This window comes from Dermacentor variabilis, unplaced genomic scaffold (genome assembly GCF_050947875.1).
Source record: "Dermacentor variabilis isolate Ectoservices unplaced genomic scaffold, ASM5094787v1 scaffold_13, whole genome shotgun sequence".
In the NCBI taxonomy this organism is placed as follows: Eukaryota; Metazoa; Arthropoda; class Arachnida; order Ixodida; family Ixodidae; genus Dermacentor; species Dermacentor variabilis.
Window position 1 is genome coordinate 24269695 of NW_027460291.1, and position 144179 is coordinate 24413873.

A 144179-nucleotide genomic window follows, 5' to 3' on the forward strand; every position below is an offset into this window, starting at 1 on the left:
GATCCCTTAAACTTAACATATGCTGGCTGGAATCGATCCCACGCAACAAGGATTCCTCAACCTCAGAAAACTGGCGCATTAGCAGGCTGCGCCACATATGCATGTGGAATGTGCCGGTCCTCAATGAACCTCTTTGATGCCAACATTTTAGCAAGCTACGCCATAAATGCATTGGGTATGTAATACTCTGTCGGTGCTGCTCTTCAATAAAGCACTTTGAGCCTACTTAGGTCACTGGGTGTGTGCCAGTAGGTGGCTGCCTCTCTTCCGTGTACGTCTTTCACGTAATCTTTGGTAACTAGGTATGTTCCACTGGGAGTGTGCCGCTCCACGATGACTAAAACGATCCCTTGAACTTAACTTATGCCGGCTGGAATCGATCCCACGCCACAAGGATTCCTCAACCTCAGAAAACTGGTGCATTAGCAGGCTGCGCCACATATGCATGTGGAATGTGCCGGTCCTCAATGAACCTCTTTGATGCCAACACTTTAGCGAGCTACGCCATAAATGCATTGGGTATCCGATACTCTGTCGGTGCTGGTCTTCAATAAAGCACTTTGAGCCTTCTTAGGTCACTGGGTATGTGCCAGTAGGTGAGTGCCTCTCTTCCATGTACGTCTTTCACGGCATCTTGGGTAACTAGGTATGTGCCACTGGGAGTCTCCTGATCCACGATGACTAAAACGATCCCTTAAACTTAACTTAAGTTGGCTGGAATCGATCCCAGGCCACAAGGATTCCTCAACCTCAGAAAACTGGCGCATGAGCAGGCTGCGCCAGATATGCATGTGGAATGTGCCGGTCCTCAATGAACCTCTTTGATGCCAACATTTTAACAAGCTACGCCATAAATGCATTGGGTATGTGATACTCTGTCGGTGCTGCTCTTCAATAAAGCACTTTGAGCCTACTTAGGTCACTGGGTGTGTGCCAGTAGGTGACTGCCTCCCTTCCATGTACGTCTTTCACGTGATCTTGGGCAACTAGGTATGTGCCGCTGGGAGTGTGCCGATCCACGATTACTAAAACGATGCCTTAAACTTAACTTATGCCGGCTGGAATCGATCCCACGCCACAGGGATTCCTCAACATCAGAAAACTGGCGCATTAGCAGGCTGTGCCACATATGCATTTGGAATGTGCCGGTCCTCAATGAACCTCTTTGATGCCAACACTTTAGCGAGCTACGCCATAAATGCATTGGGTATCCGATACTCTGTCGGTGCTGGTCTTCAATAAAGCACTTTGAGCCTTCTTAGGTCACTTGGTATGTGCCAGTAGGTGAGTGCCTCTCTTCCATGTACGTCTTCACGTCATCTTGGGTAACTAGGTATCTGCCACTAGGAGTCTCCCGATCCACGATGACTAAAACGATCTCTTAAACTTAACTTAAATTGGCTGGAATCGATCCCAGGCCACAAGGATTCCTCAACCTCAGAAAACTGGCGCATGAGCAGGCTGCGCCACATATGCATGTGGAATGTGCCGGTCCTCAATGAACCTCTTTGATGCCAACATTTTAGCAAGCTACGCCATAAATGCATTGGTTATCCGACACTCTGTCGGTGCTGCTCTTCAATAAAGCACTTTGAGCCTACTTAGGTCACTGGGTGTGTGCCAGTAGGTGACTGCTTCTCTTCCATGTACGTCTTTCACGTCATCTTGGGTAACTAGGTATGTGCCACTGGGAGTGGGCTGTTCCACGATTACTAAAACGATCCCTTAAACTTAACTTATGCCGGCTGGAATCGATCCCACGCCACAGGGATTCCTCAACCTCAGAAAACTGGCGCATGAGCAGGCTGCGCCACATATGCATGTGGAATGTGCCGGTCCTCAATGAACCTCTTTGATGCCAACACTTTAGCGAGCTACGCCATAAATGCATTGGGTATCCGATACTCTGTCGGTGCTGGTCTTCAATAAAGCACTTTGAGCCTTCTTAGGTCACTGGGTATGTGCCAGTAGGTGAGTGCCTCTCTTCCATGTACGTCTTTCACGTCATCTTGGGTAACTAGGTATGTGCCACTGGGAGTCTCCCGATCCACGATGACTAAAACGATCCCTTAAACTTAACTTATGCTGGCTGGAATCGATCCCACGCCACAAGGATTCCTCAACCTCAGAAAACTGGCGCATTAGCAGGCTGCGCCACATATGCATGTGGAATGTGCCGGTCCTCAATGAACCTCTTTGATGCCAACATTTTAGCAAGCTACGCCATAAATGCATTGGGTATGTAATACTCTGTCGGTGCTGCTCTTCAATAAAGCACTTTGAGCCTACTTAGGTCACTGGGTGTGTGCCAGTAGGTGGCTGCCTCTCTTCCGTGTACGTCTTTCACGTAATCTTTGGTAACTAGGTATGTTCCACTGGGAGTGTGCCGCTCCACGATGACTAAAACGATCCCTTGAACTTAACTTATGCCGGCTGGAATCGATCCCACGCCACAAGGATTCCTCAACCTCAGAAAACTGGTGCATTAGCAGGCTGCGCCACATATGCATGTGGAATGTGCCGGTCCTCAATGAACCTCTTTGATGCCAACACTTTAGCGAGCTACGCCATAAATGCATTGGGTATCCGATACTCTGTCGGTGCTGGTCTTCAATAAAGCACTTTGAGCCTTCTTAGGTTACTGGGTATGTGCCAGTAGGTGAGTGCCTCTCTTCCATGTACGTCTTGCACATCATCTTGGGTAACTAGGCATGTGCCACTGGGAGTCTCCCGATCCACGATGACTAAAACGATCCCTTAAACTTAACTTAAGTTGGCTGGAATCGATCCCAGGCCACAAGGATTCCTCAACCTCAGAAAACTGGCGCATGAGCAGGCTGCGCCACATATGCATGTGGAATGTGCCGGTCCTCAATGAACCTCTTTGATGCCAACACTTTAGCGAGCTACGCCATAAATGCATTGGGTATCCGATACTCTGTCGGTGCTGGTCTTCAATAAAGCACTTTGAGCCTTCCTAGGTCACTGGGTATGTGCCAGTAGGTGAGTGCCTCTCTTCCATGTACGTCTTTCACGTCATCTTGGGTAACTAGGTATGTGCCACAGGGAGTCTCCCGATCCACGATGACTAAAACGATCCCTTAAACTTAACTTATGCTGGCTGGAATCGATCCCACGCCACAAGGATTCCTCAACCTCAGAAAACTGGCGCATTAGCAGGCTGCGCCACATAGGCATGTGGAATGTGCCGGTCCTCAATGAACCTCTTTGATGCCAACATTTTAGCAAGCTACGCCATAAATGCAATGGGTATGTGATACTCTGTCGGTGCTGGTCTTCAATAAAGCACTTTGAGCCTTCTTAGGTCACTGGGTATGTGCCAGTAGGTGAGTGCCTCTCTTCCATGTACGTCTTGCACGTCATCTTGGGTAACTAGGTATGTGCCACTGGGAGTCTCCCGATCCACGATGACTAAAACGATCCCTTAAACTTAACTTAAGTTGGCTGGAATCGATCCCAGGCCACAAGGATTCCTCAACCTCAGAAAGCTGGCGCATGAGCAGGCTGCGCCACATATGCATGTGGAATGTGCCGGTCCTCAATGAACCTCTTTGATGCCAACACTTTAGCGAGCTACGCCATAAACGCATTGGGTATCCGACACTCTGTCGGTGCTGGTCTTCAATAAAGCACTTTGAGCCTACTTAGGTCACTGGGTTTGTGCCAGTAGGTGACTGCCTCTCTTCCATGTACGTCTTTCACGTCATCTTGGGTAACTAGGTATGTGCCACTGGGAGTGTGCCGATCCACGATGACTAAAACGATCACTTAAACTTAATTTATGTTGGCTGGAATCGATCCTAGGCCACAAGGATTCCTCAACCTCAGAAAACTGGCGCATGAGCAGGCTGCGCCACATATGCATGTGGAATGTGCCGGTCCTCAATGAACCTCTTCGATGCCAACACTTTAGCGAGCTACGCCATAAATGCATTGGGTATCCGACACTCTGTCGGTGCTGCTCTTCAATAAAGCACTTTGAGCCTACTTAGGTCACTGGGTGTGTGCCAGTAGGTGAGTGCCTCTCTTCCATGTACGTCTTTCACGTGATCTTGGGTAACTAGTTATGTGCCACTGGGAGTCTCCCGATCCACGATGACTAAAACGATTGCTTAAACTTAACTTAAGTTGGCTGGAATCGATCCCAGGCCACAAGGATTCCTCAACCTCAGAAAACTGGCGCATGAGCAGGCTGCGCCACATATGCATGTGGAATGTGCCGGTCCTCAATGAACCTCTTTGATGCCAACACTTTAGCGAGCTACGCCATAAATGCATTGGGTATCCGATACTCTCTCGGTGCTGGTCTTCAATAAAGCACTTTGAGCCTTCCTAGGTCACTGGGTATGTGCCAGTAGGTGAGTGCCTCTCTTCCATGTACGTCTTTCACATCATCTTGGGTAACTAGGTATGTGCCACTGGGAGTCTCCCGATCCACGATGACTAAAGCGATCCCTTAAACTTAACTTAAGTTGGCTGGAATCGATCCCAGGCCACAAGGATTCCTCAACCTCAGAAAGCTGGCGCATGAGCAGGCTGCGCCACATATGCATGTGGAATGTGCCGGTCCTCAATGAACCTCTTTGATGCCAACACTTTAGCGAGCTACGCCATAAACGCATTGGGTATCCGACACTCTGTCGGTGCTGCTCTTCAATAAAGCACTTTGAGCCTACTTAGGTCACTGGGTGTGTGCCAGTAGGTGACTGCTTCTCTTCCATGTACGTCTTTCACGTCATCTTGGGTAACTAGGTATGTGCCACTGGGAGTGTGCCGTTCCACGATGACTAAAACGATCCCTTTAACTTAACAAAATCCGGCTGGAATCGATCCCACGCCACAAGGATGCCTCAACCTCAGAAAACTGGCGCATTAGCAGGCTGCGCCACATATGCATGTGGAATGTGCCGGTCCTCAATGAACCTCTTTGATGCCAACACTTTAGCGAGCTACGCCATAAATGCATTGGGTATCCGATACTCTGTCGGTGCTGGTCTTCAATAAATCACTTTGAGCCTTCTTAGGTCACTGGGTATGTGCCAGTAGGTGAGTGCCTCTCTTCCATGTACGTCTTTCACGTCATCTTGGGTAACTAGGTATGTGCCAGTGGGGGTGTGCCGATCCACGATGACTAAAACGGTCCCTTGAACTTAACGTATGCCGGCTGGAATCGATCCCACGCCACAAGGATTCCTCAACCTCAGAAAACTGGCGCATGAGCAGGCTGCGCCACATATGCATGTGGAATGTGCCGGTCCTCAATGAACCTCTTTGATGCCAACACTTTAGCGAGCTACGCCATAAATGCATTGGGTATCCGATACTCTGTCGGTTCTGGTCTTCAATAAAGCACTTTGAGCCTACTTAGGTCACTGGGTGTGTGCCAGTAGGTGACTGCCTCTCTTCCATGTACGTCTTTCGCGTCGTCTTGGGTAACTAGGTATGTGCCACTGGGAGTGTGCTGTTCCACGATTACTAAAACGATCCCTTAAACTTAACTTATGCCGGCTGGAATCGATCCCACGCCACAGGGATTCCTCAACCTCAGAAAACTGGCGCATGAGCAGGCTGCGCCACATATGCATGTGGAATGTGCCGGTCCTCAATGAACCTCTTTGATGCCAAACTTTAGCGAGCTACGCCATAAACGCATTGGGTATCCGACACTCTGTCGGTGCTGGTCTTCAATAAAGCACTTTGAGCCTACTTAGGTCACTGGGTGTGTGCCAGTAGGTGGCTGCCTCTCTTCCGTGTACGTCTTTCACGTAATCTTTGGTAACTAGGTATGTTCCACTGGGAGTGTGCCGCTCCACGATGACTAAAACGATCCCTTGAACTTAACTTATGCCGGCTGGAATCGATCCCAGGCCACAAGGATTCCTCAGCCTCAGAAAACTGGCGCATGAGCAGGCTGCGCCACATATGCATATGGAATGTGCCGGTGCTCAATGAACCTCTTTGATGCCAACATTTTAGCAAGCTACGCCATAAATGCATTGGGTATGTAATACTCTGTCGGTGCTGCTCTTCAATAAAGCACTTTGAGCCTACTTAGGTCACTGGGTGTGTGCCAGTAGGTGACTGCTTCTCTTCCATGTACGTCTTTCACGTCATCTTGGGTAACTAGGTATGTGCCACTGGGCGTGTGCCGATCCACGATGACTAAAACGGTCCCTTGAACTTAACATATGCCGGCTGGAATTGATCCCACGCCACATGGATTCCTCAACCTCAGAAAACTGGCGCATTAGCAGGCTGCGCCACATATGCATGTGGAATGTGCCGGTCCTCAATGAACCTCTTTGATGCCAACACTTTAGCGAGCTACGCCATAAATGCATTGGGTATCCGATACTCTGTCGGTGCTGGTCTTCAATAAAGCATTTTGAGCCTTCCTAGGTCACTGGGTATGTGCCAGTAGGTGAGTGCCTCTCTTCCATGTACGTCTTTCACGTCATCTTGGGTAACTAGGTATGTGCCACTGGGAGTCTCCCGATCCACGATGACTAAAACGATCCCTTAAACTTAACTTATGCTGGCTGGAATCGATCCCACGCCACAAGGATTCCTCAACCTCAGAAAACTGGCGCATTAGCAGGCTGCGCCACATATGCATGTGGAATGTGCCGGTCCTCAATGAACCTCTTTGATGCCAACATTTTAGCAAGCTACGCCATAAATGCATTGGGTATGTGATACTCTGTCGGTGCTGCTCTTCAATAAAGCACTTTGAGCCTACTTAGGTCACTGGGTGTGTGCCAGTAGGTGGCTGCCTCTCTTCCGTGTACGTCTTTCACGTAATCTTTGGTAACTAGGTATGTTCCACTGGGAGTGTGCCGCTCCACGATGACTAAAACGATCCCTTGAACTTAACTTATGCCGGCTGGAATCGATCCCACGCCACAAGGATTCCTCAACCTCAGAAAACTGGCACATTAGCAGGCTGCGCCACATATGCATGTGGAATGTGCCGGTCCTCAATGAACCTCTTTGATGCCAACACTTTAGCGAGCTACGCCATAAATGCATTGGGTATCCGATACTCTGTCGGTGCTGGTCTTCAATAAAGCACTTTGAGCCTTCTTAGGTCACTGGGTATGTGCCAGTAGGTGAGTGCCTCTCTTCCATGTACGTCTTTCACGTCATCTTGGGTAACTAGGTATGTGCCACTGGGAGTCTCCCGATCCACGATGACTAAAACGATCCCTTAAACTTAACTTAAGTTGGCTGGAATCGATCCCAGGCCACAAGGATTCCTCAACCTCAGAAAACTGGCGCATGAGCAGGCTGCGCCACATATGCATGTGGAATGTGCCGGTCCTCAATGAACCTCTTTGATGCCAACACTTTAGCGAGCTACGCCATAAATGCATTGGGTATCCGATACTCTGTCGGTGCTGGTCTTCAATAAAGCACTTTGAGCCTTCCTAGGTCACTGGGTATGTGCCAGTAGGTGAGTGCCTCTCTTCCATGTACGTCTTTCACGTCATTATGGGTAACTAGGTATGTGCCACTGGGAGTCTCCCGATCCACGATGACTAAAACGATCCCTTAAACTTATGCTGGCTGGAATCGATCCCACGCCACAAGGATTCCTCAACCTCAGAAAACTGGCGCATTAGCAGGCTGCGCCACATATGCATGTGGAATGTGCCGGTCCTCGATGAACCTCTTTGATGCCAACATTTTAGCAAGCTACGCCATAAATGCATTGGGTATGTGATACTCTGTCGGTGCTGCTCTTCAATAAAGCACTTTGAGCCTACTTAGGTCACTGGGTGTGTGCCAGTAGGTGACTGCTTCTCTTCCATGTACGTCTTTCACGTCATCTTGGGTAACTAGGTATGTGCCACTGGGAGTGTGCCGATCTTCGATGACTAAAACGATCCCTTAAACTTAATTTATGTTGGCTGGAATCAATCCTAGGCCACAAGGATTCCTCAACCTCAGAAAACTGGCGCATGAGCAGGCTGCGCCACATATGCATGTGGAATGTGCCGGTCCTCAATGAACCTCTTTGATGCCAACACTTTAGCGAGCTACGCCATAAATGCATTGGGTATCCGACACTCTGTCGGTGCTGGTCTTCAATAAAGCACTTTGAGCCTACTTAGGTCACTGGGTGTGTGCCAGTAGGTGACTGCCTCTCTTCCATGTACGTGTTTCTCATCATCTTGGGTAACTAGGTATGTGCCACTGGGAGTGTGCCTATCCAAGATTACTAAAACGATCCCTTAAACTTAACTTATGCTGGCTGGAATCGATCCCACGCCACAAGGATTCCTCAACCTCAGAAAACTGGCGCATTAGCAGGCTGCGCCACATATGCATGTGGAATGTGCCGGTCCTCAATGAACCTCTTTGATGCCAACATTTTAGCAAGCTACGCCATAAATGCATTGGGTATGTGATACTCTGTCGGTGCTGCTCTTCAATAAAGCACTTTGAGCCTACTTAGGTCACTGGGTGTGTGCCAGTAGGTGACTGCCTCTCTTCCGTGTACGTCTTTCACGTAATCTTTGGTAACTAGGTATGTTCCATTGGGAGTGTGCCGCTCCACGATGACTAAAACGGTCCCTTGAACTTAACATATGCCGGCTGGAATCGATCCCACGCCACAAGGATTCCTCAACCTCCGAAAACTGGCGCATTAGCAGGCTGCGCCACATATGCATGTGGAATGTGCCGGTCCTCAATGAACCTCTTTGATGCCAACACTTTAGCGAGCTACGCCATAAATGCATTGGGTATCCGATACTCTGTCGGTGCTGGTCTTCAATAAAGCACTTTGAGCCTTCTTAGGTCACTGGGTATGTGCCAGTAGGTGAGTGCCTCTCTTCCATGTACGTCTTTCACGTCATCTTGGGTAACTAGGTATGTGCCACTGGGAGTCTCCCGATCCACGATGACTAAAACGATCCCTTAAACTTAACTTAAGTTGGCTGGAATCGATCCCAGGCCACAAGGATTCCTCAACCTCAGAAAGCTGGCGCATGAGCAGGCTGCGCCACATATGCATGTGGAATGTGCCGGTCCTCAATGAACCTCTTTGATGCCAACACTTTAGCGAGCTACGCCATAAACGCATTGGGTATCCGACACTCTGTCGGTGCTGGTCTTCAATAAAGCACTTTGAGCCTACTTAGGTCACTGGGTTTGTGCCAGTAGGTGACTGCCTCTCTTCCATGTACGTCTTTCACGTCATCTTGGGTAACTAGGTATGTGCCACTGGGAGTGTGCCGATCCACGATGACTAAAACGATCACTTAAACTTAATTTATGTTGGCTGGAATCGATCCTAGGCCACAAGGATTCCTCAACCTCAGAAAACTGGCGCATGAGCAGGCTGCGCCACATATCCATGTGGAATGTGCCGGTCCTCAATGAACCTCTTCGATGCCAACACTTTAGCGAGCTACGCCATAAATGCATTGGGTATCCGACACTCTGTCGGTGCTGGTCTTCAATAAAGCACTTTGAGCCTACTGAGGTCACTGGGTGTGTGCCAGTAGGTGAGTGCCTCTCTTCCATGTACGTCTTTCACGTCATCTTGGGTAACTAGGTATGTGCCACTGGGAGTCTCCCGATCCACGATGACTAAAACGATCCCTTAAACTTAACTTAAGTTGGCTGGAATCGATCCCAGGCCACAAGGATTCCTCAACCTCAGAAAACTGGCGCATGAGCAGGCTGCGCCACATATGCATGTGGAATGTGCCGGTCCTCAATGAACCTCTTTGATGCCTACATTTTAGCAAGCTACGCCATAAATGCATTGGGTATCCGACACTCTGTCGGTGCTGCTCTTCAATAAAGCACTTTGAGCCTACTTAGGTCACTGGGTGTGTGCCAGTAGGCGACTGCTTCTCTTCCATGTACGTCTTTCACGTCATCTTGGGTAACTAGGTATGTGCCACTGGGAGTGTGCCGATCCACGATGACTAAAACGATCCCTTGAACTTAACATATGCCGGTTGGAATCGATCCCACGCCACAAGGATTCCTCAACCTCAGAAAATTGGCGCATTAGCAGGCTGCGCCACATATGCATGTGGAATGTGCCGGTCCTCAATGAACCTCTTTGATGCCAACACTTTAGCGAGCTACGCCATAAATGCATTGGGTATCCGATACTCTCTCGGTGCTGGTCTTCAATAAAGCACTTTGAGCCTTCTTAGGTCACTGGGTGTGTGCCAGTAGGTGACTGCCTCCCTTCCATGTACGCCTTTCACGTCATCTTGGGCAACTAGGTATGTGCCGCTGGGAGTGTGCCGATCCACGATTACTAAAACGATGCCTTAAACTTAACTTATGCCGGCTGGAAGCGATCCCACGCCACAGGGATTCCTCAACCTCAGAAAACTGGCGCATTAGCAGGCTGTGCCACATATGCATGTGGAATGTGCCGGTCCTCAATGAACCTCTTTGATGCCAACACTTTAGCGAGCTACGCCATGAATGCATTGGGTATCCGATACTCTGTCGGTGCTGGTCTTCAATAAAGCACTTTGAGCCTTCTTAGGTCACTTGGTATGTGCCAGTAGGTGAGTGCCTCTCTTCCATGTACGTCTTTCACGTCATCTTGGGTAACTAGGTATCTGCCACTAGGAGTCTCCCGATCCACGATGACTAAAACGATCTCTTAAACTTAACTTAAATTGGCTGGAATCGATCCCAGGCCACAAGGATTCCTCAACCTCAGAAAACTGGCGCATGAGCAGGCTGCGCCACATATGCATGTGGAATGTGCCGGTCCTCAATGAACCTCTTTGATGCCAACATTTTAGCAAGCTACGCCATAAATGCATTGGGTATCCGACACTCTGTCGGTGCTGCTCTTCAATAAAGCACTTTGAGCCTACTTAGGTCACTGGGTGTGTGCCAGTAGGTGACTGCTTCTCTTCCATGTACGTCTTTCACGTCATCTTGGGTAACTAGGTATGTGCCACTGGGAGTGTGCTGTTCCACGATTACTAAAACGATCCCTTAAACTTAACTTATGCCGGCTGGAATCGATCCCACGCCACAGGGATTCCTCAACCTCAGAAAACTGGCGCATGAGCAGGCTGCGCCATATATGCATGTGGAATGTGCCGGTCCTCAATGAACCTCTTTGATGCCAAACTTTAGCGAGCTACGCCATAAACGCATTGGGTATCCGACACTCTGTCGGTGCTGGTCTTGAATAAAGCACTTTGAGCCTACTTAGGTCACTGGGTGTGTGCCAGTAGGTGACTGCCTCTCTTCCATGTACGTCTTTCACATCATCTTGGGTAACTAGGTATGTGCCACTGGGAGTGTGCCTATCCAAGATTACTAAAACGATCCCTTAAACTTAACTTATGCTGGCTGGAATCGATCCCACGCCACAAGGATTCCTCAACCTCAGAAAACTGGCGCATTAGCAGGCTGCGCCACATATGCATGTGGAATGTGCCGGTCCTCAATGAACCTCTTTGATGCCAACATTTTAGCAAGCTACGCCATAAATGCATTGGGTTTGTGATACTCTGTCGGTGCTGCTCTTCAATAAAGCATTTTGAGCCTACTTAGGTCACTGGGTGTGTGCCAGTAGGTGACTGCCTCTCTTCCATGTACATCTTTCACGTAATCTTGGGTAACTAGGTATGTGCCACTGGGAGTGTGCCGCTCCACGATGACTAAAACGATCCCTTGAACTTAACTTACGCCGGCTGGAATCGATCCCACGCCACAAGGTTTCCTCAACCTCAGAAAACTGGCGCATTAGCAGGCTGCGCCACAATGCATGTGGAATGTGCCGGTCCTCAATGAACCTCTTTGATGCCAACACTTTAGCGAGCTACGCCATAAATGCATTGGGTATCCGATACTCTGTCGGTGCTGGTCTTCAATAAAGCACTTTGAGCCTTCTTAGGTCACTGGGTATGTGCCAGTAGGTGAGTGCCTGTCTTCCATGTACGTCTTTCACGTCATCTTAGGTAACTAGGTATGTGCCACTGGGAGTCTCCCGATCCACGATGACTAAAACGATCCCTTAAACTTAACTTAAGTTGGCTGGAATCGATCCCAGGCCACAAGGATTCCTCAACCTCAGAAAACTGGCGCATGAGCAGGCTGCGCCACATATGCATATGGAATGTGCCGGTCCTCAATGAACCTCTTTGATGCCAACATTTTAGCAAGCTACGCCATAAATGCATTGGGTATGTGATACTCTGTCGGTGCTGCTCTTCAATAAAGCACTTTGAGCCTACTTAGGTCACTGGGTGTGTGCCAGTAGGTGACTGCTTCTCTTCCATGTACGTCTTTCACGTCATCTTGGGTAACTAGGTATGTGCCAGTGGGGGTGTGCCGATCCACGATGACTAAAACGGTCCCTTGAACTTAACATATGCCGGCTGGAATCGATCCCACGCCACAAGGATTCCTCAACCTCAGAAAACTGGCGCATTAGCAGGCTGCGCCACATATGCATGTGGAATGTGCCGGTCCTCAATGAACCTCTTTGATGCCAACACTTTAGCGAGCTACGCCATAAATGCATTGGGTATCCGATACTCTGTCGGTGCTGGTCTTCAATAAAGCACTTTGAGCCTTCTTAGGTCACTGGGTATGTGCCAGTAGGTGAGTGCCTCTCTTCCATGTACGTCTTTCACGTCATCTTGGGTAACTAGGTATGTGCCACTGGGAGTCTCCCGATCCACGATGACTAAAACGATCCCTTAAACTTAACTTAGGTTGGCTGGAATCGATCCCAGGCCACAAGGATTCCTCAACCTCAGAAAGCTGGCGCATGAGCAGGCTGCGCCACATATGCATGTGGAATGTGCCGGTCCTCAATGAACCTCTTTGATGCCAACACTTTAGCGAGCTACGCCATAAACGCATTGGGTATCCGACACTCTGTCGGTGCTGGTCTTCAATAAAGCACTTTGAGCCTAGTTAGGTCACTGGGTTTGTGCCAGTAGGTGACTGCCTCTCTTCCATGTACGTCTTTCACGTCATCTTGGGTAACTAGGTATGTGCCACTGGGAGTGTGCCGATCCACGATGACTAAAACGATCACTTAAACTTAATTTATGTTGGCTGGAATCGATCCTAGGCCACAAGGATTCCTCAACCTCAGAAAACTGGCGCATGAGCAGGCTGCGCCACATATGCATGTAGAATGTGCCGGTCCTCAATGAACCTCTTCGATGCCAACACTTTAGCGAGCTACGCCATAAATGCATTGGGTATCCGACACTCTGTCGGTGCTGGTCTTCAATAAAGCACTTTGAGCCTACTTAGGTCACTGGGTGTGTGCCAGTAGGTGAGTGCCTCTCTTCCATGTACGTCTGTCACGTCATCTTGGGTAACTAGGTATGTGCCACTGGGAGTCTCCCGATCCACGATGACTAAAACGATCCCTTAAACTTAACTTAAGTTGGCTGGAATCGATCCCAGGCCACAAGGATTCCTCAACCTCAGAAAACTGGCGCATGAGCAGGCTGCGCCACATATGCATGTGGAATGTGCCGGTCCTCAATGAAACTCTTTGATGCCAACACTTTAGCGAGCTACGCCATAAATGCATTGGGTATCCTATACTCTGTCGGTGCTGGTCTTCAATAAAGCACTTTGAGCCTTCCTAGGTCACTGGGTATGTGCCAGTAGGTGAGTGCCTCTCTTCCATGTACGTCTTTCACGTCGTCTTGGGTAACTAGGTATGTGCCACTGGGAGTCTCCCGATCCACGATGACTAAAACGATCCCTTAAACTTAACTTATGCTGGCTGGAATCGATCCCACGCCACAAGGATTCCTCAACCTCAGAAAACTGGCGCATTAGCAGGCTGCGCCACATATGCATGTGGAATGTGCCGGTCCTCGATGAACCTCTTTGATGCCAACATTTTAGCAAGCTACGCCATAAATGCATTGGGTATGTGATACTCTGTCGGTGCTGCTCTTCAATAAAGCACTTTGAGCCTACTTAGGTCACTGGGTGTGTGCCAGTAGGTGACTGCTTCTCTTCCATGTACGTCTTTCACGTCATCTTGGGTAACTAGGTATGTGCCAGTGGGGGTGTGCCGATCCACGATGACTAAAACGGTCCCTTGAACTTAACATATGCCGGCTGGAATCGATCCCACGCCACAAGGATTCCTCAACCTCAGAAAACTGGCGCATTAGCAGGCTGCGCCACATATGCATGTGGAATGTGCCGGTCCTCAATGAACCTCTTTGATGCCAACACTTTAGCGAGCTACGCCATAAATGCATTGGGTATCCGATACTCTGTCGGTGCTGGTCTTCAATAAAGCACTTTGAGCCTTCTTAGGTCACTGGGTATGTGCCAGTAGGCGAGTGCCTCTCTTCCATGTACGTCTTTCACGTCATCTTGGGTAACTAGGTATGTGCCACTGGGAGTCTCCCGATCCACGATGACTAAAACGATCCCTTAAACTTAACTTAAGTTGGCTGGAATCGATCCCAGGCCACAAGGATTCCTCAACCTCAGAAAGCTGGCGCATGAGCAGGCTGCGCCACATATGCATGTGGAATGTGCCGGTCCTCAATGAACCTCTTTGATGCCAAACTTTAGCGAGCTACGCCATAAACGCATTGGGTATCCGACACTCTGTCGGTGCAGGTCTTCAATAAAGCACTTTGAGCCTACTTAGGTCACTGGGTGTGTGCCAGTAGGTGACTGCCTCTCTTCCAGGTACGTCTTTCACATCATCTTGGGTAACTAGGTATGTGCCACTGGGAGTGTGCCTATCCAAGATTACTAAAACGATCCCTTAAACTTAACTTATGCTGGCTGGAATCGATCCCACGCCACAAGGATTCCTCAACCTCAGAAAACTGGCGCATTAGCAGGCTGCGCCACATATGCATGTGGAATGTGCCGGTCCTCAATGAACCTCTTTGATGCCAACATTTTAGCAAGCTACGCCATAAATGCATTGGGTTTGTGATACTCTGTCGGTGCTGCTCTTCAATAAAGCACTTTGAGCCTACTTAGGTCACTGGGTGTGTGCCAGTAGGTGACTGCCTCTCTTCCATGTACGTCTTTCACGTAATCTTGGGTAACTAGGTTTGTGCCACTGGGAGTGTGCCGCTCCACGATGAATAAAACGATCCCTTGAACTTAACTTATGCCGGCTGGAATCGATCCCACGCCACAAGGATTCCTCAACCTCAGAAAACTGGCGCATTAGCAGGCTGCGCCACAATGCATGTGGAATGTGCCGGTCCTCAATGAACCTCTTTGATGCCAACACTTTAGCGAGCTACGCCATAAATGCATTGGGTATCCGATACTCTGTCGGTGCTGGTCTTCAATAAACACTTTGAGCCTTCTTAGGTCACTGGGTATGTGCCAGTAGGTGAGTGCCTCTCTTCCATGTACGTCTTTCACGTCATCTTGGGTAACTAGGTATGTGCCACTGGGAGTCTCCCGATCCACGATGACTAAAACGATCCCTTAAACTTAACTTAAGTTGGCTGGAATCGATCCCAGGCCACAAGGATTCCTCAACCTCAGAAAACTGGCGCATGAGCAGGCTGCGCCACATATGCATATGGAATGTGCCGGTCCTCAATGAACCTCTTTGATGCCAACATTTTAGCAAGCTACGCCATAAATGCATTGGGTATGTAATGCTCTGTCGGTGCTGCTCTTCAATAAAGCACTTTGAGCCTACTTAGGTCACTGGGTGTGTGCCAGTAGGTGACTGCTTCTCTTCCATGTACGTCTTTCACGTCATCTTGGGTAACTAGGTATGTGCCACTGGGCGTGTGCCGATCCACGATGACTAAAACGGTCCCTTGAACTTAACATATGCCGGCTGGAATTGATCCCACGCCACAAGGATTCCTCAACCTCAGAAAACTGGCGCATTAGCAGGCTGCGCCACATATGCATGTGGAATGTGCCGGTCCTCAATGAACCTCTTTGATGCCAACACTTTAGCGAGCTACGCCATAAATGCATTGGGTATCCGATACTCTGTCGGTGCTGGTCTTCAATAAAGCACTTTGAGCCTTCCTAGGTCACTGGGTATGTGCCAGTAGGTGAGTGCCTCTCTTCCATGTACGTCTTTCACGTCATCTTGGGTAACTAGGCATGTGCCACTGGGAGTCTCCCGATCCACGATGACTAAAACGATCCCTTAAACTTAACTTATGCTGGCTGGAATCGATCCCACGCCACAACGATTCCTCAACCTCAGAAAACTGGCGCATTAGCAGGCTGCGCCACATATGCATGTGGAATGTGCCGGTCCTCAATGAACCTCTTTGATGCCAACATTTTAGCAAGCTACGCCAAAAATGCATTGGGTATGTGATACTCTGTCGGTGCTGCTCTTCAATAAAGCACTTTGAGCCTACTTAGGTCACTGGGTGTGTGCCAGTAGGTGGCTGCCTCTCTTCCGTGTACGTCTTTCACGTAATCTTTGGTAACTAGGTATGTTCCACTGGGAGTGTGCCGCTCCACGATGACTAAAACGATCCCTTGAACTTAACTTATGCCGGCTGGAATCGATCCCACGCCACAAGGATTCCTCAACCTCAGAAAACTGGCGCATTAGCAGGCTGCGCCACATATGCATGTGGAATGTGCCGGTCCACAATGAACCTCTTTGATGCCAACACTTTAGCGAGCTACGCCATAAATGCATTGGGTATCCGATACTCTGTCGGTGCTGGTCTTCAATAAAGCACTTTGAGCCTTCTTAGGTCACTGGGTATGTGCCAGTAGGTGAGTGCCTCTCTTCCATGTACGTCTTTCACGTCATCTTGGGTAACTAGGTATGTGCCACTCGGAGTCTCCCGATCCACGATGACTAAAACGATCCCTTAAACTTAACTTAAGTTGGCTGGAATCGATCCCAGGCCACAAGGATTCCTCAACTTCAGAAAACTGGCGCATGAGCAGGCTGCGCCACATATGCATGTGGAATGTGCCGGTCCTCAATGAACCTCTTTGATGCCAACACTTTAGCGAGCTACGCCATAAATGCATTGGGTATCCGACACTCTGTCGGTGCTGGTCTTCAATAAAGCACTTTGAGCCTACTTAGGTCACTGGGTGTGTGCCAGTAGGTGACTGCCTCTCTTCCATGTACGTCTTTCTCATCATCTTGGGTAACTAGGTATGTGCCAGTGGGAGTGTGCCTATACAAGATTACTAAAACGATCCCTTAAACTTAACTTATGCTGGCTGGAATCGATCCCACGCCACAAGGATTCCTCAACCTCAGAAAACTGGCGCATTAGAAGGCTGCGCCACATATGCATGTGGAATGTGCCGGTCCTCGATGAACCTCTTTGATGCCAACATTTTAGCAAGCTACGCCATAAATGCATTGGGTATGTGATACTCTGTCGGTGCTGCTCTTCAATAAAGCACTTTGAGCCTACTTAGGTCACTGGGTGTGTGCCAGTAGGTGACTGCCTCTCTTCCGTGTACGTCTTTCACGTAATCTTTGGTAACTAGGTATGTTCCACTGGGAGTGTGCCGCTCCACGATGACTAAAACGGTCCCTTGAACTTAACATATGCCGGCTGGAATCGATCCCACGCCACAAGGATTCCTCAACCTCAGAAAACTGGCGCATTAGCAGGCTGCGCCACATATGCATGTGGAATGTGCCGGTCCTCAATGAACCTCTTTGATGCCAACACTTTAGCGAGCTACGCCATAAATGCATTGGGTATCCGATACTCTGTCGGTGCTGGTCTTCAATAAAGCACTTTGAGCCTTCTTAGGTCACTGGGTATGTGCCAGTAGGTGAGTGCCTCTCTTCCATGTACGTCTTTCACGTCATCTTGGGTAACTAGGTATGTGCCACTGGGAGTCTCCCGATCCACGATGACTAAAACGATCCCTCAAACTTAACTTAAGTTGGCTGGAATCGATCCCAGGCCACAAGGGTTCCTCAACCTCAGAAAGCTGGCGCATGAGCAGGCTGCGCCACATATGCATGTGGAATGTGCCGGTCCTCAATGAACCTCTTTGATGCCAACACTTTAGCGAGCTACGCCATAAACGCATTGGGTATCCGACACTCTGTCGGTGCTGGTCTTCAATAAAGCACTTTGAGCCTACTTAGGTCACTGGGTTTGTGCCAGTAGGTGACTGCCTCTCTTCCATGTATGTCTTTCACGTCATCTTGGGTAACTAGGTATGTGCCACTGGGAGTGTGCCGATCCACGATGACTAAAACGATCCCTTAAACTTAATTTATGTTGGCTGGAATCAATCCTAGGCCACAAGGATTCCTCAACCTCAGAAAACTGGCGCATGAGCAGGCTGCGCCACATATGCATGTGGAATGTGCCGGTCCTCAATGAACCTCTTTGATGCGAACATATTAGCGAGCTACGCCATAAATGCATTCGGGTATCCGATACTCTGTCGGTGCTGGTCTTCAATAAAGCACTTTCAGCCTTCTTAGGTCACTGGGTATGTGCCAGTAGGTGACTGCCTCTCTTCCATGTACGTCTTTCACATCATCTTGGGTAACTAGGTATGTGCCACTGGGAGTGTGCCTATCCACGATGACTAAAACGATCACTTAAACTTAATTTATGTTGGCTGGAATCGATCCTAGGCCACAAGGATTCCTCAACCTCAGAAAACTGGCGCATGAGCATGCTGCGCCACATATGCATGTGGAATGTGCCGGTCCTCAATGAACCTCTTCGATGCCAACACTTTAGCGAGCTACGCCATAAATGCATTGGGTATCCGACACTCTGTCGGTGCTGGTCTTCAATAAAGCACTTTGAGCCTACTGAGGTGACTGGGTGTGTGCCAGTAGGTGAGTGCCTCTCTTCCATGTACGTCTTTCACGTCATCTTGGGTAACTAGGTATGTGCCACTGGGAGTCTCCCGATCCACGATGACTAAAACGATCCCTTAAACTTAACTTAAGTTGGCTGGAATCGATCCCAGGCCACAAGGATTCCTCAACCTCAGAAAACTGGCGCATGAGCAGCCGGCGCCACATATGCATGTGGAATGTGCCGGTCCTCAATGAACCTCTTTGATGCCAACACTTTAGCGAGCTACGCCATAAACGCATTGGGTATCCGACACTCTGTCGGTGCTGGTCTTCAATAAAGCACTTTGAGCCTACTTAGGTCACTGGGTTTGTGCCAGTAGGTGACTGCCTCTCTTCCATGTACGTCTTTCACGTCATCTTGGGTAACTAGGTATGTGCCACTGGGAGTGTGCCGATCCACGATGACTAAAACGATCCCTTAAACTTAATTTATGTTGGCTGGAATCAATCCTAGGCCACAAGGATTCCTCAACCTCAGAAAACTGGCGCATGAGCAGGCTGCGCCACATATGCATGTGGAATGTGCCGGTCCTCAATGAACCTCTTTGATGCCAACACTTTAGCGAGCTACGCCATAAATGCATTGGGTATCCGACACTCTGTCGGTGCTGGTCTTCAATAAAGCACTTTGAGCCTACTTAGGTCACTGGGTGTGTGCCAGTAGGTGACTGCCTCTCTTCCATGTACGTCTTTCTCATCATCTTGGGTAACTAGGTATGTGCCACTGGGAGTGTGCCTATCCAAGATTACTAAAACGATCCCTTAAACTGAACTTATGCTGGCTGGAATCGATCCCACGCCACAAGGATTCCTCAACCTCAGAAAACTGGCGCATTAGCAGGCTGCGGCACATATGCATGTGGAATGTGCCGGTCCTCAATGAACCTCTTTGATGCCAACATTTTAGCAAGCTACGCGATAAATGCATTGGGTATGTGATACTCCGTCGGTGCTGCTCTTCAATAAAGCACTTTGAGCCTACTTAGGTCACTGGGTGTGTGCCAGTAGGTGACTGCCTCTCTTCCGTGTACGTCTTTCACGTAATCATTGGTAACTAGGTATGTTCCACTGGGAGTGTGCCGCTCCACGATGACTAAAACGGTCCCTTGAACTTAACATATGCCGGCTGGAATCGATCCCACGCCACAAGGATTCCTCAACCTCAGAAAACTGGCGCATTAGCAGGCTGCGCCACATATGCATGTGGAATGTGCCGGTCCTCAATGAACCTCTTTGATGCCAACACTTTAGCGAGCTACGCCATAAATGCATTGGGTATCCGATACTCTGTCGGTGCTGGTCTTCAATAAAGCACTTTGAGCCTTCTTAGGTCACTGGGTATGTGCCAGTAGGTGAGTGCCTCTCTTCCATGTACGTCTTTCACGTCATCTTGGGTAACTAGGTATGTGCCACTGGGAGTCTCCCGATCCACGATGACTAAAACGATCCCTTAAACTTAACTTAAGTTGGCTGGAATCGATCCCAGGCCACAAGGATTCCTCAACCTCAGAAAGCTGGCGCATGAGCAGGCTGCGCCACATATGCATGTGGAATGTGCCGGTCCTCAATGAACCTCTTTGATGCGAACACTTTAGCGAGCTACGCCATAAACGCATTGGGTATCCGACACTCTGTCGGTGCTGGTCTTCAATAAAGCACTTTGAGCCTACTTAGGTCACTGGGTGTGTGCCAGTAGGTGAGTGCCTCTCTTCCATGTACGTCTTTCACGTCATCTTGGGTAACTAGGTATGTGCCACTGGGAGTCTCCCGATCCACGATGACTAAAACGATCCCTTAAACTTAACTTAAGTTGGCTGGAATCGATCCCAGGCCACAAGGATTCCTCAACCTCAGAAAACTGGCGCATGAGCAGGCTGCGCCACATATGCATGTGGAATGTGCCGGTCCTCAATGAACCTCTTTGATGCCAACACTTTAGCGAGCTACGCCATAAATGCATTGGGTATCCGACACTCTGTCGGTGCTGGTCTTCAATAAAGCACTTTGAGCCTACTTAGGTCACTGGGTGTGTGCCAGTAGGTGACTGCCTCTCTTCCATGTGCGTCTTTCTCATCATCTTGGGTAACTAGGTATGTGCCAGTGGGAGTGTGCCTATCCAAGATTACTAAAACGATCCCTTAAACTTAACTTATGCTGGCTGGAATCGATCCCACGCCACAAGGATTCCTCAACCTCAGAAAACTGGCGCATTAGAAGGCTGCGCCACATATGCATGTGGAATGTGCCGCTCCTCGATGAACCTCTTTGATGCCAACATTTTAGCAAGCTACGCCATAAATGCATTGGGTATGTGATACTCTGTCGGTGCTGCTCTTCAATAAAGCACTTTGAGCCTACTTAGGTCACTGGGTGTGTGCCAGTAGGTGACTGCCTCTCTTCCGTGTACGTCTTTCACGTAATCTTTGGTAACTAGGTATGTTCCACTGGGAGTGTGCCGCTCCACGATGACTAAAACGGTCCCTTGAACTTAACATATGCCGGCTGGAATCGATCCCACGCCACAAGGATTCCTCAACCTCAGAAAACTGGCGCATTAGCAGGCTGCGCCACATATGCATGTGGAATGTGCCGGTCCTCAATGAACCTCTTTGATGCCAACACTTTAGCGAGCTACGCCATAAATGCATTGGGTATCCGATACTCTGTCGGTGCTGGTCTTCAATAAAGCACTTTGAGCCTTCTTAGGTCACTGGGTATGTGCCAGTAGGTGAGTGCCTCTCTTCCATGTACGTCTTTCACGTCATCTTGGGTAACTAGGTATGTGCCACTGGGAGTCTCCCGATCCACGATGACTAAAACGATCCCTTAAACTTAACTTAAGTTGGCTGGAATCGATCCCAGGCCACAAGGATTCCTCAACCTCAGAAAGCTGGCGCATGAGCAGGCTGCGCCACATATGCATGTGGAATGTGCCGGTCCTCAATGAACCTCTTTGATGCCAACACTTTAGCGAGCTACGCCATAAACACATTGGGTATCCGACACTCTGTCGGTGCTGGTCTTCAATAAAGCACTTTGAGCCTACTTAGGTCACTGGGTTTGTGCCAGTAGGTGACTGCCTCTCTTCCATGTACGTCTTTCACGTCATCTTGGGTAACTAGGTATGTGCCACTGGGAGTGTGCCGATCCACGATGACTAAAACGATCACTTAAACTTAATTTATGTTGGCTGGAATCGATCCTAGGCCACAAGGATTCCTCAACCTCAGAAAACTGGCGCATGAGCATGCTGCGCCACATATGCATGTGGAATGTGCCGGTCCTCAATGAACCTCTTCGATGCCAACACTTTAGCGAGCTACGCCATAAATGCATTGGGTATCCGACACTCTGTCGGTGCTGGTCTTCAATAAAGCACTTTGAGCCTACTGAGGTCACTGGGTGTGTGCCAGTAGGTGAGTGCCTCTCTTCCATGTACGTCTTTCACGTCATCTTGGGTAACTAGGTATGTGCCACTGGGAGTCTCCCGATCCACGATGACTAAAACGATCCCTTAAACTTAACTTAAGTTGGCTGGAATCGATCCCAGGCCACAAGGATTCCTCAACCTCAGAAAACTGGCGCATGAGCAGGCGGCGCCACATATGCATGTGGAATGTGCCGGTCCTCAATGAACCTCTTTGATGCCAACACTTTAGCGAGCTACGCCATAAACGCATTGGGTATCCGACACTCTGTCGGTGCTGGTCTTCAATAAAGCACTTTGAGCCTACTTAGGTCACTGGGTTTGTGCCAGTAGGTGACTGCCTCTCTTCCATGTACGTCTTTCACGTCATCTTGGGTAACTAGGTATGTGCCACTGGGAGTGTGCCGATCCACGATGACTAAAACGATCCCTTAAAATTAATTTATGTTGGCTGGAATCAATCCTAGGCCACAAGGATTCCTCAACCTCAGAAAACTGGCGCATGAGCAGGCTGCGCCACATATGCATGTGGAATGTGCCGGTCCTCAATGAACCTCTTTGATGCCAACACTTTAGCGAGCTACGCCATAAATGCATTGGGTATCCGACACTCTGTCGGTGCTGGTCTTCAATAAAGCACTTTGAGCCTACTTAGGTCACTGGGTGTGTGCCAGTAGGTGACTGCCTCTCTTCCATGTACGTCTTTCTCATCATCTTGGGTAACTAGGTATGTGCCACTGGGAGTGTGCCTATCCAAGATTACTAAAACGATCCCTTAAACTGAACTTATGCTGGCTGGAATCGATCCCACGCCACAAGGATTCCTCAACCTCAGAAAACTGGCGCATTAGCAGGCTGCGGCACATATGCATGTGGAATGTGCCGGTCCTCAATGAACCTCTTTGATGCCAACATTTTAGCAAGCTACGCGATAAATGCATTGGGTATGTGATACTCCGTCGGTGCTGCTCTTCAATAAAGCACTTTGAGCCTACTTAGGTCACTGGGTGTGTGCCAGTAGGTGACTGCCTCTCTTCCGTGTACGTCTTTCACGTAATCATTGGTAACTAGGTATGTTCCACTGGGAGTGTGCCGCTCCACGATGACTAAAACGGTCCCTTGAACTTAACATATGCCGGCTGGAATCGATCCCACGCCACAAGGATTCCTCAACCTCAGAAAACTGGCGCATTAGCAGGCTGCGCCACATATGCATGTGGAATGTGCCGGTCCTCAATGAACCTCTTTGATGCCAACACTTTAGCGAGCTACGCCATAAATGCATTGGGTATCCGATACTCTGTCGGTGCTGGTCTTCAATAAAGCACTTTGAGCCTTCTTAGGTCACTGGGTATGTGCCAGTAGGTGAGTGCCTCTCTTCCATGTACGTCTTTCACGTCATCTTGGGTAACTAGGTATGTGCCACTGGGAGTCTCCCGATCCACGATGACTAAAACGATCCCTTAAACTTAACTTAAGTTGGCTGGAATCGATCCCAGGCCACAAGGATTCCTCAACCTCAGAAAGCTGGCGCATGAGCAGGCTGCGCCACATATGCATGTGGAATGTGCCGGTCCTCAATGAACCTCTTTGATGCGAACACTTTAGCGAGCTACGCCATAAACGCATTGGGTATCCGACACTCTGTCGGTGCTGGTCTTCAATAAAGCACTTTGAGCCTACTTAGGTCACTGGGTTTGTGCCAGTAGGTGACTGCCTCTCTTCCATGTACGTCTTTGACGTCATCTTGGGTAACTAGGTATGTGCCACTGGGAGTGTGCCGATCCACGATGACTAAAACGATCACTTAAACTTAATTTATGTTGGCTGGAATCGATCCTAGGCCACAAGGATTCCTCAACCTCAGAAAACTGGCGCATGAGCAGGCTGCGCCACATATGCATGTGGAATGTGCCGGTCCTCAATGAACCTCTTCGATGCCAACACTTTAGCGAGCTACGCCATAAATGCATTGGGTGTCCGACACTCTGTCGGTGCTGGTCATCAATAAAGCACTTTGAGCCTACTGAGGTCACTGGGTGTGTGCCAGTAGGTGAGTGCCTCTCTTCCATGTACGTCTTTCACGTCATCTTGGGTAACTAGGTATGTGCCACTGGGAGTCTCCCGATCCACGATGACTAAAACGATCCCTTAAACTTAACTTAAGTTGGCTGGAATCGATCCCAGGCCACAAGGATTCCTCAACCCCAGAAAACTGGCGCATGAGCAGGCTGCGCCACATATGCATGTGGAATGTGCCGGTCCTCAATGAACCTCTTTGATGCCAACACTTTAGCGAGCTACGCCATAAACGCATTGGGTATCCGACACTCTGTCGGTGCTGGTCTTCAATAAAGCACTTTGAGCCTACTTAGGTCACTGGGTTTGTGCCAGTAGGTGACTGCCTCTCTTCCATGTACGTTTTTCACGTCATCTTGGGTAACTAGGTATGTGCCACTGGGAGTGTGCTGTTCCACGATTACTAAAACGATCCCTTAAACTTAACTTATGCCGGCTGGAATCGATCCCACGCCACAGGGATTCCTCAACCTCAGAAAACTGGCGCATGAGCAGGCTGCGCCACATATGCATGTGGAATGTGCCGGTCCTCAATGAACCTCTTTGATGCCAAACTTTAGCGAGCTACGCCATAAACGCATTGGGTATCCGACACTCTGTCGGTGCTGGTCTTGAATAAAGCACTTTGAGCCTACTTAGGTCACTGGGTGTGTGCCAGTAGGTGACTGCCTCTCTTCCATGTACGTCTTTCACATCATCTTGGGTAACTAGGTATGTGCCACTGGGAGTGTGCCTATCCAAGATTACTAAAACGGTCCCTTAAACTTAACTTATGCTGGCTGGAATCGATCCCACGCCACAAGGATTCCTCAACCTCAGAAAACTGGCGCATTAGCAGGCTGCGCCACATATGCATGTGGAATGTGCCGGTCCTCAATGAACCTCTTTGATGCCAACATTTTAGCAAGCTACGCCATAAATGCATTGGGTTTGTGATACTCTGTCGGTGCTGCTCTTCAATAAAGCACTTTGAGCCTACTTAGGTCACTGGGTGTGTGCCAGTAGGTGACTGCCTCTCTTCCATGTACGTCTTTCACGTAATCTTGGGTAACTAGGTATGTGCCACTGGGAGTGTGCCGCTCCACGATGACTAAAACGATCCCTTGAACTTAACTTATGCCGGCTGGAATCGATCCCACGCCACAAGGATTCCTCAACCTCAGAAAACTGGCGCATTAGCAGGCTGCGCCACAATCCATGTGGAATGTGCCGGTCCTCAATGAACCTCTTTGATGCCAACACTTTAGCGAGCTACGCCATAAATGCATTGGGTATCCGATACTCTGTCGGTGCTGGTCTTCAATAAAGCACTTTGAGCCTTCTTAGGTCACTGGGTATGTGCCAGTAGGTGAGTGCCTCTCTTCCATGTACGTCTTTCACGTCATCTTGGGTAACTAGGTATGTGCCACTGGGAGTCTCCCGATCCACGATGACTAAAACGATCCCTTAAACTTAACTTAAGTTGGCTGGAATCGAACCCAGGCCACAAGGATTCCTCAACCTCAGAAAACTAGCGCATGAGCAGGCTGCGCCACATATGCATATGGAATGTGCCGGTCCTCAATGAACCTCTTTGATGCCAACATTTTAGCAAGCTACGCCATAAATGCATTGGGTATGTGATACTCTGTCGGTGCTGCTCTTCAATAAAGCACTTTGAGCCTTCCTAGGTCACTGGGTATGTGCCAGTAGGTGAGTGCCTCTCTTCCATGTACGTCTTTCACGTCAACTTGGGTAACTAGGTATGTGCCACTGGGAGTCTCCCGATCCACGATGACTAAAACGATCCCTTAAACTTAACCTATGCTGGCTGGAATCGATCCCACGCCACAAGGATTCCTCAACCTCAGAAAACTGGCGCATTAGCAGGCTGCGCCACATATGCATGTGGAATGTGCCGGTCCTAGATGAACCTCTTTGATGCGAACATTTTAGCAAGCTACGCCATAAATGCATTGGGTATGTGATACTCTGTCGGTGCTGCTCTTCAATAAAGCACTTTGAGCCTACTTAGGTCACTGGGTGTGTGCCAGTAGGTGACTGCTTCTCTTCCATGTACGTCTTTCACGTCATCTTGGGTAACTAGGTATGTGCCAGGGGGGTGTGCCGATCCACGATGACTAAAACGGTCCCTTGAACTTAACATATGCCGGCTGGAATCGATCCCACGCCACAAGGATTCCTCAACCTCAGAAAACTGGCGCATTAGCAGGCTGCGCCACATATGCATGTGGAATGTGCCGGTCCTCAATGAACCTCTTTGATGCCAACACTTTAGCGAGCTACGCCATAAATGCATTGGGTATGCGATACTCTGTCGGTGCTGGTCTTCAATAAAGCACTTTGAGCCTTCTTAGGTCACTGGGTATGTGCCAGTAGGTGAGTGCCTCTCTTCCATGTACGTCTTTCACGTCATCTTGGGTAACTAGATATGTGCCACTGGGAGTCTCCCGATCCACGATGACTAAAACGATCCCTTAAACTTAACTTAAGTTGGCTGGAATCGATCCCAGGCCTCAAGGATTCCTCAACCTCAGAAAGCTGGCGCATGAGCAGGCTGCGCCACATATGCATGTGGAATGTGCCGGTCCTCAATGAACCTCTTTGATGCCAACACTTTAGCGAGCTACGCCATAAACGCATTGGGTATCCGACACTCTGTCGGTGCTGGTCTTCAATAAAGCACTTTGAGCCTACTTAGGTCACTGGGTTTGTGCCAGTAGGTGACTGCCTCTCTTCCATGTACGTCTTTCACGTCATCTTGGGTAACTAGGTATGTGCCACTGGGAGTGTGCCGATCCACGATGACTAAAACGATCACTTAAACTTAATTTATGTTGGCTGGAATCGATCCTAGGCCACAAGGATTCCTCAACCTCAGAAAACTGGCGCATGAGCAGGCTGCGCCACATATGCATGTGGAATGTGCCGGTCCTCAATGAACCTCTTCGATGCCAACACTTTAGCGAGCTACGCCATAAATGCATTGGGTATCCGACACTCTGGCGGTGCTGGTCTTCAATAAAGCACTTTGAGCCTACTTAGGTCACTGGGTGTGTGCCAGTAGGTGAGTGCCTCTCTTCCATGTACGTCTTTCACGTCATCTTGGGTAACTAGGTATGTGCCACTGGGAGTCTCCCGATCCACGATGACTAAAACGATCCCTTAAACTTAACTTAAGTTGGCTGGAATCGATCCCAGGCCACAAGGATTCCTCAACCTCAGAAAACTGGCGCATGAGCAGGCTGCGCCACATATGCATGTGGAATGTGCCGGTCCTCAATGAACCTCTTTGATGCCAACACTTTAGCGAGCTACGCCATAAATGCATTGGGTATCCGATACTCTGTCGGTGCTGGTCTTCAATAAAGCACTTTGAGCCTTCCTAGGTCACTGGGGATGTGCCAGTAGGTGAGTGCCTCTCTTCCATGTACGTCTTTCACGTCATCTTGGGTAACTAGGTATGTGCCACTGGGAGTCTCCCGATCCACGATGACTAAAACGATCCCTTAAACTTAACTTATGCTGGCTGGAATCGATCCCACGCCACAAGGATTCCTCAACCTCAGAAAACTGGCGCATTAGCAGGCTGCGCCACATATGCATGTGGAATGTGCCGGTCCTCGATGAACCTCTTTGATGCCAACATTTTAGCAAGCTACGCCATAAATGCATTGGGTATGTGATACTCTGTCGGTGCTGCTCTTCAATAAAGCACTTTGAGCCTACTTAGGTCACTGGGTGTGTGCCAGTAGGTGACTGCTTCTCTTCCATGTACGTCTTTCACGTCATCTTGGGTAACTAGGTATGTGCCAGTGGGGGTGTGCCGATCCACGATGACTAAAACGGTCCCTTGCACTTAACATATGCCAGCTGGAATCGATCCCACGCCACAAGGATTCCTCAACCTCAGAAAACAGGCGCATTAGCAGGCTGCGCCACATATGCATGTGGAATGTGCCGGTCCTCAATGAACCTCTTTGATGCCAACACTTTAGCGAGCTACGCCATAAAAGCATTGGGTATCCGATACTCTGTCGGTGCTGGTCTTCAATAAAGCACTTTGAGCCTTCTTAGGTCACTGGGTATGTGCCAGTAGGCGAGTGCCTCTCTTCCATGTACGTCTTTCACGTCATCTTGGGTAACTAGGTATGTGCCACTGGGAGTGTGCTGTTCCACGATTACTAAAACGATCCCTTAAACTTAACTTATGCTGGCTGGAATCGATCCCACGCCACAAGGATTCCTCAACCTCAGAAAACTGGCGCATAAGCAGGCTGCGCCACATATGCATGTGGAATGTGCCGGTCCTCAATGAACCTCTTTGATGCCAACATTTTAGCAAGCTACGCCATAAATGCATTGGGTTTGTGATACTCTGTCGGTGCTGCTCTTCAATAAAGCACTTTGAGCCTTCTTAGGTCACTGGGTATGTGCCAGTAGGCGAGTGCCTCTCTTAAATGTACGTCTTTCACGTCATCTTGGGTAACTAGGTATGTGCCACTGGGAGTCTCCCGATCCACGATGACTAAAACGATCCCTTAAACTTAACTTAAGTTGGCTGGAATCGATCCCACGCCACAAGGATTCCTCAACCTATGAAAACTGGCGCATTAGCAGGCTGCGCCACATATGCATGTGGAATGTGCCGGTCCTCAATGAACCTCTTTGATGCCAACATTTTAGCAAGCTACGCCATAAATGCATTGGGTTTGTGATACTCTGTCGGTGCTGCTCTTCAATAAAGCACTTTGAGCCTACTTAGGTCACTGGGTGTGTGCCAGTAGGTGACTGCCTCTCTTCCATGTACGTCTTTCACGTAATCTTGGGTAACTAGGTATGTGCCACTGGGAGTGTGCCGCTCCACGATGACTAAAACGATCCCTTGAACTTAACTTATGCCGGCTGGAATCGATCCCACGCCACAAGGATTCCTCAACCTCAGAAAACTGGCGCATTAGCAGGCTGCGCCACAATCCATGTGGAATGTGCCGGTCCTCAATGAACCTCTTTGATGCCAACACTTTAGCGAGCTACGCCATAAATGCATTGGGTATCCGATACTCTGTCGGTGCTGGTCTTCAATAAAGCACTTTGAGCCTTCTTAGGTCACTGGGTATGTGCCAGTAGGTGAGTGCCTCTCTTCCATGTACGTCTTTCACGTCATCTTGGGTAACTAGGTATGTGCCACTGGGAGTCTCCCGATCCACGATGACTAAAACGATCCCTTAAACTTAACTTAAGTTGGCTGGAATCGATCCCAGGCCACAAGGATTCCTCAACCTCAGAAAACTGGCGCATGAGCAGGCTGCGCCACATATGCATATGGAATGTGCCGGTCCTCAATGAACCTCTTTGATGCCAACATTTTAGCAAGCTACGCCATAAATGCATTGGGTATGTGATACTCTGTCGGTGCTGCTCTTCAATAAAGCACTTTGAGCCTTCCTAGGTCACTGGGTATGTGCCAGTAGGTGAGTGCCTCTCTTCCATGTACGTCTTTCACGTCAACTTGGGTAACTAAGTATGTGCCACTGGGAGTCTCCCGATCCACGATGACTAAAACGATCCCTTAAACTTAACCTATGCTGGCTGGAATCGATCCCACGCCACAAGGATTCCTCAACCTCAGAAAACTGGCGCATTAGCAGGCTGCGCCACATATGCATGTGGAATGTGCCGGTCCTAGATGAACCTCTTTGATGCGAACATTTTAGCAAGCTACGCCATAAATGCATTGGGTATGTGATACTCTGTCGGTGCTGCTCTTCAATAAAGCACTTTGAGCCTACTTAGGTCACTGGGTGTGTGCCAGTAGGTGACTGCTTCTCTTCCATGTACGTCTTTGACGTCATCTTGGGTAACTAGGTATGTGCCAGGGGGGTGTGCCGATCCACGATGACTAAAACGGTCCCTAGAACTTAACATATGCCGGCTGGAATCGATCCCACGCCACAAGGATTCCTCAACCTCAGAAAACTGGCGCATTAGCAGGCTGCGCCACATATGCATGTGGAATGTGCCGGTCCTCAATGAACCTCTTTGATGCCAACACTTTAGCGAGCTACGCCATAAATGCATTGGGTATCCGATACTCTGTCAGTGCTGGTCTTCAATAAAGCACTTTGAGCCTTCTTAGGTCACTGGGTATGTGCCAGTAGGTGAGTGCCTCTCTTCCAGGTACGTCTTTCACGTCATCTTGGGTAACTAGATATGTGCCACTGGGAGTCTCCCGATCCACGATGACTAAAACGATCCCTTAAACTTAACTTAAGTTGGCTGGAATCGATCCCAGGCCACAAGGATTCCTCAACCTCAGAAAGCTGGCGCATGAGCAGGCTGCGCCACATATGCATGTGGAATGTGCCGGTCCTCAATGAACCTCTTTGATGCCAACACTTTAGCGAGCTACGCCATAAATGCATTGGGTATCCGATACTCTGTCGGTTCTGGTCTTCAATAAAGCACTTTGAGCCTACTTAGGTCACTGGGTGTGTGCCAGTAGGTGACTGCCTCTCTTCCATGTACGTCTTTCACGTCGTCTTGGGTAACTAGGTATGTGCCACTGGGAGTGTGCTGTTCCACGATTACTAAAACGATCCCTTAAACTTAACTTATGCCGGCTGGAATCGATCCCACGCCACAGGGATTCCTCAACCTCAGAAAACTGGCGCATGAGCAGGCTGCGCCACATATGCATGTGGAATGTGCCGGTCCTCAATGAACCTCTTTGATGCCAAACTTTAGCGAGCTACGCCATAAACGCATTGGGTATCCGACACTCTGTCGGTGCTGGTCTTCAATAAAGCACTTTGAGCCTACTTAGGTCACTGGGTGTGTGCCAGTAGGTGACTGCCTCTCTTCCATGTACGTCTTTCACATCATCTTGGGTAACTAGGTATGTGCCACTGGGAGTGTGCCTATCCAAGATTACTAAAACGATCCCTTAAACTTAACTTATGCTGGCTGGAATCGATCCCACGCCACAAGGATTCCTCAACCTCAGAAAACTGGCGCATAAGCAGGCTGCGCCACATATGCATGTGGAATGTGCCGGTCCTCAATGAACCTCTTTGATGCCAACATTTTAGCAAGCTACGCCATAAATGCATTGGGTTTGTGATACTCTGTCGGTGCTGCTCTTCAATAAAGCACTTTGAGCCTTCTTAGGTCACTGGGTATGTGCCAGTAGGCGAGTGCCTCTCTTCCATGTACGTCTTTCACGTCATCTTGGGTAACTAGGTATGTGCCACTGGGAGTCTCCCGATCCACGATGACTAAAACGATCCCTTAAACTTAACTTAAGTTGGCTGGAATCGATCCCAGGCCACAAGGATTCCTCAACCTCAGAAAACTGGCGCATGAGCAGGCTGCACCACATATGCATATGGAATGTGCCGGTCCTCAATGAACCTCTTTGATGCCAACATTTTAGCAAGCTACGCCATAAATGCATTGGGTATGTAATACTCTGTCGGTGCTGCTCTTCAATAAAGCACTTTGAGCCTACTTAGGTCACTGGGTGTGTGCCAGTAGGTGACTGCTTCTCTTCCATGTACGTCTTTCACGTCATCTTGGGTATCTAGGTATATGCCACTGGGCGTGTGCCGATCCACGATGACTAAAACGGTCCCTTGAACTTAACATATGCCGGCTGGAATTGATCCCACGCCACAAGGATTCCTCAACCTCAGAAAACTGGCGCATTAGCAGGCTGCGCCACATATGCATGTGGAATGTGCCGGTCCTCAATGAACGTCTTTGATGCCAACATTTTAGCAAGCTACGCCATAAATGCATTGGGTATCCGACACTCTGTCGGTGCTGCTCTTCAATAAAGCACTTTGAGCCTACTTAGGTCACTGGGTGTGTGCCTGTAGGTGACTGCTTCTCTTCCATGTACGTCTTTCACGTCATCTTGGGTAACTAGGTATGTGCCACTGGGAGTGTGCTGTTCCACGATTACTAAAACGATCCCTTAAACTTAACTTATGCTGGCTGGAATCGATCCCACGCCACAAGGATTCCTCAACCTATGAAAACTGGCGCATTAGCAGGCTGCGCCACATATGCATGTGGAATGTGCCGGTCCTCAATGAACCTCTTTGATGCCAACATTTTAGCAAGCTACGCCATAAATGCATTGGGTTTGTGATACTCTGTCGGTGCTGCTCTTCAATAAAGCACTTTGAGCCTACTTAGGTCACTGGGTGTGTGCCAGTAGGTGACTGCCTCTCTTCCATGTACGTCTTTCACGTAATCTTGGGTAACTAGGTATGTGCCACTGGGAGTGTGCCGCTCCACGATGACTAAAACGATCCCTTGAACTTAACTTATGCCGGCTGGAATCGATCCCACGCCACAAGGATTCCTCAACCTCAGAAAACTGGCGCATTAGCAGGCTGCGCCACAATCCATGTGGAATGTGCCGGTCCTCAATGAACCTCTTTGATGCCAACACTTTAGAGAGCTACGCCATAAATGCATTGGGTATCCGATACTCTGTCGGTGCTGGTCTTCAATAAAGCACTTTGAGCCTTCTTAGGTCACTGGGTATGTGCCAGTAGGTGAGTGCCTCTCTTCCATGTACGTCTTTCACGTCATCTTGGGTAACTAGGTATGTGCCACTGGGAGTGTCCCGATCCACGATGACTAAAACGATCCCTTAAACTTAACTTAAGTTGGCTGGAATCGATCCCAGGCCACAAGGATTCCTCAACCTCAGAAAACTGGCGCATGAGCAGGCTGCACCACATATGCATATGGAATGTGCCGGTCCTCAATGAACCTCTTTGATGCCAACATTTTAGCAAGCTACGCCATAAATGCATTGGGTATGTAATACTCTGTCGGTGCTGCTCTTCAATAAAGCACTTTGAGCCTACTTAGGTCACTGGGTGTGTGCCAGTAGGTGACTGCTTCTCTCATGTACGTCTTTCACGTCATCTTGGGTATCTAGGTATATGCCACTGGGCGTGTGCCGATCATGATGACTAAAACGGTCCCTTGAACTTAACATATGCCGGCTGGAATTGATCCCACGCCACAAGGATTCCTCAACCTCAGAAAACTGGCGCATTAGCAGGCTGCGCCACATATGCATGTGGAATGTGCCGGTCCTCAATGAACGTCTTTGATGCCAACATTTTAGCAAGCTACGCCATAAATGCATTGGGTATCCGACACTCTGTCGGTGCTGCTCTTCAATAAAGCACTTTGAGCCTACTTAGGTCACTGGGTGTGTGCCTGTAGGTGACTGCTTCTCTTCCATGTACGTCTTTCACGTCATCTTGGGTAACTAGGTATGTGCCACTGGGAGTGTGCTGTTCCACGATTACTAAAACGATCCCTTAAACTTAACTTATGCTGGCTGGAATCGATCCCACGCCACAAGGATTCCTCAACCTATGAAAACTGGCGCATTAGCAGGCTGCGCCACATATGCATGTGGAATGTGCCGGTCCTCAATGAACCTCTTTGATGCCAACATTTTAGCAAGCTACGCCATAAATGCATTGGGTTTGTGATACTCTGTCGGTGCTGCTCTTCAATAAAGCACTTTGAGCCTACTTAGGTCACTGGGTGTGTGCCAGTAGGTGACTGCCTCTCTTCCATGTACGTCTTTCACGTAATCTTGGGTAACTAGGTATGTGCCACTGGGAGTGTGCCGCTCCACGATGACTAAAACGATCCCTTGAACTTAACTTATGCCGGCTGGAATCGATCCCACGCCACAAGGATTCCTCAACCTCAGAAAACTGGCGCATTAGCAGGCTGCGCCACAATCCATGTGGAATGTGCCGGTCCTCAATGAACCTCTTTGATGCCAACACTTTAGAGAGCTACGCCATAAATGCATTGGGTATCCGATACTCTGTCGGTGCTGGTCTTCAATAAAGCACTTTGAGCCTTCTTAGGTCACTGGGTATGTGCCAGTAGGTGAGTGCCTCTCTTCCATGTACGTCTTTCACGTCATCTTGGGTAACTAGGTATGTGCCACTGGGAGTCTCCCGATCCACGATGACTAAAACGATCCCTTAAACTTAACTTAAGTTGGCTGGAATCGATCCCAGGCCACAAGGATTCCTCAACCTCAGAAAACTGGCGCATGAGCAGGCTGCGCCACATATGCATATGGAATGTGCCGGTCCTCAATGAACCTCTTTGATGCCAACATTTTAGCAAGCTACGCCATAAATGCATTGGGTATGTGATACTCTGTCGGTGCTGCTCTTCAATAAAGCACTTTGAGCCTTCCTAGGTCACTGGGTATGTGCCAGTAGGTGAGTGCCTCTCTTCCATGTACGTCTTTCACGTCAACTTGGGTAACTAGGTATGTGCCACTGGGAGTATCCCGATCCACGATGACTAAAACGATCCCTTAAACTTAACCTATGCTGGCTGGAATCGATCCCACGCCACAAGGATTCCTCAACCTCAGAAAACTGGCGCATTAGCAGGCTGCGCCACATATGCATGTGGAATGTGCCGGTCCTAGATGAACCTCTTTGATGCGAACATTTTAGCAAGCTACGCCATAAATGCATTGGGTATGTGATACTCTGTCGGTGCTGCTCTTCAATAAAGCACTTTGAGCCTACTTAGGTCACTGGGTGTGTGCCAGTAGGTGACTGCTTCTCTTCCATGTACGTCTTTCACGTCATCTTGGGTAACTAGGTATGTGCCAGGGGGGTGTGCCGATCCACGATGACTAAAACGGTCCCTTGAACTTAACATATGCCGGCTGGAATCGATCCCACGCCACAAGGATTCCTCAACCTCAGAAAACTGGCGCATTAGCAGGCTGCGCCACATATGCATGTGGAATGTGCCGGTCCTCAATGAACCTCTTTGATGCCAAATCTTTAGCGAGCTATGCCATAAATGCATTGGGTATCCGATACTCTGTCGGTGCTGGTCTTCAATAAAGCACTTTGAGCCTTCTTAGGTCACTGGGTATGTGCCAGTAGGTGAGTGCCTCTCTTCCATGTACGTCTTTCACGTCATCTTGGGTAACTAGATATGTGCCACTGGGAGTCTCCCGATCCACGATGACTAAAACGATCCCTTAAACTTAACTTAAGTTGGCTGGAATCGATCCCAGGCCACAAGGATTCCTCAACCTCAGAAAGCTGGCGCATGAGCAGGCTGCGCCACATATGCATGTGGAATGTGCCGGTCCTCAATGAACCTCTTTGATGCCAACACTTTAGCGAGCTACGCCATAAACGCATTGGGTATCCGACACTCTGTCGGTGCTGGTCTTCAATAAAGCACTTTGAGCCTACTTAGGTCACTGGGTTTGTGCCAGTAGGTGACTGCCTCTCTTCCATGTACGTCTTTCACGTCATCTTGGGTAACTAGGTATGTGCCACTGGGAGTGTGCCGATCCACGATGACTAAAACGATCACTAAACTTAATTTATGTTGGCTGGAATCGATCCTAGGCCACAAGGATTCCTCAACCTCAGAAAACTGGCGCATGAGCAGGCTGCGCCACATATGCATGTGGAATGTGCCGGTCCTCAATGAACCTCTTCGATGCCAACACTTTAGCGAGCTACGCCATAAATGCATTGGGTATCCGACACTCTGGCGGTGCTGGTCTTCAATAAAGCACTTTGAGCCTACTTAGGTCACTGGGTGTGTGCCAGTAGGTGAGTGCCTCTCTTCCATGTACGTCTTTCACGTCATCTTGGGTAACTAGGTATGTGCCACTGGGAGTCTCCCGATCCACGATGACTAAAACGATCCCTTAAACTTAACTTAAGTTGGCTGGAATCGATCCCAGGCCACAAGGATTCCTCAACCTCAGAAAACTGGCGCATGAGCAGGCTGCGCCACATATGCATGTGGAATGTGCCGGTCCTCAATGAACCTCTTTGATGCCAACACTTTAGCGAGCTACGCCATAAATGCATTGGGTATCCGATACTCTGTCGGTGCTGGTCTTCAATAAAGCACTTTGAGCCTTCCTAGGTCACTGGGGATGTGCCAGTAGGTGAGTGCCTCTCTTCCATGTACGTCTTTCACGTCATCTTGGGTAACTAGGTATGTGCCACTGGGAGTCTCCCGATCCACGATGACTAAAACGATCCCTTAAACTTAACTTATGCTGGCTGGAATCGATCCCACGCCACAAGGATTCCTCAACCTCAGAAAACTGGCGCATTAGCAGGCTGCGCCACATATGCATGTGGAATGTGCCGGTCCTCGATGAACCTCTTTGATGCCAACATTTTAGCAAGCTACGCCATAAATGCATTGGGTATGTGATACTCTGTCGGTGCTGCTCTTCAATAAAGCACTTTGAGCCTACTTAGGTCACTGGGTGTGTGCCAGTAGGTGACTGCTTCTCTTCCATGTACGTCTTTCACGTCATCTTGGGTAACTAGGTATGTGCCAGTGGGGGTGTGCCGATCCACGATGACTAAAACGGTCCCTTGAACTTAACATATGCCAGCTGGAATCGATCCCACGCCACAAGGATTCCTCAACCTCAGAAAACTGGCGCATTAGCAGGCTGCGCCACATATGCATGTGGAATGTGCCGGTCCTCAATGAACCTCTTTGATGCCAACACTTTAGCGAGCTACGCCATAAAAGCATTGGGTATCCGATACTCTGTCGGTGCTGGTCTTCAATAAAGCACTTTGAGCCTTCTTAGGTCACTGGGTATGTGCCAGTAGGCGAGTGCCTCTCTTCCATGTACGTCTTTCACGTCATCTTGGGTAACTAGGTATGTGCCACTGGGAGTCTCCCGATCCACGATGACTAAAACGATCCCTTAAACTTAACTTAAGTTGGCTGGAATCGATCCCAGGCCACAAGGATTCCTCAACCTCAGAAAGCTGGCGCATGAGCAGGCTGCGCCACATATGCATGTGGAATGTGCCGGTCCTCAATGAACCTCTTTGATGCCAACACTTTAGCGAGCTACGCCATAAATGCATTGGGTATCCGATACTCTGTCGGTTCTGGTCTTCAATAAAGCACTTTGAGCCTACTTAGGTCACTGGGTGTGTGCCAGTAGGTGACTGCCTCTCTTCCATGTACGTCTTTCACGTCGTCTTGGGTAACTAGGTATGTGCCACTGGGAGTGTGCTGTTCCACGATTAATAAAACGATCCCTTAAACTTAACTTATGCCGGCTGGAATCGATCCCACGCCACAGGGATTCCTCAACCTCAGAAAACTGGCGCATGAGCAGGCTGCGCCACATATGCATGTGGAATGTGCCGGTCCTCAATGAACCTCTTTGATGCCAAACTTTAGCGAGCTACGCCATAAACGCATTGGGTATCCGACACTCTGTCGGTGCTGGTCTTCAATAAAGCACTTTGAGCCTACTTAGGTCACTGGGTGTGTGCCAGTAGGTGACTGCCTCTCTTCCATGTACGTCTTTCACATCATCTTGGGTAACTAGGTATGTGCCACTGGGAGTGTGCCTATCCAAGATTACTAAAACGATCCCTTAAACTTAACTTATGCTGGCTGGAATCGATCCCACGCCACAAGGATTCCTCAACCTCAGAAAACTGGCGCATTAGCAGGCTGCGCCACATATGCATGTGGAATGTGCCGGTCCTCAATGAACCTCTTTGATGCCAACATTTTAGCAAGCTACGCCATAAATGCATTGGGTTTGTGATACTCTGTCGGTGCTGCTCTTCAATAAAGCACTTTGAGCCTTCTTAGGTCACTGGGTATGTGCCAGTAGGCGAGTGCCTCTCTTCCATGTACGTCTTTCACGTCATCTTGGGTAACTAGGTATGTGCCACTGGGAGTCTCCCGATCCACGATGACTAAAACGATCCCTTAAACTTAACTTAAGTTGGCTGGAATCGATCCCAGGCCACAAGGATTCCTCAACCTCAGAAAACTGGCGCATGAGCAGGCTGCACCACATATGCATATGGAATGTGCCGGTCCTCAATGAACCTCTTTGATGCCAACATTTTAGCAAGCTACGCCATAAATGCATTGGGTATGTAATACTCTGTCGGTGCTGCTCTTCAATAAAGCACTTTGAGCCTACTTAGGTCACTGAGTGTGCCAGTAGGTGACTGCTTCTCTTCCATGTACGTCTTTCACGTCATCTTGGGTATCTAGGTATGTGCCACTGGGCGTGTGCCGATCCACGATGACTAAAACGGTCCCTTGAACTTAACATATGCCGGCTGGAATTGATCCCACGCCACAAGGATTCCTCAACCTCAGAAAACTGGCGCATTAGCAGGCTGCGCCACATATGCATGTGGAATGTGCCGGTCCTCAATGAACGTCTTTGATGCCAACATTTTAGCAAGCTACGCCATAAATGCATTGGGTATCCGACACTCTGTCGGTGCTGCTCTTCAATAAAGCACTTTGAGCCTACTTAGGTCACTGGGTGTGTGCCTGTAGGTGACTGCTTCTCTTCCATGTACGTCTTTCACGTCATCTTGGGTAACTAGGTATGTGCCACTGGGAGTGTGCTGTTCCACGATTACTAAAACGATCCCTTAAACTTAACTTATGCCGGCTGGAATCGATCCCACGCCACAGGGATTCCTCAACCTCAGAAAACTGGCGCATGAGCAGGCTGCGCCACATATGCATGTGGAATGTGCCGGTCCTCAATGAACCTCTTTGATGCCAAACTTTAGCGAGCTACGCCATAAACGCATTGGGTATCCGACACTCTGTCGGTGCTGGTCTTGAATAAAGCACTTTGAGCCTACTTAGGTCACTGGGTGTGTGCCAGTAGGTGACTGCCTCTCTTCCATGTACGTCTTTCACATCATCTTGGGTAACTAGGTATGTGCCACTGGGAGTGTGCCTATCCAAGATTACTAAAACGATCCCTTAAACTTAACTTATGCTGGCTGGAATCGATCCCACGCCACAAGGATTCCTCAACCTCAGAAAACTGGCGCATTAGCAGGCTGCGCCACATATGCATGTGGAATGTGCCGGTCCTCAATGAACCTCTTTGATGCCAACATTTTAGCAAGCTACGCCATAAATGCATTGGGTTTGTGATACTCTGTCGGTGCTGCTCTTCAATAAAGCACTTTGAGCCTACTTAGGTCACTGGGTGTGTGCCAGTAGGTGACTACCTCTCTTCCATGTACGTCTTTCACGTAATCTTGGGTAACTAGGTATGTGCCACTGGGAGTGTGCCGCTCCACGATGACTAAAACGATCCCTTGAACTTAACTTATGCCGGCTGGAATCGATCCCACGCCACAAGGATTCCTCAACCTCAGAAAACTGGAGCATTAGCAGGCTGCGCCACAATGCATGTGGAATGTGCCGGTCCTCAATGAACCTCTTTGATGCCAACACTTTAGCGAGCTACGCCATAAATGCATTGGGTATCCGATACTCTGTCGGTGCTGGTCTTCAATAAAGCACTTTGAGCCTTCTTAGGTCACTGGGTATGTGCCAGTAGGTGAGTGCCTCTCTTCCATGTACGTCTTTCACGTCATCTTGGATAACTAGGTATGTGCCACTGGGAGTCTCCCGATCCACGATGACTAAAACGATCCCTTAAACTTAACTTAAGTTGGCTGGAATCGATCCCAGGCCACAAGGATTCCTCAACCTCAGAAAACTGGCGCATGAGCAGGCTGCGCCACATATGCATATGGAATGTGCCGGTCCTCAATGAACCTCTTTGATGCCAACATTTTAGCAAGCTACGCCATAAATGCATTGGGTATGTCATACTCTGTCGGTGCTGCTCTTCAATAAAGCACTTTGAGCCTTCCTAGGTCACTGGGTATGTGCCAGTAGGTGAGTGCCTCTCTTCCATGTACGTCTTTCACGTCAACTTGGGTAACTAGGTATGTGCCACTGGGAGTCTCCCGATCCACGATGACTAAAACGATCCCTTAAACTTAACCTATGCTGGCTGGAATCGATCCCACGCCACAAGGATTCCTCAACCTCAGAAAACTGGCGCATTAGCAGGCTGCGCCACATATGCATGTGGAATGTGCCGGTCCTAGATGAACCTCTTTGATGCGAACATTTTAGCAAGCTACGCCATAAATGCATTGGGTATGTGATACTCTGTCGGTGCTGCTCTTCAATAAAGCACTTTGAGCCTACTTAGGTCACTGGGTGTGTGCCAGTAGGTGACTGCTTCTCTTCCATGTACGTCTTTCACGTCATCTTGGGTAACTAGGTATGTGCCAGGGGGGTGTGCCGATCCACGATGACTAAAACGGTCCCTTGAACTTAACATATGCCGGCTGGAATCGATCCCACGCCACAAGGATTCCTCAACCTCAGAAAACTGGCGCATTAGCAGGCTGCGCCACATATGCATGTGGAATGTGCCGGTCCTCAATGAACCTCTTTGATGCCAACACTTTAGCGAGCTACGCCATAAATGCATTGGGTATCCGATACTCTGTCGGTGCTGGTCTTCAATAAAGCACTTTGAGCCTTCTTAGGTCACTGGGTATGTGCCAGTAGGTGAGTGCCTCTCTTCCATGTACGTCTTTCACGTCATCTTGGGTAACTAGATATGTGCCACTGGGAGTCTCCCGATCCACGATGACTAAAACGATCCCTTAAACTTAACTTAAGTTGGCTGGAATCGATCCCAGGCCACAAGGATTCCTCAACCTCAGAAAGCTGGCGCATGAGCAGGCTGCGCCACATATGCATGTGGAATGTGCCGGTCCTCAATGAACCTCTTTGATGCCAACACTTTAGCGAGCTACGCCATAAACGCATTGGGTATCCGACACTCTGTCGGTGCTGGTCTTCAATAAAGCACTTTGAGCCTACTTAGGTCACTGGGTTTGTGCCAGTAGGTGACTGCCTCTCTTCCATGTACGTCTTTCACGTCATCTTGGGTAACTAGGTATGTGCCACTGGGAGTGTGCCGATCCACGATGACTAAAACGATCACTTAAACTTAATTTATGTTGGCTGGAATCGATCCTAGGCCACAAGGATTCCTCAACCTCAGAAAACTGGCGCATGAGCAGGCTGCGCCACATATGCATGTGGAATGTGCCGGTCCTCAATGAACCTCTTCGATGCCAACACTTTAGCGAGCTACGCCATAAATGCATTGGGTATCCGACACTCTGGCGGTGCTGGTCTTCAATCAAGCACTTTGAGCCTACTTAGGTCACTGGGTGTGTGCCAGTAGGTGAGTGCCTGTCTTCAATGTACGTCTTTCACGTCATCTTGGGTAACTAGGTATGTGCCACTGGGAGTCTCCCGATCCACGATGACTAAAACGATCCCTTAAACTTAACTTAAGTTGGCTGGAATCGATCCCAGGCCACAAGGATTCCTCAACCTCAGAAAACTGGCGCATGAGCAGGCTGCGCCACATATGCATGTGGAATGTGCCGGTCCTCAATGAACCTCTTTGATGCCAACACTTTAGCGAGCTACGCCATAAATGCATTGGGTATCCGATACTCTGTCGGTGCTGGTCTTCAATAAAGCACTTTGAGCCTTCCTAGGTCACTGGGGATGTGCCAGTAGGTGAGTGCCTCTCTTCCATGTACGTCTTTCACGTCATCTTGGGTAACTAGGTATGTGCCACTGGGAGTCTCCCGATCCACGATGACTAAAACGATCCCTTAAACTTAACTTATGCTGGCTGGAATCGATCCCACGCCACAAGGATTCCTCAACCTCAGAAAACTGGCGCATTAGCAGGCTGCGCCACATATGCATGTGGAATGTGCCGGTCCTCGATGAACCTCTTTGATGCCAACATTTTAGCAAGCTACGCCATAAATGCATTGGGTATGTGATACTCTGTCGGTGCTGCTCTTCAATAAAGCACTTTGAGCCTACTTAGGTCACTGGGTGTGTGCCAGTAGGTGACTGCTTCTCTTCCATGTACGTCTTTCACGTCATCTTGGGTAACTAGGTATGTGCCAGTGGGGGTGTGCCGATCCACGATGACTAAAACGGTCCCTTGAACTTAACATATGCCAGCTGGAATCGATCCCACGCCACAAGGATTCCTCAACCTCAGAAAACTGGCGCATTAGCAGGCTGCGCCACATATGCATGTGGAATGTGCCGGTCCTCAATGAACCTCTTTGATGCCAACACTTTAGCGAGCTACGCCATAAAAGCATTGGGTATCCGATACTCTGTCGGTGCTGGTCTTCAATAAAGCACTTTGAGCCTTCTTAGGTCACTGGGTATGTGCCAGTAGGCGAGTGCCTCTCTTCCATGTACGTCTTTCACGTCATCTTGGGTAACTAGGTATGTGCCACTGGGAGTCTCCCGATCCACGATGACTAGAACGATCCCTTAAACTTAACTTAAGTTGGCTGGAATCGATCCCAGGCCACAAGGATTCCTCAACCTCAGAAAGCTGGCGCATGAGCAGGCTGCGCCACATATGCATGTGGAATGTGCCGGTCCTCAATGAACCTCTTTGATGCCAACACTTTAGCGAGCTACGCCATAAATGCATTTGGTATCCGATACTCTGTCGGTTCTGGTCTTCAATAAAGCACTTTGAGCCTACTTAGGTCACTGGGTGTGTGCCAGTAGGTGACTGCCTCTCTTCCATGTACGTCTTTCACGTCGTCTTGGGTAACTAGGTATGTGCCACTGGGAGTGTGCTGTTCCACGATTACTAAAACGATCCCTTACACTTAACTTATGCCGGCTGGAATCGATCCCACGCCACAGGGATTCCTCAACCTCAGAAAACTGGCGCATGAGCAGGCTGCGCCACATATGCATGTGGAATGTGCCGGTCCTCAATGAACCTCTTTGATGCCAAACTTTAGCGAGCTACGCCATAAACGCATTGGGTATCCGACACTCTGTCGGTGCTGGTCTTCAATAAAGCACTTTGAGCCTACTTAGGTCACTGGGTGTGTGCCAGTAGGTGACTGCCTCTCTTCCATGTACGTCTTTCACATCATCTTGGGTAACTAGGTATGTGCCACTGGGAGTGTGCCTATCCAAGATTACTAAAACGATCCCTTAAACTTAACTTATGCTGGCTGGAATCGATCCCACGCCACAAGGATTCCTCAACCTCAGAAAACTGGCGCATTAGCAGGCTGCGCCACATATGCATGTGGAATGTGCCGGTCCTCAATGAACCTCTTTGATGCCAACATTTTAGCAAGCTACGCCATAAATGCATTGGGTTTGTGATACTCTGTCGGTGCTGCTCTTCAATAAAGCACTTTGAGCCTTCTTAGGTCACTGGGTATGTGCCAGTAGGCGAGTGCCTCTCTTCCATGTACGTCTTTCACGTCATCTTGGGTAACTAGGTATGTGCCACTGGGAGTCTCCCGATCCACGATGACTAAAACGATCCCTTAAACTTAACTTAAGTTGGCTGGAATCGATCCCAGGCCACAAGGATTCCTCAACCTCAGAAAACTGGCGCATGAGCAGGCTGCACCACATATGCATATGGAATGTGCCGGTCCTCAATGAACCTCTTTGATGCCAACATTTTAGCAAGCTACGCCATAAATGCATTGGGTATGTAATACTCTGTCGGTGCTGCTCTTCAATAAAGCACTTTGAGCCTACTTAGGTCACTGGGTGTGTGCCAGTAGGTGACTGCTTCTCTTCCATGTACGTCTTTCACGTCATCTTGGGTATCTAGGTATGTGCCACTGGGCGTGTGCCGATCCACGATGACTAAAACGGTCCCTTGAACTTAACATATGCCGGCTGGAATTGATCCCACGCCACAAGGATTCCTCAACCTCAGAAAACTGGCGCATTAGCAGGCTGCGCCACATATGCATGTGGAATGTGCCGGTCCTCAATGAACGTCTTTGATGCCAACATTTTAGCAAGCTACGCCATAAATGCATTGGGTATCCGACACTCTGTCGGTGCTGCTCTTCAATAAGGCACTTTGAGCCTACTTAGGTCACTGGGTGTGTGCCTGTAGGTGACTGCTTCTCTTCCATGTACGTCTTTCACGTCATCTTGGGTAACTAGGTATGTGCCACTGGGAGTGTGCTGTTCCACGATTACTAAAACGATCCCTTAAACTTAACTTATGCCGGCTGGAATCGATCCCACGCCACAGGGATTCCTCAACCTCAGAAAACTGGCGCATGAGCAGGCTGCGCCACATATGCATGTGGAATGTGCCGGTCCTCAATGAACCTCTTTGATGCCAAACTTTAGCGAGCTACGCCATAAACGCATTGGGTATCCGACACTCTGTCGGTGCTGGTCTTGAATAAAGCACTTTGAGCCTACTTAGGTCACTGGGTGTGTGCCAGTAGGTGACTGCCTCTCTTCCATGTACGTCTTTCACATCATCTTGGGTAACTAGGTATGTGCCACTGGGAGTGTGCCTATCCAAGATTACTAAAACGATCCCTTAAACTTAACTTATGCTGGCTGGAATCGATCCCACGCCACAAGGATTCCTCAACCTCAGAAAACTGGCGCATTAGCAGGCTGCGCCACATATGCATGTGGAATGTGCCGGTCCTCAATGAACCTCTTTGATGCCAACATTTTAGCAAGCTACGCCATAAATGCATTGGGTTTGTGATACTCTGTCGGTGCTGCTCTTCAATAAAGCACTTTGAGCCTACTTAGGTCACTGGGTGTGTGCCAGTAGGTGACTACCTCTCTTCCATGTACGTCTTTCACGTAATCTTGGGTAACTAGGTATGTGCCACTGGGAGTGTGCCGCTCCACGATGACTAAAACGATCCCTTGAACTTAACTTATGCCGGCTGGAATCGATCCCACGCCACAAGGATTCCTCAACCTCAGAAAACTGGCGCATTAGCAGGCTGCGCCACAATGCATGTGGAATGTGCCGGTCCTCAATGAACCTCTTTGATGCCAACACTTTAGCGAGCTACGCCATAAATGCATTGGGTATCCGATACTCTGTGGGTGCTGGTCTTCAATAAAGCACTTTGAGCCTTCTTAGGTCACTGGGTATGTGCCAGTAGGTGAGTGCCTCTCTTCCATGTACGTCTTTCACGTCATCTTGGGTAACTAGGTATGTGCCACTGGGAGTCTCCCGATCCACGATGACTAAAACGATCCCTTAAACTTAACTTAAGTTGGCTGGAATCGATCCCAGGCCACAAGGATTCCTCAACCTCAGAAAACTGGCGTATGAGCAGGCTGCGCCACATATGCATATGGAATGTGCCGGTCCTCAATGAACCTCTTTGATGCCAACATTTTAGCAAGCTACGCCATAAATGCATTGGGTATGTGATACTCTGTCGGTGCTGCTCTTCAATAAAGCACTTTGAGCCTTCCTAGGTCACTGGGTATGTGCCAGTAGGTGAGTGCCTCTCTTCCATGTACGTCTTTCACGTCAACTTGGGTAACTAGGTATGTGCCACTGGGAGTCTCCCGATCCACGATGACTAAAACGATCCCTTAGACTTAACCTATGCTGGCTGGAATCGATCCCACGCCACAAGGATTCCTCAACCTCAGAAAACTGGCGCATTAGCAGGCTGCGCCACATATGCATGTGGAATGTGCCGGTCCTCGATGAACCTCTTTGATGCGAACATTTTAGCAAGCTACGCCATAAATGCATTGGGTATGTGATACTCTGTCGGTGCTGCTCTTCAATAAAGCACTTTGAGCCTACTTAGGTCACTGGGTGTGTGCCAGTAGGTGACTGCTTCTCTTCCATGTACGTCTTTCACGTCATCTTGGGTAACTAGGTATGTGCCAGGGGGGTGTGCCGATCCACGATGACTAAAACGGTCCCTTGAACTTAACATATGCCGGCTGGAATCGATCCCACGCCACAAGGATTCCTCAACCTCAGAAAACTGGCGCATTAGCAGGCTGCGCCACATATGCATGTGGAATGTGCCGGTCCTCAATGAACCTCTTTGATGCCAACACTTTAGCGAGCTACGCCATAAATGCATTGGGTATGCGATACTCTGTCGGTGCTGGTCTTCAATAAAGCACTTTGAGCCTTCTTAGGTCACTGGGTATGTGCCAGTAGGTGAGTGCCTCTCTTCCATGTACGTCTTTCACGTCATCTTGGGTAACTAGGTATGTGCCACTGGGAGTCTCCCGATCCACGATGACTAAAACGATCCCTTAAACTTAACTTAAGTTGGCTGGAATCGATCCCAGGCCACAAGGATTCCTCAACCTCAGAAAGCTGGCGCATGAGCAGGCTGCGCCACATATGCATGTGGAATGTGCCGGTCCTCAATGAACCTCTTTGATGCCAACACTTTAGCGAGCTACGCCATAAACGCATTGGGTATCCGACACTCTGTCGGTGCTGGTCTTCAATAAAGCACTTTGAGCCTACTTAGGTCACTGGGTTTGTGCCAGTAGGTGACTGCCTCTCTTCCATGTACGTCTTTCACGTCATCTTGGGTAACTAGGTATGTGCCACTGGGAGTGTGCCGATCCACGATGACTAAAACGATCACTTAAACTTAATTTATGTTGGCTGGAATCGATCCTAGGCCACAAGGATTCCTCAACCTCAGAAAACTGGCGCATGAGCAGGCTGCGCCACATATGCATGTGGAATGTGCCGGTCCTCAATGAACCTCTTCGATGCCAACACTTTAGCGAGCTACGCCATAAATGCATTGGGTATCCGACACTCTGTCGGTGCTGGTCTTCAATAAAGCACTTTGAGCCTACTTAGGTCACTGGGTGTGTGCCAGTAGGTGAGTGCCTCTCTTCCATGTACGTCTTTCACGTCATCTTGGGTAACTAGGTATGTGCCACTGGGAGTCTCCCGATCCACGATGACTAAAACGATCCCTTAAACTTAACTTAAGTTGGCTGGAATCGATCCCAGGCCACAAGGATTCCTCAACCTCAGAAAACTGGCGCATGAGCAGGCTGCGCCACATATGCATGTGGAATGTGCCGGTCCTCAATGAACCTCTTTGATGCCAACACTTTAGCGAGCTACGCCATAAATGCATTGGGTATCCGATACTCTGTCGGTGCTGGTCTTCAATAAAGCACTTTGAGCCTTCCTAGGTCACTGGGTATGTGCCAGTAGGTGAGTGCCTCTCTTCCATGTACGTCTTTCACGTCATCTTGGGTAACTAGGTATGTGCCACTGGGAGTCTCCCGATCCACGATGACTAAAACGATCCCTTAAACTTAACTTATGCTGGCTGGAATCGATCCCACGCCACAAGGATTCCTCAACCTCAGAAAACTGGCGCATTAGCAGGCTGCGCCACATATGCATGTGGAATGTGCCGGTCCTCGATGAACCTCTTTGATGCCAACATTTTAGCAAGCTACGCCATAAATGCATTGGGTATGTGATACTCTGTCGGTGCTGCTCTTCAATAAAGCACTTTGAGCCTACTTAGGTCACTGGGTGTGTGCCAGTAGGTGACTGCTTCTCTTCCATGTACGTCTTTCACGTCATCTTGGGTAACTAGGTATGTGCCAGTGGGGGTGTGCCGATCCACGATGACTAAAACGGTCCCTTGAACTTAACATATGCCAGCTGGAATCGATCCCACGCCACAAGGATTCCTCAACCTCAGAAAACTGGCGCATTAGCAGGCTGCGCCACATATGCATGTGGAATGTGCCGGTCCTCAATGAACCTCTTTGATGCCAACACTTTAGCGAGCTACGCCATAAATGCATTGGGTATCCGATACTCTGTCGGTGCTGGTCTTCAATAAAGCACTTTGAGCCTTCTTAGGTCACTGGGTATGTGCCAGTAGGCGAGTGTCTCTCTTCCATGTACGTCTTTCACGTCATCTTGGGTAACTAGGTATGTGCCACTGGGAGTCTCCCGATCCACGATGACTAAAACGATCCCTTAAACTTAACTTAAGTTGGCTGGAATCGATCCCAGGCCACAAGGATTCCTCAACCTCAGAAAGCTGGCGCATGAGCAGGCTGCGCCACATATGCATGTGGAATGTGCCGGTCCTCAATGAACCTCTTTGATGCCAACACTTTAGCGAGCTACGCCATAAATGCATTGGGTATCCGATACTCTGTCGGTTCTGGTCTTCAATAAAGCACTTTGAGCCTACTTAGGTCACTGGGTGTGTGCCAGTAGGTGACTGCCTCTCTTCCATGTACGTCTTTCACGTCGTCTTGGGTAACTAGGTATGTGCCACTGGGAGTGTGCTGTTCCACGATTACTAAAACGATCCCTTAAACTTAACTTATGCCGGCTGGAATCGATCCCACGCCACAGGGATTCCTCAACCTCAGAAAACTGGCGCATGAGCAGGCTGCGCCACATATGCATGTGGAATGTGCCGGTCCTCAATGAACCTCTTTGATGCCAAACTTTAGCGAGCTACGCCATAAACGCATTGGGTATCCGACACTCTGTCGGTGCTGGTCTTCAATAAAGCACTTTGAGCCTACTTAGGTCACTGGGTGTGTGCCAGTAGGTGACTGCCTCTCTTCCATGTACGTCTTTCACATCATCTTGGGTAACTAGGTATGTGCCACTGGGAGTCTCCCGATCCACGATGACTAAAACGATCCCTTAAACTTAACTTTAGTTGGCTGGAATCGATCCCAGGCCACAAGGATTCCTCAACCTCAGAAAACTGGCGCATGAGCAGGCTGCGCCACATATGCATATGGAATGTGCCGGTCCTCAATGAACCTCTTTGATGCCAACATTTTAGCAAGCTACGCCATAAATGCATTGGGTATGTAATACTCTGTCGGTGCTGCTCTTCAATAAAGCACTTTGAGCCTACTTAGGTCACTGGGTGTGTGCCAGTAGGTGACTGCTTCTCTTCCATGTACGTCTTTCACGTCATCTTGGGTATCTAGGTATGTGCCACTGGGCGTGTGCCGATCCACGATGACTAAAACGGTCCCTTGAACTTAACATATGCCGGCTGGAATTGATCCCACGCCACAAGGATTCCTCAACCTCAGAAAACTGGCGCATTAGCAGGCTGCGCCACATATGCATGTGGAATGTGCCGGTCCTCAATGAACCTCTTTGATGCCAACACTTTAGCGAGCTACGCCATAAATGCATTGGGTATCCGATACTCTGTCGGTGCTGGTCTTCAATAAAGCACTTTGAGCCTTCCTAGGTCACTGGGTATGTGCCAGTAGGTGAGTGCCTCTCTTCCATGTACGTCTTTCACGTCATCTTGGGTAACTAGGTATGTGCCACTGGGAGTCTCCCGATCCACGATGACTAAAACGATCCCTTAAACTTAACTTAAGTTGGCTGGAATCGATCCCAGGCCACAAGGATTCCTCAACCTCAGAAAACTGGCGCATGAGCAGGCTGCGCCACATATGCATGTGGAATGTGCCGGTCCTCAATGAACCTCTTTGATGCCAACACTTTAGCGAGCTACGCCATAAACGCATTGGGTATCCGACACTCTGTCGGTGCTGGTCTTCAATAAAGCACTTTGAGCCTACTTAGGTCACTGGGTTTGTGCCAGTAGGTGACTGCCTCTCTTCCATGTACGTCTTTCACGTCATCTTGGGTAACTAGGTATGTGCCACTGGGAGTGTGCCGATCCACGATGACTAAAACGATCACTTAAACTTAATTTATGTTGGCTGGAATCGATCCTAGGCCACAAGGATTCCTCAACCTCAGAAAACTGGCGCATGAGCAGGCTGCGCCACATATGCATGTGGAATGTGCCGGTCCTCAATGAACCTCTTCGATGCCAACACTTTAGCGAGCTACGCCATAAATGCATTGGGTATCCGACACTCTGTCGGTGCTGGTCTTCAATAAAGCACTTTGAGCCTACTTAGGTCACTGGGTGTGTGCCAGTAGGTGAGTGCCTCTCTTCCATGTACGTCTTTCACGTCATCTTGGGTAACTAGGTATGTGCCACTGGGAGTCTCCCGATCCACGATGACTAAAACGATCCCTTAAACTTAACTTAAGTTGGCTGGAATCGATCCCAGGCCACAAGGATTCCTCAACCTCAGAAAACTGGCGCATGAGGAGGCTGCGCCACATATGCATGTGGAATGTGCCGGTCCTCAATGAACCTCTTTGATGCCAACACTTTAGCGAGCTACGCCATAAATGCATTGGGTATCCGATACTCTGTCGGTGCTGGTCTTCAATAAAGCACTTTGAGCCTTCCTAGGTCACTGGGTATGTGCCAGTAGGTGAGTGCCTCTCTTCCATGTACGTCTTTCACGTCATCTTGGGTAACTAGGTATGTGCCACTGGGAGTCTCCCGATCCACGATGACTAAAACGATCCCTTAAACTTAACTTATGCTGGCTGGAATCGATCCCACGCCACAAGGATTCCTCAACCTCAGAAAACTGGCGCATTAGCAGGCTGCGCCACATATGCATGTGGAATGTGCCGGTCCTCGATGAACCTCTTTGATGCCAACATTTTAGCAAGCTACGCCATAAATGCATTGGGTATGTGATACTCTGTCGGTGCTGCTCTTCAATAAAGCACTTTGAGCCTACTTAGGTCACTGGGTGTGTGCCAGTAGGTGACTGCTTCTCTTCCATGTACGTCTTTCACGTCATCTTGGGTAACTAGGTATGTGCCAGTGGGGGTGTGCCGATCCACGATGACTAAAACGGTCCCTTGAACTTAACATATGCCAGCTGGAATCGATCCCACGCCACAAGGATTCCTCAACCTCAGAAAACTGGCGCATTAGCAGGCTGCGCCACATATGCATGTGGAATGTGCCGGTCCTCAATGAACCTCTTTGATGCCAACACTTTAGCGAGCTACGCCATAAATGCATTGGGTATCCGATACTCTGTCGGTGCTGGTCTTCAATAAAGCACTTTGAGCCTTCTTAGGTCACTGGGTATGTGCCAGTAGGCGAGTGTCTCTCTTCCATGTACGTCTTTCACGTCATCTTGGGTAACTAGGTGTGTGCCACTGGGAGTCTCCCGATCCACGATGACTAAAACGATCCCTTAAACTTAACTTAAGTTGGCTGGAATCGATCCCAGGCCACAAGGATTCCTCAACCTCAGAAAGCTGGCGCATGAGCAGGCTGCGCCACATATGCATGTGGAATGTGCCGGTCCTCAATGAACCTCTTTGATGCCAACACTTTAGCGAGCTACGCCATAAATGCATTGGGTATCCGATACTCTGTCGGTTCTGGTCTTCAATAAAGCACTTTGAGCCTACTTAGGTCACTGGGTGTGTGCCAGTAGGTGACTGCCTCTCTTCCATGTACGTCTTTCACGTCGTCTTGGGTAACTAGGTATGTGCCACTGGGAGTGTGCTGTTCCACGATTACTAAAACGATCCCTTAAACTTAACTTATGCCGGCTGGAATCGATCCCACGCCACAGGGATTCCTCAACCTCAGAAAACTGGCGCATGAGCAGGCTGCGCCACATATGCATGTGGAATGTGCCGGTCCTCAATGAACCTCTTTGATGCCAAACTTTAGCGAGCTACGCCATAAACGCATTGGGTATCCGACACTCTGTCGGTGCTGGTCTTCAATAAAGCACTTTGAGCCTACTTAGGTCACTGGGTGTGTGCCAGTAGGTGACTGCCTCTCTTCCATGTACGTCTTTCACATCATCTTGGGTAACTAGGTATGTGCCACTGGGAGTCTCCCGATCCACGATGACTAAAACGATCCCTTAAACTTAACTTTAGTTGGCTGGAATCGATCCCAGGCCACAAGGATTCCTCAACCTCAGAAAACTGGCGCATGAGCAGGCTGCGCCACATATGCATATGGAATGTGCCGGTCCTCAGTGAACCTCTTTGATGCCAACATTTTAGCAAGCTACGCCATAAATGCATTGGGTATGTAATACTCTGTCGGTGCTGCTCTTCAATAAAGCACTTTGAGCCTACTTAGGTCACTGGGTGTGTGCCAGTAGGTGACTGCTTCTCTTCCATGTACGTCTTTCACGTCATCTTGGGTATCTAGGTATGTGCCACTGGGCGTGTGCCGATCCACGATGACTAAAACGGTCCCTTGAACTTAACATATGCCGGCTGGAATTGATCCCACGCCACAAGGATTCCTCAACCTCAGAAAACTGGCGCATTAGCAGGCTGCGCCACATATGCATGTGGAATGTGCCGGTCCTCGATGAACCTCTTTGATGCGAACATTTTAGCAAGCTACGCCATAAATGCATTGGGTATGTGATACTCTGTCGGTGCTGCTCTTCAATAAAGCACTTTGAGCCTACTTAGGTCACTGGGTGTGTGCCAGTAGGTGACTGCTTCTCTTCCATGTACGTCTTTCACGTCATCTTGGGTAACTAGGTATGTGCCAGGGGGGTGTGCCGATCCACGATGACTAAAACGGTCCCTTGAACTTAACATATGCCGGCTGGAATCGATCCCACGCCACAAGGATTCCTCAACCTCAGAAAACTGGCGCATTAGCAGGCTGCGCCACATATGCATGTGGAATGTGCCGGTCCTCAATGAACCTCTTTGATGCCAACACTTTAGCGAGCTACGCCATAAATGCATTGGGTATGCGATACTCTGTCGGTGCTGGTCTTCAATAAAGCACTTTGAGCCTTCTTAGGTCACTGGGTATGTGCCAGTAGGTGAGTGCCTCTCTTCCATGTACGTCTTTCACGTCATCTTGGGTAACTAGGTATGTGCCACTGGGAGTCTCCCGATCCACGATGACTAAAACGATCCCTTAAACTTAACTTAAGTTGGCTGGAATCGATCCCAGGCCACAAGGATTCCTCAACCTCAGAAAGCTGGCGCATGAGCAGGCTGCGCCACATATGCATGTGGAATGTGCCGGTCCTCAATGAACCTCTTTGATGCCAACACTTTAGCGAGCTACGCCATAAACGCATTGGGTATCCGACACTCTGTCGGTGCTGGTCTTCAATAAAGCACTTTGAGCCTACTTAGGTCACTGGGTTTGTGCCAGTAGGTGACTGCCTCTCTTCCATGTACGTCTTTCACGTCATCTTGGGTAACTAGGTATGTGCCACTGGGAGTGTGCCGATCCACGATGACTAAAACGATCACTTAAACTTAATTTATGTTGGCTGGAATCGATCCTAGGCCACAAGGATTCCTCAACCTCAGAAAACTGGCGCATGAGCAGGCTGCGCCACATATGCATGTGGAATGTGCCGGTCCTCAATGAACCTCTTCGATGCCAACACTTTAGCGAGCTACGCCATAAATGCATTGGGTATCCGACACTCTGTCGGTGCTGGTCTTCAATAAAGCACTTTGAGCCTACTTAGGTCACTGGGTGTGTGCCAGTAGGTGAGTGCCTCTCTTCCATGTACGTCTTTCACGTCATCTTGGGTAACTAGGTATGTGCCACTGGGAGTCTCCCGATCCACGATGACTAAAACGATCCCTTAAACTTAACTTAAGTTGGCTGGAATCGATCCCAGGCCACAAGGATTCCTCAACCTCAGAAAACTGGCGCATGAGCAGGCTGCGCCACATATGCATGTGGAATGTGCCGGTCCTCAATGAACCTCTTTGATGCCAACACTTTAGCGAGCTACGCCATAAATGCATTGGGTATCCGATACTCTGTCGGTGCTGGTCTTCAATAAAGCACTTTGAGCCTTCCTAGGTCACTGGGTATGTGCCAGTAGGTGAGTGCCTCTCTTCCATGTACGTCTTTCACGTCATCTTGGGTAACTAGGTATGTGCCACTGGGAGTCTCCCGATCCACGATGACTAAAACGATCCCTTAAACTTAACTTATGCTGGCTGGAATCGATCCCACGCCACAAGGATTCCTCAACCTCAGAAAACTGGCGCATTAGCAGGCTGCGCCACATATGCATGTGGAATGTGCCGGTCCTCGATGAACCTCTTTGATGCCAACATTTTAGCAAGCTACGCCATAAATGCATTGGGTATGTGATACTCTGTCGGTGCTGCTCTTCAATAAAGCACTTTGAGCCTACTTAGGTCACTGGGTGTGTGCCAGTAGGTGACTGCTTCTCTTCCATGTACGTCTTTCACGTCATCTTGGGTAACTAGGTATGTGCCAGTGGGGGTGTGCCGATCCACGATGACTAAAACGGTCCCTTGAACTTAACATATGCCAGCTGGAATCGATCCCACGCCACAAGGATTCCTCAACCTCAGAAAACTGGCGCATTAGCAGGCTGCGCCACATATGCATGTGGAATGTGCCGGTCCTCAATGAACCTCTTTGATGCCAACACTTTAGCGAGCTACGCCATAAATGCATTGGGTATCCGATACTCTGTCGGTGCTGGTCTTCAATAAAGCACTTTGAGCCTTCTTAGGTCACTGGGTATGTGCCAGTAGGCGAGTGTCTCTCTTCCATGTACGTCTTTCACGTCATCTTGGGTAACTAGGTATGTGCCACTGGGAGTCTCCCGATCCACGATGACTAAAACGATCCCTTAAACTTAACTTAAGTTGGCTGGAATCGATCCCAGGCCACAAGGATTCCTCAACCTCAGAAAGCTGGCGCATGAGCAGGCTGCGCCACATATGCATGTGGAATGTGCCGGTCCTCAATGAACCTCTTTGATGCCAAACTTTAGCGAGCTACGCCATAAACGCATTGGGTATCCGACACTCTGTCGGTGCTGGTCTTCAATAAAGCACTTTGAGCCTACTTAGGTCACTGGGTGTGTGCCAGTAGGTGACTGCCTCTCTTCCATGTACGTCTTTCACATCATCTTGGGTAACTAGGTATGTGCCACTGGGAGTCTCCCGATCCACGATGACTAAAACGATCCCTTAAACTTAACTTTAGTTGGCTGGAATCGATCCCAGGCCACAAGGATTCCTCAACCTCAGAAAACTGGCGCATGAGCAGGCTGCGCCACATATGCATATGGAATGTGCCGGTCCTCAATGAACCTCTTTGATGCCAACATTTTAGCAAGCTACGCCATAAATGCATTGGGTATGTAATACTCTGTCGGTGCTGCTCTTCAATAAAGCACTTTGAGCCTACTTAGGTCACTGGGTGTGTGCCAGTAGGTGACTGCTTCTCTTCCATGTACGTCTTTCACGTCATCTTGGGTATCTAGGTATGTGCCACTGGGCGTGTGCCGATCCACGATGACTAAAACGGTCCCTTGAACTTAACATATGCCGGCTGGAATTGATCCCACGCCACAAGGATTCCTCAACCTCAGAAAACTGGCGCATTAGCAGGCTGCGCCACATATGCATGTGGAATGTGCCGGTCCTCAATGAACCTCTTTGATGCCAACACTTTAGCGAGCTACGCCATAAATGCATTGGGTATCCGATACTCTGTCGGTGCTGGTCTTCAATAAAGCACTTTGAGCCTTCCTAGGTCACTGGGTATGTGCCAGTAGGTGAGTGCCTCTCTTCCATGTACGTCTTTCACGTCATCTTGGGTAACTAGGTATGTGCCACTGGGAGTCTCCCGATCCACGATGACTAAAACGATCCCTTAAACTTAACTTAAGTTGGCTGGAATCGATCCCAGGCCACAAGGATTCCTCAACCTCAGAAAACTGGCGCATGAGCAGGCTGCGCCACATATGCATGTGGAATGTGCCGGTCCTCAATGAACCTCTTTGATGCCAACACTTTAGCGAGCTACGCCATAAACGCATTGGGTATCCGACACTCTGTCGGTGCTGGTCTTCAATAAAGCACTTTGAGCCTACTTAGGTCACTGGGTTTGTGCCAGTAGGTGACTGCCTCTCTTCCATGTACGTCTTTCACGTCATCTTGGGTAACTAGGTATGTGCCACTGGGAGTGTGCCGATCCACGATGACTAAAACGATCACTTAAACTTAATTTATGTTGGCTGGACTCGATCCTAGGCCACAAGGATTCCTCAACCTCAGAAAACTGGCGCATGAGCAGGCTGCGCCACATATGCATGTGGAATGTGCCGGTCCTCAATGAACCTCTTCGATGCCAACACTTTAGCGAGCTACGCCATAAATGCATTGGGTATCCGACACTCTGTCGGTGCTGGTCTTCAATAAAGCACTTTGAGCCTACTTAGGTCACTGGGTGTGTGCCAGTAGGTGAGTGCCTCTCTTCCATGTACGTCTTTCACGTCATCTTGGGTAACTAGGTATGTGCCACTGGGAGTCTCCCGATCCACGATGACTAAAACGATCCCTTAAACTTAACTTAAGTTGGCTGGAATCGATCCCAGGCCACAAGGATTCCTCAACCTCAGAAAACTGGCGCATGAGGAGGCTGCGCCACATATGCATGTGGAATGTGCCGGTCCTCAATGAACCTCTTTGATGCCAACACTTTAGCGAGCTACGCCATAAATGCATTGGGTATCCGATACTCTGTCGGTGCTGGTCTTCAATAAAGCACTTTGAGCCTTCCTAGGTCACTGGGTATGTGCCAGTAGGTGAGTGCCTCTCTTCCATGTACGTCTTTCACGTCATCTTGGGTAACTAGGTATGTGCCACTGGGAGTCTCCCGATCCACGATGACTAAAACGATCCCTTAAACTTAACTTATGCTGGCTGGAATCGATCCCACGCCACAAGGATTCCTCAACCTCAGAAAACTGGCGCATTAGCAGGCTGCGCCACATATGCATGTGGAATGTGCCGGTCCTCGATGAACCTCTTTGATGCCAACATTTTAGCAAGCTACGCCATAAATGCATTGGGTATGTGATACTCTGTCGGTGCTGCTCTTCAATAAAGCACTTTGAGCCTACTTAGGTCACTGGGTGTGTGCCAGTAGGTGACTGCTTCTCTTCCATGTACGTCTTTCACGTCATCTTGGGTAACTAGGTATGTGCCAGTGGGGGTGTGCCGATCCACGATGACTAAAACGGTCCCTTGAACTTAACATATGCCAGCTGGAATCGATCCCACGCCACAAGGATTCCTCAACCTCAGAAAACTGGCGCATTAGCAGGCTGCGCCACATATGCATGTGGAATGTGCCGGTCCTCAATGAACCTCTTTGATGCCAACACTTTAGCGAGCTACGCCATAAATGCATTGGGTATCCGATACTCTGTCGGTGCTGGTCTTCAATAAAGCACTTTGAGCCTTCTTAGGTCACTGGGTATGTGCCAGTAGGCGAGTGTCTCTCTTCCATGTACGTCTTTCACGTCATCTTGGGTAACTAGGTGTGTGCCACTGGGAGTCTCCCGATCCACGATGACTAAAACGATCCCTTAAACTTAACTTAAGTTGGCTGGAATCGATCCCAGGCCACAAGGATTCCTCAACCTCAGAAAGCTGGCGCATGAGCAGGCTGCGCCACATATGCATGTGGAATGTGCCGGTCCTCAATGAACCTCTTTGATGCCAACACTTTAGCGAGCTACGCCATAAATGCATTGGGTATCCGATACTCTGTCGGTTCTGGTCTTCAATAAAGCACTTTGAGCCTACTTAGGTCACTGGGTGTGTGCCAGTAGGTGACTGCCTCTCTTCCATGTACGTCTTTCACGTCGTCTTGGGTAACTAGGTATGTGCCACTGGGAGTGTGCTGTTCCACGATTACTAAAACGATCCCTTAAACTTAACTTATGCCGGCTGGAATCGATCCCACGCCACAGGGATTCCTCAACCTCAGAAAACTGGCGCATGAGCAGGCTGCGCCACATATGCATGTGGAATGTGCCGGTCCTCAATGAACCTCTTTGATGCCAAACTTTAGCGAGCTACGCCATAAACGCATTGGGTATCCGACACTCTGTCGGTGCTGGTCTTCAATAAAGCACTTTGAGCCTACTTAGGTCACTGGGTGTGTGCCAGTAGGTGACTGCCTCTCTTCCATGTACGTCTTTCACATCATCTTGGGTAACTAGGTATGTGCCACTGGGAGTCTCCCGATCCACGATGACTAAAACGATCCCTTAAACTTAACTTTAGTTGGCTGGAATCGATCCCAGGCCACAAGGATTCCTCAACCTCAGAAAACTGGCGCATGAGCAGGCTGCGCCACATATGCATATGGAATGTGCCGGTCCTCAGTGAACCTCTTTGATGCCAACATTTTAGCAAGCTACGCCATAAATGCATTGGGTATGTAATACTCTGTCGGTGCTGCTCTTCAATAAAGCACTTTGAGCCTACTTAGGTCACTGGGTGTGTGCCAGTAGGTGACTGCTTCTCTTCCATGTACGTCTTTCACGTCATCTTGGGTATCTAGGTATGTGCCACTGGGCGTGTGCCGATCCACGATGACTAAAACGGTCCCTTGAACTTAACATATGCCGGCTGGAATTGATCCCACGCCACAAGGATTCCTCAACCTCAGAAAACTGGCGCATTAGCAGGCTGCGCCACATATGCATGTGGAATGTGCCGGTCCTCAATGAACCTCTTTGATGCCAACACTTTAGCGAGCTACGCCATAAATGCATTGGGTATCCGATACTCTGTCGGTGCTGGTCTTCAATAAAGCACTTTGAGCCTTCCTAGGTCACTGGGTATGTGCCAGTAGGTGAGTGCCTCTCTTCCATGTACGTCTTTCACGTCATCTTGGGTAACTAGGTATGTGCCACTGGGAGTCTCCCGATCCACGATGACTAAAACGATCCCTTAAACTTAACTTATGCTGGCTGGAATCGATCCCACGCCACAAGGATTCCTCAACCTAAGAAAACTGGCGCATTAGCAGGCTGCGCCACATATGCATGTGGAATGTGCCGGTCCTCAATGAACCTCTTTGATGCCAACACTTTAGCGAGCTACGCCATAAATGCATTGGGTATCCGATACTCTGTCGGTGCTGGTCTTCAATAAAGCACTTTGAGCCTTCTTAGGTCACTGGGTATGTGCCAGTAGGTGAGTGCCTCTCTTCCATGTACGTCTTTCACGTCATCTTGGGTAACTAGGTATGTGCCACTGGGAGTCTCCCGATCCACGATGACTAAAACGATCCCTTAAACTTAACTTAAGTTGGCTGGAATCGATCCCAGGCCACAAGGATTCCTCAACCTCAGAAAACTGGCGCATGAGCAGGCTGCGCCACATATGCATGTGGAATGTGCCGGTCCTCAATGAACCTCTTTGATGCCAACACTTTAGCGAGCTACGCCATAAATGCATTGGGTATCCGATACTCTGTCGGTGCTGGTCTTCAATAAAGCACTTTGAGCCTTCCTAGGTCACTGGGTATGTGCCAGTAGTTGAGTGCCTCTCTTCCATGTACGTCTTTCACGTCATCTTGGGTAACTAGGTATGTGCCACTGGGAGTCTCCCGATCCACGATGACTAAAACGATCCCTTAAACTTAACTTATGCTGGCTGGAATCGATCCCACGCCACAAGGATTCCTCAACCTCAGAAAACTGGCTCATTAGCAGGCTGCGCCACATATGCATGTGGAATGTGCCGGTCCTCGATGAACGTCTTTGATGCCAACATTTTAGCAAGCTACGCCATAAATGCATTGGGTATGTGATACTCTGTCGGTGCTGCTCTTCAATAAAGCACTTTGAGCCTACTTAGGTCACTGGGTGTGTGCCAGTAGGTGACTGCTTCTCTTCCATGTACGTCTTTCACGTCATCTTGGGTAACTAGGTATGTGCCAGTGGGGGTGTGCCGATCCACGATGACTAAAACGGTCCCTTGAACTTAACATATGCCGGCTGGAATCGATCCCACGCCACAAGGATTCCTCAACCTCAGAAAACTGGCGCATTAGCAGGCTGCGCCACATATGCATGTGGAATGTGCCGGTCCTCAATGAACCTCTTTGATGCCAACACTTTAGCGAGCTACGCCATAAACGCATTGGGTATCCGACACTGTGTCGGTGCTGGTCTTCAATAAAGCACTTTGAGCCTACTTAGGTCACTGGGTTTGTGCCAGTAGGTGACTGCCTCTCTTCCATGTACGTCTTTCACGTCATCTTGGGTAACTAGGTATGTGCCACTGGGAGTGTGCCGATCCACGATGACTAAAACGATCACTTAAACTTAATTTATGTTGGCTGGAATCGATCCTAGGCCACAAGGATTCCTCAACCTCAGAAAACTGGCGCATGAGCAGGCTGCGCCACATATGCATGTGGAATGTGCCGGTCCTCAATGAACCTCTTCGATGCCAACACTTTAGCGAGCTACGCCATAAATACATTGGGTATCCGACACTCTGTCGGTGCTGGTCTTCAATAAAGCACTTTGAGCCTACTTAGGTCACTGGGTGTGTGCCAGTAGGTGAGTGCCTCTCTTCCATGTACGTCTTTCACGTCATCTTGGGTAACTATGTATGTGCCACTGGGAGTCTCCCGATCCACGATGACTAAAACGATCCCTTAAACTTAAGTTGGCTGGAATCGATCCCAGGCCACAAGGATTCCTCAACCTCAGAAAACTGGCGCATGAGCAGGCTGCGCCACATATGCATGTGGAATGTGCCGGTCCTCAATGAACCTCTTTGATGCCAACACTTTAGCGAGCTACGCCATAAACGCATTGGGTATCCGACACTCTGTCGGTGCTGGTCTTCAATAAAGCACTTTGAGCCTACTTAGGTCACTGGGTTTCTGCCAGTAGGTGACTGCCTCTCTTCCATGTACGTTTTTCACGTCATCTTGGGTAACTAGGTATGTGCCACTGGGAGTGTGCCGATCCACGATGACTAAAACGATCCCTTAAACTTAATTTATGTTGGCTGGAATCGATTCTAGGCCACAAGGATTCCTCAACCTCAGAAAACTGGCGCATGAGCAGGCTGCGCCACATATGCATGTGGAATGTGCCGGTCCTCAATGAACCTCTTTGATGCCAACACTTTAGCGAGCTACGCCATAAATGCATTGGGTATCCGACACTCTGTCGGTGCTGGTCTTCAATAAAGCACTTTGAGCCTACTTAGGTCACTGGGTTTGTGCCAGTAGGTGACTGCCTCTCTTCCATGTACGTCTTTCACGTCATCTTGGGTAACTAGGTATGTGCCACTGGGAGTGTGCCGATCCACGATGACTAAAACGATCCCTTAAACTTAATTTATGTTGGCTGGAATCAATCCTAGGCCACAAGGATTCCTCAACCTCAGAAAACTGGCGCATGAGCAGGCTGCGCCACATATGCATGTGGAATGTGCCGGTCCTCAATGAACCTCTTTGATGCCAACACTTTAGCGAGCTACGCCATAAATGCATTGGGTATCCGACACTCTGTCGGTGCTGGTCTTCAATAAAGCACTTTGAGCCTACTTAGGTCACTGGGTGTGTGCCAGTAGGTGACTGCCTCTCTTCCATGTACGTCTTTCTCATCATCTTGGGTAACTAGGTATGTGCCACTGGGAGTGTGCCTATCCAAGATTACTAAAACGATCCCTTAAACTTAACTTATGCTGGCTGGAATCGATCCCACGCCACAAGGATTCCTCAACCTCAGAAAACTGGCGCATTAGCAGGCTGCGCCACATATGCATGTGGAATGTGCCGGTCCTCAATGAACCTCTTTGATGCCAACATTTTAGCAAGCTACGCCATAAATGCATTGGGTATGTGATACTCTGTCGGTGCTGCTCTTCAATAAAGCACTTTGAGCCTACTTAGGTCACTGGGTGTGTGCCAGTAGGTGACTGCCTCTCTTCCGTGTACGTCTTTCACGTAATCTTTGGTAACTAGGTATGTTCCACTGGGAGTGTGCCGCTCCACGATGACTAAAACGGTCCCTTGAACTTAACATATGCCGGCTGGAATCGATCCCACGCCACAAGGATTCCTCAACCTCAGAAAACTGGCGCATTAGCAGGCTGCGCCACATATGCATGTGGAATGTGCCGGTCCTCAATGAACCTCTTTGATGCCAACACTTTAGCGAGCTACGCCATAAACGCATTGGGTATCCGACACTCTGTCGGTGCTGGTCTTCAATAAAGCACTTTGAGCCTACTTAGGTCACTGGGTTTGTGCCAGTAGGTGACTGCCTCTCTTCCATGTACGTCTTTCACGTCATCTTGGGTAACTAGGTATGTGCCACTGGGAGTGTGCCGATCCACGATGACTAAAACGATCACTTAAACTTAATTTATGTTGGCTGGAATCGATCCTAGGCCACAAGGATTCCTCAACCTCAGAAAACTGGCGCATGAGCAGGCTGCGCCACATATGCATGTGGAATGTGCCGGTCCTCAATGAACCTCTTCGATGCCAACACTTTAGCGAGCTACGCCATAAATGCATTGGGTATCCGACACTCTGTCGGTGCTGGTCTTCAATAAAGCACTTTGAGCCTACTGAGGTCACTGGGTGTGTGCCAGTAGGTGAGTGCCTCTCTTCCATGTACGTCTTTCACGTCATCTTGGGTAACTAGGTATGTGCCACTGGGAGTCTCCCGATCCACGATGACTAAAACGATCCCTTAAACTTAACTTAAGTTGGCTGGAATCGATCCCAGGCCACAAGGATTCCTCAACCTCAGAAAACTGGCGCATGAGCAGGCTGCGCCACATATGCATGTGGAATGTGCCGGTCCTCAATGAACCTCTTTGATGCCAACACTTTAGCGAGCTACGCCATAAATGCATTGGGTATCCGACACTCTGTCGGTGCTGGTCTTCAATAAAGCACTTTGAGCCTACTTAGGTCACTGGGTGTGTGCCAGTAGGTGACTGCCTCTCTTCCATGTACGTCTTTCTCATCATCTTGGGTAACTAGGTATGTGCCACTGGGAGTGCGCCTATCCAAGATTACTAAAACGATCCCTTAAACTTAACTTATGCTGGCTGGAATCGATCCCACGCCACAAGGATTCCTCAACCTCAGAAAACTGGCGCATGAGCAGGCTGCGCCACATATGCATGTGGAATGTGCCGGTCCTCAATGAACCTCTTTGATGCCAACATTTTAGCAAGCTACGCCATAAATGCATTGGGTATCCGACACTCTGTCGGTGCTGCTCTTCAATAAAGCACTTTGAGCCTACTTAGGTCACTGGGTGTGCCAGTAGGCGACTGCTTCTCTTCCATGTACGTCTTTCACGTCATCTTGGGTAACTAGGTATGTGCCACTGGGAGTGTGCCGATCCACGATGACTAAAACGATCCCTTGAACTTAACATATGCCGGCTGGAATCGATCCCACGCCACAAGGATTCCTCAACCTCAGAAAACTGGCGCATTAGCAGGCTGCGCCACATATGCATGTGGAATGTGCCGGTCCTCAATGAACCTCTTTGATGCCAACACTTTAGCGAGCTACGCCATAAATGCATTGGGTATCCGATACTCTCTCGGTGCTGGTCTTCAATAAAGCACTTTGAGCCTTCTTAGGTCACTGGGTATGTGCCAGTAGGTGAGTGCCTCTCTTCCATGTACGTCTTTCATGTCATCTTGGGTAACTAGGTATGTGCCACTGGGAGTCTCCCGATCCACGATGACTAAAACGATCCCTTAAACTTAACTTAAGTTGGCTGGAATCGATGCCAGGCCACAAGGATTCCTCAACCTCAGAAAATTGGCGCATGAGCAGGCTGCGCCACATATGCATGTGGAATGTGCCGGTCCTCAATGAACCTCTTTGATGCCAACACTTTAGCGAGCTACGCCATAAATGCATTGGATATCCGACACTCTGTCGGTGCTGGTCTTCAATAAAGCACTTTGAGCCTACTTGGGTCACTGGGTTTGTGCCAGTAGGTGACTGCCTCTCTTCCATGTACGTCTTTCACGTCATCTTGGGTAACTAGGTATGTGCCACTGGGAGTGTGCGGTTCCACCATTACCAAAACGATCCCTTAAACTTAACTTATGCCGGCTGGAATCGATCCCACGCCACAGGGATTCCTCAACCTCAGAAAACTGGCGCATTAGCAGGCTGTGCCACATATGCATGTGGAATGTGCCGGTCCTCAATGAACCTCTTTGATGCCAACACTTTAGCGAGCTACGCCATAAATGCATTGGGTATCCGATACTCTGTCGGTTCTGGTCCTCAATAAAGAACTTTGAGCCTACTTAGGTCACTGGGTGTGTGCCAGTAGGTGACTGCCTCTCTTCCATGTACGTCTTTCACGTCATCTTGGGTAACTAGGTATGTGCCACTGGGAGTGTGCTGTTCCACGATTACTAAAACGATCCCTTAAACTTAACTTATGCCGGCTGGAATCGATCCCACGCCACAGGGATTCCTCAACCTCAGAAAACTGGCGCATTAGCAGGCTGCGCCACATATGCATGTGGAATGTGCCGGTCCTCAATGAAGCTCTTTGATGTCAACACTTTAGCGAGCTACGCCATCAATGCATTGGGTATCCGATACTCTGTCGGTGCTGGTCTTCAATAAAGCACTTTGAGCCCTATTAGGTCACTGGGTGTGTGCCAGTAGGTGAGTGTCTCTCTTCCATGTACGTCTTTCACGTCATCTTGGGTAACTAGGTATGTGCCACTGGGAGTGTGCCGATCCACGATTACTAAAACGATCCCTTAAACTTAACTTATGCCGGCAGGAATCGATCCCACGCCACAGGGATTCCTTAACCTCAGAAAACTGGCGCATTAGCAGGCTGCGCCACATATGCATGTGGAATGTGCCGGTCCTCAATGAACCTCTTTGATGCCAACATTTTAGCAAGCTACGCCATAAATGCATTGGGTTTGTGATACTCTGTCGGTGCTGGTCTTCAATAAAGCACTTTGAGCCTTCTTAGGTCACTGGGTATGTGCCAGTAGGTGAGTGCCTCTCTTCCATATACGTCTTTCACGTCATCTTGGGTAACTAGGTATGTGCCACTGGGAGTCTCCCGATCCACGATGACTAAAACGATCCCTCAAACTTAACTTAAGTTGGCTGGAATCGATCCCAGGCCACAAGGATTCCTCAACCTCAGAAAACTGGCGCATCAGCAGGCTGCGCCACATATGCATATGGAATGTGCCGGTCCTCAATGAACCTCTTTGATGCCAACATTTTAGCAAGCTACGCCATAAATGCATTGGGTATGTGATACTCTGTCGGTGCTGCTCTTCAATAAAGCACTTTGAGCCTACTTAGGTCACTGGGTGTGTGCCAGTAGGTGACTGCTTCTCTTCCATGTACGTCTTTCACGTCATCTTGGGTAACTAGGTATGTGCCACTGGGAGTGTGCCGATGCACGATGACTAAAACGATCCCTTGAACTTAACATATGCCGGCTGGAATCGATCCCACGCCACAAGGATTCCTCAACCTCAGAAAACTGGCGCATTAGCAGGCTGCGCCACATATGCATGTGGAATGTGCCGGTCCTCAATGAACCTCTTTGATGCCAACACTTTAGCGAGCTACGCCATAAATGCATTGGGTATCCGATACTCTGTCGGTGCTGGTCTTCAATAAAGCACTTTGAGCCTTCTTAGGTCACTGGGTATGTGCCAGTAGGTGAGTGCCTCTCTTCCATGCACGTCTTTCACGTCATCTTGGGTAACTAGGTATGTGCCACTGGGAGTCTCCCGATACACGATGACTAAAACGATCCCTTAAACTTAACTTAAGTTGGCTGGAATCGATCCCAGGCCACAAGGATTGCTCAACCTCAGAAAACTGGCGCATGAGCAGGCTGCGCCACATATGCATGTGGAATGTGCCGGTCCTCAATGAACCTCTTTGATGCCAACACTTTAGCGAGCTACGCCATAAACGCATTGGGTATCCGACACTCTGTCGGTGCTGGTCTTCAATAAAGAATTTGAGCCTACTTAGGTCACTGGGTTTGTGCCAGTAGGTGACTGCCTCTCTTCCATGTACGTCTTTCACGTCATCTTGGGTAACTAGGTATGTGCCACTGGGAGTGTGCCGATCCACGATTACTAAAACGATCCCTTAAACTTAACTTATGCCGGCTGGAATCGATCCCACGCCACAGGGATTCCTCAACCTCAGAAAACTGGCGCATTAGCAGGCTGTGCCACATATGCATGTGGAATGGGCCGGTCCTCAATGAACCTCTTTGATGCCAACACTTTAGCGAGCTACGCCATAAATACATTGGGTATCCGATACTGTCGGTTCTGGTCTTCAATAAAGCACTTTGAGCCTATTTAGGTCACTAGGTTTCTGCCAGTAGGTGACTGCCTCTCTTCCATGTACGTTTTTCACGTCATCTTGGTTAACTAGGTATGTGCCACTGGGAGTGTGCCGATCCACGATTACTAAAACGATCCCTTAAACTTAACTTATGCCGGCTGGAATCGATCCCACGCCACAGGGATTCCTCAACCTCAGAAAACTGGCGCATTAGCAGGCTGCGCCATATATGCATGTGGAATGTGCCGGTCCTCAATGAAGCTCTTTGATGTCAACACTTTAGCGAGCTACGCCATCAATGCATTGGGTATCCGATACTCTGTCGGTGCTGGTCTTCAATAAAGCAGTTTGAGCCTACTTAGGTCACTGGGTGTGTGCCAGTAGGTGAGTGTCTCTTCCATGTACGTCTTTCACGTCATCTTGGGTAACTAGGTATGTGCCACTGGGAGTGTGCCGATCCACGATGACTAAAACGATCCCTTAAACTTAACTTATGTTGGCTGGAATCGATCCTAGGCCACAAGGATTCCTCAACCTCAGAAAACTGGCGCATTAGCAGGCTGTGCCACATATGCATGTGGAATGGGCCGGTCCTCAATGAACCTCTTTGATGCCAACACTTTAGCGAGCTACGCCATAAATGCATTGGGTATCCGATACTCGGTCGGTTCTGGTCTTCAATAAAGCACTTTGAGCCTACTTAGGTCACTAGGTGTGTGCCAGTAGGTGACTGCCTCTCTTCCATGTACGTTTTTCACGTCATCTTGGTTAACTAGGTATGTGCCACTGGGAGTGTGCCTATCCAAGATTACTAAAACGATCCCTTAAACTTAACTTATGCTGGCTGGAATCGATCACACGCCACAGGGATTCCTCAACCTCAGAAAACTGGCGCATTAGCAGGCTGCGCCACATATGCATGTGGAATGTGCCGGTCCTCAATGAACCTCTTTGATGCCAACACTTTAGCGAGCTACGCCATAAGTGCATTGGATATCCGATACTATGTCGGTGCTGGTCTTCAATAAAGCACTTTGAGCCTACTTAGGTCACTGGGTGTGTGCCAGTAGGTGACTGCCTCTCTTCCATGTACGTCTTTCACATCATCTTGGGTAACTAGGTATGTGCCACTGGGAGTGTGCCTATCCAAGATTACTAAAACGATCCCTTAAACTTAACTTATGTTGGCTGGAATCGATCCTAGGCCACAAGGATTCCTCAACCTCAGAAAACTGGCGCATTAGCAGGCTGCGCCACATATGCATGTGGAATGTGCCGGTCCTCAATGAACCTCTTTGATGCCAACATTTTAGCAAGCTACGCCATAAATGCATTGGGTTTGTCATACTCTGTCGGTGCTGGTCTTCAATAAAGCACTTTGAGCCTTCTTAGGTCACTGGGTATGTGCCAGTAGGTGAGTGCCTCTCTTCCATGTACGTCTTTCACGTCATCTTGGGTAACTAGGTATGTGCCACTGGGAGTCTCCCGATCCACGATGACTAAAACGATCCCTTAAACTTAACTTAAGTTGGCTGGAATCGATCCCAGGCCACAAGGATTCCTCAACCTCAGAAAACTGGCGCATGAGCAGGCTGCGCCACATATGCATATGGAATGTGCTGGTCCTCAATGAACCTCTTTGATGCCAACATTTTAGCAAGCTACGCCATAAATGTATTGGGTATGTGATACTCTGTCGGTGCTGCTCTTCAATAAAGCACTTTGAGCCTACTTAGGTCACTGGGTGTGTGCCAGTAGGTGACTGCTTCTCTTCCATGTACGTCTTTCACGTCATCTTGGGTAACTAGGTATGTGCCACTGGGAGTGTGCCGATCCACGATGACTAAAACGATCCCTTGAACTTAACATATGCCGGCTGGAATCGATCCCACGCCACAAGGATTCCTCAACCTCAGAAAACTGGCGCATTAGCAGGCTGCGCCACATATGCATGTGGAATGTGCCGGTCCTCAATGAACCTCTTTGATGCCAACACTTTAGCGAGCTACGCCATAAATGCATTGGGTATCCGATACTCTGTCGGTGCTGGTCTTCAATAAAGCACTTTGAGCCTTCTTAAGTCACTGGGTATGTGCCAGTAGGTGAGTGCCTCACTTCCATGTACGTCTTTCACGTCATCTTGGGTAACTAGGTAAGTGCCACTGGGAGTCTCCCGATCCACGATGACTAAAACGATCCCTTAAACTTAACTTATGCTGGCTGGAATCGATCCCACGCCACAAGGATTCCTCAACCTCAGAAAACTGGCTCATTAGCAGGCTGCGCCACATATGCATGTGGAATGTGCCGGTCCTCGATGAACGTCTTTGATGCCAACATTTTAGCAAGCTACGCCATAAATGCATTGGGTATGTGATACTCTGTCGGTGCTGCTCTTCAATAAAGCACTTTGAGCCTACTTAGGTCACTGGGTGTGTGCCAGTAGGTGACTGCTTCTCTTCCATGTACGTCTTTCACGTCATCTTGGGTAACTAGGTATGTGCCAGTGGGGGTGTGCCGATCCACGATGACTAAAACGGTCCCTTGAACTTAACATATGCCGGCTGGAATCGATCCCACGCCACAAGGATTCCTCAACCTCAGAAAACTGGCGCATTAGCAGGCTGCGCCACATATGCATGTGGAATGTGCCGGTCCTCAATGAACCTCTTTGATGCCAACACTTTAGCGAGCTACGCCATAAACGCATTGGGTATCCGACACTCTGTCGGTGCTGGTCTTCAATAAAGCACTTTGAGCCTACTTAGGTCACTGGGTTTGTGCCAGTAGGTGACTGCCTCTCTTCCATGTACGTCTTTCACGTCATCTTGGGTAACTAGGTATGTGCCACTGGGAGTGTGCCGATCCACGATGACTAAAACGATCACTTAAACTTAATTTATGTTGGCTGGAATCGATCCTAGGCCACAAGGATTCCTCAACCTCAGAAAATTGGCGCATGAGCAGGCTGCGCCACATATGCATGTGGAATGTGCCGGTCCTCAATGAACCTCTTCGATGCCAACACTTTAGCGAGCTACGCCATAAATACATTGGGTATCCGACACTCTGTCGGTGCTGGTCTTCAATAAAGCACTTTGAGCCTACTTAGGTCACTGGGTGTGTGCCAGTAGGTGAGTGCCTCTCTTCCATGTACGTCTTTCACGTCATCTTGGGTAACTATGTATGTGCCACTGGGAGTCTCCCGATCCACGATGACTAAAACGATCCCTTAAACTTAAGTTGGCTGGAATCGATCCCAGGCAACAAGGATTCCTCAACCTCAGAAAACTGGCGCATGAGCAGGCTGCGCCACATATGCATGTGGAATGTGCCGGTCCTCAATGAACCTCTTTGATGCCAACACTTTAGCGAGCTACGCCATAAACGCATTGGGTATCCGACACTCTGTCGGTGCTGGTCTTCAATAAAGCACTTTGAGCCTACTTAGGTCACTGGGTTTCTGCCAGTAGGTGACTGCCTCTCTTCCATGTACGTTTTTCACGTCATCTTGGGTAACTAGGTATGTGCCACTGGGAGTGTGCCGATCCACGATGACTAAAACGATCCCTTAAACTTAATTTATGTTGGCTGGAATCGATCCTAGGCCACAAGGATTCCTCAACCTCAGAAAACTGGCGCATGAGCAGGCTGCGCCACATATGCATGTGGAATGTGCCGGTCCTCAATGAACCTCTTTGATGCCAACACTTTAGCGAGCTACGCCATAAATGCATTGGGTATCCGACACTCTGTCGGTGCTGGTCTTCAATAAAGCACTTTGAGCCTACTTAGGTCACTGGGTTTGTGCCAGTAGGTGACTGCCTCTCTTCCATGTACGTCTTTCACGTCATCTTGGGTAACTAGGTATGTGCCACTGGGAGTGTGCCGATCCACGATGACTAAAACGATCCCTTAAACTTAATTTATGTTGGCTGGAATCAATCCTAGGCCACAAGGATTCCTCAACCTCAGAAAACTGGCGCATGAGCAGGCTGCGCCACATATGCATGTGGAATGTGCCGGTCCTCAATGAACCTCTTTGATGCCAACACTTTAGCGAGCTACGCCATAAATGCATTGGGTATCCGACACTCTGTCGGTGCTGGTCTTCAATAAAGCACTTTGAGCCTACTTAGGTCACTGGGTGTGTGCCAGTAGGTGACTGCCTCTCTTCCATGTACGTCTTTCTCATCATCTTGGGTAACTAGGTATGTGCCACTGGGAGTGTGCCTATCCAAGATTACTAAAACGATCCCTTAAACTTAACTTATGCTGGCTGGAATCGATCCCACGCCACAAGGATTCCTCAACCTCAGAAAACTGGCGCATTAGCAGGCTGCGCCACATATGCATGTGGAATGTGCCGGTCCTCAATGAACCTCTTTGATGCCAACATTTTAGCAAGCTACGCCATAAATGCATTGGGTATGTGATACTCTGTCGGTGCTGCTCTTCAATAAAGCACTTTGAGCCTACTTAGGTCACTGGGTGTGTGCCAGTAGGTGACTGCCTCTCTTCCGTGTACGTCTTTCACGTAATCTTTGGTAACTAGGTATGTTCCACTGGGAGTGTGCCGCTCCACGATGACTAAAACGGTCCCTTGAACTTAACATATGCCGGCTGGAATCGATCCCACGCCACAAGGATTCCTCAACCTCAGAAAACTGGCGCATTAGCAGGCTGCGCCACATATGCATGTGGAATGTGCCGGTCCTCAATGAACCTCTTTGATGCCAACACTTTAGCGAGCTACGCCATAAACGCATTGGGTATCCGACACTCTGTCGGTGCTGGTCTTCAATAAAGCACTTTGAGCCTACTTAGGTCACTGGGTTTGTGCCAGTAGGTGACTGCCTCTCTTCCATGTACGTCTTTCACGTCATCTTGGGTAACTAGGTATGTGCCACTGGGAGTGTGCCGATCCACGATGACTAAAACGATCACTTAAACTTAATTTATGTTGGCTGGAATCGATCCTAGGCCACAAGGATTCCTCAACCTCAGAAAACTGGCGCATGAGCAGGCTGCGCCACATATGCATGTGGAATGTGCCGGTCCTCAATGAACCTCTTCGATGCCAACACTTTAGCGAGCTACGCCATAAATGCATTGGGTATCCGACACTCTGTCGGTGCTGGTCTTCAATAAAGCACTTTGAGCCTACTGAGGTCACTGGGTGTGTGCCAGTAGGTGAGTGCCTCTCTTCCATGTACGTCTTTCACGTCATCTTGGGTAACTAGGTATGTGCCACTGGGAGTCTCCCGATCCACGATGACTAAAACGATCCCTTAAACTTAACTTAAGTTGGCTGGAATCGATCCCAGGCCACAAGGATTCCTCAACCTCAGAAAACTGGCGCATGAGCAGGCTGCGCCACATATGCATGTGGAATGTGCCGGTCCTCAATGAACCTCTTTGATGCCAACACTTTAGCGAGCTACGCCATAAATGCATTGGGTATCCGACACTCTGTCGGTGCTGGTCTTCAATAAAGCACTTTGAGCCTACTTAGGTCACTGGGTGTGTGCCAGTAGGTGACTGCCTCTCTTCCATGTACGTCTTTCTCATCATCTTGGGTAACTAGGTATGTGCCACTGGGAGTGCGCCTATCCAAGATTACTAAAACGATCCCTTAAACTTAACTTATGCTGGCTGGAATCGATCCCACGCCACAAGGATTCCTCAACCTCAGAAAACTGGCGCATTAGCAGGCTGCGCCACATATGCATGTGGAATGTGCCGGTCCTCAATGAACCTCTTTGATGCCAACATTTTAGCAAGCTACGCCATAAATGCATTGGGTATGTGATACTCTGTCGGTGCTGCTCTTCAATAAAGCACTTTGAGCCTACTTAGGTCACTGGGTGTGTGCCAGTAGGTGACTGCCTCTCTTCCGTGTACGTCTTTCACGTAATCTTGGGTAACTAGGTATCTGCCACTGGGAGTCTCCCGATCCACGATGACTAAAACGATCCCTTAAACTTAACTTAAGTTGGCTGGAATCGATCCCAGGCCACAAGGATTCCTCAACCTCAGAAAACTGGCGCATGAGCAGGCTGCGCCACATATGCATGTGGAATGTGCCGGTCCTCAATGAACCTCTTTGATGCCAACATTTTAGCAAGCTACGCCATAAATGCATTGGGTATCCGACACTCTGTCGGTGCTGCTCTTCAATAAAGCACTTTGAGCCTACTTAGGTCACTGGGTGTGTGCCAGTAGGCGACTGCTTCTCTTCCATGTACGTCTTTCACGTCATCTTGGGTAACTAGGTATGTGCCACTGGGAGTGTGCCGATCCACGATGACTAAAACGATCCCTTGAACTTAACATATGCCGGCTGGAATCGATCCCACGCCACAAGGATTCCTCAACCTCAGAAAACTGGCGCATTAGCAGGCTGCGCCACATATGCATGTGGAATGTGCCGGTCCTCAATGAACCTCTTTGATGCCAACACTTTAGCGAGCTACGCCATAAATGCATTGGGTATCCGATACTCTCTCGGTGCTGGTCTTCAATAAAGCACTTTGAGCCTTCTTAGGTCACTGGGTATGTGCCAGTAGGTGAGTGCCTCTCTTCCATGTACGTCTTTCACGTCATCTTGGGTAACTAGGTATGTGCCACTGGGAGTCTCCCGATCCACGATGACTAAAACGATCCCTTAAACTTAACTTAAGTTGGCTGGAATCGATGCCAGGCCACAAGGATTCCTCAACCTCAGAAAATTGGCGCATGAGCAGGCTGCGCCACATATGCATGTGGAATGTGCCGGTCCTCAATGAACCTCTTTGATGCCAACACTTTAGCGAGCTACGCCATAAATGCATTGGGTATCCGACACTCTGTCGGTGCTGGTCTTCAATAAAGCACTTTGAGCCTACTTGGGTCACTGGGTTTGTGCCAGGTGACTGCCTCTCTTCCATGTACGTCTTTCACGTCATCTTGGGTAACTAGGTATGTGCCACTGGGAGTGTGCGGTTCCACCATTACCAAAACGATCCCTTAAACTTAACTTATGCCGGCTGGAATCGATCCCACGCCACAGGGATTCCTCAACCTCAGAAAACTGGCGCATTAGCAGGCTGTGCCACATATGCATGTGGAATGTGCCGGTCCTCAATGAACCTCTTTGATGCCAACACTTTAGCGAGCTACGCCATAAATGCATTGGGTATCCGATACTCTGTCGGTTCTGGTCCTCAATAAAGAACTTTGAGCCTACTTAGGTCACTGGGTGTGTGCCAGTAGGTGACTGCCTCTCTTCCATGTACGTCTTTCACGTCATCTTGGGTAACTAGATATGTGCAACTGGGAGTGTGCTGTTCCACGATTACTAAAACGATCCCTTAAACTTAACTTATGCCGGCTGGAATCGATCCCACGCCACAGGGATTCCTCAACCTCAGAAAACTGGCGCATTAGCAGGCTGCGCCACATATGCATGTGGAATGTGCCGGTCCTCAATGAAGCTCTTTGATGTCAACACTTTAGCGAGCTACGCCATCAATGCATTGGGTATCCGATACTCTGTCGGTGCTGGTCTTCAATAAAGCACTTTGAGCCCTATTAGGTCACTGGGTGTGTGCCAGTAGGTGAGTGTCTCTCTTCCATGTACGTCTTTCACGTCATCTTGGGTAACTAGGTATGTGCCACTGGGAGTGTGCCGATCCACGATTACTAAAACGATCCCTTAAACTTAACTTATGCCGGCAGGAATCGATCCCACGCCACAGGGATTCCTTAACCTCAGAAAACTGGCGCATTAGCAGGCTGCGCCACATATGCATGTGGAATGTGCCGGTCCTCAATGAACCTCTTTGATGCCAACACTTTAGCGAGCTACGCCATAAATGCATTGGGTATCCGACACTCTGTCGGTGCTGGTCTTCAATAAAGCACTTTGAGCCTACTTAGCTCACTGGGTGTGTGCCAGTAGGTGACTGCCTCTCTTCCATGTACGTCTTTCACATCGTCTTGGGTAACTAGGTATGTGCCACTGGGAGTGTGCCTATCCAAGATTACTAAAACGATCCCTTAAACTTAACTTATGCTGGCTGGAATCGATCCCACGCCACAAGGATTCCTCAACCTCAGAAAACTGGCGCATTAGCAGGCTGCGCCACATATGCATGTGGAATGTGCCGGTCCTCAATGAACCTCTTTGATGCCAACATTTTAGCAAGCTACGCCATAAATGCATTGGGTTTGTGATACTCTGTCGGTGCTGGTCTTCAATAAAGCACTTTGAGCCTTCTTAGGTCACTGGGTATGTGCCAGTAGGTGAGTGCCTCTCTTCCATGTACGTCTTTCACGTCATCTTGGGTAACTAGGTATGTGCCACTGGGAGTCTCCCGATCCACGATGACTAAAACGATCCCTTAAACTTAACTTAAGTTGGCTGGAATCGATCCCAGGCCACAAGGATTCCTCAACCTCAGAAAACTGGCGCATCAGCAGGCTGCGCCACATATGCATATGGAATGTGCCGGTCCTCAATGAACCTCTTTGATGCCAACATTTTAGCAAGCTACGCCATAAATGCATTGGGTATGTGATACTCTGTCGGTGCTGCTCTTTAATAAAGCACTTTGAGCCTACTTAGGTCACTGGGTGTGTGCCAGTAGGTGACTGCTTCTCTTCCATGTACGTCTTTCACGTCATCTTGGGTAACTAGGTATGTGCCACTGGGAGTGTGCCGATGCACGATGACTAAAACGATCCCTTGAACTTAACATATGCCGGCTGGAATCGATCCCACGCCACAAGGATTCCTCAACCTCAGAAAACTGGCGCATTAGCAGGCTGCGCCACATATGCATGTGGAATGTGCCGGTCCTCAATGAACCTCTTTGATGCCAACACTTTAGCGAGCTACGCCATAAATGCATTGGGTATCCGATACTCTGTCGGTGCTGGTCTTCAATAAAGCACTTTGAGCCTTCTTAGGTCACTGGGTATGTGCCAGTAGGTGAGTGTCTCTTCCATGTACGTCTTTCACGTCATCTTGGGTAACTAGGTATGTGCCACTGGGAGTGTGCCGATCCACGATGACTAAAACGATCCCTTAAACTTAACTTATGTTGGCTGGAATCGATCCTAGGCCACAAGGATTCCTCAACCTCAGAAAACTGGCGCATTAGCAGGCTGTGCCACATATGCATGTGGAATGGGCCGGTCCTCAATGAACCTCTTTGATGCCAACACTTTAGCGAGCTACGCCATAAATGCATTGGGTATCCGATACTCGGTCGGTTCTGGTCTTCAATAAAGCACTTTGAGCCTACTTAGGTCACTAGGTGTGTGCCAGTAGGTGACTGCCTCTCTTCCATGTACGTTTTTCACGTCATCTTGGTTAACTAGGTATGTGCCACTGGGAGTGTGCCTATCCAAGATTACTAAAACGATCCCTTAAACTTAACTTATGCTGGCTGGAATCGATCACACGCCACAGGGATTCCTCAACCTCAGAAAACTGGCGCATTAGCAGGCTGCGCCACATATGCATGTGGAATGTGCCGGTCCTCAATGAACCTCTTTGATGCCAACACTTTAGCGAGCTACGCCATAAGTGCATTGGATATCCGATACTATGTCGGTGCTGGTCTTCAATAAAGCACTTTGAGCCTACTTAGGTCACTGGGTGTGTGCCAGTAGGTGACTGCCTCTCTTCCATGTACGTCTTTCACATCATCTTGGGTAACTAGGTATGTGCCACTGGGAGTGTGCCTATCCAAGATTACTAAAACGATCCCTTAAACTTAACTTATGTTGGCTGGAATCGATCCTAGGCCACAAGGATTCCTCAACCTCAGAAAACTGGCGCATTAGCAGGCTGCGCCACATATGCATGTGGAATGTGCCGGTCCTCAATGAACCTCTTTGATGCCAACATTTTAGCAGGCTACGCCATAAATGCATTGGGTTTGTCATACTCTGTCGGTGCTGGTCTTCAATAAAGCACTTTGAGCCTTCTTAGGTCACTGGGTATGTGCCAGTAGGTGAGTGCCTCTCTTCCATGTACGTCTTTCACGTCATCTTGGGTAACTAGGTATGTGCCACTGGGAGTCTCCCGATCCACGATGACTAAAACGATCCCTTAAACTTAACTTAAGTTGGCTGGAATCGATCCCAGGCCACAAGGATTCCTCAACCTCAGAAAACTGGCGCATGAGCAGGCTGCGCCACATATGCATATGGAATGTGCTGGTCCTCAATGAACCTCTTTGATGCCAACATTTTAGCAAGCTACGCCATAAATGTATTGGGTATGTGATACTCTGTCGGTGCTGCTCTTCAATAAAGCACTTTGAGCCTACTTAGGTCACTGGGTGTGTGCCAGTAGGTGACTGCTTCTCTTCCATGTACGTCTTTCACGTCATCTTGGGTAACTAGGTATGTGCCACTGGGAGTGTGCCGATCCACGATGACTAAAACGATCCCTTGAACTTAACATATGCCGGCTGGAATCGATCCCACGCCACAAGGATTCCTCAACCTCAGAAAACTGGCGCATTAGCAGGCTGCGCCACATATGCATGTGGAATGTGCCGGTCCTCAATGAACCTCTTTGATGCCAACACTTTAGCGAGCTACGCCATAAATGCATTGGGTATCCGATACTCTGTCGGTGCTGGTCTTCAATAAAGCACTTTGAGCCTTCTTAAGTCACTGGGTATGTGCCAGTAGGTGAGTGCCTCTCTTCCATGTACGTCTTTCACGTCATCTTGGGTAACTAGGTAAGTGCCACTGGGAGTCTCCCGATCCACGATGACTAAAACGATCCCTTAAACTTAACTTAAGTTGGCTGGAATCGATCCCAGGCCACAAGGATTCCTCAACCTCAGAAAACTGGCGCATGAGCAGGCTGCGCCACATATGCATGTGGAATGTGCCGGTCCTCAATGAACCTCTTTGGTGCCAACACTTTAGCGAGCTACGCCATAAACGCATTGGGTATCCGACACTCTGTCGGTGCTGGTCTTCAATAAAGAATTTGAGCCTACTTAGGTCACTGGGTTTGTGCCAGTAGGTGACTGCCTCTCTTCCATGTACGTCTTTCACGTCATCTTGGGTAACTAGGTATGTGCCACTGGGAGTGTGCCGATCCACTATTACTAAAACGATCCCTTAAACTTAACTTATGCCGGCTGGAATCGATCCCACGCCACAGGGATTCCTCAACCTCAGAAAACTGGCGCATTAGCAGGCTGTGCCACATATGCATGTGGAATGGGCCGGTCCTCAATGAACCTCTTTGATGCCAACACTTTAGCGAGCTACGCCATAAATACATTGGGTATCCGATACTGTCGGTTCTGGTCTTCAATAAAGCACTTTGAGCCTATTTAGGTCACTAGGTGTGTGCCAGTAGGTGACTGCCTCTCTTCCATGTACGTTTTTCACGTCATCTTGGTTAACTAGGTATGTGCCACTGGGAGTGTTCCGATCCACGATTACTAAAACGATCCCTTAAACTTAACTTATGCCGGCTGGAATCGATCCCACGCCACAGGGATTCCTCAACCTCAGAAAACTGGCGCATTAGCAGGCTGCGCCACATATGCATGTGGAATGTGCCGGTCCTCAATGAAGCTCTTTGATGCCAACATTTTAGCAAGCTACGCCATAAATGCATTGGGTATCCGACACTCTGTCGGTGCTGCTCTTCAATAAAGCACTTTGAGCCTACTTAGGTCACTGGGTGTGTGCCAGTAGGCGACTGCTTCTCTTCCATGTACGTCTTTCACGTCATCTTGGGTAACTAGGTATGTGCCACTGGGAGTGTGCCGATCCACGATGACTAAAACGATCCCTTGAACTTAACATATGCCGGCTGGAATCGATCCCACGCCACAAGGATTCCTCAACCTCAGAAAACTGGCGCATTAGCAGGCTGCGCCACATATGCATGTGGAATGTGCCGGTCCTCAATGAACCTCTTTGATGCCAACACTTTAGCGAGCTACGCCATAAATGCATTGGGTATCCGATACTCTCTCGGTGCTGGTCTTCAATAAAGCACTTTGAGCCTTCTTAGGTCACTGGGTATGTGCCAGTAGGTGAGTGCCTCTCTTCCATGTACGTCTTTCACGTCATCTTGGGTAACTAGGTATGTGCCACTGGGAGTCTCCCGATCGACGATGACTAAAACGATCCCTTAAACTTAACTTAAGTTGGCTGGAATCGATCCCAGGCCACAAGGATTCCTCAACCTCAGAAAATTGGCGCATGAGCAGGCTGCGCCACATATGCATGTGGAATGTGCCGGTCCTCAATGAACCTCTTTGATGCCAACACTTTAGCGAGCTACGCCATAAATGCATTGGGTATCCGACACTCTGTCGGTGCTGGTCTTCAATAAAGCACTTTGAGCCTACTTAGGTCACTGGGTTTGTGCCAGTAGGTGACTGCCTCTCTTCCATGTACGTCTTTCACGTCATCTTGGGTAACTAGGTATGTGCCACTGGGAGTGTGCCGTTCCACCATTACCAAAACGATCCCTTAAACTTAACTTATGCCGGCTGGAATCGATCCCACGCCACAGGGATTCCTCAACCTCAGAAAACTGGCGCATTAGCAGGCTGTGCCACATATGCATGTGGAATGTGCCGGTCCTCAATGAAGCTCTTTGATGTCAACACTTTAGCGAGCTACGCCATCAATGCATTGGGTATCCGATACTCTGTCGGTGCTGGTCTTCAATAAAGCACTTTGAGCCCTATTAGGTCACTGGGTGTGTGCCAGTAGGTGAGTGTCTCTCTTCCATGTACGTCTTTCACGTCATCTTGGGTAACTAGGTATGTGCCACTGGGAGTGTGCCGATCCACGATTACTAAAACGATCCCTTAAACTTAACTTATGCCGGCAGGAATCGATCCCACGCCACAGGGATTCCTTAACCTCAGAAAACTGGCGCATTAGCAGGCTGCGCCACATATGCATGTGGAATGTGCCGGTCCTCAATGAACCTCTTTGATGCCAACACTTTAGCGAACTACGCCATAAATGCATTGGGTATCCGACACTCTGTCGGTGCTGGTCTTCAATAAAGCACTTTGAGCCTACTTAGGTCACTGGGTGTGTGCCAGTAGGTGACTGCCTCTCTTCCATGTACGTCTTTCACATCATCTTGGGTAACTAGGTATGTGCCACTGGGAGTGTGCCTATCCAAGATTACTAAAACGATCCCTTAAACTTAACTTATGCTGGCTGGAATCGATCCCACGCCACAAGGATTCCTCAACCTCAGAAAACTGGCGCATTAGCAGGCTGCGCCACATATGCATGTGGAATGTGCCGGTCCTCAATGAACCTCTTTGATGCCAACATTTTAGCAAGCTACGCCATAAATGCATTGGGTTTGTGATACTCTGTCGGTGCTGGTCTTCAATAAAGCACTTTGAGCCTTCTTAGGTCACTGGGTATGTGCCAGTAGGTGAGTGCCTCTCTTCCATGTACGTCTTTCACGTCATCTTGGGTAACTAGGTATGTGCCACTGGGAGTCTCCCGATCCACGATGACTAAAACGATCCCTTAAACTTAAGTTAAGTTGGCTGGAATCGATCCCAGGCCACAAGGATTCCTCAACCTCAGAAAACTGGCGCATGAGCAGGCTGCGCCACATATGCATATGGAATGTGCCGGTCCTCAATGAACCTCTTTGATGCCAACATTTTAGCAAGCTACGCCATAAATGCATTGGGTATGTGATACTCTGTCGGTGCTGCTCTTCAATAAAGCACTTTGAGCCTACTTAGGTCACTGGGTGTGTGCCAGTAGGTGACTGCTTCTCTTCCATGTACGTCTTTCACGTCATCTTGGGTAACTAGGTATGTGCCACTGGGAGTGTGCCGATGCACGATGGCTAAAACGATCCCTTGAACTTAACATATGCCGGCTGGAATCGATCCCACGCCACAAGGATTCCTCAACCTCAGAAAACTGGCGCATTAGCAGGCTGCGCCACATATGCATGTGGAATGTGCCGGTCCTCAATGAACCTCTTTGATGCCAACACTTTAGCGAGCTACGCCATAAATGCATTGGGTATCCGATACTCTGTCGGTGCTGGTCTTCAATAAAGCACTTTGAGCCTTCTTAGGTCACTGGGTATGTGCCAGTAGGTGAGTGCCTCTCTTCCATGCACGTCTTTCACGTCATCTTGGGTAACTAGGTATGTGCCACTGGGAGTCTCCCGATACACGATGACTAAAACGATCCCTTAAACTTAACTTAAGTTGGCTGGAATCGATCCCAGGCCACAAGGATTCCTCAACCTCAGAAAACTGGCGCATGAGCAGGCTGCGCCACATATGCATGTGGAATGTGCCGGTCCTCAATGAACCTCTTTGATGCCAACACTTTAGCGAGCTACGCCATAAACGCATTGGGTATCCGACACTCTGTCGGTGCTGGTCTTCAATAAAGAATTTGAGCCTACTTAGGTCACTGGGTTTGTGCCAGTAGGTGACTGCCTCTCTTCCATGTACGTCTTTCACGTCATCTTGGGTAACTAGGTATGTGCCACTGGGAGTGTGCCGATCCACGATTACTAAAACGATCCCTTAAACTTAACTTATGCCGGCTGGAATCGATCCCACGCCACAGGGATTCCTCAACCTCAGAAAACTGGCGCATTAGCAGGCTGTGCCACATATGCATGTGGAATGGGCCGGTCCTCAATGAACCTCTTTGATGCCAACACTTTAGCGAGCTACGCCATAAATACATTGGGTATCCGATACTGTCGGTTCTGGTCTTCAATAAAGCACTTTGAGCCTATTTAGGTCACTAGGTTTGTGCCAGTAGGTGACTGCCTCTCTTCCATGTACGTTTTTCACGTCATCTTGGTTAACTAGGTATGTGCCACTGGGAGTGTGCCGATCCACGATTACTAAAACGATCCCTTAAACTTAACTTATGCCGGCTGGAATCGATCCCACGCCACAGGGATTCCTCAACCTCAGAAAACTGGCGCATTAGCAGGCTGCGCCATATATGCATGTGGAATGTGCCGGTCCTCAATGAAGCTCTTTGATGTCAACACTTTAGCGAGCTTCGCCATCAATGCATTGGGTATCCGATACTCTGTCGGTGCTGGTCTTCAATAAAGCAGTTTGAGCCTACTTAGGTCACTGGGTGTGTGCCAGTAGGTGAGTGTCTCTTCCATGTACGTCTTTCACGTCATCTTGGGTAACTAGGTATGTGCCACTGGGAGTGTGCCGATCCACGATGACTAAAACGATCCCTTAAACTTAACTTATGTTGGCTGGAATCGATCCTAGGCCACAAGGATTCCTCAACCTCAGAAAACTGGCGCATTAGCAGGCTGTGCCACATATGCATGTGGAATGGGCCGGTCCTCAATGAACCTCTTTGATGCCAACACTTTAGCGAGCTACGCCATAAATGCATTGGGTATCCGATACTCGGTCGGTTCTGGTCTTCAATAAAGCACTTTGAGCCTACTTAGGTCACTAGGTGTGTGCCAGTAGGTGACTGCCTCTCTTCCATGTACGTTTTTCACGTCATCTTGGTTAACTAGGTATGTGCCACTGGGAGTGTGCCTATCCAAGATTACTAAAACGATCCCTTAAACTTAACTTATGCTGGCTGGAATCGATCCCACGCCACAGGGATTCCTCAACCTCAGAAAACTGGCGCATTAGCAGGCTGCGCCACATATGCATGTGGAATGTGCCGGTCCTCAATGAACCTCTTTGATGCCAACACTTTAGCGAGCTACGCCATAAGTGCATTGGATATCCGATACTATGTCGGTGCTGGTCTTCAATAAAGCACTTTGAGCCTACTTAGGTCACTGGGTGTGTGCCAGTAGGTGACTGCCTCTCTTCCATGTACGTCTTTCACATCATCTTGGGTAACTAGGTATGTGCCACTGGGAGTGTGCCTATCCAAGATTACTAAAACGATCCCTTAAACTTAACTTATGTTGGCTGGAATCGATCCTAGGCCACAAGGATTCCTAAACCTCAGAAAACTGGCGCATTAGCAGGCTGCGCCACATATGCATGTGGAATGTGCCGGTCCTCAATGAACCTCTTTGATGCCAACATTTTAGCAAGCTACGCCATAAATGCATTGGGTTTGTGATACTCTGTCGGTGCTGGTCTTCAATAAAGCACTTTGAGCCTTCTTAGGTCACTGGGTATGTGCCAGTAGGTGAGTGCCTCTCTTCCATGTACGTCTTTCACGTCATCTTGGGTAACTAGGTATGTGCCACTGGGAGTCTCCCGATCCACGATGACTAAAACGATCCCTTAAACTTAACTTAAGTTGGCTGGAATCGATCCCAGGCCACAAGGATTCCTCAACCTCAGAAAACTGGCGCATGAGCAGGCTGCGCCACATATGCATATGGAATGTGCTGGTCCTCAATGAACCTCTTTGATGCCAACATTTTAGCAAGCTACGCCATAAATGCATTGGGTATGTGATACTCTGTCGGTGCTGCTCTTCAATAAAGCACTTTGAGCCTACTTAGGTCACTGGGTGTGTGCCAGTAGGTGACTGCTTCTCTTCCATGTACGTCTTTCACGTCATCTTGGGTAACTAGGTATGTGCCACTGGGAGTGTGCCGATCCACGATGACTAAAACGATCCCTTGAACTTAACATATGCCGGCTGGAATCGATCCCACGCCACAAGGATTCCTCAACCTCAGAAAACTGGCGCATTAGCAGGCTGCGCCACATATGCATGTGGAATGTGCCGGTCCTCAATGAACCTCTTTGATGCCAACACTTTAGCGAGCTACGCCATAAATGCATTGGGTATCCGATACTCTGTCGGTGCTGGTCTTCAATAAAGCACTTTGAGCCTTCTTAGGTCACTGGGTATGTGCCAGTAGGTGAGTGCCTCTCTTCCATGTACGTCTTTCACGTCATCTTGGGTAACTAGGTATGTGCCACTGGGAGTCTCCCGATCCACGATGACTAAAACGATCCCTTAAACTTAACTTAAGTTGGCTGGAATCGATCCCAGGCCACAAGGATTCCTCAACCACAGAAAACTGGCGCATGAGCAGGCTGCGCCACATATGCATGTGGAATGTGCCGGTCCTCAATGAACCTCTTTGATGCCAACACTTTAGCGAGCTACGCCATAAACGCATTGGGTATCCGACACTCTGTCGGTGCTGGTCTTCAATAAAGAATTTGAGCCTACTTAGGTCACTGGGTTTGTGCCAGTAGGTGACTGCCTCTCTTCCATGTACGTCTTTCACGTCATCTTGGGTAACTAGGTATGTGCCACTGGGAGTGTGCCGATCCACGATTACTAAAACGATCCCTTAAACTTAACTTATGCCGGCTGGAATCGATCCCACGCCACAGGGATTCCTCAACCTCAGAAAACTGGCGCATTAGCAGGCTGTGCCACATATGCATGTGGAATGGGCCGGTCCTCAATGAACCTCTATGATGCCAACACTTTAGCGAGCTACGCCATAAATACATTGGGTATCCGATACTGTCGGTTCTGGTCTTCAATAAAGCACTTTGAGCCTATTTAGGTCACTAGGTGTGTGCCAGTAGGTGACTGCCTCTCTTCCATGTACGTTTTTCACGTCATCTTGGTTAACTAGGTATGTGCCACTGGGAGTGTGCCGATCCACGATTACTAAAACGATCCCTTAAACTTAACTTATGCCGGCTGGAATCGATTCCACGCCACAGGGATTCCTCAACCTCAGAAAACTGGCGCATTAGCAGGCTGCGCCACATATGCATGTGGAATGTGCCGGTCCTCAATGAAGCTCTTTGATGTCAACACTTTAGCGAGCTACGCCATCAATGCATTGGGTATCCGATACTCTGTCGGTGCTGGTCTTCAATAAAGCACTTTGAGCCTACTTAGGTCACTGGGTGTGTGCCAGTAGGTGACTGCCTCTCTTCCATGTACGTCTTTCACATCATCTTGGGTAACTAGGTATGTGCCACTGGGAGTGTGCCTATCCAAGATTACTAAAACGATCCCTTAAACTTAACTTATGCTGGCTGGAATCGATCCCACGCCACAAGGATTCCTCAACCTCAGAAAACTGGCGCATTAGCAGGCTGCGCCACATATGCATGTGGAATGTGCCGGTCCTCAATGAACCTCTTTGATGCCAACATTTTAGCAAGCTACGCCATAAATGCATTGGGTTTGTGATACTCTGTCGGTGCTGGTCTTCAATAAAGCACTTTGAGCCTTCTTAGGTCACTGGGTATGTGCCAGTAGGTGAGTGCCTCTCTTCCATGTACGTCTTTCACGTCATCTTGGGTAACTAGGTATGTGCCACTGGGAGTCTCCCGATCCACGATGACTAAAACGATCCCTTAAACTTAACTTAAGTTGGCTGGAATCGATCCCAGGCCACAAGGATTCCTCAACCTCAGAAAACTGGCGCATGAGCAGGCTGCGCCACATATGCATATGGAATGTGCCGGTCCTCAATGAACCTCTTTGATGCCAACATTTTAGCAAGCTACGCCATAAATGCATTGGGTATGTGATACTCTGTCGGTGCTGCTCTTCAATAAAGCACTTTGAGCCTACTTAGGTCACTGGGTGTGTGCCAGTAGGTGACTGCTTCTCTTCCATGTACGTCTTTCACGTCATCTTGGGTAACTAGGTATGTGCCACTGGGAGTGTGCCGATGCACGATGACTAAAACGATCCCTTGAACTTAACATATGCCGGCTGGAATCGATCCCACGCCACAAGAATTCCTCAACCTCAGAAAACTGGCGCATTAGCAGGCTGCGCCACATATGCATGTGGAATGTGCCGGTCCTCAATGAACCTCTTTGATGCCAACACTTTAGCGAGCTACGCCATAAATGCATTGGGTATCCGATACTCTGTCGGTGCTGGTCTTCAATAAAGCACTTTGAGCCTTCTTAGGTCACTGGGTATGTGCCAGTAGGTGAGTGCCTCTCTTCCATGCACGTCTTTCACGTCATCTTGGGTAACTAGGTATGTGCCACTGGGAGTCTCCCGATACACGATGACTAAAACGATCCCTTAAACTTAAATAAGTTGGCTGGAATCGATCCCAGGCCACAAGGATTCCTCAACCTCAGAAAACTGGCGCATGAGCAGGCTGCGCCACATATGCATGTGGAATGTGCCGGTCCTCAATGAACCTCTTTGATGCCAACACTTTAGCGAGCTACGCCATAAACGCATTGGGTATCCGACACTCTGTCGGTGCTGGTCTTCAATAAAGAATTTGAGCCTACTTAGGTCACTGGGTTTGTGCCAGTAGGTGACTGCCTCTCTTCCATGTACGTCTTTCACGTCATCTTGGGTAACTAGGTATGTGCCACTGGGAGTGTGCCGATCCACGATTACTAAAACGATCCCTTAAACTTAACTTATGCCGGCTGGAATCGATCCCACGCCACAGGGATTCCTCAACCTCAGAAAACTGGCGCATTAGCAGGCTGTGCCACATATGCATGTGGAATGGGCCGGTCCTCAATGAACCTCTTTGATGCCAACACTTTAGCGAGCTACGCCATAAATACATTGGGTATCCGATACTGTCGGTTCTGGTCTTCAATAAAGCACTTTGAGCCTATTTAGGTCACTAGGTTTGTGCCAGTAGGTGACTGCCTCTCTTCCATGTACGTTTTTCACGTCATCTTGGTTAACTAGGTATGTGCCACTGGGAGTGTGCCGATCCACGATTACTAAAACGATCCCTTAAACTTAACTTATGCCGGCTGGAATCGATCCCACGCCACAGGGATTCCTCAACCTCAGAAAACTGGCGCATTAGCAGGCTGCGCCATATATGCATGTGGAATGTGCCGGTCCTCAATGAAGCTCTTTGATGTCAACACTTTAGCGAGCTTCGCCATCAATGCATTGGGTATCCGATACTCTGTCGGTGCTGGTCTTCAATAAAGCAGTTTGAGCCTACTTAGGTCACTGCGTGTGTGCCAGTAGGTGAGTGTCTCTTCCATGTACGTCTTTCACGTCATCTTGGGTAACTAGGTATGTGCCACTGGGAGTGTGCCCATCCACGATGACTAAAACGACCCCTTAAACTTAACTTATGTTGGCTGGAATCGATCCTAGGCCACAAGGATTCCTCAACCTCAGAAAACTGGCGCATTAGCAGGCTGTGCCACATATGCATGTGGAATGGGCCGGTCCTCAATGAACCTCTTTGATGCCAACACTTTAGCGAGCTACGCCATAAATGCATTGGGTATCCGATACTCGGTCGGTTCTGGTCTTCAATAAAGCACTTTGAGCCTACTTAGGTCACTAGGTGTGTGCCAGTAGGTGACTGCCTCTCTTCCATGTACGTTTTTCACGTCATCTTGGTTAACTAGGTATGTGCCACTGGGAGTGTGCCTATCCAAGATTACTAAAACGATCCCTTAAACTTAACTTATGCTGGCTGGAATCGATCCCACGCCACAGGGATTCCTCAACCTCAGAAAACTGGCGCATTAGCAGGCTGCGCCACATATGCATGTGGAATGTGCCGGTCCTCAATGAACCTCTTTGATGCCAACACTTTAGCGAGCTACGCCATAAGTGCATTGGATATCCGATACTATGTCGGTGCTGGTCTTCAATAAAGCACTTTGAGCCTACTTAGGTCACTGGGTGTGTGCCAGTAGGTAACTGCCTCTCTTCCATGTACGTCTTTCACATCATCTTGGGTAACTAGGTATGTGCCACTGGGAGTGTGCCTATCCAAGATTACTAAAACGATCCCTTAAACTTAACTTATGTTGGCTGGAATCGATCCTAGGCCACAAGGATTCCTAAACCTCAGAAAACTGGCGCATTAGCAGGCTGCGCCACATATGCATGTGGAATGTGCCGGTCCTCAATGAACCTCTTTGATGCCAACATTTTAGCAAGCTACGCCATAAATGCATTGGGTTTGTGATACTCTGTCGGTGCTGGTCTTCAATAAAGCACTTTGAGCATTCTTAGGTCACTGGGTATGTGCCAGTAGGTGAGTGCCTCTCTTCCATGTACGTCTTTCACGTCATCTTGGGTAACTAGGTATGTGCCACTGGGAGTCTCCCGATCCACGATGACTAAAACGATCCCTTAAACTTAACTTAAGTTGGCTGGAATCGATCCCAGGCCACAAGGATTCCTCAACCTCAGAAAACTGGCGCATGAGCAGGCTGCGCCACATATGCATATGGAATGTGCTGGTCCTCAATGAACCTCTTTGATGCCAACATTTTAGCAAGCTACACCATAAATGCATTGGGTATGTGATACTCTGTCGGTGCTGCTCTTCAATAAAGCACTTTGAGCCTACTTAGGTCACTGGGTGTGTGCCAGTAGGTGACTGCTTCTCTTCCATGTACGTCTTTCACGTCATCTTGGGTAACTAGGTATGTGCCACTGGGAGTGTGCCGATCCACGATGACTAAAACGATCCCTTGAACTTAACATATGCCGGCTGGAATCGATCCCACGCCACAAGGATTCCTCAACCTCAGAAAACTGGCGCATTAGCAGGCTGCGCCACATATGCATGTGGAATGTGCCGGTCCTCAATGAACCTCTTTGATGCCAACACTTTAGCGAGCTACGCCATAAATGCATTGGGTATCCGATACTCTGTCGGTGCTGGTCTTCAATAAAGCACTTTGAGCCTTCTTAGGTCACTGGGTATGTGCCAGTACGTGAGTGCCTCTCTTCCATGTACGTCTTTCACGTCATCTTGGGTAACTAGGTATGTGCCACTGGGAGTCTCCCGATCCACGATGACTAAAACGATCCCTTAAACTTAACTTAAGTTGGCTGGAATCGATCCCAGGCCACAAGGATTCCTCAACCTCAGAAAACTGGCGCATGAGCAGGCTGCGCCACATATGCATGTGGAATGTGCCGGTCCTCAATGAACCTCTTTGATGCCAACACTTTAGCGAGCTACGCCATAAACGCATTGGGTATCCGACACTCTGTCGGTGCTGGTCTTCAATAAAGAATTTGAGCCTACTTAGGTCACTGGGTTTGTGCCAGTAGGTGACTGCCTCTCTTCCATGTACGTCTTTCACGTCATCTTGGGTAACTAGGTATGTGCGACTGGGAGTGTGCCGATCCACGATTGCTAAAACGATCCCTTAAACTTAACTTATGCCGGCTGGAATCGATCCCACGCCACAGGGATTCCTCAACCTCAGAAAACTGGCGCATTAGCAGGCTGTGCCACATATGCATGTGGAATGGGCCGGTCCTCAATGAACCTCTATGATGCCAACACTTTAGCGAGCTACGCCATAAATACATTGGGTATCCGATACTGTCGGTTCTGGTCTTCAATAAAGCACTTTGAGCCTATTTAGGTCACTAGGTGTGTGCCAGTAGGTGACTGCCTCTCTTCCATGTACGTTTTTCACGTCATCTTGGTTAACTAGGTATGTGCCACTGGGAGTGTGCCGATCCACGATTACTAAAACGATCCCTTAAACTTAACTTATGCCGGCTGGAATCGATCCCACGCCACAGGGATTCCTCAACCTCAGAAAACTGGCGCATTAGCAGGCTGCGCCACATATGCATGTGGAATGTGCCGGTCCTCAATGAAGCTCTTTGATGTCAACACTTTAGCGAGCTACGCCATCAATGCATTGGGTATCCGATACTCTGTCGGTGCTGGTCTTCAATAAAGCACTTTGAGCCTACTTAGGTCACTGGGTGTGTGCCAGTAGGTGAGTGTCTCTCTTCCATGTACGTCTTTCACGTCATCTTGGGTAACTAGGTATGTGCCACTGGGAGTGTGCCGATCCACGATGACTAAAACGATCCCTTAAACTTAACTTATGTTGGCTGGAATCGATCCTAGGCCACAAGGATTCCTCAACCTCAGAAAACTGGCGCATTAGCAGGCTGTGCCACATATGCATGTGGAATGGGCCGGTCCTCAATGAACCTCTTTGATGCCAACACTTTAGCGAGCTACGCCATAAATGCATTGGGTATCCGATACTCTGTCGGTTCTGTTCTTCAATAAAGCACTTTGAGCCTACTTAGGTCACTAGGTGTGTGCCAGTAGGTGACTGCCTCTCTTCCATGTACGTTTTTCGCGTCATCTTGGTTAACTAGGTATGTGCCACTGGAAGTGTGCCGATCCACGATTACTAAAACGATCCCTTAAACTTAACTTATGCCGGCTGGAATCGATCCCACGCCACAGGGATTCCTCAACCTCAGAAAACTGGCGCATTAGCAGGCTGCGCCACATATGCATGTGGAATGTGCCGGTCCTCAATGAAGCTCTTTGATGCCAACACTTTAGCGAGCTACGCCATAAATGCATTGGGTATCCGATACTCTGTCGGTGCTGCTCTTCAATAAAGCACTTTGAGCCTTCTTAGGTCACTGGGTATGTGCCAGTAGGTGAGTGCCTCTCTTCCATGTACGTCTTTCACGTCATCTTGGGTAACTAGGTATGTGCCACTGGGAGTCTCCCGATCCACGATGACTAAAACGATCCCTTAAACTTAACTTAAGTTGGCTGGAATCGATCCCAGGCCACAAGGATTCCTCAACCTCAGAAAACTGGCGCATGAGCAGGCTGCGCCAGATATGCATGTGGAATGTGCCGGTCCTCAATGAACCTCTTTGATGCCAACACTTTAGCGAGCTACGCCATAATTGCATTGGGTATCCGACACTCTGTCGGTGCTGGTCTTCAATAAAGCAGTTTGAGCCTGCTTAGGTCACTGGGTGTGTGCCAGTAGGCGACTGCCTCCCTTCCATGTACGTCTTTCACGTCATCTTGGGCAACTAGGTATGTGCTACTGGGAGTGTGCCGATCCACGATTACTAAAACGATCCCTTAATTAAACTTAACTTATGCCGGCTGGAATCGATCCCACGCCACAAGGATTCCTCAACCTCAGAAAACTGGCGCATTAGTAGGCTGCGCCACATATGCTTGTGGAGTGTGCCGGTCCTCAATGAACCTCTTTGATGCGAACACTTTAGCGAGTTTCGCCATAAATGCATTGGGTATCCGATACTCTGTCGGTGCTGGTCTTCAATAAAGCACTTTGAGCCTTCTTAGGTCACTGGGTATGTGCCAGTAGGTGAGTGCCTCTCCTCCATGTACGTCTTTCACGTCATCTTGGGTAACTAGGTATGTGCCACATGGAGTCTGCCGATCCAGGATGACTAAAACGATCCCTTAAACTTAACCTATGCCGGGTGGAATCGATCCCACGCCACAAGGATTTCTCAACCTCAGAAAACTGGCGCATTAGCAGGCTGCGCCACATATGCATGTGGAATGTGCCGGTCCTCAATGAACCTCTTTGATGCCAACACTTTAGCGAGCTACGCCATAAATGCATTGGGTATCCGATACTCTGTCGGTGCTGGTCTTCAATAAAGCACTTTGAGCCTTCTGAGGTCACGGGGTACGTGCCAGTAGGTGACTGCCTCTCTTCCATGTACGTCTTTCACGTCATCTTGGGTAACTAGGTATGTGCCACTGGGAGTGTGCCGATCCACGATTACTAAAACGATCCCTTAAACTTAACTTATACAGGCTGGAATCGATCCCACGCCACAGGGATTCCTCAACCTCAGAAAACTGGCGCATTAGCAGGCTGCGCCACATATGCATGTGGAATGTGCCGGTCCTCAATGAACCTCTTTGATGCCAACACTTTAGCGAGCTACGCCATAAATGCATTGGGTATCCGATACTCTGTCGGTGCTGGTCTTCAATAAAGCACTTTGAGCCTTCCTAGGTCACTGGGGATGTGCCAGTAGGTGAGTGCCTCTCTTCCATGTACGTCTTTCACGTCATCTTGGGTAACTAGGTATGTGCCACTGGGAGTCTCCCGATCCACGATGACTAAAACGATCCCTTAAACTTAACTTATGCTGGCTGGAATCGATCCCACGCCACAAGGATTCCTCAACCTCAGAAAACTGGCGCATTAGCAGGCTGCGCCACATATGCATGTGGAATGTGCCGGTCCTCGATGAACCTCTTTGATGCCAACATTTTAGCAAGCTACGCCATAAATGCATTGGGTATGTGATACTCTGTCGGTGCTGCTCTTCAATAAAGCACTTTGAGCCTACTTAGGTCACTGGGTGTGTGCCAGTAGGTGACTGCTTCTCTTCCATGTACGTCTTTCACGTCATCTTGGGTAACTAGGTATGTGCCAGTGGGGGTGTGCCGATCCACGATGACTAAAACGGTCCCTTGCACTTAACATATGCCAGCTGGAATCGATCCCACGCCACAAGGATTCCTCAACCTCAGAAAACAGGCGCATTAGCAGGCTGCGCCACATATGCATGTGGAATGTGCCGGTCCTCAATGAACCTCTTTGATGCCAACACTTTAGCGAGCTACGCCATAAAAGCATTGGGTATCCGATACTCTGTCGGTGCTGGTCTTCAATAAAGCACTTTGAGCCTTCTTAGGTCACTGGGTATGTGCCAGTAGGCGAGTGCCTCTCTTCCATGTACGTCTTTCACGTCATCTTGGGTAACTAGGTATGTGCCACTGGGAGTGTGCTGTTCCACGATTACTAAAACGATCCCTTAAACTTAACTTATGCTGGCTGGAATCGATCCCACGCCACAAGGATTCCTCAACCTCAGAAAACTGGCGCATAAGCAGGCTGCGCCACATATGCATGTGGAATGTGCCGGTCCTCAATGAACCTCTTTGATGCCAACATTTTAGCAAGCTACGCCATAAATGCATTGGGTTTGTGATACTCTGTCGGTGCTGCTCTTCAATAAAGCACTTTGAGCCTTCTTAGGTCACTGGGTATGTGCCAGTAGGCGAGTGCCTCTCTTAAATGTACGTCTTTCACGTCATCTTGGGTAACTAGGTATGTGCCACTGGGAGTCTCCCGATCCACGATGACTAAAACGATCCCTTAAACTTAACTTAAGTTGGCTGGAATCGATCCCACGCCACAAGGATTCCTCAACCTATGAAAACTGGCGCATTAGCAGGCTGCGCCACATATGCATGTGGAATGTGCCGGTCCTCAATGAACCTCTTTGATGCCAACATTTTAGCAAGCTACGCCATAAATGCATTGGGTTTGTGATACTCTGTCGGTGCTGCTCTTCAATAAAGCACTTTGAGCCTACTTAGGTCACTGGGTGTGTGCCAGTAGGTGACTGCCTCTCTTCCATGTACGTCTTTCACGTAATCTTGGGTAACTAGGTATGTGCCACTGGGAGTGTGCCGCTCCACGATGACTAAAACGATCCCTTGAACTTAACTTATGCCGGCTGGAATCGATCCCACGCCACAAGGATTCCTCAACCTCAGAAAACTGGCGCATTAGCAGGCTGCGCCACAATCCATGTGGAATGTGCCGGTCCTCAATGAACCTCTTTGATGCCAACACTTTAGCGAGCTACGCCATAAATGCATTGGGTATCCGATACTCTGTCGGTGCTGGTCTTCAATAAAGCACTTTGAGCCTTCTTAGGTCACTGGGTATGTGCCAGTAGGTGAGTGCCTCTCTTCCATGTACGTCTTTCACGTCATCTTGGGTAACTAGGTATGTGCCACTGGGAGTCTCCCGATCCACGATGACTAAAACGATCCCTTAAACTTAACTTAAGTTGGCTGGAATCGATCCCAGGCCACAAGGATTCCTCAACCTCAGAAAACTGGCGCATGAGCAGGCTGCGCCACATATGCATATGGAATGTGCCGGTCCTCAATGAACCTCTTTGATGCCAACATTTTAGCAAGCTACGCCATAAATGCATTGGGTATGTGATACTCTGTCGGTGCTGCTCTTCAATAAAGCACTTTGAGCCTTCCTAGGTCACTGGGTATGTGCCAGTAGGTGAGTGCCTCTCTTCCATGTACGTCTTTCACGTCAACTTGGGTAACTAAGTATGTGCCACTGGGAGTCTCCCGATCCACGATGACTAAAACGATCCCTTAAACTTAACCTATGCTGGCTGGAATCGATCCCACGCCACAAGGATTCCTCAACCTCAGAAAACTGGCGCATTAGCAGGCTGCGCCACATATGCATGTGGAATGTGCCGGTCCTAGATGAACCTCTTTGATGCGAACATTTTAGCAAGCTACGCCATAAATGCATTGGGTATGTGATACTCTGTCGGTGCTGCTCTTCAATAAAGCACTTTGAGCCTACTTAGGTCACTGGGTGTGTGCCAGTAGGTGACTGCTTCTCTTCCATGTACGTCTTTGACGTCATCTTGGGTAACTAGGTATGTGCCAGGGGGGTGTGCCGATCCACGATGACTAAAACGGTCCCTAGAACTTAACATATGCCGGCTGGAATCGATCCCACGCCACAAGGATTCCTCAACCTCAGAAAACTGGCGCATTAGCAGGCTGCGCCACATATGCATGTGGAATGTGCCGGTCCTCAATGAACCTCTTTGATGCCAACACTTTAGCGAGCTACGCCATAAATGCATTGGGTATCCGATACTCTGTCAGTGCTGGTCTTCAATAAAGCACTTTGAGCCTTCTTAGGTCACTGGGTATGTGCCAGTAGGTGAGTGCCTCTCTTCCAGGTACGTCTTTCACGTCATCTTGGGTAACTAGATATGTGCCACTGGGAGTCTCCCGATCCACGATGACTAAAACGATCCCTTAAACTTAACTTAAGTTGGCTGGAATCGATCCCAGGCCACAAGGATTCCTCAACCTCAGAAAGCTGGCGCATGAGCAGGCTGCGCCACATATGCATGTGGAATGTGCCGGTCCTCAATGAACCTCTTTGATGCCAACACTTTAGCGAGCTACGCCATAAATGCATTGGGTATCCGATACTCTGTCGGTTCTGGTCTTCAATAAAGCACTTTGAGCCTACTTAGGTCACTGGGTGTGTGCCAGTAGGTGACTGCCTCTCTTCCATGTACGTCTTTCACGTCGTCTTGGGTAACTAGGTATGTGCCACTGGGAGTGTGCTGTTCCACGATTACTAAAACGATCCCTTAAACTTAACTTATGCCGGCTGGAATCGATCCCACGCCACAGGGATTCCTCAACCTCAGAAAACTGGCGCATGAGCAGGCTGCGCCACATATGCATGTGGAATGTGCCGGTCCTCAATGAACCTCTTTGATGCCAAACTTTAGCGAGCTACGCCATAAACGCATTGGGTATCCGACACTCTGTCGGTGCTGGTCTTCAATAAAGCACTTTGAGCCTACTTAGGTCACTGGGTGTGTGCCAGTAGGTGACTGCCTCTCTTCCATGTACGTCTTTCACATCATCTTGGGTAACTAGGTATGTGCCACTGGGAGTGTGCCTATCCAAGATTACTAAAACGATCCCTTAAACTTAACTTATGCTGGCTGGAATCGATCCCACGCCACAAGGATTCCTCAACCTCAGAAAACTGGCGCATAAGCAGGCTGCGCCACATATGCATGTGGAATGTGCCGGTCCTCAATGAACCTCTTTGATGCCAACATTTTAGCAAGCTACGCCATAAATGCATTGGGTTTGTGATACTCTGTCGGTGCTGCTCTTCAATAAAGCACTTTGAGCCTTCTTAGGTCACTGGGTATGTGCCAGTAGGCGAGTGCCTCTCTTCCATGTACGTCTTTCACGTCATCTTGGGTAACTAGGTATGTGCCACTGGGAGTCTCCCGATCCACGATGACTAAAACGATCCCTTAAACTTAACTTAAGTTGGCTGGAATCGATCCCAGGCCACAAGGATTCCTCAACCTCAGAAAACTGGCGCATGAGCAGGCTGCACCACATATGCATATGGAATGTGCCGGTCCTCAATGAACCTCTTTGATGCCAACATTTTAGCAAGCTACGCCATAAATGCATTGGGTATGTAATACTCTGTCGGTGCTGCTCTTCAATAAAGCACTTTGAGCCTACTTAGGTCACTGGGTGTGTGCCAGTAGGTGACTGCTTCTCTTCCATGTACGTCTTTCACGTCATCTTGGGTATCTAGGTATATGCCACTGGGCGTGTGCCGATCCACGATGACTAAAACGGTCCCTTGAACTTAACATATGCCGGCTGGAATTGATCCCACGCCACAAGGATTCCTCAACCTCAGAAAACTGGCGCATTAGCAGGCTGCGCCACATATGCATGTGGAATGTGCCGGTCCTCAATGAACGTCTTTGATGCCAACATTTTAGCAAGCTACGCCATAAATGCATTGGGTATCCGACACTCTGTCGGTGCTGCTCTTCAATAAAGCACTTTGAGCCTACTTAGGTCACTGGGTGTGTGCCTGTAGGTGACTGCTTCTCTTCCATGTACGTCTTTCACGTCATCTTGGGTAACTAGGTATGTGCCACTGGGAGTGTGCTGTTCCACGATTACTAAAACGATCCCTTAAACTTAACTTATGCTGGCTGGAATCGATCCCACGCCACAAGGATTCCTCAACCTATGAAAACTGGCGCATTAGCAGGCTGCGCCACATATGCATGTGGAATGTGCCGGTCCTCAATGAACCTCTTTGATGCCAACATTTTAGCAAGCTACGCCATAAATGCATTGGGTTTGTGATACTCTGTCGGTGCTGCTCTTCAATAAAGCACTTTGAGCCTACTTAGGTCACTGGGTGTGTGCCAGTAGGTGACTGCCTCTCTTCCATGTACGTCTTTCACGTAATCTTGGGTAACTAGGTATGTGCCACTGGGAGTGTGCCGCTCCACGATGACTAAAACGATCCCTTGAACTTAACTTATGCCGGCTGGAATCGATCCCACGCCACAAGGATTCCTCAACCTCAGAAAACTGGCGCATTAGCAGGCTGCGCCACAATCCATGTGGAATGTGCCGGTCCTCAATGAACCTCTTTGATGCCAACACTTTAGAGAGCTACGCCATAAATGCATTGGGTATCCGATACTCTGTCGGTGCTGGTCTTCAATAAAGCACTTTGAGCCTTCTTAGGTCACTGGGTATGTGCCAGTAGGTGAGTGCCTCTCTTCCATGTACGTCTTTCACGTCATCTTGGGTAACTAGGTATGTGCCACTGGGAGTGTCCCGATCCACGATGACTAAAACGATCCCTTAAACTTAACTTAAGTTGGCTGGAATCGATCCCAGGCCACAAGGATTCCTCAACCTCAGAAAACTGGCGCATGAGCAGGCTGCACCACATATGCATATGGAATGTGCCGGTCCTCAATGAACCTCTTTGATGCCAACATTTTAGCAAGCTACGCCATAAATGCATTGGGTATGTAATACTCTGTCGGTGCTGCTCTTCAATAAAGCACTTTGAGCCTACTTAGGTCACTGGGTGTGTGCCAGTAGGTGACTGCTTCTCTTCCATGTACGTCTTTCACGTCATCTTGGGTATCTAGGTATATGCCACTGGGCGTGTGCCGATCATGATGACTAAAACGGTCCCTTGAACTTAACATATGCCGGCTGGAATTGATCCCACGCCACAAGGATTCCTCAACCTCAGAAAACTGGCGCATTAGCAGGCTGCGCCACATATGCATGTGGAATGTGCCGGTCCTCAATGAACGTCTTTGATGCCAACATTTTAGCAAGCTACGCCATAAATGCATTGGGTATCCGACACTCTGTCGGTGCTGCTCTTCAATAAAGCACTTTGAGCCTACTTAGGTCACTGGGTGTGTGCCTGTAGGTGACTGCTTCTCTTCCATGTACGTCTTTCACGTCATCTTGGGTAACTAGGTATGTGCCACTGGGAGTGTGCTGTTCCACGATTACTAAAACGATCCCTTAAACTTAACTTATGCTGGCTGGAATCGATCCCACGCCACAAGGATTCCTCAACCTATGAAAACTGGCGCATTAGCAGGCTGCGCCACATATGCATGTGGAATGTGCCGGTCCTCAATGAACCTCTTTGATGCCAACATTTTAGCAAGCTACGCCATAAATGCATTGGGTTTGTGATACTCTGTCGGTGCTGCTCTTCAATAAAGCACTTTGAGCCTACTTAGGTCACTGGGTGTGTGCCAGTAGGTGACTGCCTCTCTTCCATGTACGTCTTTCACGTAATCTTGGGTAACTAGGTATGTGCCACTGGGAGTGTGCCGCTCCACGATGACTAAAACGATCCCTTGAACTTAACTTATGCCGGCTGGAATCGATCCCACGCCACAAGGATTCCTCAACCTCAGAAAACTGGCGCATTAGCAGGCTGCGCCACAATCCATGTGGAATGTGCCGGTCCTCAATGAACCTCTTTGATGCCAACACTTTAGAGAGCTACGCCATAAATGCATTGGGTATCCGATACTCTGTCGGTGCTGGTCTTCAATAAAGCACTTTGAGCCTTCTTAGGTCACTGGGTATGTGCCAGTAGGTGAGTGCCTCTCTTCCATGTACGTCTTTCACGTCATCTTGGGTAACTAGGTATGTGCCACTGGGAGTCTCCCGATCCACGATGACTAAAACGATCCCTTAAACTTAACTTAAGTTGGCTGGAATCGATCCCAGGCCACAAGGATTCCTCAACCTCAGAAAACTGGCGCATGAGCAGGCTGCGCCACATATGCATATGGAATGTGCCGGTCCTCAATGAACCTCTTTGATGCCAACATTTTAGCAAGCTACGCCATAAATGCATTGGGTATGTGATACTCTGTCGGTGCTGCTCTTCAATAAAGCACTTTGAGCCTTCCTAGGTCACTGGGTATGTGCCAGTAGGTGAGTGCCTCTCTTCCATGTACGTCTTTCACGTCAACTTGGGTAACTAGGTATGTGCCACTGGGAGTATCCCGATCCACGATGACTAAAACGATCCCTTAAACTTAACCTATGCTGGCTGGAATCGATCCCACGCCACAAGGATTCCTCAACCTCAGAAAACTGGCGCATTAGCAGGCTGCGCCACATATGCATGTGGAATGTGCCGGTCCTAGATGAACCTCTTTGATGCGAACATTTTAGCAAGCTACGCCATAAATGCATTGGGTATGTGATACTCTGTCGGTGCTGCTCTTCAATAAAGCACTTTGAGCCTACTTAGGTCACTGGGTGTGTGCCAGTAGGTGACTGCTTCTCTTCCATGTACGTCTTTCACGTCATCTTGGGTAACTAGGTATGTGCCAGGGGGGTGTGCCGATCCACGATGACTAAAACGGTCCCTTGAACTTAACATATGCCGGCTGGAATCGATCCCACGCCACAAGGATTCCTCAACCTCAGAAAACTGGCGCATTAGCAGGCTGCGCCACATATGCATGTGGAATGTGCCGGTCCTCAATGAACCTCTTTGATGCCAAATCTTTAGCGAGCTATGCCATAAATGCATTGGGTATCCGATACTCTGTCGGTGCTGGTCTTCAATAAAGCACTTTGAGCCTTCTTAGGTCACTGGGTATGTGCCAGTAGGTGAGTGCCTCTCTTCCATGTACGTCTTTCACGTCATCTTGGGTAACTAGATATGTGCCACTGGGAGTCTCCCGATCCACGATGACTAAAACGATCCCTTAAACTTAACTTAAGTTGGCTGGAATCGATCCCAGGCCACTAGGATTCCTCAACCTCAGAAAGCTGGCGCATGAGCAGGCTGCGCCACATATGCATGTGGAATGTGCCGGTCCTCAATGAACCTCTTTGATGCCAACACTTTAGCGAGCTACGCCATAAACGCATTGGGTATCCGACACTCTGTCGGTGCTGGTCTTCAATAAAGCACTTTGAGCCTACTTAGGTCACTGGGTTTGTGCCAGTAGGTGACTGCCTCTCTTCCATGTACGTCTTTCACGTCATCTTGGGTAACTAGGTATGTGCCACTGGGAGTGTGCCGATCCACGATGACTAAAACGATCACTAAACTTAATTTATGTTGGCTGGAATCGATCCTAGGCCACAAGGATTCCTCAACCTCAGAAAACTGGCGCATGAGCAGGCTGCGCCACATATGCATGTGGAATGTGCCGGTCCTCAATGAACCTCTTCGATGCCAACACTTTAGCGAGCTACGCCATAAATGCATTGGGTATCCGACACTCTGGCGGTGCTGGTCTTCAATAAAGCACTTTGAGCCTACTTAGGTCACTGGGTGTGTGCCAGTAGGTGAGTGCCTCTCTTCCATGTACGTCTTTCACGTCATCTTGGGTAACTAGGTATGTGCCACTGGGAGTCTCCCGATCCACGATGACTAAAACGATCCCTTAAACTTAACTTAAGTTGGCTGGAATCGATCCCAGGCCACAAGGATTCCTCAACCTCAGAAAACTGGCGCATGAGCAGGCTGCGCCACATATGCATGTGGAATGTGCCGGTCCTCAATGAACCTCTTTGATGCCAACACTTTAGCGAGCTACGCCATAAATGCATTGGGTATCCGATACTCTGTCGGTGCTGGTCTTCAATAAAGCACTTTGAGCCTTCCTAGGTCACTGGGGATGTGCCAGTAGGTGAGTGCCTCTCTTCCATGTACGTCTTTCACGTCATCTTGGGTAACTAGGTATGTGCCACTGGGAGTCTCCCGATCCACGATGACTAAAACGATCCCTTAAACTTAACTTATGCTGGCTGGAATCGATCCCACGCCACAAGGATTCCTCAACCTCAGAAAACTGGCGCATTAGCAGGCTGCGCCACATATGCATGTGGAATGTGCCGGTCCTCGATGAACCTCTTTGATGCCAACATTTTAGCAAGCTACGCCATAAATGCATTGGGTATGTGATACTCTGTCGGTGCTGCTCTTCAATAAAGCACTTTGAGCCTACTTAGGTCACTGGGTGTGTGCCAGTAGGTGACTGCTTCTCTTCCATGTACGTCTTTCACGTCATCTTGGGTAACTAGGTATGTGCCAGTGGGGGTGTGCCGATCCACGATGACTAAAACGGTCCCTTGAACTTAACATATGCCAGCTGGAATCGATCCCACGCCACAAGGATTCCTCAACCTCAGAAAACTGGCGCATTAGCAGGCTGCGCCACATATGCATGTGGAATGTGCCGGTCCTCAATGAACCTCTTTGATGCCAACACTTTAGCGAGCTACGCCATAAAAGCATTGGGTATCCGATACTCTGTCGGTGCTGGTCTTCAATAAAGCACTTTGAGCCTTCTTAGGTCACTGGGTATGTGCCAGTAGGCGAGTGCCTCTCTTCCATGTACGTCTTTCACGTCATCTTGGGTAACTAGGTATGTGCCACTGGGAGTGTGCTGTTCCACGATTACTAAAACGATCCCTTAAACTTAACTTATGCCGGCTGGAATCGATCCCACGCCACAGGGATTCCTCAACCTCAGAAAACTGGCGCATGAGCAGGCTGCGCCACATATGCATGTGGAATGTGCCGGTCCTCAATGAACCTCTTTGATGCCAAACTTTAGCGAGCTACGCCATAAACGCATTGGGTATCCGACACTCTGTCGGTGCTGGTCTTCAATAAAGCACTTTGAGCCTACTTAGGTCACTGGGTGTGTGCCAGTAGGTGACTGCCTCTCTTCCATGTACGTCTTTCACATCATCTTGGGTAACTAGGTATGTGCCACTGGGAGTGTGCCTATCCAAGATTACTAAAACGATCCCTTAAACTTAACTTATGCTGGCTGGAATCGATCCCACGCCACAAGGATTCCTCAACCTCAGAAAACTGGCGCATTAGCAGGCTGCGCCACATATGCATGTGGAATGTGCCGGTCCTCAATGAACCTCTTTGATGCCAACATTTTAGCAAGCTACGCCATAAATGCATTGGGTTTGTGATACTCTGTCGGTGCTGCTCTTCAATAAAGCACTTTGAGCCTTCTTAGGTCACTGGGTATGTGCCAGTAGGCGAGTGCCTCTCTTCCATGTACGTCTTTCACGTCATCTTGGGTAACTAGGTATGTGCCACTGGGAGTCTCCCGATCCACGATGACTAAAACGATCCCTTAAACTTAACTTAAGTTGGCTGGAATCGATCCCAGGCCACAAGGATTCCTCAACCTCAGAAAACTGGCGCATGAGCAGGCTGCACCACATATGCATATGGAATGTGCCGGTCCTCAATGAACCTCTTTGATGCCAAACTTTAGCGAGCTACGCCATAAACGCATTGGGTATCCGACACTCTGTCGGTGCTGGTCTTGAATAAAGCACTTTGAGCCTACTTAGGTCACTGGGTGTGTGCCAGTAGGTGACTGCCTCTCTTCCATGTACGTCTTTCACATCATCTTGGGTAACTAGGTATGTGCCACTGGGAGTGTGCCTATCCAAGATTACTAAAACGATCCCTTAAACTTAACTTATGCTGGCTGGAATCGATCCCACGCCACAAGGATTCCTCAACCTCAGAAAACTGGCGCATTAGCAGGCTGCGCCACATATGCATGTGGAATGTGCCGGTCCTCAATGAACCTCTTTGATGCCAACATTTTAGCAAGCTACGCCATAAATGCATTGGGTTTGTGATACTCTGTCGGTGCTGCTCTTCAATAAAGCACTTTGAGCCTACTTAGGTCACTGGGTGTGTGCCAGTAGGTGACTACCTCTCTTCCATGTACGTCTTTCACGTAATCTTGGGTAACTAGGTATGTGCCACTGGGAGTGTGCCGCTCCACGATGACTAAAACGATCCCTTGAACTTAACTTATGCCGGCTGGAATCGATCCCACGCCACAAGGATTCCTCAACCTCAGAAAACTGGAGCATTAGCAGGCTGCGCCACAATGCATGTGGAATGTGCCGGTCCTCAATGAACCTCTTTGATGCCAACACTTTAGCGAGCTACGCCATAAATGCATTGGGTATCCGATACTCTGTCGGTGCTGGTCTTCAATAAAGCACTTTGAGCCTTCTTAGGTCACTGGGTATGTGCCAGTAGGTGAGTGCCTCTCTTCCATGTACGTCTTTCACGTCATCTTGGATAACTAGGTATGTGCCACTGGGAGTCTCCCGATCCACGATGACTAAAACGATCCCTTAAACTTAACTTAAGTTGGCTGGAATCGATCCCAGGCCACAAGGATTCCTCAACCTCAGAAAACTGGCGCATGAGCAGGCTGCGCCACATATGCATATGGAATGTGCCGGTCCTCAATGAACCTCTTTGATGCCAACATTTTAGCAAGCTACGCCATAAATGCATTGGGTATGTCATACTCTGTCGGTGCTGCTCTTCAATAAAGCACTTTGAGCCTTCCTAGGTCACTGGGTATGTGCCAGTAGGTGAGTGCCTCTCTTCCATGTACGTCTTTCACGTCAACTTGGGTAACTAGGTATGTGCCACTGGGAGTCTCCCGATCCACGATGACTAAAACGATCCCTTAAACTTAACCTATGCTGGCTGGAATCGATCCCACGCCACAAGGATTCCTCAACCTCAGAAAACTGGCGCATTAGCAGGCTGCGCCACATATGCATGTGGAATGTGCCGGTCCTAGATGAACCTCTTTGATGCGAACATTTTAGCAAGCTACGCCATAAATGCATTGGGTATGTGATACTCTGTCGGTGCTGCTCTTCAATAAAGCACTTTGAGCCTACTTAGGTCACTGGGTGTGTGCCAGTAGGTGACTGCTTCTCTTCCATGTACGTCTTTCACGTCATCTTGGGTAACTAGGTATGTGCCAGGGGGGTGTGCCGATCCACGATGACTAAAACGGTCCCTTGAACTTAACATATGCCGGCTGGAATCGATCCCACGCCACAAGGATTCCTCAACCTCAGAAAACTGGCGCATTAGCAGGCTGCGCCACATATGCATGTGGAATGTGCCGGTCCTCAATGAACCTCTTTGATGCCAACACTTTAGCGAGCTACGCCATAAATGCATTGGGTATCCGATACTCTGTCGGTGCTGGTCTTCAATAAAGCACTTTGAGCCTTCTTAGGTCACTGGGTATGTGCCAGTAGGTGAGTGCCTCTCTTCCATGTACGTCTTTCACGTCATCTTGGGTAACTAGATATGTGCCACTGGGAGTCTCCCGATCCACGATGACTAAAACGATCCCTTAAACTTAACTTAAGTTGGCTGGAATCGATCCCAGGCCACAAGGATTCCTCAACCTCAGAAAGCTGGCGCATGAGCAGGCTGCGCCACATATGCATGTGGAATGTGCCGGTCCTCAATGAACCTCTTTGATGCCAACACTTTAGCGAGCTACGCCATAAACGCATTGGGTATCCGACACTCTGTCGGTGCTGGTCTTCAATAAAGCACTTTGAGCCTACTTAGGTCACTGGGTTTGTGCCAGTAGGTGACTGCCTCTCTTCCATGTACGTCTTTCACGTCATCTTGGGTAACTAGGTATGTGCCACTGGGAGTGTGCCGATCCACGATGACTAAAACGATCACTTAAACTTAATTTATGTTGGCTGGAATCGATCCTAGGCCACAAGGATTCCTCAACCTCAGAAAACTGGCGCATGAGCAGGCTGCGCCACATATGCATGTGGAATGTGCCGGTCCTCAATGAACCTCTTCGATGCCAACACTTTAGCGAGCTACGCCATAAATGCATTGGGTATCCGACACTCTGGCGGTGCTGGTCTTCAATCAAGCACTTTGAGCCTACTTAGGTCACTGGGTGTGTGCCAGTAGGTGAGTGCCTGTCTTCAATGTACGTCTTTCACGTCATCTTGGGTAACTAGGTATGTGCCACTGGGAGTCTCCCGATCCACGATGACTAAAACGATCCCTTAAACTTAACTTAAGTTGGCTGGAATCGATCCCAGGCCACAAGGATTCCTCAACCTCAGAAAACTGGCGCATGAGCAGGCTGCGCCACATATGCATGTGGAATGTGCCGGTCCTCAATGAACCTCTTTGATGCCAACGCTTTAGCGAGCTACGCCATAAATGCATTGGGTATCCGATACTCTGTCGGTGCTGGTCTTCAATAAAGCACTTTGAGCCTTCCTAGGTCACTGGGGATGTGCCAGTAGGTGAGTGCCTCTCTTCCATGTACGTCTTTCACGTCATCTTGGGTAACTAGGTATGTGCCACTGGGAGTCTCCCGATCCACGATGACTAAAACGATCCCTTAAACTTAACTTATGCTGGCTGGAATCGATCCCACGCCACAAGGATTCCTCAACCTCAGAAAACTGGCGCATTAGCAGGCTGCGCCACATATGCATGTGGAATGTGCCGGTCCTCGATGAACCTCTTTGATGCCAACATTTTAGCAAGCTACGCCATAAATGCATTGGGTATGTGATACTCTGTCGGTGCTGCTCTTCAATAAAGCACTTTGAGCCTACTTAGGTCACTGGGTGTGTGCCAGTAGGTGACTGCTTCTCTTCCATGTACGTCTTTCACGTCATCTTGGGTAACTAGGTATGTGCCAGTGGGGGTGTGCCGATCCACGATGACTAAAACGGTCCCTTGAACTTAACATATGCCAGCTGGAATCGATCCCACGCCACAAGGATTCCTCAACCTCAGAAAACTGGCGCATTAGCAGGCTGCGCCACATATGCATGTGGAATGTGCCGGTCCTCAATGAACCTCTTTGATGCCAACACTTTAGCGAGCTACGCCATAAAAGCATTGGGTATCCGATACTCTGTCGGTGCTGGTCTTCAATAAAGCACTTTGAGCCTTCTTAGGTCACTGGGTATGTGCCAGTAGGCGAGTGCCTCTCTTCCATGTACGTCTTTCACGTCATCTTGGGTAACTAGGTATGTGCCACTGGGAGTCTCCCGATCCACGATGACTAGAACGATCCCTTAAACTTAACTTAAGTTGGCTGGAATCGATCCCAGGCCACAAGGATTCCTCAACCTCAGAAAGCTGGCGCATGAGCAGGCTGCGCCACATATGCATGTGGAATGTGCCGGTCCTCAATGAACCTCTTTGATGCCAACACTTTAGCGAGCTACGCCATAAATGCATTTGGTATCCGATACTCTGTCGGTTCTGGTCTTCAATAAAGCACTTTGAGCCTACTTAGGTCACTGGGTGTGTGCCAGTAGGTGACTGCCTCTCTTCCATGTACGTCTTTCACGTCGTCTTGGGTAACTAGGTATGTGCCACTGGGAGTGTGCTGTTCCACGATTACTAAAACGATCCCTTACACTTAACTTATGCCGGCTGGAATCGATCCCACGCCACAGGGATTCCTCAACCTCAGAAAACTGGCGCATGAGCAGGCTGCGCCACATATGCATGTGGAATGTGCCGGTCCTCAATGAACCTCTTTGATGCCAAACTTTAGCGAGCTACGCCATAAACGCATTGGGTATCCGACACTCTGTCGGTGCTGGTCTTCAATAAAGCACTTTGAGCCTACTTAGGTCACTGGGTGTGTGCCAGTAGGTGACTGCCTCTCTTCCATGTACGTCTTTCACATCATCTTGGGTAACTAGGTATGTGCCACTGGGAGTGTGCCTATCCAAGATTACTAAAACGATCCCTTAAACTTAACTTATGCTGGCTGGAATCGATCCCACGCCACAAGGATTCCTCAACCTCAGAAAACTGGCGCATTAGCAGGCTGCGCCACATATGCATGTGGAATGTGCCGGTCCTCAATGAACCTCTTTGATGCCAACATTTTAGCAAGCTACGCCATAAATGCATTGGGTTTGTGATACTCTGTCGGTGCTGCTCTTCAATAAAGCACTTTGAGCCTTCTTAGGTCACTGGGTATGTGCCAGTAGGCGAGTGCCTCTCTTCCATGTACGTCTTTCACGTCATCTTGGGTAACTAGGTATGTGCCACTGGGAGTCTCCCGATCCACGATGACTAAAACGATCCCTTAAACTTAACTTAAGTTGGCTGGAATCGATCCCAGGCCACAAGGATTCCTCAACCTCAGAAAACTGGCGCATGAGCAGGCTGCACCACATATGCATATGGAATGTGCCGGTCCTCAATGAACCTCTTTGATGCCAACATTTTAGCAAGCTACGCCATAAATGCATTGGGTATGTAATACTCTGTCGGTGCTGCTCTTCAATAAAGCACTTTGAGCCTACTTAGGTCACTGGGTGTGTGCCAGTAGGTGACTGCTTCTCTTCCATGTACGTCTTTCACGTCATCTTGGGTATCTAGGTATGTGCCACTGGGCGTGTGCCGATCCACGATGACTAAAACGGTCCCTTGAACTTAACATATGCCGGCTGGAATTGATCCCACGCCACAAGGATTCCTCAACCTCAGAAAACTGGCGCATTAGCAGGCTGCGCCACATATGCATGTGGAATGTGCCGGTCCTCAATGAACGTCTTTGATGCCAACATTTTAGCAAGCTACGCCATAAATGCATTGGGTATCCGACACTCTGTCGGTGCTGCTCTTCAATAAGGCACTTTGAGCCTACTTAGGTCACTGGGTGTGTGCCTGTAGGTGACTGCTTCTCTTCCATGTACGTCTTTCACGTCATCTTGGGTAACTAGGTATGTGCCACTGGGAGTGTGCTGTTCCACGATTACTAAAACGATCCCTTAAACTTAACTTATGCCGGCTGGAATCGATCCCACGCCACAGGGATTCCTCAACCTCAGAAAACTGGCGCATGAGCAGGCTGCGCCACATATGCATGTGGAATGTGCCGGTCCTCAATGAACCTCTTTGATGCCAAACTTTAGCGAGCTACGCCATAAACGCATTGGGTATCCGACACTCTGTCGGTGCTGGTCTTGAATAAAGCACTTTGAGCCTACTTAGGTCACTGGGTGTGTGCCAGTAGGTGACTGCCTCTCTTCCATGTACGTCTTTCACATCATCTTGGGTAACTAGGTATGTGCCACTGGGAGTGTGCCTATCCAAGATTACTAAAACGATCCCTTAAACTTAACTTATGCTGGCTGGAATCGATCCCACGCCACAAGGATTCCTCAACCTCAGAAAACTGGCGCATTAGCAGGCTGCGCCACATATGCATGTGGAATGTGCCGGTCCTCAATGAACCTCTTTGATGCCAACACTTTAGCGAGCTACGCCATAAATGCATTGGGTATCCGATACTCTGTCGGTGCTGGTCTTCAATAAAGCACTTTGAGCCTTCTTAGGTCACTGGGTATGTGCCAGTAGGCGAGTGTCTCTCTTCCATGTACGTCTTTCACGTCATCTTGGGTAACTAGGTATGTGCCACTCGGAGTCTCCCGATCCACGATGACTAAAACGATCCCTTAAACTTAACTTAAGTTGGCTGGAATCGATCCCAGGCCACAAGGATTCCTCAACCTCAGAAAGCTGGCGCATGAGCAGGCTGCGCCACATATGCATGTGGAATGTGCCGGTCCTCAATGAACCTCTTTGATGCCAACACTTTAGCGAGCTACGCCATAAATGCATTGGGTATCCGATACTCTGTCGGTTCTGGTCTTCAATAAAGCACTTTGAGCCTACTTAGGTCACTGGGTGTGTGCCAGTAGGTGACTGCCTCTCTTCCATGTACGTCTTTCACGTCGTCTTGGGTAACTAGGTATGTGCCACTGGGAGTGTGCTGTTCCACGATTACTAAAACGATCCCTTAAACTTAACTTATGCCGGCTGGAATCGATCCCACGCCACAGGGATTCCTCAACCTCAGAAAACTGGCGCATGAGCAGGCTGCGCCACATATGCATGTGGAATGTGCCGGTCCTCAATGAACCTCTTTGATGCCAAACTTTAGCGAGCTACGCCATAAACGCATTGGGTATCCGACACTCTGTCGGTGCTGGTCTTCAATAAAGCACTTTGAGCCTACTTAGGTCACTGGGTGTGTGCCAGTAGGTGACTGCCTCTCTTCCATGTACGTCTTTCACATCATCTTGGGTAACTAGGTATGTGCCACTGGGAGTCTCCCGATCCACGATGACTAAAACGATCCCTTAAACTTAACTTTAGTTGGCTGGAATCGATCCCAGGCCACAAGGATTCCTCAACCTCAGAAAACTGGCGCATGAGCAGGCTGCGCCACATATGCATATGGAATGTGCCGGTCCTCAATGAACCTCTTTGATGCCAACATTTTAGCAAGCTACGCCATAAATGCATTGGGTATGTAATACTCTGTCGGTGCTGCTCTTCAATAAAGCACTTTGAGCCTACTTAGGTCACTGGGTGTGTGCCAGTAGGTGACTGCTTCTCTTCCATGTACGTCTTTCACGTCATCTTGGGTATCTAGGTATGTGCCACTGGGCGTGTGCCGATCCACGATGACTAAAACGGTCCCTTGAACTTAACATATGCCGGCTGGAATTGATCCCACGCCACAAGGATTCCTCAACCTCAGAAAACTGGCGCATTAGCAGGCTGCGCCACATATGCATGTGGAATGTGCCGGTCCTCAATGAACCTCTTTGATGCCAACACTTTAGCGAGCTACGCCATAAATGCATTGGGTATCCGATACTCTGTCGGTGCTGGTCTTCAATAAAGCACTTTGAGCCTTCCTAGGTCACTGGGTATGTGCCAGTAGGTGAGTGCCTCTCTTCCATGTACGTCTTTCACGTCATCTTGGGTAACTAGGTATGTGCCACTGGGAGTCTCCCGATCCACGATGACTAAAACGATCCCTTAAACTTAACTTAAGTTGGCTGGAATCGATCCCAGGCCACAAGGATTCCTCAACCTCAGAAAACTGGCGCATGAGCAGGCTGCGCCACATATGCATGTGGAATGTGCCGGTCCTCAATGAACCTCTTTGATGCCAACACTTTAGCGAGCTACGCCATAAACGCATTGGGTATCCGACACTCTGTCGGTGCTGGTCTTCAATAAAGCACTTTGAGCCTACTTAGGTCACTGGGTTTGTGCCAGTAGGTGACTGCCTCTCTTCCATGTACGTCTTTCACGTCATCTTGGGTAACTAGGTATGTGCCACTGGGAGTGTGCCGATCCACGATGACTAAAACGATCACTTAAACTTAATTTATGTTGGCTGGAATCGATCCTAGGCCACAAGGATTCCTCAACCTCAGAAAACTGGCGCATGAGCAGGCTGCGCCACATATGCATGTGGAATGTGCCGGTCCTCAATGAACCTCTTCGATGCCAACACTTTAGCGAGCTACGCCATAAATGCATTGGGTATCCGACACTCTGTCGGTGCTGGTCTTCAATAAAGCACTTTGAGCCTACTTAGGTCACTGGGTGTGTGCCAGTAGGTGAGTGCCTCTCTTCCATGTACGTCTTTCACGTCATCTTGGGTAACTAGGTATGTGCCACTGGGAGTCTCCCGATCCACGATGACTAAAACGATCCCTTAAACTTAACTTAAGTTGGCTGGAATCGATCCCAGGCCACAAGGATTCCTCAACCTCAGAAAACTGGCGCATGAGCAGGCTGCGCCACATATGCATGTGGAATGTGCCGGTCCTCAATGAACCTCTTTGATGCCAACACTTTAGCGAGCTACGCCATAAATGCATTGGGTATCCGATACTCTGTCGGTGCTGGTCTTCAATAAAGCACTTTGAGCCTTCCTAGGTCACTGGGTATGTGCCAGTAGGTGAGTGCCTCTCTTCCATGTACGTCTTTCACGTCATCTTGGGTAACTAGGTATGTGCCACTGGGAGTCTCCCGATCCACGATGACTAAAACGATCCCTTAAACTTAACTTATGCTGGCTGGAATCGATCCCACGCCACAAGGATTCCTCAACCTCAGAAAACTGGCGCATTAGCAGGCTGCGCCACATATGCATGTGGAATGTGCCGGTCCTCGATGAACCTCTTTGATGCCAACATTTTAGCAAGCTACGCCATAAATGCATTGGGTATGTGATACTCTGTCGGTGCTGCTCTTCAATAAAGCACTTTGAGCCTACTTAGGTCACTGGGTGTGTGCCAGTAGGTGACTGCTTCTCTTCCATGTACGTCTTTCACGTCATCTTGGGTAACTAGGTATGTGCCAGTGGGGGTGTGCCGATCCACGATGACTAAAACGGTCCCTTGAACTTAACATATGCCAGCTGGAATCGATCCCACGCCACAAGGATTCCTCAACCTCAGAAAACTGGCGCATTAGCAGGCTGCGCCACATATGCATGTGGAATGTGCCGGTCCTCAATGAACCTCTTTGATGCCAACACTTTAGCGAGCTACGCCATAAATGCATTGGGTATCCGATACTCTGTCGGTGCTGGTCTTCAATAAAGCACTTTGAGCCTTCTTAGGTCACTGGGTATGTGCCAGTAGGCGAGTGTCTCTCTTCCATGTACGTCTTTCACGTCATCTTGGGTAACTAGGTGTGTGCCACTGGGAGTCTCCCGATCCACGATGACTAAAACGATCCCTTAAACTTAACTTAAGTTGGCTGGAATCGATCCCAGGCCACAAGGATTCCTCAACCTCAGAAAGCTGGCGCATGAGCAGGCTGCGCCACATATGCATGTGGAATGTGCCGGTCCTCAATGAACCTCTTTGATGCCAACACTTTAGCGAGCTACGCCATAAATGCATTGGGTATCCGATACTCTGTCGGTTCTGGTCTTCAATAAAGCACTTTGAGCCTACTTAGGTCACTGGGTGTGTGCCAGTAGGTGACTGCCTCTCTTCCATGTACGTCTTTCACGTCGTCTTGGGTAACTAGGTATGTGCCACTGGGAGTGTGCTGTTCCACGATTACTAAAACGATCCCTTAAACTTAACTTATGCCGGCTGGAATCGATCCCACGCCACAGGGATTCCTCAACCTCAGAAAACTGGCGCATGAGCAGGCTGCGCCACATATGCATGTGGAATGTGCCGGTCCTCAATGAACCTCTTTGATGCCAAACTTTAGCGAGCTACGCCATAAACGCATTGGGTATCCGACACTCTGTCGGTGCTGGTCTTCAATAAAGCACTTTGAGCCTACTTAGGTCACTGGGTGTGTGCCAGTAGGTGACTGCCTCTCTTCCATGTACGTCTTTCACATCATCTTGGGTAACTAGGTATGTGCCACTGGGAGTCTCCCGATCCACGATGACTAAAACGATCCCTTAAACTTAACTTTAGTTGGCTGGAATCGATCCCAGGCCACAAGGATTCCTCAACCTCAGAAAACTGGCGCATGAGCAGGCTGCGCCACATATGCATATGGAATGTGCCGGTCCTCAGTGAACCTCTTTGATGCCAACATTTTAGCAAGCTACGCCATAAATGCATTGGGTATGTAATACTCTGTCGGTGCTGCTCTTCAATAAAGCACTTTGAGCCTACTTAGGTCACTGGGTGTGTGCCAGTAGGTGACTGCTTCTCTTCCATGTACGTCTTTCACGTCATCTTGGGTATCTAGGTATGTGCCACTGGGCGTGTGCCGATCCACGATGACTAAAACGGTCCCTTGAACTTAACATATGCCGGCTGGAATTGATCCCACGCCACAAGGATTCCTCAACCTCAGAAAACTGGCGCATTAGCAGGCTGCGCCACATATGCATGTGGAATGTGCCGGTCCTCAATGAACCTCTTTGATGCCAACACTTTAGCGAGCTACGCCATAAATGCATTGGGTATCCGATTCTCTGTCGGTGCTGGTCTTCAATAAAGCACTTTGAGCCTTCCTAGGTCACTGGGTATGTGCCAGTAGGTGAGTGCCTCTCTTCCATGTACGTCTTTCACGTCATCTTGGGTAACTAGGTATGTGCCACTGGGAGTCTCCCGATCCACGATGACTAAAACGATCCCTTAAACTTAACTTATGCTGGCTGGAATCGATCCCACGCCACAAGGATTCCTCAACCTAAGAAAACTGGCGCATTAGCAGGCTGCGCCACATATGCATGTGGAATGTGCCGGTCCTCAATGAACCTCTTTGATGCCAACACTTTAGCGAGCTACGCCATAAATGCATTGGGTATCCGATACTCTGTCGGTGCTGGTCTTCAATAAAGCACTTTGAGCCTTCTTAGGTCACTGGGTATGTGCCAGTAGGTGAGTGCCTCTCTTCCATGTACGTCTTTCACGTCATCTTGGGTAACTAGGTATGTGCCACTGGGAGTCTCCCGATCCACGATGACTAAAACGATCCCTTAAACTTAACTTAAGTTGGCTGGAATCGATCCCAGGCCACAAGGATTCCTCAACCTCAGAAAACTGGCGCATGAGCAGGCTGCGCCACATATGCATGTGGAATGTGCCGGTCCTCAATGAACCTCTTTGATGCCAACACTTTAGCGAGCTACGCCATAAATGCATTGGGTATCCGATACTCTGTCGGTGCTGGTCTTCAATAAAGCACTTTGAGCCTTCCTAGGTCACTGGGTATGTGCCAGTAGTTGAGTGCCTCTCTTCCATGTACGTCTTTCACGTCATCTTGGGTAACTAGGTATGTGCCACTGGGAGTCTCCCGATCCACGATGACTAAAACGATCCCTTAAACTTAACTTATGCTGGCTGGAATCGATCCCACGCCACAAGGATTCCTCAACCTCAGAAAACTGGCTCATTAGCAGGCTGCGCCACATATGCATGTGGAATGTGCCGGTCCTCGATGAACGTCTTTGATGCCAACATTTTAGCAAGCTACGCCATAAATGCATTGGGTATGTGATACTCTGTCGGTGCTGCTCTTCAATAAAGCACTTTGAGCCTACTTAGGTCACTGGGTGTGTGCCAGTAGGTGACTGCTTCTCTTCCATGTACGTCTTTCACGTCATCTTGGGTAACTAGGTATGTGCCAGTGGGGGTGTGCCGATCCACGATGACTAAAACGGTCCCTTGAACTTAACATATGCCGGCTGGAATCGATCCCACGCCACAAGGATTCCTCAACCTCAGAAAACTGGCGCATTAGCAGGCTGCGCCACATATGCATGTGGAATGTGCCGGTCCTCAATGAACCTCTTTGATGCCAACACTTTAGCGAGCTACGCCATAAACGCATTGGGTATCCGACACTGTGTCGGTGCTGGTCTTCAATAAAGCACTTTGAGCCTACTTAGGTCACTGGGTTTGTGCCAGTAGGTGACTGCCTCTCTTCCATGTACGTCTTTCACGTCATCTTGGGTAACTAGGTATGTGCCACTGGGAGTGTGCCGATCCACGATGACTAAAACGATCACTTAAACTTAATTTATGTTGGCTGGAATCGATCCTAGGCCACAAGGATTCCTCAACCTCAGAAAACTGGCGCATGAGCAGGCTGCGCCACATATGCATGTGGAATGTGCCGGTCCTCAATGAACCTCTTCGATGCCAACACTTTAGCGAGCTACGCCATAAATACATTGGGTATCCGACACTCTGTCGGTGCTGGTCTTCAATAAAGCACTTTGAGCCTACTTAGGTCACTGGGTGTGTGCCAGTAGGTGAGTGCCTCTCTTCCATGTACGTCTTTCACGTCATCTTGGGTAACTATGTATGTGCCACTGGGAGTCTCCCGATCCACGATGACTAAAACGATCCCTTAAACTTAAGTTGGCTGGAATCGATCCCAGGCCACAAGGATTCCTCAACCTCAGAAAACTGGCGCATGAGCAGGCTGCGCCACATATGCATGTGGAATGTGCCGGTCCTCAATGAACCTCTTTGATGCCAACACTTTAGCGAGCTACGCCATAAACGCATTGGGTATCCGACACTCTGTCGGTGCTGGTCTTCAATAAAGCACTTTGAGCCTACTTAGGTCACTGGGTTTCTGCCAGTAGGTGACTGCCTCTCTTCCATGTACGTTTTTCACGTCATCTTGGGTAACTAGGTATGTGCCACTGGGAGTGTGCCGATCCACGATGACTAAAACGATCCCTTAAACTTAATTTATGTTGGCTGGAATCGATTCTAGGCCACAAGGATTCCTCAACCTCAGAAAACTGGCGCATGAGCAGGCTGCGCCACATATGCATGTGGAATGTGCCGGTCCTCAATGAACCTCTTTGATGCCAACACTTTAGCGAGCTACGCCATAAATGCATTGGGTATCCGACACTCTGTCGGTGCTGGTCTTCAATAAAGCACTTTGAGCCTACTTAGGTCACTGGGTTTGTGCCAGTAGGTGACTGCCTCTCTTCCATGTACGTCTTTCACGTCATCTTGGGTAACTAGGTATGTGCCACTGGGAGTGTGCCGATCCACGATGACTAAAACGATCCCTTAAACTTAATTTATGTTGGCTGGAATCAATCCTAGGCCACAAGGATTCCTCAACCTCAGAAAACTGGCGCATGAGCAGGCTGCGCCACATATGCATGTGGAATGTGCCGGTCCTCAATGAACCTCTTTGATGCCAACACTTTAGCGAGCTACGCCATAAATGCATTGGGTATCCGACACTCTGTCGGTGCTGGTCTTCAATAAAGCACTTTGAGCCTACTTAGGTCACTGGGTGTGTGCCAGTAGGTGACTGCCTCTCTTCCATGTACGTCTTTCTCATCATCTTGGGTAACTAGGTATGTGCCACTGGGAGTGTGCCTATCCAAGATTACTAAAACGATCCCTTAAACTTAACTTATGCTGGCTGGAATCGATCCCACGCCACAAGGATTCCTCAACCTCAGAAAACTGGCGCATTAGCAGGCTGCGCCACATATGCATGTGGAATGTGCCGGTCCTCAATGAACCTCTTTGATGCCAACATTTTAGCAAGCTACGCCATAAATGCATTGGGTATGTGATACTCTGTCGGTGCTGCTCTTCAATAAAGCACTTTGAGCCTACTTAGGTCACTGGGTGTGTGCCAGTAGGTGACTGCCTCTCTTCCGTGTACGTCTTTCACGTAATCTTTGGTAACTAGGTATGTTCCACTGGGAGTGTGCCGCTCCACGATGACTAAAACGGTCCCTTGAACTTAACATATGCCGGCTGGAATCGATCCCACGCCACAAGGATTCCTCAACCTCAGAAAACTGGCGCATTAGCAGGCTGCGCCACATATGCATGTGGAATGTGCCGGTCCTCAATGAACCTCTTTGATGCCAACACTTTAGCGAGCTACGCCATAAACGCATTGGGTATCCGACACTCTGTCGGTGCTGGTCTTCAATAAAGCACTTTGAGCCTACTTAGGTCACTGGGTTTGTGCCAGTAGGTGACTGCCTCTCTTCCATGTACGTCTTTCACGTCATCTTGGGTAACTAGGTATGTGCCACTGGGAGTGTGCCGATCCACGATGACTAAAACGATCACTTAAACTTAATTTATGTTGGCTGGAATCGATCCTAGGCCACAAGGATTCCTCAACCTCAGAAAACTGGCGCATGAGCAGGCTGCGCCACATATGCATGTGGAATGTGCCGGTCCTCAATGAACCTCTTCGATGCCAACACTTTAGCGAGCTACGCCATAAATGCATTGGGTATCCGACACTCTGTCGGTGCTGGTCTTCAATAAAGCACTTTGAGCCTACTGAGGTCACTGGGTGTGTGCCAGTAGGTGAGTGCCTCTCTTCCATGTACGTCTTTCACGTCATCTTGGGTAACTAGGTATGTGCCACTGGGAGTCTCCCGATCCACGATGACTAAAACGATCCCTTAAACTTAACTTAAGTTGGCTGGAATCGATCCCAGGCCACAAGGATTCCTCAACCTCAGAAAACTGGCGCATGAGCAGGCTGCGCCACATATGCATGTGGAATGTGCCGGTCCTCAATGAACCTCTTTGATGCCAACACTTTAGCGAGCTACGCCATAAATGCATTGGGTATCCGACACTCTGTCGGTGCTGGTCTTCAATAAAGCACTTTGAGCCTACTTAGGTCACTGGGTGTGTGCCAGTAGGTGACTGCCTCTCTTCCATGTACGTCTTTCTCATCATCTTGGGTAACTAGGTATGTGCCACTGGGAGTGCGCCTATCCAAGATTACTAAAACGATCCCTTAAACTTAACTTATGCTGGCTGGAATCGATCCCACGCCACAAGGATTCCTCAACCTCAGAAAACTGGCGCATTAGCAGGCTGCGCCACATATGCATGTGGAATGTGCCGGTCCTCAATGAACCTCTTTGATGCCAACATTTTAGCAAGCTACGCCATAAATGCATTGGGTATGTGATACTCTGTCGGTGCTGCTCTTCAATAAAGCACTTTGAGCCTACTTAGGTCACTGGGTGTGTGCCAGTAGGTGACTGCCTCTCTTCCGTGTACGTCTTTCACGTAATCTTGGGTAACTAGGTATCTGCCACTGGGAGTCTCCCGATCCACGATGACTAAAACGATCCCTTAAACTTAACTTAAGTTGGCTGGAATCGATCCCAGGCCACAAGGATTCCTCAACCTCAGAAAACTGGCGCATGAGCAGGCTGCGCCACATATGCATGTGGAATGTGCCGGTCCTCAATGAACCTCTTTGATGCCAACATTTTAGCAAGCTACGCCATAAATGCATTGGGTATCCGACACTCTGTCGGTGCTGCTCTTCAATAAAGCACTTTGAGCCTACTTAGGTCACTGGGTGTGCCAGTAGGCGACTGCTTCTCTTCCATGTACGTCTTTCACGTCATCTTGGGTAACTAGGTATGTGCCACTGGGAGTGTGCCGATCCACGATGACTAAAACGATCCCTTGAACTTAACATATGCCGGCTGGAATCGATCCCACGCCACAAGGATTCCTCAACCTCAGAAAACTGGCGCATTAGCAGGCTGCGCCACATATGCATGTGGAATGTGCCGGTCCTCAATGAACCTCTTTGATGCCAACACTTTAGCGAGCTACGCCATAAATGCATTGGGTATCCGATACTCTCTCGGTGCTGGTCTTCAATAAAGCACTTTGAGCCTTCTTAGGTCACTGGGTATGTGCCAGTAGGTGAGTGCCTCTCTTCCATGTACGTCTTTCACGTCATCTTGGGTAACTAGGTATGTGCCACTGGGAGTCTCCCGATCCACGATGACTAAAACGATCCCTTAAACTTAACTTAAGTTGGCTGGAATCGATGCCAGGCCACAAGGATTCCTCAACCTCAGAAAATTGGCGCATGAGCAGGCTGCGCCACATATGCATGTGGAATGTGCCGGTCCTCAATGAACCTCTTTGATGCCAACACTTTAGCGAGCTACGCCATAAATGCATTGGATATCCGACACTCTGTCGGTGCTGGTCTTCAATAAAGCACTTTGAGCCTACTTGGGTCACTGGGTTTGTGCCAGTAGGTGACTGCCTCTCTTCCATGTACGTCTTTCACGTCATCTTGGGTAACTAGGTATGTGCCACTGGGAGTGTGCGGTTCCACCATTACCAAAACGATCCCTTAAACTTAACTTATGCCGGCTGGAATCGATCCCACGCCACAGGGATTCCTCAACCTCAGAAAACTGGCGCATTAGCAGGCTGTGCCACATATGCATGTGGAATGTGCCGGTCCTCAATGAACCTCTTTGATGCCAACACTTTAGCGAGCTACGCCATAAATGCATTGGGTATCCGATACTCTGTCGGTTCTGGTCCTCAATAAAGAACTTTGAGCCTACTTAGGTCACTGGGTGTGTGCCAGTAGGTGACTGCCTCTCTTCCATGTACGTCTTTCACGTCATCTTGGGTAACTAGGTATGTGCCACTGGGAGTGTGCTGTTCCACGATTACTAAAACGATCCCTTAAACTTAACTTATGCCGGCTGGAATCGATCCCACGCCACAGGGATTCCTCAACCTCAGAAAACTGGCGCATTAGCAGGCTGCGCCACATATGCATGTGGAATGTGCCGGTCCTCAATGAAGCTCTTTGATGTCAACACTTTAGCGAGCTACGCCATCAATGCATTGGGTATCCGATACTCTGTCGGTGCTGGTCTTCAATAAAGCACTTTGAGCCCTATTAGGTCACTGGGTGTGTGCCAGTAGGTGAGTGTCTCTCTTCCATGTACGTCTTTCACGTCATCTTGGGTAACTAGGTATGTGCCACTGGGAGTGTGCCGATCCACGATTACTAAAACGATCCCTTAAACTTAACTTATGCCGGCAGGAATCGATCCCACGCCACAGGGATTCCTTAACCTCAGAAAACTGGCGCATTAGCAGGCTGCGCCACATATGCATGTGGAATGTGCCGGTCCTCAATGAACCTCTTTGATGCCAACACTTTAGCGAGCTACGCCATAAATGCATTGGGTATCCGACACTCTGTCGGTGCTGGTCTTCAATAAAGCACTTTGAGCCTACTTAGCTCACTGGGTGTGTGCCAGTAGGTGACTGCCTCTCTTCCATGTACGTCTTTCACATCATCTTGGGTAACTAGGTATGTGCCACTGGGAGTGTGCCTATCCAAGATTACTAAAACGATCCCTTAAACTTAACTTATGCTGGCTGGAATCGATCCCACGCCACAAGGATTCCTCAACCTCAGAAAACTGGCGCATTAGCAGGCTGCGCCACATATGCATGTGGAATGTGCCGGTCCTCAATGAACCTCTTTGATGCCAACATTTTAGCAAGCTACGCCATAAATGCATTGGGTTTGTGATACTCTGTCGGTGCTGGTCTTCAATAAAGCACTTTGAGCCTTCTTAGGTCACTGGGTATGTGCCAGTAGGTGAGTGCCTCTCTTCCATATACGTCTTTCACGTCATCTTGGGTAACAAGGTATGTGCCACTGGGAGTCTCCCGATCCACGATGACTAAAACGATCCCTCAAACTTAACTTAAGTTGGCTGGAATCGATCCCAGGCCACAAGGATTCCTCAACCTCAGAAAACTGGCGCATCAGCAGGCTGCGCCACATATGCATATGGAATGTGCCGGTCCTCAATGAACCTCTTTGATGCCAACATTTTAGCAAGCTACGCCATAAATGCATTGGGTATGTGATACTCTGTCGGTGCTGCTCTTCAATAAAGCACTTTGAGCCTACTTAGGTCACTGGGTGTGTGCCAGTAGGTGACTGCTTCTCTTCCATGTACGTCTTTCACGTCATCTTGGGTAACTAGGTATGTGCCACTGGGAGTGTGCCGATGCACGATGACTAAAACGATCCCTTGAACTTAACATATGCCGGCTGGAATCGATCCCACGCCACAAGGATTCCTCAACCTCAGAAAACTGGCGCATTAGCAGGCTGCGCCACATATGCATGTGGAATGTGCCGGTCCTCAATGAACCTCTTTGATGCCAACACTTTAGCGAGCTACGCCATAAATGCATTGGGTATCCGATACTCTGTCGGTGCTGGTCTTCAATAAAGCACTTTGAGCCTTCTTAGGTCACTGGGTATGTGCCAGTAGGTGAGTGCCTCTCTTCCATGCACGTCTTTCACGTCATCTTGGGTAACTAGGTATGTGCCACTGGGAGTCTCCCGATACACGATGACTAAAACGATCCCTTAAACTTAACTTAAGTTGGCTGGAATCGATCCCAGGCCACAAGGATTCCTCAACCTCAGAAAACTGGCGCATGAGCAGGCTGCGCCACATATGCATGTGGAATGTGCCGGTCCTCAATGAACCTCTTTGATGCCAACACTTTAGCGAGCTACGCCATAAACGCATTGGGTATCCGACACTCTGTCGGTGCTGGTCTTCAATAAAGAATTTGAGCCTACTTAGGTCACTGGGTTTGTGCCAGTAGGTGACTGCCTCTCTTCCATGTACGTCTTTCACGTCATCTTGGGTAACTAGGTATGTGCCACTGGGAGTGTGCCGATCCACGATTACTAAAACGATCCCTTAAACTTAACTTATGCCGGCTGGAATCGATCCCACGCCACAGGGATTCCTCAACCTCAGAAAACTGGCGCATTAGCAGGCTGTGCCACATATGCATGTGGAATGGGCCGGTCCTCAATGAACCTCTTTGATGCCAACACTTTAGCGAGCTACGCCATAAATACATTGGGTATCCGATACTGTCGGTTCTGGTCTTCAATAAAGCACTTTGAGCCTATTTAGGTCACTAGGTTTCTGCCAGTAGGTGACTGCCTCTCTTCCATGTACGTTTTTCACGTCATCTTGGTTAACTAGGTATGTGCCACTGGGAGTGTGCCGATCCACGATTACTAAAACGATCCCTTAAACTTAACTTATGCCGGCTGGAATCGATCCCACGCCACAGGGATTCCTCAACCTCAGAAAACTGGCGCATTAGCAGGCTGCGCCATATATGCATGTGGAATGTGCCGGTCCTCAATGAAGCTCTTTGATGTCAACACTTTAGCGAGCTACGCCATCAATGCATTGGGTATCCGATACTCTGTCGGTGCTGGTCTTCAATAAAGCAGTTTGAGCCTACTTAGGTCACTGGGTGTGTGCCAGTAGGTGAGTGTCTCTTCCATGTACGTCTTTCACGTCATCTTGGGTAACTAGGTATGTGCCACTGGGAGTGTGCCGATCCACGATGACTAAAACGATCCCTTAAACTTAACTTATGTTGGCTGGAATCGATCCTAGGCCACAAGGATTCCTCAACCTCAGAAAACTGGCGCATTAGCAGGCTGTGCCACATATGCATGTGGAATGGGCCGGTCCTCAATGAACCTCTTTGATGCCAACACTTTAGCGAGCTACGCCATAAATGCATTGGGTATCCGATACTCGGTCGGTTCTGGTCTTCAATAAAGCACTTTGAGCCTACTTAGGTCACTAGGTGTGTGCCAGTAGGTGACTGCCTCTCTTCCATGTACGTTTTTCACGTCATCTTGGTTAACTAGGTATGTGCCACTGGGAGTGTGCCTATCCAAGATTACTAAAACGATCCCTTAAACTTAACTTATGCTGGCTGGAATCGATCACACGCCACAGGGATTCCTCAACCTCAGAAAACTGGCGCATTAGCAGGCTGCGCCACATATGCATGTGGAATGTGCCGGTCCTCAATGAACCTCTTTGATGCCAACACTTTAGCGAGCTACGCCATAAGTGCATTGGATATCCGATACTATGTCGGTGCTGGTCTTCAATAAAGCACTTTGAGCCTACTTAGGTCACTGGGTGTGTGCCAGTAGGTGACTGCCTCTCTTCCATGTACGTCTTTCACATCATCTTGGGTAACTAGGTATGTGCCACTGGGAGTGTGCCTATCCAAGATTACTAAAACGATCCCTTAAACTTAACTTATGTTGGCTGGAATCGATCCTAGGCCACAAGGATTCCTCAACCTCAGAAAACTGGCGCATTAGCAGGCTGCGCCACATATGCATGTGGAATGTGCCGGTCCTCAATGAACCTCTTTGATGCCAACACTTTAGCGAGCTACGCCATAAATGCATTGGGTATCCGATACTCTGTCGGTGCTGGTCTTCAATAAAGCACTTTGAGCCTTCTTAAGTCACTGGGTATGTGCCAGTAGGTGAGTGCCTCACTTCCATGTACGTCTTTCACGTCATCTTGGGTAACTAGGTAAGTGCCACTGGGAGTCTCCCGATCCACGATGACTAAAACGATCCCTTAAACTTAACTTAAGTTGGCTGGAATCGATCCCAGGCCACAAGGATTCCTCAACCTCAGAAAACTGGCGCATGAGCAGGCTGCGCCACATATGCATATGGAATGTGCCGGTCCTCGATGAACGTCTTTGATGCCAACATTTTAGCAAGCTACGCCATAAATGCATTGGGTATGTGATACTCTGTCGGTGCTGCTCTTCAATAAAGCACTTTGAGCCTACTTAGGTCACTGGGTGTGTGCCAGTAGGTGACTGCTTCTCTTCCATGTACGTCTTTCACGTCATCTTGGGTAACTAGGTATGTGCCAGTGGGGGTGTGCCGATCCACGATGACTAAAACGGTCCCTTGAACTTAACATATGCCGGCTGGAATCGATCCCACGCCACAAGGATTCCTCAACCTCAGAAAACTGGCGCATTAGCAGGCTGCGCCACATATGCATGTGGAATGTGCCGGTCCTCAATGAACCTCTTTGATGCCAACACTTTAGCGAGCTACGCCATAAACGCATTGGGTATCCGACACTCTGTCGGTGCTGGTCTTCAATAAAGCACTTTGAGCCTACTTAGGTCACTGGGTTTGTGCCAGTAGGTGACTGCCTCTCTTCCATGTACGTCTTTCACGTCATCTTGGGTAACTAGGTATGTGCCACTGGGAGTGTGCCGATCCACGATGACTAAAACGATCACTTAAACTTAATTTATGTTGGCTGGAATCGATCCTAGGCCACAAGGATTCCTCAACCTCAGAAAACTGGCGCATGGGCAGGCTGCGCCACATATGCATGTGGAATGTGCCGGTCCTCAATGAACCTCTTCGATGCCAACACTTTAGCGAGCTACGCCATAAATACATTGGGTATCCGACACTCTGTCGGTGCTGGTCTTCAATAAAGCACTTTGAGCCTACTTAGGTCACTGGGTGTGTGCCAGTAGGTGAGTGCCTCTCTTCCATGTACGTCTTTCACGTCATCTTGGGTAACTATGTATGTGCCACTGGGAGTCTCCCGATCCACGATGACTAAAACGATCCCTTAAACTTAAGTTGGCTGGAATCGATCCCAGGCCACAAGGATTCCTCAACCTCAGAAAACTGGCGCATGAGCAGGCTGCGCCACATATGCATGTGGAATGTGCCGGTCCTCAATGAACCTCTTTGATGCCAACACTTTAGCGAGCTACGCCATAAACGCATTGGGTATCCGACACTCTGTCGGTGCTGGTCTTCAATAAAGCACTTTGAGCCTACTTAGGTCACTGGGTTTCTGCCAGTAGGTGACTGCCTCTCTTCCATGTACGTTTTTCACGTCATCTTGGGTAACTAGGTATGTGCCACTGGGAGTGTGCCGATCCACGATGACTAAAACGATCCCTTAAACTTAATTTATGTTGGCTGGAATCGATCCTAGGCCACAAGGATTCCTCAACCTCAGAAAACTGGCGCATGAGCAGGCTGCGCCACATATGCATGTGGAATGTGCCGGTCCTCAATGAACCTCTTTGATGCCAACACTTTAGCGAGCTACGCCATAAATGCATTGGGTATCCGACACTCTGTCGGTGCTGGTCTTCAATAAAGCACTTTGAGCCTACTTAGGTCACTGGGTTTGTGCCAGTAGGTGACTGCCTCTCTTCCATGTACGTCTTTCACGTCATCTTGGGTAACTAGGTATGTGCCACTGGGAGTGTGCCGATCCACGATGACTAAAACGATCCCTTAAACTTAATTTATGTTGGCTGGAATCAATCCTAGGCCACAAGGATTCCTCAACCTCAGAAAACTGGCGCATGAGCAGGCTGCGCCACATATGCATGTGGAATGTGCCGGTCCTCAATGAACCTCTTTGATGCCAACACTTTAGCGAGCTACGCCATAAATGCATTGGGTATCCGACACTCTGTCGGTGCTGGTCTTCAATAAAGCACTTTGAGCCTACTTAGGTCACTGGGTGTGTGCCAGTAGGTGACTGCCTCTCTTCCATGTACGTCTTTCTCATCATCTTGGGTAACTAGGTATGTGCCACTGGGAGTGTGCCTATCCAAGATTACTAAAACGATCCCTTAAACTTAACTTATGCTGGCTGGAATCGATCCCACGCCACAAGGATTCCTCAACCTCAGAAAACTGGCGCATTAGCAGGCTGCGCCACATATGCATGTGGAATGTGCCGGTCCTCAATGAACCTCTTTGATGCCAACATTTTAGCAAGCTACGCCATAAATGCATTGGGTATGTGATACTCTGTCGGTGCTGCTCTTCAATAAAGCACTTTGAGCCTACTTAGGTCACTGGGTGTGTGCCAGTAGGTGACTGCCTCTCTTCCGTGTACGTCTTTCACGTAATCTTTGGTAACTAGGTATGTTCCACTGGGAGTGTGCCGCTCCACGATGACTAAAACGGTCCCTTGAACTTAACATATGCCGGCTGGAATCGATCCCACGCCACAAGGATTCCTCAACCTCAGAAAACTGGCGCATTAGCAGGCTGCGCCACATATGCATGTGGAATGTGCCGGTCCTCAATGAACCTCTTTGATGCCAACACTTTAGCGAGCTACGCCATAAACGCATTGGGTATCCGACACTCTGTCGGTGCTGGTCTTCAATAAAGCACTTTGAGCCTACTTAGGTCACTGGGTTTGTGCCAGTAGGTGACTGCCTCTCTTCCATGTACGTCTTTCACGTCATCTTGGGTAACTAGGTATGTGCCACTGGGAGTGTGCCGATCCACGATGACTAAAACGATCACTTAAACTTAATTTATGTTGGCTGGAATCGATCCTAGGCCACAAGGATTCCTCAACCTCAGAAAACTGGCGCATGAGCAGGCTGCGCCACATATGCATGTGGAATGTGCCGGTCCTCAATGAACCTCTTCGATGCCAACACTTTAGCGAGCTACGCCATAAATGCATTGGGTATCCGACACTCTGTCGGTGCTGGTCTTCAATAAAGCACTTTGAGCCTACTGAGGTCACTGGGTGTGTGCCAGTAGGTGAGTGCCTCTCTTCCATGTACGTCTTTCACGTCATCTTGGGTAACTAGGTATGTGCCACTGGGAGTCTCCCGATCCACGATGACTAAAACGATCCCTTAAACTTAACTTAAGTTGGCTGGAATCGATCCCAGGCCACAAGGATTCCTCAACCTCAGAAAACTGGCGCATGAGCAGGCTGCGCCACATATGCATGTGGAATGTGCCGGTCCTCAATGAACCTCTTTGATGCCAACACTTTAGCGAGCTACGCCATAAATGCATTGGGTATCCGACACTCTGTCGGTGCTGGTCTTCAATAAAGCACTTTGAGCCTACTTAGGTCACTGGGTGTGTGCCAGTAGGTGACTGCCTCTCTTCCATGTACGTCTTTCTCATCATCTTGGGTAACTAGGTATGTGCCACTGGGAGTGCGCCTATCCAAGATTACTAAAACGATCCCTTAAACTTAACTTATGCTGGCTGGAATCGATCCCACGCCACAAGGATTCCTCAACCTCAGAAAACTGGCGCATTAGCAGGCTGCGCCACATATGCATGTGGAATGTGCCGGTCCTCAATGAACCTCTTTGATGCCAACATTTTAGCAAGCTACGCCATAAATGCATTGGGTATGTGATACTCTGTCGGTGCTGCTCTTCAATAAAGCACTTTGAGCCTACTTAGGTCACTGGGTGTGTGCCAGTAGGTGACTGCCTCTCTTCCGTGTACGTCTTTCACGTAATCTTGGGTAACTAAGTATCTGCCACTGGGAGTCTCCCGATCCACGATGACTAAAACGATCCCTTAAACTTAACTTAAGTTGGCTGGAATCGATCCCAGGCCACAAGGATTCCTCAACCTCAGAAAACTGGCGCATGAGCAGGCTGCGCCACATATGCATGTGGAATGTGCCGGTCCTCAATGAACCTCTTTGATGCCAACATTTTAGCAAGCTACGCCATAAATGCATTGGGTATCCGACACTCTGTCGGTGCTGCTCTTCAATAAAGCACTTTGAGCCTACTTAGGTCACTGGGTGTGTGCCAGTAGGCGACTGCTTCTCTTCCATGTACGTCTTTCACGTCATCTTGGGTAACTAGGTATGTGCCACTGGGAGTGTGCCGATCCACGATGACTAAAACGATCCCTTGAACTTAACATATGCCGGCTGGAATCGATCCCACGCCACAAGGATTCCTCAACCTCAGAAAACTGGCGCATTAGCAGGCTGCGCCACATATGCATGTGGAATGTGCCGGTCCTCAATGAACCTCTTTGATGCCAACACTTTAGCGAGCTACGCCATAAATGCATTGGGTATCCGATACTCTCTCGGTGCTGGTCTTCAATAAAGCACTTTGAGCCTTCTTAGGTCACTGGGTATGTGCCAGTAGGTGAGTGCCTCTCTTCCATGTACGTCTTTCACGTCATCTTGGGTAACTAGGTATGTGCCACTGGGAGTCTCCCGATCCACGATGACTAAAACGATCCCTTAAACTTAACTTAAGTTGGCTGGAATCGATGCCAGGCCACAAGGATTCCTCAACCTCAGAAAATTGGCGCATGAGCAGGCTGCGCCACATATGCATGTGGAATGTGCCGGTCCTCAATGAACCTCTTTGATGCCAACACTTTAGCGAGCTACGCCATAAATGCATTGGGTATCCGACACTCTGTCGGTGCTGGTCTTCAATAAAGCACTTTGAGCCTACTTGGGTCACTGGGTTTGTGCCAGGTGACTGCCTCTCTTCCATGTACGTCTTTCACGTCATCTTGGGTAACTAGGTATGTGCCACTGGGAGTGTGCGGTTCCACCATTACCAAAACGATCCCTTAAACTTAACTTATGCCGGCTGGAATCGATCCCACGCCACAGGGATTCCTCAACCTCAGAAAACTGGCGCATTAGCAGGCTGTGCCACATATGCATGTGGAATGTGCCGGTCCTCAATGAACCTCTTTGATGCCAACACTTTAGCGAGCTACGCCATAAATGCATTGGGTATCCGATACTCTGTCGGTTCTGGTCCTCAATAAAGAACTTTGAGCCTACTTAGGTCACTGGGTGTGTGCCAGTAGGTGACTGCCTCTCTTCCATGTACGTCTTTCACGTCATCTTGGGTAACTAGATATGTGCAACTGGGAGTGTGCTGTTCCACGATTACTAAAACGATCCCTTAAACTTAACTTATGCCGGCTGGAATCGATCCCACGCCACAGGGATTCCTCAACCTCAGAAAACTGGCGCATTAGCAGGCTGCGCCACATATGCATGTGGAATGTGCCGGTCCTCAATGAAGCTCTTTGATGTCAACACTTTAGCGAGCTACGCCATCAATGCATTGGGTATCCGATACTCTGTCGGTGCTGGTCTTCAATAAAGCACTTTGAGCCCTATTAGGTCACTGGGTGTGTGCCAGTAGGTGAGTGTCTCTCTTCCATGTACGTCTTTCACGTCATCTTGGGTAACTAGGTATGTGCCACTGGGAGTGTGCCGATCCACGATTACTAAAACGATCCCTTAAACTTAACTTATGCCGGCAGGAATCGATCCCACGCCACAGGGATTCCTTAACCTCAGAAAACTGGCGCATTAGCAGGCTGCGCCACATATGCATGTGGAATGTGCCGGTCCTCAATGAACCTCTTTGATGCCAACACTTTAGCGAGCTACGCCATAAATGCATTGGGTATCCGACACTCTGTCGGTGCTGGTCTTCAATAAAGCACTTTGAGCCTACTTAGCTCACTGGGTGTGTGCCAGTAGGTGACTGCCTCTCTTCCATGTACGTCTTTCACATCGTCTTGGGTAACTAGGTATGTGCCACTGGGAGTGTGCCTATCCAAGATTACTAAAACGATCCCTTAAACTTAACTTATGCTGGCTGGAATCGATCCCACGCCACAAGGATTCCTCAACCTCAGAAAACTGGCGCATTAGCAGGCTGCGCCACATATGCATGTGGAATGTGCCGGTCCTCAATGAACCTCTTTGATGCCAACATTTTAGCAAGCTACGCCATAAATGCATTGGGTTTGTGATACTCTGTCGGTGCTGGTCTTCAATAAAGCACTTTGAGCCTTCTTAGGTCACTGGGTATGTGCCAGTAGGTGAGTGCCTCTCTTCCATGTACGTCTTTCACGTCATCTTGGGTAACTAGGTATGTGCCACTGGGAGTCTCCCGATCCACGATGACTAAAACGATCCCTTAAACTTAACTTAAGTTGGCTGGAATCGATCCCAGGCCACAAGGATTCCTCAACCTCAGAAAACTGGCGCATCAGCAGGCTGCGCCACATATGCATATGGAATGTGCCGGTCCTCAATGAACCTCTTTGATGCCAACATTTTAGCAAGCTACGCCATAAATGCATTGGGTATGTGATACTCTGTCGGTGCTGCTCTTTAATAAAGCACTTTGAGCCTACTTAGGTCACTGGGTGTGTGCCAGTAGGTGACTGCTTCTCTTCCATGTACGTCTTTCACGTCATCTTGGGTAACTAGGTATGTGCCACTGGGAGTGTGCCGATGCACGATGACTAAAACGATCCCTTGAACTTAACATATGCCGGCTGGAATCGATCCCACGCCACAAGGATTCCTCAACCTCAGAAAACTGGCGCATTAGCAGGCTGCGCCACATATGCATGTGGAATGTGCCGGTCCTCAATGAACCTCTTTGATGCCAACACTTTAGCGAGCTACGCCATAAATGCATTGGGTATCCGATACTCTGTCGGTGCTGGTCTTCAATAAAGCACTTTGAGCCTTCTTAGGTCACTGGGTATGTGCCAGTAGGTGAGTGTCTCTTCCATGTACGTCTTTCACGTCATCTTGGGTAACTAGGTATGTGCCACTGGGAGTGTGCCGATCCACGATGACTAAAACGATCCCTTAAACTTAACTTATGTTGGCTGGAATCGATCCTAGGCCACAAGGATTCCTCAACCTCAGAAAACTGGCGCATTAGCAGGCTGTGCCACATATGCATGTGGAATGGGCCGGTCCTCAATGAACCTCTTTGATGCCAACACTTTAGCGAGCTACGCCATAAATGCATTGGGTATCCGATACTCGGTCGGTTCTGGTCTTCAATAAAGCACTTTGAGCCTACTTAGGTCACTAGGTGTGTGCCAGTAGGTGACTGCCTCTCTTCCATGTACGTTTTTCACGTCATCTTGGTTAACTAGGTATGTGCCACTGGGAGTGTGCCTATCCAAGATTACTAAAACGATCCCTTAAACTTAACTTATGCTGGCTGGAATCGATCACACGCCACAGGGATTCCTCAACCTCAGAAAACTGGCGCATTAGCAGGCTGCGCCACATATGCATGTGGAATGTGCCGGTCCTCAATGAACCTCTTTGATGCCAACACTTTAGCGAGCTACGCCATAAGTGCATTGGATATCCGATACTATGTCGGTGCTGGTCTTCAATAAAGCACTTTGAGCCTACTTAGGTCACTGGGTGTGTGCCAGTAGGTGACTGCCTCTCTTCCATGTACGTCTTTCACATCATCTTGGGTAACTAGGTATGTGCCACTGGGAGTGTGCCTATCCAAGATTACTAAAACGATCCCTTAAACTTAACTTATGTTGGCTGGAATCGATCCTAGGCCACAAGGATTCCTCAACCTCAGAAAACTGGCGCATTAGCAGGCTGCGCCACATATGCATGTGGAATGTGCCGGTCCTCAATGAACCTCTTTGATGCCAACATTTTAGCAAGCTACGCCATAAATGCATTGGGTTTGTCATACTCTGTCGGTGCTGGTCTTCAATAAAGCACTTTGAGCCTTCTTAGGTCACTGGGTATGTGCCAGTAGGTGAGTGCCTCTCTTCCATGTACGTCTTTCACGTCATCTTGGGTAACTAGGTATGTGCCACTGGGAGTCTCCCGATCCACGATGACTAAAACGATCCCTTAAACTTAACTTAAGTTGGCTGGAATCGATCCCAGGCCACAAGGATTCCTCAACCTCAGAAAACTGGCGCATGAGCAGGCTGCGCCACATATGCATATGGAATGTGCTGGTCCTCAATGAACCTCTTTGATGCCAACATTTTAGCAAGCTACGCCATAAATGTATTGGGTATGTGATACTCTGTCGGTGCTGCTCTTCAATAAAGCACTTTGAGCCTACTTAGGTCACTGGGTGTGTGCCAGTAGGTGACTGCTTCTCTTCCATGTACGTCTTTCACGTCATCTTGGGTAACTAGGTATGTGCCACTGGGAGTGTGCCGATCCACGATGACTAAAACGATCCCTTGAACTTAACATATGCCGGCTGGAATCGATCCCACGCCACAAGGATTCCTCAACCTCAGAAAACTGGCGCATTAGCAGGCTGCGCCACATATGCATGTGGAATGTGCCGGTCCTCAATGAACCTCTTTGATGCCAACACTTTAGCGAGCTACGCCATAAATGCATTGGGTATCCGATACTCTGTCGGTGCTGGTCTTCAATAAAGCACTTTGAGCCTTCTTAAGTCACTGGGTATGTGCCAGTAGGTGAGTGCCTCTCTTCCATGTACGTCTTTCACGTCATCTTGGGTAACTAGGTAAGTGCCACTGGGAGTCTCCCGATCCACGATGACTAAAACGATCCCTTAAACTTAACTTAAGTTGGCTGGAATCGATCCCAGGCCACAAGGATTCCTCAACCTCAGAAAACTGGCGCATGAGCAGGCTGCGCCACATATGCATGTGGAATGTGCCGGTCCTCAATGAACCTCTTTGGTGCCAACACTTTAGCGAGCTACGCCATAAACGCATTGGGTATCCGACACTCTGTCGGTGCTGGTCTTCAATAAAGAATTTGAGCCTACTTAGGTCACTGGGTTTGTGCCAGTAGGTGACTGCCTCTCTTCCATGTACGTCTTTCACGTCATCTTGGGTAACTAGGTATGTGCCACTGGGAGTGTGCCGATCCACTATTACTAAAACGATCCCTTAAACTTAACTTATGCCGGCTGGAATCGATCCCACGCCACAGGGATTCCTCAACCTCAGAAAACTGGCGCATTAGCAGGCTGTGCCACATATGCATGTGGAATGGGCCGGTCCTCAATGAACCTCTTTGATGCCAACACTTTAGCGAGCTACGCCATAAATACATTGGGTATCCGATACTGTCGGTTCTGGTCTTCAATAAAGCACTTTGAGCCTATTTAGGTCACTAGGTGTGTGCCAGTAGGTGACTGCCTCTCTTCCATGTACGTTTTTCACGTCATCTTGGTTAACTAGGTATGTGCCACTGGGAGTGTTCCGATCCACGATTACTAAAACGATCCCTTAAACTTAACTTATGCCGGCTGGAATCGATCCCACGCCACAGGGATTCCTCAACCTCAGAAAACTGGCGCATTAGCAGGCTGCGCCACATATGCATGTGGAATGTGCCGGTCCTCAATGAAGCTCTTTGATGCCAACATTTTAGCAAGCTACGCCATAAATGCATTGGGTATCCGACACTCTGTCGGTGCTGCTCTTCAATAAAGCACTTTGAGCCTACTTAGGTCACTGGGTGTGTGCCAGTAGGCGACTGCTTCTCTTCCATGTACGTCTTTCACGTCATCTTGGGTAACTAGGTATGTGCCACTGGGAGTGTGCCGATCCACGATGACTAAAACGATCCCTTGAACTTAACATATGCCGGCTGGAATCGATCCCACGCCACAAGGATTCCTCAACCTCAGAAAACTGGCGCATTAGCAGGCTGCGCCACATATGCATGTGGAATGTGCCGGTCCTCAATGAACCTCTTTGATGCCAACACTTTAGCGAGCTACGCCATAAATGCATTGGGTATCCGATACTCTCTCGGTGCTGGTCTTCAATAAAGCACTTTGAGCCTTCTTAGGTCACTGGGTATGTGCCAGTAGGTGAGTGCCTCTCTTCCATGTACGTCTTTCACGTCATCTTGGGTAACTAGGTATGTGCCACTGGGAGTCTCCCGATCGACGATGACTAAAACGATCCCTTAAACTTAACTTAAGTTGGCTGGAATCGATCCCAGGCCACAAGGATTCCTCAACCTCAGAAAATTGGCGCATGAGCAGGCTGCGCCACATATGCATGTGGAATGTGCCGGTCCTCAATGAACCTCTTTGATGCCAACACTTTAGCGAGCTACGCCATAAATGCATTGGGTATCCGACACTCTGTCGGTGCTGGTCTTCAATAAAGCACTTTGAGCCTACTTAGGTCACTGGGTTTGTGCCAGTAGGTGACTGCCTCTCTTCCATGTACGTCTTTCACGTCATCTTGGGTAACTAGGTATGTGCCACTGGGAGTGTGCCGTTCCACCATTACCAAAACGATCCCTTAAACTTAACTTATGCCGGCTGGAATCGATCCCACGCCACAGGGATTCCTCAACCTCAGAAAACTGGCGCATTAGCAGGCTGTGCCACATATGCATGTGGAATGTGCCGGTCCTCAATGAAGCTCTTTGATGTCAACACTTTAGCGAGCTACGCCATCAATGCATTGGGTATCCGATACTCTGTCGGTGCTGGTCTTCAATAAAGCACTTTGAGCCCTATTAGGTCACTGGGTGTGTGCCAGTAGGTGAGTGTCTCTCTTCCATGTACGTCTTTCACGTCATCTTGGGTAACTAGGTATGTGCCACTGGGAGTGTGCCGATCCACGATTACTAAAACGATCCCTTAAACTTAACTTATGCCGGCAGGAATCGATCCCACGCCACAGGGATTCCTTAACCTCAGAAAACTGGCGCATTAGCAGGCTGCGCCACATATGCATGTGGAATGTGCCGGTCCTCAATGAACCTCTTTGATGCCAACACTTTAGCGAACTACGCCATAAATGCATTGGGTATCCGACACTCTGTCGGTGCTGGTCTTCAATAAAGCACTTTGAGCCTACTTAGGTCACTGGGTGTGTGCCAGTAGGTGACTGCCTCTCTTCCATGTACGTCTTTCACATCATCTTGGGTAACTAGGTATGTGCCACTGGGAGTGTGCCTATCCAAGATTACTAAAACGATCCCTTAAACTTAACTTATGCTGGCTGGAATCGATCCCACGCCACAAGGATTCCTCAACCTCAGAAAACTGGCGCATTAGCAGGCTGCGCCACATATGCATGTGGAATGTGCCGGTCCTCAATGAACCTCTTTGATGCCAACATTTTAGCAAGCTACGCCATAAATGCATTGGGTTTGTGATACTCTGTCGGTGCTGGTCTTCAATAAAGCACTTTGAGCCTTCTTAGGTCACTGGGTATGTGCCAGTAGGTGAGTGCCTCTCTTCCATGTACGTCTTTCACGTCATCTTGGGTAACTAGGTATGTGCCACTGGGAGTCTCCCGATCCACGATGACTAAAACGATCGCTTAAACTTAAGTTAAGTTGGCTGGAATCGATCCCAGGCCACAAGGATTCCTCAACCTCAGAAAACTGGCGCATGAGCAGGCTGCGCCACATATGCATATGGAATGTGCCGGTCCTCAATGAACCTCTTTGATGCCAACATTTTAGCAAGCTACGCCATAAATGCATTGGGTATGTGATACTCTGTCGGTGCTGCTCTTCAATAAAGCACTTTGAGCCTACTTAGGTCACTGGGTGTGTGCCAGTAGGTGACTGCTTCTCTTCCATGTACGTCTTTCACGTCATCTTGGGTAACTAGGTATGTGCCACTGGGAGTGTGCCGATGCACGATGACTAAAACGATCCCTTGAACTTAACATATGCCGGCTGGAATCGATCCCACGCCACAAGGATTCCTCAACCTCAGAAAACTGGCGCATTAGCAGGCTGCGCCACATATGCATGTGGAATGTGCCGGTCCTCAATGAACCTCTTTGATGCCAACACTTTAGCGAGCTACGCCATAAATGCATTGGGTATCCGATACTCTGTCGGTGCTGGTCTTCAATAAAGCACTTTGAGCCTTCTTAGGTCACTGGGTATGTGCCAGTAGGTGAGTGCCTCTCTTCCATGCACGTCTTTCACGTCATCTTGGGTAACTAGGTATGTGCCACTGGGAGTCTCCCGATACACGATGACTAAAACGATCCCTTAAACTTAACTTAAGTTGGCTGGAATCGATCCCAGGCCACAAGGATTCCTCAACCTCAGAAAACTGGCGCATGAGCAGGCTGCGCCACATATGCATGTGGAATGTGCCGGTCCTCAATGAACCTCTTTGATGCCAACACTTTAGCGAGCTACGCCATAAACGCATTGGGTATCCGACACTCTGTCGGTGCTGGTCTTCAATAAAGAATTTGAGCCTACTTAGGTCACTGGGTTTGTGCCAGTAGGTGACTGCCTCTCTTCCATGTACGTCTTTCACGTCATCTTGGGTAACTAGGTATGTGCCACTGGGAGTGTGCCGATCCACGATTACTAAAACGATCCCTTAAACTTAACTTATGCCGGCTGGAATCGATCCCACGCCACAGGGATTCCTCAACCTCAGAAAACTGGCGCATTAGCAGGCTGTGCCACATATGCATGTGGAATGGGCCGGTCCTCAATGAACCTCTTTGATGCCAACACTTTAGCGAGCTACGCCATAAATACATTGGGTATCCGATACTGTCGGTTCTGGTCTTCAATAAAGCACTTTGAGCCTATTTAGGTCACTAGGTTTGTGCCAGTAGGTGACTGCCTCTCTTCCATGTACGTTTTTCACGTCATCTTGGTTAACTAGGTATGTGCCACTGGGAGTGTGCCGATCCACGATTACTAAAACGATCCCTTAAACTTAACTTATGCCGGCTGGAATCGATCCCACGCCACAGGGATTCCTCAACCTCAGAAAACTGGCGCATTAGCAGGCTGCGCCATATATGCATGTGGAATGTGCCGGTCCTCAATGAAGCTCTTTGATGTCAACACTTTAGCGAGCTTCGCCATCAATGCATTGGGTATCCGATACTCTGTCGGTGCTGGTCTTCAATAAAGCAGTTTGAGCCTACTTAGGTCACTGGGTGTGTGCCAGTAGGTGAGTGTCTCTTCCATGTACGTCTTTCACGTCATCTTGGGTAACTAGGTATGTGCCACTGGGAGTGTGCCGATCCACGATGACTAAAACGATCCCTTAAACTTAACTTATGTTGGCTGGAATCGATCCTAGGCCACAAGGATTCCTCAACCTCAGAAAACTGGCGCATTAGCAGGCTGTGCCACATATGCATGTGGAATGGGCCGGTCCTCAATGAACCTCTTTGATGCCAACACTTTAGCGAGCTACGCCATAAATGCATTGGGTATCCGATACTCGGTCGGTTCTGGTCTTCAATAAAGCACTTTGAGCCTACTTAGGTCACTAGGTGTGTGCCAGTAGGTGACTGCCTCTCTTCCATGTACGTTTTTCACGTCATCTTGGTTAACTAGGTATGTGCCACTGGGAGTGTGCCTATCCAAGATTACTAAAACGATCCCTTAAACTTAACTTATGCTGGCTGGAATCGATCCCACGCCACAGGGATTCCTCAACCTCAGAAAACTGGCGCATTAGCAGGCTGCGCCACATATGCATGTGGAATGTGCCGGTCCTCAATGAACCTCTTTGATGCCAACACTTTAGCGAGCTACGCCATAAGTGCATTGGATATCCGATACTATGTCGGTGCTGGTCTTCAATAAAGCACTTTGAGCCTACTTAGGTCACTGGGTGTGTGCCAGTAGGTGACTGCCTCTCTTCCATGTACGTCTTTCACATCATCTTGGGTAACTAGGTATGTGCCACTGGGAGTGTGCCTATCCAAGATTACTAAAACGATCCCTTAAACTTAACTTATGTTGGCTGGAATCGATCCTAGGCCACAAGGATTCCTAAACCTCAGAAAACTGGCGCATTAGCAGGCTGCGCCACATATGCATGTGGAATGTGCCGGTCCTCAATGAACCTCTTTGATGCCAACATTTTAGCAAGCTACGCCATAAATGCATTGGGTTTGTGATACTCTGTCGGTGCTGGTCTTCAATAAAGCACTTTGAGCCTTCTTAGGTCACTGGGTATGTGCCAGTAGGTGAGTGCCTCTCTTCCATGTACGTCTTTCACGTCATCTTGGGTAACTAGGTATGTGCCACTGGGAGTCTCCCGATCCACGATGACTAAAACGATCCCTTAAACTTAACTTAAGTTGGCTGGAATCGATCCCAGGCCACAAGGATTCCTCAACCTCAGAAAACTGGCGCATGAGCAGGCTGCGCCACATATGCATATGGAATGTGCTGGTCCTCAATGAACCTCTTTGATGCCAACATTTTAGCAAGCTACGCCATAAATGCATTGGGTATGTGATACTCTGTCGGTGCTGCTCTTCAATAAAGCACTTTGAGCCTACTTAGGTCACTGGGTGTGTGCCAGTAGGTGACTGCTTCTCTTCCATGTACGTCTTTCACGTCATCTTGGGTAACTAGGTATGTGCCACTGGGAGTGTGCCGATCCACGATGACTAAAACGATCCCTTGAACTTAACATATGCCGGCTGGAATCGATCCCACGCCACAAGGATTCCTCAACCTCAGAAAACTGGCGCATTAGCAGGCTGCGCCACATATGCATGTGGAATGTGCCGGTCCTCAATGAACCTCTTTGATGCCAACACTTTAGCGAGCTACGCCATAAATGCATTGGGTATCCGATACTCTGTCGGTGCTGGTCTTCAATAAAGCACTTTGAGCCTTCTTAGGTCACTGGGTATGTGCCAGTAGGTGAGTGCCTCTCTTCCATGTACGTCTTTCACGTCATCTTGGGTAACTAGGTATGTGCCACTGGGAGTCTCCCGATCCACGATGACTAAAACGATCCCTTAAACTTAACTTAAGTTGGCTGGAATCGATCCCAGGCCACAAGGATTCCTCAACCACAGAAAACTGGCGCATGAGCAGGCTGCGCCACATATGCATGTGGAATGTGCCGGTCCTCAATGAACCTCTTTGATGCCAACACTTTAGCGAGCTACGCCATAAACGCATTGGGTATCCGACACTCTGTCGGTGCTGGTCTTCAATAAAGAATTTGAGCCTACTTAGGTCACTGGGTTTGTGCCAGTAGGTGACTGCCTCTCTTCCATGTACGTCTTTCACGTCATCTTGGGTAACTAGGTATGTGCCACTGGGAGTGTGCCGATCCACGATTACTAAAACGATCCCTTAAACTTAACTTATGCCGGCTGGAATCGATCCCACGCCACAGGGATTCCTCAACCTCAGAAAACTGGCGCATTAGCAGGCTGTGCCACATATGCATGTGGAATGGGCCGGTCCTCAATGAACCTCTATGATGCCAACACTTTAGCGAGCTACGCCATAAATACATTGGGTATCCGATACTGTCGGTTCTGGTCTTCAATAAAGCACTTTGAGCCTATTTAGGTCACTAGGTGTGTGCCAGTAGGTGACTGCCTCTCTTCCATGTACGTTTTTCACGTCATCTTGGTTAACTAGGTATGTGCCACTGGGAGTGTGCCGATCCACGATTACTAAAACGATCCCTTAAACTTAACTTATGCCGGCTGGAATCGATTCCACGCCACAGGGATTCCTCAACCTCAGAAAACTGGCGCATTAGCAGGCTGCGCCACATATGCATGTGGAATGTGCCGGTCCTCAATGAAGCTCTTTGATGTCAACACTTTAGCGAGCTACGCCATCAATGCATTGGGTATCCGATACTCTGTCGGTGCTGGTCTTCAATAAAGCACTTTGAGCCTACTTAGGTCACTGGGTGTGTGCCAGTAGGTGACTGCCTCTCTTCCATGTACGTCTTTCACATCATCTTGGGTAACTAGGTATGTGCCACTGGGAGTGTGCCTATCCAAGATTACTAAAACGATCCCTTAAACTTAACTTATGCTGGCTGGAATCGATCCCACGCCACAAGGATTCCTCAACCTCAGAAAACTGGCGCATTAGCAGGCTGCGCCACATATGCATGTGGAATGTGCCGGTCCTCAATGAACCTCTTTGATGCCAACATTTTAGCAAGCTACGCCATAAATGCATTGGGTTTGTGATACTCTGTCGGTGCTGGTCTTCAATGAAGCACTTTGAGCCTTCTTAGGTCACTGGGTATGTGCCAGTAGGTGAGTGCCTCTCTTCCATGTACGTCTTTCACGTCATCTTGGGTAACTAGGTATGTGCCACTGGGAGTCTCCCGATCCACGATGACTAAAACGATCCCTTAAACTTAACTTAAGTTGGCTGGAATCGATCCCAGGCCACAAGGATTCCTCAACCTCAGAAAACTGGCGCATGAGCAGGCTGCGCCACATATGCATATGGAATGTGCCGGTCCTCAATGAACCTCTTTGATGCCAACATTTTAGCAAGCTACGCCTTAAATGCATTGGGTATGTGATACTCTGTCGGTGCTGCTCTTCAATAAAGCACTTTGAGCCTACTTAGGTCACTGGGTGTGTGCCAGTAGGTGACTGCTTCTCTTCCATGTACGTCTTTCACGTCATCTTGGGTAACTAGGTATGTGCCACTGGGAGTGTGCCGATGCACGATGACTAAAACGATCCCTTGAACTTAACATATGCCGGCTGGAATCGATCCCACGCCACAAGAATTCCTCAACCTCAGAAAACTGGCGCATTAGCAGGCTGCGCCACATATGCATGTGGAATGTGCCGGTCCTCAATGAACCTCTTTGATGCCAACACTTTAGCGAGCTACGCCATAAATGCATTGGGTATCCGATACTCTGTCGGTGCTGGTCTTCAATAAAGCACTTTGAGCCTTCTTAGGTCACTGGGTATGTGCCAGTAGGTGAGTGCCTCTCTTCCATGCACGTCTTTCACGTCATCTTGGGTAACTAGGTATGTGCCACTGGGAGTCTCCCGATACACGATGACTAAAACGATCCCTTAAACTTAAATAAGTTGGCTGGAATCGATCCCAGGCCACAAGGATTCCTCAACCTCAGAAAACTGGCGCATGAGCAGGCTGCGCCACATATGCATGTGGAATGTGCCGGTCCTCAATGAACCTCTTTGATGCCAACACTTTAGCGAGCTACGCCATAAACGCATTGGGTATCCGACACTCTGTCGGTGCTGGTCTTCAATAAAGAATTTGAGCCTACTTAGGTCACTGGGTTTGTGCCAGTAGGTGACTGCCTCTCTTCCATGTACGTCTTTCACGTCATCTTGGGTAACTAGGTATGTGCCACTGGGAGTGTGCCGATCCACGATTACTAAAACGATCCCTTAAACTTAACTTATGCCGGCTGGAATCGATCCCACGCCACAGGGATTCCTCAACCTCAGAAAACTGGCGCATTAGCAGGCTGTGCCACATATGCATGTGGAATGGGCCGGTCCTCAATGAACCTCTTTGATGCCAACACTTTAGCGAGCTACGCCATAAATACATTGGGTATCCGATACTGTCGGTTCTGGTCTTCAATAAAGCACTTTGAGCCTATTTAGGTCACTAGGTTTGTGCCAGTAGGTGACTGCCTCTCTTCCATGTACGTTTTTCACGTCATCTTGGTTAACTAGGTATGTGCCACTGGGAGTGTGCCGATCCACGATTACTAAAACGATCCCTTAAACTTAACTTATGCCGGCTGGAATCGATCCCACGCCACAGGGATTCCTCAACCTCAGAAAACTGGCGCATTAGCAGGCTGCGCCATATATGCATGTGGAATGTGCCGGTCCTCAATGAAGCTCTTTGATGTCAACACTTTAGCGAGCTTCGCCATCAATGCATTGGGTATCCGATACTCTGTCGGTGCTGGTCTTCAATAAAGCAGTTTGAGCCTACTTAGGTCACTGGGTGTGTGCCAGTAGGTGAGTGTCTCTTCCATGTACGTCTTTCACGTCATCTTGGGTAACTAGGTATGTGCCACTGGGAGTGTGCCCATCCACGATGACTAAAACGACCCCTTAAACTTAACTTATGTTGGCTGGAATCGATCCTAGGCCACAAGGATTCCTCAACCTCAGAAAACTGGCGCATTAGCAGGCTGTGCCACATATGCATGTGGAATGGGCCGGTCCTCAATGAACCTCTTTGATGCCAACACTTTAGCGAGCTACGCCATAAATGCATTGGGTATCCGATACTCGGTCGGTTCTGGTCTTCAATAAAGCACTTTGAGCCTACTTAGGTCACTAGGTGTGTGCCAGTAGGTGACTGCCTCTCTTCCATGTACGTTTTTCACGTCATCTTGGTTAACTAGGTATGTGCCACTGGGAGTGTGCCTATCCAAGATTACTAAAACGATCCCTTAAACTTAACTTATGCTGGCTGGAATCGATCCCACGCCACAGGGATTCCTCAACCTCAGAAAACTGGCGCATTAGCAGGCTGCGCCACATATGCATGTGGAATGTGCCGGTCCTCAATGAACCTCTTTGATGCCAACACTTTAGCGAGCTACGCCATAAGTGCATTGGATATCCGATACTATGTCGGTGCTGGTCTTCAATAAAGCACTTTGAGCCTACTTAGGTCACTGGGTGTGTGCCAGTAGGTAACTGCCTCTCTTCCATGTACGTCTTTCACATCATCTTGGGTAACTAGGTATGTGCCACTGGGAGTGTGCCTATCCAAGATTACTAAAACGATCCCTTAAACTTAACTTATGTTGGCTGGAATCGATCCTAGGCCACAAGGATTCCTAAACCTCAGAAAACTGGCGCATTAGCAGGCTGCGCCACATATGCATGTGGAATGTGCCGGTCCTCAATGAACCTCTTTGATGCCAACATTTTAGCAAGCTACGCCATAAATGCATTGGGTTTGTGATACTCTGTCGGTGCTGGTCTTCAATAAAGCACTTTGAGCATTCTTAGGTCACTGGGTATGTGCCAGTAGGTGAGTGCCTCTCTTCCATGTACGTCTTTCACGTCATCTTGGGTAACTAGGTATGTGCCACTGGGAGTCTCCCGATCCACGATGACTAAAACGATCCCTTAAACTTAACTTAAGTTGGCTGGAATCGATCCCAGGCCACAAGGATTCCTCAACCTCAGAAAACTGGCGCATGAGCAGGCTGCGCCACATATGCATATGGAATGTGCTGGTCCTCAATGAACCTCTTTGATGCCAACATTTTAGCAAGCTACACCATAAATGCATTGGGTATGTGATACTCTGTCGGTGCTGCTCTTCAATAAAGCACTTTGAGCCTACTTAGGTCACTGGGTGTGTGCCAGTAGGTGACTGCTTCTCTTCCATGTACGTCTTTCACGTCATCTTGGGTAACTAGGTATGTGCCACTGGGAGTGTGCCGATCCACGATGACTAAAACGATCCCTTGAACTTAACATATGCCGGCTGGAATCGATCCCACGCCACAAGGATTCCTCAACCTCAGAAAACTGGCGCATTAGCAGGCTGCGCCACATATGCATGTGGAATGTGCCGGTCCTCAATGAACCTCTTTGATGCCAACACTTTAGCGAGCTACGCCATAAATGCATTGGGTATCCGATACTCTGTCGGTGCTGGTCTTCAATAAAGCACTGTGAGCCTTCTTAGGTCACTGGGTATGTGCCAGTAGGTGAGTGCCTCTCTTCCATGTACGTCTTTCACGTCATCTTGGGTAACTAGGTATGTGCCACTGGGAGTCTCCCGATCCACGATGACTAAAACGATCCCTTAAACTTAACTTAAGTTGGCTGGAATCGATCCCAGGCCACAAGGATTCCTCAACCTCAGAAAACTGGCGCATGAGCAGGCTGCGCCACATATGCATGTGGAATGTGCCGGTCCTCAATGAACCTCTTTGATGCCAACACTTTAGCGAGCTACGCCATAAACGCATTGGGTATCCGACACTCTGTCGGTGCTGGTCTTCAATAAAGAATTTGAGCCTACTTAGGTCACTGGGTTTGTGCCAGTAGGTGACTGCCTCTCTTCCATGTACGTCTTTCACGTCATCTTGGGTAACTAGGTATGTGCGACTGGGAGTGTGCCGATCCACGATTGCTAAAACGATCCCTTAAACTTAACTTATGCCGGCTGGAATCGATCCCACGCCACAGGGATTCCTCAACCTCAGAAAACTGGCGCATTAGCAGGCTGTGCCACATATGCATGTGGAATGGGCCGGTCCTCAATGAACCTCTATGATGCCAACACTTTAGCGAGCTACGCCATAAATACATTGGGTATCCGATACTGTCGGTTCTGGTCTTCAATAAAGCACTTTGAGCCTATTTAGGTCACTAGGTGTGTGCCAGTAGGTGACTGCCTCTCTTCCATGTACGTTTTTCACGTCATCTTGGTTAACTAGGTATGTGCCACTGGGAGTGTGCCGATCCACGATTACTAAAACGATCCCTTAAACTTAACTTATGCCGGCTGGAATCGATCCCACGCCACAGGGATTCCTCAACCTCAGAAAACTGGCGCATTAGCAGGCTGCGCCACATATGCATGTGGAATGTGCCGGTCCTCAATGAAGCTCTTTGATGTCAACACTTTAGCGAGCTACGCCATCAATGCATTGGGTATCCGATACTCTGTCGGTGCTGGTCTTCAATAAAGCACTTTGAGCCTACTTAGGTCACTGGGTGTGTGCCAGTAGGTGAGTGTCTCTCTTCCATGTACGTCTTTCACGTCATCTTGGGTAACTAGGTATGTGCCACTGGGAGTGTGCCGATCCACGATGACTAAAACGATCCCTTAAACTTAACTTATGTTGGCTGGAATCGATCCTAGGCCACAAGGATTCCTCAACCTCAGAAAACTGGCGCATTAGCAGGCTGTGCCACATATGCATGTGGAATGGGCCGGTCCTCAATGAACCTCTTTGATGCCAACACTTTAGCGAGCTACGCCATAAATGCATTGGGTATCCGATACTCTGTCGGTTCTGTTCTTCAATAAAGCACTTTGAGCCTACTTAGGTCACTAGGTGTGTGCCAGTAGGTGACTGCCTCTCTTCCATGTACGTTTTTCGCGTCATCTTGGTTAACTAGGTATGTGCCACTGGAAGTGTGCCGATCCACGATTACTAAAACGATCCCTTAAACTTAACTTATGCCGGCTGGAATCGATCCCACGCCACAGGGATTCCTCAACCTCAGAAAACTGGCGCATTAGCAGGCTGCGCCACATATGCATGTGGAATGTGCCGGTCCTCAATGAAGCTCTTTGATGCCAACACTTTAGCGAGCTACGCCATAAATGCATTGGGTATCCGATACTCTGTCGGTGCTGCTCTTCAATAAAGCACTTTGAGCCTTCTTAGGTCACTGGGTATGTGCCAGTAGGTGAGTGCCTCTCTTCCATGTACGTCTTTCACGTCATCTTGGGTAACTAGGTATGTGCCACTGGGAGTCTTCCGATCCACGATGACTAAAACGATCCCTTAAACTTAACTTAAGTTGGCTGGAATCGATCCCAGGCCACAAGGATTCCTCAACCTCAGAAAACTGGCGCATGAGCAGGCTGCGCCAGATATGCATGTGGAATGTGCCGGTCCTCAATGAACCTCTTTGATGCCAACACTTTAGCGAGCTACGCCATAATTGCATTGGGTATCCGACACTCTGTCGGTGCTGGTCTTCAATAAAGCAGTTTGAGCCTGCTTAGGTCACTGGGTGTGTGCCAGTAGGCGACTGCCTCCCTTCCATGTACGTCTTTCACGTCATCTTGGGCAACTAGGTATGTGCTACTGGGAGTGTGCCGATCCACGATTACTAAAACGATCCCTTAATTAAACTTAACTTATGCCGGCTGGAATCGATCCCACGCCACAAGGATTCCTCAACCTCAGAAAACTGGCGCATTAGTAGGCTGCGCCACATATGCTTGTGGAGTGTGCCGGTCCTCAATGAACCTCTTTGATGCGAACACTTTAGCGAGTTTCGCCATAAATGCATTGGGTATCCGATACTCTGTCGGTGCTGGTCTTCAATAAAGCACTTTGAGCCTTCTTAGGTCACTGGGTATGTGCCAGTAGGTGAGTGCCTCTCCTCCATGTACGTCTTTCACGTCATCTTGGGTAACTAGGTATGTGCCACATGGAGTCTGCCGATCCAGGATGACTAAAACGATCCCTTAAACTTAACCTATGCCGGGTGGAATCGATCCCACGCCACAAGGATTTCTCAACCTCAGAAAACTGGCGCATTAGCAGGCTGCGCCACATATGCATGTGGAATGTGCCGGTCCTCAATGAACCTCTTTGATGCCAACACTTTAGCGAGCTACGCCATAAATGCATTGGGTATCCGATACTCTGTCGGTGCTGGTCTTCAATAAAGCACTTTGAGCCTTCTGAGGTCACGGGGTACGTGCCAGTAGGTGACTGCCTCTCTTCCATGTACGTCTTTCACGTCATCTTGGGTAACTAGGTATGTGCCACTGGGAGTGTGCCGATCCACGATTACTAAAACGATCCCTTAAACTTAACTTATACAGGCTGGAATCGATCCCACGCCACAGGGATTCCTCAACCTCAGAAAACTGGCGCATTAGCAGGCTGCGCCACATATGCATGTGGAATGTGCCGGTCCTCAATTAAGCTCTTTGATGTCAACACTTTAGCGAGCTACGCCATCAATGCATTGGGTATCCGATACTCTGTCGGTGCTGGTCTTCAATAAAGCACTTTGAGCCTACTGAGGTCACTGGGTGTGTGCCAGTAGGTGAGTGTCTCTCTTCCATGTACGTCTTTCACGTCATCTTGGGTAACTAGGTATGTGCCACTGGGAGTGTGCCGCTCCACGATGACTAAAACGATCCCTTAAACTTAACTTATGTTGGCTGGAATCGATCCTAAACCACAAGGATTCCTCAACCTCAGAAAACTGGCGCATGAGCAGGCTGCGCCACATATGCATGTGGAATGTGCCGGTCCTCAATGAACCTCTTTGATGCCAACACTTTAGCGAGCTACACCATAAATGCATTG